This window comes from Papilio machaon, chromosome 11, assembly GCF_912999745.1.
Source record: "Papilio machaon chromosome 11, ilPapMach1.1, whole genome shotgun sequence".
Lineage (NCBI taxonomy): Eukaryota > Metazoa > Arthropoda > Insecta > Lepidoptera > Papilionidae > Papilio > Papilio machaon.
The window spans coordinates 2,736,773-2,880,951 of record NC_059996.1 but is presented as its reverse complement, the minus strand read 5'-3'; the positions used below and the strand labels follow the sequence as shown (position 1 = coordinate 2,880,951).

Genomic DNA, 144,179 nt, shown 5'->3' with positions numbered 1-144,179 from the left:
TTTAATTGGGACTAACGTGGCGCTACATAAAACCTGTAATATTCAATATTTAAATATCTATATTTTGAAGACTTCTGAATATCTTAATTATTAAACCAATCTAAATTATATTACTTATATTAAAATAAACATATTTACATGCTTATTGTTAGATGCAAAAAAATACAATGTTACGATTAGACACACAGATATTAAACAAGACAATGTTTTAAGGTCCTCGTACATTCAGTACACAAAGGTACTAGAGGTAGTTAGATACTGTCATTACATGCAGCCGAGCTGTAACACAAGTAGATCCCGGTGCAGATAAGATCTATAACACAGCTTCGCATTTAATATCTCGGGCGACTATCGACGGACGCGAGCATTGTAAAGAGCATCGTGTCGTGATACTAATTGCGGATCGGGAGATGTTCACATAAATTTAATCCGTTGTGAGTGGTCCCGCTCATTTGTAGCGCGGCAGACGGTTGTCATGTAGCCGTATTAATATCGATGAATAAGAAATTAGTTATGGATGGGTTACAAGGCTGGCTATTACACTCCGCCGCCCGCCGCCCGCCGCCCGCCGCCCGCCGCCCGCCGCCCGCCGCCCGCCGCCAACGACCGCCGCTACCATCGCCTGTCGATTCTAGTTTTCTGTCCGCATCTGTGCTGTATCGTGTACCGGCCATTACTCATGTTGTATGTTGTAATCGTTCTACCTCTTGATATCTATTAGCAGTTACTAGTCAGGAGCTATATTAGCGCAGCTCCTTGACTTGCTGGAAAGTGTACATTTTGAAATCAAACATTAGTTTTCTGAATACAAATTGCAGAATTTCAGTCTCGGTTCGTTATGTCAGTGCTGATATGACAAGAGACTGACTGAGACTGACTCTCTACAAAGTATTAAGACAATCCTTTGTATCAATTCTCACAAGAACATTAGCAAAACGTCGAAGTGGTCAGCTGTGGCCGTGCACCGAGAGATCGTGTCGGTGGCGGGCCGCGCGGGGGGTCGGCCGCCGATCGATCACGAGCCGACGAAACGCCGCCGAACTATACCATTATTATATTCAATAATCGATGAGCATTAAGTGAAATTAATTATATTGGATAATAGGTCGATTCGTGACGGCGCTCGCGCAGTCTGGCCGTATTAGTGGCGCGCACGGCGGCGGCGCGTGACCAACGCGACGCCGCCGCAACGCCGCGCCCTACTCTATATAATTCTCCAACACTGTCAACCCAGTTAAAACAAATATACACAATAATCAACAACATAAAAACTTACACCATTTAAGAAAACAATAAAAAAAACATGTCGAGATAATTATAATGAGCAAATCAATCAGCAAATTATTGTGATAGGCATGATTACTTAATTCTTCTGTTGTTTGCTTGTACGTTTTACTCCTAAACATTAAATGAAACAACATTACTGTACAAGATGTAACATAATTGTTAGGGCATCATCATTTTACAATCGTCAATCTCGTTGCAAAATAATGCAAAATAATTCAAAGTGACATAATATTTCAACGGGAGGGAAAAATTCATATCGAAATGAAATCTTTTCAAACATAAATCATCTTAAATAACGTCTGTAACTTTCAAAGTGCAATATCAAGATCTGCAAAGCGAGTTAATTAACTGCACAAGCGAGCTGACAGTTTCCTTATTCAAAACATGAATTTAAATCATTTCACAACAAAAGCCAGTGCGATGCTTGTCTCGGTTCCATCCGATGTCACGAACATGGCTGCCGGGAGCGACCGGATCATTATGAAATAACCTTAATTGGTTTCCTACCGCTAGATAAATCAAGTAATGATGGTAGCAATGCCATTTATTAAATATAAGCCTTACGTCATTTTCTTACAGCAGTACAGCGCCGTCGGGTGCCTAGATAATGGTGATTCCATTTAAGTCTCCGATTGACCTAGTTCACCTATGCCACGACCACTAAACAATATTCGACCGCACAACACACGCGATAAAATATACGATAAATGCCTTTCCAATGAAAACAATCCAATCTTTTAACAAAGTGGGGGCGTCGAATGCACAAAAAGAAACAAATGATACGTCCCAATTCATACATTTTAGTAGAAGGCGACTTGAAGTAACTCTTATCAAACAAAACAAATTCAAAAGACTGAACAATGACGTGGTAAGGTATCAGCGTTACCGGCTCCGTCGTCTCGGAATCCATTTACAACGCACGCCTGTAACACAACCCAAGTTAATATTTACAACCATCAAGGAAAAAACCTAAATTAAATTGACCAAAACGATAAATTAAAATATAGAGAAGAATTTTTTTTGTAAGTATTATGATGGCATCAAGTTCACACGAAAAAAAATTAAAACATGAAATATTTCATATGACTTGTAGTTAATTTAAAAAAAATGCCTTTTTTAAGTAATTCAATGAGGTAATAAGTAATATTTTAATGTTAACTATTCAATTAAAAATACATTCAAGAAGTAATTAACCACCTACAGTGTAAGACCACTTACCAATACAAACATTTAAACTTAGACGTATTGTTTAACAGCTCTATTAACATGAATAAAATTCTTTTCTAAATAGGAAACAATTAACATTGAATGAGAAATGCTAAGATCGTCGGATGTAAAGGCGGTTCTTGTGACGCCGGCTATAAAGTGAGTGGCGAGGCGACGCGCGTGTGGCCACCGTAACTGTCTCACAACAATGCCCATTGATATAAAGAAAACATTTTTTATTTAAATACCACATTAAGACGCAAACATTATTACATAACGGCGGATTTCGTTTCAGGCCATTCGCGGATGCGATACCAAGTAAATTGTATGTTAAAGGATTAACATAATTTATTAAACGTGTTAGTCTGAGGACTTCCTTAAAACCGTTATCCTTTAAACCTTCATAAAAATGTATGTACGATAAGAATTACTATATTTTTTTTTCTTTTACAACTGCAACACTTATGGATCTTCTACAAGAGGTGTGACAGACAAAGAAATCAATCGATAGTGATGGCCAGTACCCACATGAAGTGTCCTTCAGTTAAGTAAGTGACAAATCAAAATGTACTTAATCAGTGACTACTGTTAACATAGCAAAGCGATTCCATCAAATTAATTAATCTTTAACAGTAATTGAATTCTAACTCAGATGGAAGGAACTATTCCTTTCTTAAAATGATTCAAACAAATATTTTATTTAACTAAATGAATAACACAACATCTATAATACAGAGCGGTACTTTCGGACTACATCTTAGATGCTGGTCTGTCACAAATTAATAAAAAAAAGCATTAAAATGATATTTGAATCCTCATATCGTATCAGTTTACATCATGTTTTAATTAGATAAATGATCGCAGTAAATACTCAAATGATTCTTGAACCATGAAAACGATAATTTACTAAACATTCAATAACCTTCCATCGAGGAATAAATTAATTTAAAATACGACATCCAAAGTGATATTGAATTTCTCGAAGCTCTGATACCGCGCATTTCATAACATGAATTGATAAATTATTTTAGAAATATTGCTTAAGTATCCACTGTACTACTATTATGGCTTTCGAATATCTTGACGGATTGAAAATCGCACGAGTCACTGCGCGGAACACATTTGGTGTATTAAGAGATGTGAGGAAAGCGCATTGAACAGCGCGGAGCTGACATGCACCCGCCAAAAAGTTGATAACAGCCAAAAACACTACCACAAATTTTCAAATTTTTATTCATATTTTCCGCTTTTTAAAATTCAGATATCAAATATCGCTCGTTTTCAAATGTCGTTCTTCTATGAAATAAACAACCTACAAATCATGTTATTATTATTATTTTTGTAAAAATTGAACTCACAATAAATTATTAGTTCTTTTATTTCAGCGGAAAATAAATTACAACATATTTTTAATGCGGTGTTTGTCGTTTTATAGCGATAACCTGTCACTTTAAAAAGGCACATTAATTATATTGTAATACATAAATGTCTATAATAATATTTCATATTGAATGCAAGTAGAAGAAACATTATATTTATATCTGTGACTCGTACGTCCACTATCTAACGCCATCTATTTATCATTCGCAATCAAACCTTGTCGCAGTAGTTTGATTAAACGTTGGCATGAGCGGGAGAGACAGGCAGGTAACTGTTCAAGGTCTCACGCAGTCGACCCATCATCCTTCATCACTCGATCTCTTTTAACATTAATTTTGTTAAATAGTTTATACGGGTGCAGGTGTGATATCTCTCATATCAACAATGTCTTTAGAATACGTAATCTGAATTACCTCGAATAGACCAAATGTAAAAAATGAATATTATTTTTAAATATTTTCTTTACCGTGACCACTTTAATAAGTTAAAAACAATCTTATCCGCCGAATGTGGTTAAAAAATATTGTACGGTACGTTTGCAGTTACAGACGATGACCACTTTCAAAATATTGAAAATTGTAAAGGTTAGAAACGTTCTATTTGAATGCTTTATAAACAGTAAGTACCGAGCCGTAGAATAAAGGCAAACACTTTAAATAGTTCCTAGGAGGCAGCAGCCGCAGTGTAGTAACCAGTTACAAGCGGGTTGCATTATCGATGCACGATCAGTTTGTGACGTGTCGGGTAATTATGAACGTCTTAGTTTTCTTCTCAGACGTTATTCGCTCGATGTGGACCTGCATTATGGAACGGGTAATAAACAACTTTGTGGAGCGACCGCGGGCACCTGCAATCGAACGCCTGTCGCGGCCGCATTAATAGTGTCGCGCGACACTATCTGATAGTCCGCCGTCCGCCGCCAGCCGCCGCGCCAGCCGCCGCCCAGGCAACTTCTCAGACTGCGTGCCATATAATTATCGCCACAAAACTTTCATAACTCCAGCCCGGCCCGTTCAAATAAGAATGAGAGATATTTCAGAGCGGGCTATGTTGTCGCTTAATTACACCCTACAGCCGTCCTGTTAATAGAATTTAATTGTGCCTTCGAATCAAACTTTACGGCGCTTTCCGAACAGGTTTCCCCGCGTACTCTGGATATCTATATCGAATTGTTGCTTTTACTTAAATGAAAATTTAACACAATTTGCCTATTCTGCACAGAGATAGTAATAAAGATATTTGTTAAATGGCCAATTTTAAGACAGTACTGAATGCGTGCCGTGACAATAATGTTATCTTTTAAACCGACTTTCAATTCTATCCGTACGTCGCGAGTCGAGTAATTAACCGACTAAAATGTAATTATAAAATCCTACCTAGCTCTCGCTTTGCAACAATTAATTGGAGTGCCAACTCTTAGTTTAATTAATGCATTTTCACTTCTTAAGGGATCTATTTACAAAAACCATTTCTAAATGTTCACTTACGATTGTTGAACTGCGGTCATAATTTATCTAACAATATTTAAATTGCAATATTACTAACCAAGGAACAGAAGTCACGTATTAAGTCGCTCCACTTGTTACAGATTCGTTAAGAGTCATTTCAGACTGCTTTATACCCATGCAGTAAGTGTCGGTATAATTATCCTCGAGCAATAACTGACCAGTTGCAAATTACGTTAAAGTTCCGGGCTTTGTCTTATAACAGTGTGGTGATTTTCGCAAATCACTTAAGATGTAATTTTGTGGCTTATGGCTTATGCTGTTTGCTCATGGTTTCATTTAATCAAATTGTTTTAGTCTATATTGTAGATGTAAATTTTATAAACGATCATTTTCGTATGAAACAAATCTCCATCAATTTAATTTTACTAGAACTACAGTTATATTATTTTATTTTGCATAAGAAATAAAAAGATGAAAATCGCATACATTCTAGTATCATGTGATCATCGTATCGAAGTATCGTTGATAAATTCCATTAGAATCTCTATAGAGTAACATCGCAGCTACCGCATACATCGAAAAACGCTCAGTTAGAACATCGATCAAAGTGACTTACTCGAGTATAACTTATTCATTTAAGTCTGTAACACATCGAAAGCTATACCAGAGACAGCTATAGCTATTTATCTTAGGGACACGATTTAAAAAGCATTATGTTGTATTTTGTATTGCTCACATCGTATTGGCTTACACGTTGATGTTTATGTTACAAGTCGATGTCTCCAACATCTTTATACAAGCTTGAGTAACTGATGTTTGGCCTTATTAAAAAAAAATATCGCTTGTTTATGTTTTTTATGCATTCTACCAGTTTTCAATAATACTAATAAAATATCGGCGGCTGGTAAAAGTACTAACGTAGAACGATATGGAAAACTGAAGTTTTTTATTGGTAGTCAACGAGCAAGCGGCCAAGTAAATTCGCCGAAATAGTGGAACGACCGCTACCCATAGATATCTGCAATTACAGACGCGGTGCCTACCTTTAATCTACGGAGGAGGAGACGCATAGGAAGGGGAAATATCCTCTTCCCCTTCCATAATTTCCTTATAAGAAAAGGGTAGGAAGGGATCGTGGACTTAAATGAGGCACAAAAGCTGACCCATTACGATCCACGTATAGGCAATATTTCTAAATTCAGGGATTAAACGACTACAGTTCTATTGTTTATTTATCAGTTTGCTACTGTACTTCGTTCTCTCTTCATATTGAAGCGGAATGCGATGTAAAACGAAGTTTTAAATAAACACGGGTTTTCTAAAAGAAACTTCGGTTCATTGTCTTGTAAGTAGTTCATTCTATCTGGTTCTAAAAACATTCCGTGTATATAGTCATAGTCGAAGTTTAAAATTAGTTTATTTCTATTACATGTGTAGTACATAATGAGAACCCAACAAAAATACTTTAATTAAAATAGAAATAAAAAAAACTAAAATATTAAGTACACGATTTTCAAATCTAATGTCTTTATCAAATCATATTTTATAAATACTTAAAAGTGTTTGATAATTATTACAAAGCAACTAGAAACCCAGCAACAGTAATGACAGGTAGCCTTTAGGCTATCAGCGCTCTAAATAATACAATAAACAGCAATGTATTTCCTAAAAGAGTATAGCTTTAGGTACCGCGAGGTCTTAATGTTGGTAGCGAGTGCACAGTTCGGTTAATGCACACGAGCGGCTTGTTACGAGCATTGTGCTCTACCGATGATACATTATTTTTATAACAATAAATCGTGGCAAGTAAAGCACCGCCGCTGCGCCGGTGGTCCCCGCCCGCCGTGCCTCCCGCAACAACAAACAACGGATTTATTTCAATTAATCTTTTTGCACTGTTCCTTTTGTCTATAAAGTACATTAATACACACAACTGCACCATTATGACGTACCTTTGGCTCTCTCTGATAATGAGTAATAAATTACAGTTATAATTATTGCTAAATAAGATGTAATTTTATTAATATTTCGTTTATTAAAGAAACTTGGTTTTGATATAAGTACGAACTAATCAACTAAATTTAAACATGAACTCATGAAATTTAAAATCTTTTAACGGCGATTATCTATTCTTTCTTTCTTCTATTCTTATCTAACCTGTTCGTACGCATTTCCAGTAAAGTCAGGTGCCAAAATATTTTCTTTTTGGCACTTGACTTGCCAAGTGCTATTATATAAAAATCTTTTCTAAACAATTTGAGCGTTTTTGGCTATTAAAGTAATTAACAAAGTTTATTTTTATTTAAATGAAGAACATGAACATTTATCATTCTTAAATCAATATTTTGGTAAATTAAAAAAGAGAAAAAAAAACAGCCAAGCACGACTCGGACTCGCGCACCGAGTGTTCCGTACAAACTTGTAGCTAGTAGTAGAATTCACGGAAAGTGCCTTGTAGGTTTTGATTCCCTTGTGAGTGTCGAAAAGCGAAAATTTGCGGAATAAATGGCTGTATCTTTTGATTGCGTTGGTTTAGAAGTTTGATTTATTCACAGATTCAAGGGACAGTATACCTGAGACTAACAGACGGAAGGTCAACAAAGTAATCCTATAAGGGTTCCGTTTTTTCCTATCGAGGTACGGAACCCTAATAATCATCAGTAAATTTCTACGCATTACAATTCTATTTTCTATTCTAATATTAGCAATCTAAGAACAAATGACCTCCTTTAAAGAATTTCCCAGTTCGACAAGAGGCATTATTTACGAGTCCCGAGCTATTTGAATGCGATAAGCGAAATCTGACTTTGTAATACTTAATTTATTATTTATTCAAGACAGATAGTATCTATTGATTGCGTACATAAAGATAAATAATTACACAGCGACATGTAATATACATACATCGGTCAGATATTGATCGTTAAAAATTAATAAATTTTCACACAAGGATTTTCAATTTACTTTTTAATAAGAGGATAGTCAGAAATACAATCGACTAAGAAAGAGTTAATATAAATAAGACTAACTGTTACACGCGACTTCGTTCGTACGGAATAAAAAAATTGTAATAGGTAAGTAGCCAATGCGCTATTCCAGTAATCTATCGTTGTATAAAATAAAATCCGTTAAACCGTTTTGGATTTACCTTTAGTAAGAAGTATGATAATCTGAGATAAGAACGTAGGTGGCTTAGGGGTTAAGCACTTGACTTGCAATCTGCAGGTCCTGGGTTCGAATCCCGCCATGTACCAATGTGTTTTTCGAGTTTCGATTTACATATGTACATTTATCCGACGTTCTTACGGTGCACATATGTGAGAAGAAATTCAGAGATATGTGTAAAGTCAACCAACCCGCACTGGGCCAGCGTGGTTATGGTCTATGGACTGGACTATGGTCTCGTCACCCCTAAGTTAGGGTAAGTTGCGAGCCCCTCGAAGGGGACGTATAGTGAGCTGATGATGAAGATAATCTGTCGGCAGAATCAGTTTTACCTTACGATGAGTTCCATTGTCGTAACACCAATATAGATTGGTATTGCTATCTCTATTTTCCCAAAGAGAGTAAAAGGGATATAGGATTTTTATGCAGACAGTTACGGCAGTGGTTATACTAGATTATTAATTTCTACAAGATTTGTTGTAAAGAAAAAAGGTTAAAAGCCTTATCGGCTATATTATTCACTGTAACAGCCTTCAAAAATGTATGAATGATAACTAATTCTAGAACTAATTAATTAATTATGCAAAAAACTTCAATGAATATGTACATTTAAATTGAAAATAAGTAAAGAATTGCTCACAAATTATTCCTAGTAAGTATTGGTAATTAAATCAATTCAGATTCTAACAAGTGATTGTGATTACATATTCATTTTACATATATACGTTAAATTAATCAGCTTTGGTATAATTTTGAAATAGAAAAGTAGAAGATATGATGTTAGATAATGTGTACGTAGTCTTATAACTTTATTGTGTATCTATAAAAACTATACAATTAAGTCAACAAAATAAGTACTCCCTTAATCAAATGTCGGATTTAGACGATTTTATATAAATGATACGGTCGCCGAGCTAATCCCGCGTGATAAATCACGTAAAGTGATTCCAAATTTGAATTTAAGGAAATGTGTGATTTTTTATTTTAGGGTTGTCAAAGAAAAAGAAAATAAAGAGATTGATATTAAAAAAAATCGAATTAGCTGGTCAATTTATGACAGATTGTTTCCACGTTCACATAATTCAATTCATCTACCAAATTATGCGCGGACAATCCTAACAACTCACATAATAAGTTTCTCACAAAACAGCCTGGCAATCGTAAATACATCAAAAATATGTTACGTTGTATTTACGATAGGTTATGACAATCTTCATTTCAGGTTATGTAACTTTCCTCCTTCTGTGGCCGGCATATGTACATATATAAACTAAAAATAAAGTATTTAAACTATGTGGGCAACCCTATGTGAGTGGCACGCATTTGCGTGTGTGCCCGTTGGTTGTGGTCTTGGCCGTCGCACGCGCCGAGCGACTCTGATATCTCTTCCTATCGCGGGCTGATTTACGATGCGCCGGCGCACGACACATTTCTCTAACGCACTAAAAATTACCAACGAAACAAACACATTTCAAACAATAAATGTCACTCAGCAATTATTTACGTTTCACTTTCTCTTATTAGAATAACCTTCAACGGTACACAAATATTTTATCCAGATTATTTTGAATTCTCAGAAATTATTCTGTCTGTACCAATTAAATTAGAAAGACGCGAGGCTTATTTGGCTAAAAGTGAGGCTTATTTCTTTTAATCAAATTAAAAATCTGCAAACAAATCTTTTGCCTATCTGCGTAATAATTTTTTCCAAGCCAAATTAAGGATTATTTTACCTACTTAATAATAATTTATAAATATTTGTCAGTTGTTTTTTTTTTGCGAGTCAAGAGAGATAATACATATATAATAACACCCAGGAAAGATTCAGTGTAATTCATTAGTCAGCCATTGAGCAGACGGACGGCAGGCGTCGAGCCCTGGCGGCCCATTATTCGGGATGACGGCGCGCGTGCCCGCGGAAACCTCACCACTTTTTTACCATGATCTTCCATGCCCCCCGCGATCCCGTGAAATAGGACGTCGCAAGGGCAAGTGAAAAAGCCATCAGGGCTCTCGCTCGAGTGGTAACGCAACACCCGACGTCGCCTTTAAATAGGAAACGACACGTTTATCCAATTAGAAATTCACCATATCTTTGTGATAGTTGAAGAGGAAATTTGAGCAATCAACTTGCAGAGCGCCTCGCCGTTCCTATCACAGTTTATTCAATTGAGCTCGTAATGAAGTTATGTGAGCTATGAACAGTATGAAACAACCGCTCCATATTTAGGATGACCGAATCGTTTCATAATTTAATCCGTGCATTAATTTATTTCAAACCACTTTTTGATTTTTTTATTCGATTATATTGAATTCTTTACTAAAGTATGACCCTCTTATTACTTAGTATTATGATTTACTTTACAATACGTGTATTAATATGTTTGTATAGTTACAATAGAATAAGTCAGAAAGTACCAATCTCCCAGACATAAGTCAGATACGAACTTGATACTGGTTAATCTGCTTTCTATCTGCTTACTGTACTCATACCATATTTACCATAACAATAATAATAATAATACATTTAAATCATTATTAAGAACGTGAGCAACAGGTTATTGTATCAACGGTCGTTCTACTTTATAACTTTAATGATGAATATTAGTTTTAGAAATGTTTATTTATCACAGATTTGTAAGGAAATAAGCGGCGATTACGTTATAAATATACCGATAAATATAAGAATTAGTTAATAACGGTTATAGCTTTATTATACAATTTGATACTTGTAAAGTATAAAATTGTGTGAGATAACGTGGCATTGACGCGTTGTTTTGAAAGGTAAAGCATTAGCTTAGTGGCTCTTTTAAGATTTCACGGTTTACATCGGGTAAGTAGTACATGCAATGATAGTGTGTCGAATGTGCAGCCGGCGGTAGGCAGTCGGCAGTCGCGGAGAGGAAATGAAGCCGCGTGTTCAGCGCGACGCGTGGCCGGCGCGTGCCCCCAGACCCAACTCTTTAAGGCTACCTACACACCGTCACTTTCTATTTTTATTTAGATATCATAGATTTGTATGTTAAACTTATGTCCAAAAATTACTGCTGATTCGATATCTAGGTAAAATTTGTTGAACCTACAGTGTTCTTAGAAATTAATGAAATAATATTTCTTAACAAAAATCATGCTTACCTACTTTAATTTAGTAAAATCAACTTCTTTAATTATTTACTAACATTTCTTGTTTTTTTTTTCTGTAATAAAAAACTACTGTAGTATGCAGGAACCCTAAGGCGACCTCAGTCAACATGCTGACCTCATTCATAAATCGTCATTTAATCTTATTTTCAAAAGAACAAGGGTTCCACCAACTATAAAATATGCTTAATCTTTTAGACGTTACCTTTGAAATACTGAATAAGATATCAAAATTGTAACTATATTATGTTACAATTAACGATCACGGTTAAATGAGCTAATGGAAAGTTCTTTACTAAAGAATGGAAAGTGAGGGTTTTACTTACTGTAAATTCGGGAAAACTTGTTGAGTACGACGAATAGATAACAGGCGATAAAATTTAAGTGACATTTAATAATTGTGTCTGAATGTGTAAATAATTGAACTTCGATAACTCCTTCAAATGTTACATAAAAATGTTAAAAAGACGATTTTGTTCTATACGAAAACTATCTACCGTTTCATTCTGATACGAAGATTATATCACATTGATCATTGAATAGTTTTTATTCGTAAATGTTCTTATTTTACCAAACAGTAGTAGCATTGAATAATGCGTAAATTAAATCAATGGTATGTAATTAAAATCAATGACAAAAAAATGTTAGAAACTGTGAGATAATGTACCGAATGCATACCCTATCACGCTACATCACGCAACAGGCACTCCAAATTAATATATCCTGGCTCGCGCCGAGATTCCTAATATTATATTTAGACGTGACACGGGCTCGTTTGTATCAATTGGTCACGTCTGCCCGCTGATATACGGCCGGTGTTACTTTAGAACAATGACTGCACAAATTGCGCGATTACTCGCTCGTTCGCTCCAAGCACCGTCTTGCGATCTAGCGAGTAGCGTAGCCCCGGCCTATAGCCGGTATACGCCAAGCTAAAATGTACTTTTTTAAATAAAAAAATAGCAATTAATAAGCTACTGCATACTGCATGTGAGAAATTGTAATTAATTTGTATAAATTTTTATATCTTTACAATGAAAGTTATAAAAATATTTATTTGTTTTGAATACCTAATACAAAAACTAACTAACTTAATAAACATAAAACCACCAAGCTGTTACCAAGACAACGGTAGCAGTAGCAGTTGATATATGAGTGCACAAGCGAACGCGTCAGCCACTGCCGACCACAGACCACAGGGCACACAAATAGCTTCATGTGCGGCGCCGCCGGCAACAAATCAGCCTAATGTGTGCATCCCATAAGCCTTTTAATTTCCCATTTGGTCCGAGCGGCGATATCTGACCGTTATTAATATAGACCGGAGCCGGTCGCCGGTGGCGCTACGTACACGAAGTATCGCGGACGCTCTTCTCAACTTATCTACCGCTATTAATTACCTCTCGATATGTCCCGGACAAGTTTTAATGCAACCGCTTCATTTGTTAAGCTAAGAGTGCCATATCTGGAACGCTATACGTGTGATAACTTTGTGCATATGACAGCCGGCGGCCTCCTTGTGTGGAGCCTCTTATTGCTTGCCTGTCGCATCACTGATATTCGTAACTCCTCGCTTGCGACGCTATACTTAACATCGATACGTATCTAGCAAAAAGTTATTCTATCAACTCGAACTAAATCGAATACGACGGAGACCGCGAGCTAGGCCAGTCTAGATTTTCATGCTATTGTTCAACGAAAAGATAGTGTATGACTAAGTTTATGGCTGATTTTGTATGGCCAAGTTGTAAAGGGTTAGTTGGCTTGTTTGCAAAGTAAAAGTTCAATAGATAACGCCAAGGCTCCACGATCATTTGAATTTGTTAAATATCACGCTCACGCATAATTAACTCTGTAATATCTTAAACTCAATACAAACTATTCACGTCCGAACAGCGCAAAGAAGGAAATACTTACTTATCTTTCAGTTAAAATGATTTATTTTATTGCATTGATATCCGACGCTGGGTAATAAACAAAATAGGCATGGCCCAAGACTGTGACTTAATTATTATTCTGTCACTTCGGCGCGGCTGAATAAAATCAATTCGGATTTATTGACAGTTGACAGTTCAGTAAAATTGCAACACCGTGCAGACATTCACCCACTTTATATGTGTGTAATTTACATTTGGCTCAATGAGTTGTGCAGCTCTAGCCCGGACCCTTGCTAACCATAAAATAAACATTTACGACACTAGTTTAGAAGTTAGAACATCGTAAATTGAAATAATTTATGCTTGGAATACTGAACTTAAGTCGAACTCCACCATGTGTACTTTACATATGCAGTAAATGTAAATAATAATTTAGAACGAAGATACGAAGTTGTCCATGGAGATTATATTTGCTCATTCCATTTTAAATCTGATTTCTATAAAAAAATCTTTATTTAGACAAATGCTAGTTCTTATTAACTTATTTTATATTCTATTTCCGTATAGATTAGTAGGTTTCTATCATTATGAGGATAGATACTATACGGCATAGTTTTATCAGACGAAAATCTTCGTAATAATAGTCTTTTCAGTGGTCTACGCAAACCTAACGATGTTAGCAAAATTAGGTACATTTAGTACTTGACATTTAAATAAATTACTGCTCAGAATTTCCTGTCTTTTCTAAATAATTAAACAATTTAAGTTATCAATGTTTTTCGTAACTACACAAAATGATATGCAAAGGTCGTAGACCTTACATTGACTAGATAAGATTCCTAAGAAATTGTCAACTTTTTATTTTAAACTTTAAGCAATAATTAATGTTGATTTTAAGTGAAAACGACTTATAATTAACAATTAAACTATAACTATTCTTTCAAAGATATAGATTCCGCAACTTTCATGTATATCATAGTTCAATTACAACTAGACTGTTAATAGCCAAGTAGGTACACTTTTAATACAGAAAAAGAGAATTCTTGTAGTATCTACTGATGATAGATATCTAGGAGCTGACTCTCATCAGCCGTGACTCCACCTTATCAACCCGCTGTTGTAACCAGAGCCATAGCGTATCCCCGAAGCCACGACGTCTTCGCCATAACTCAAGCCGATAACGCGCCTAGCTCCACCGAGCTGTTAACGACAAATAACACAGATAAGGTAACGGCCGCCTAAACGACCCTATCTGACGTACGATAATATTTAATAATTATTTACATGCTACAATCAGATGGGACACGTGAAGGCCGTTTACAACGTGTCGTATTTACAGAACAGATTTTTAATTATTTATTTATACCTTTTACCCTTTAACCTATGAGTAACATATTGTAGATATTTCGAAACGTTTTTAAGTTAAAAATGTTGTCGATCGACATTAGAACATGTTGATATTTTTATTGTGTTGGATAATAATTAGTCGCGTTGTATTTAAGATGAATGGTATATAGCAAAGAATATACTTATATTTATATACGTATAAATTATAAATTAACCACGAAGTAACCTATTGACTTATTATAGGGTTCTCATGTAGATCTTTTATTTAGTATAATGAGCATTTAATATCATTTATTGACATTGCTATCATCACGCACCCCTTGGTTACTCCGTCCGCGCGGAGTAAAAAAAACCTGATTAGTAGCCTACGTGTTCTTCCAGACTGTGCTCTACATCTAAGCCAAATTTCACCGAGATCCGTTACGCCGTTACGGAGATATCTTCTAATAAACATCCATTTATCCATCTAAACATTCGCATTTATAATATTAATAATATTAACTAATAATTGACTCAAAGATAGACACAACACAAATGTCAGTGTATTTAATTTTTTCCTCAAATTGATTTTGTGAGTTCAAATATCTAGCTAATTTCATGAACCCGACACAAAGTTTGTAATTAACCTTATCAAGTAGAAGTCATTCCATCTTGTACCTCATTAACATCAATCGGTATAATGGCTATTTCTAAAGTGTAATACGTCTTATATTTTATTATAAACTGCCTCGGCTGTGTCCTGTTCCAATGCGGTGATCAGAAGCACTGCCCGACCCAAATGGACTCTGAATTAAATATAAATTTGATCACATTACACCTTTAACCTCAGTTACTTTAATCTAATACCATTAACTATTAACTGAACTAGAATATTCTGACAACCAACCTCTGCTTACTCACAGATAATGTTCCAATATGGAAGCATAACATAAAATACAAAATGAGGATAAATGTTGTGTCGTTTTTGAATTGATCCATGTATTTACACTGCACTGTAAAATTTGTACCACAACCTTGTAACTACTAAAAACGTAAAAGAGTGAAACATATATTGTGTGAAAAGGTAACGTAAAATTATCTAATTTTCGCTATTCCTCAATGTTATTAACTGTAGTTAACAATTACATATCACTAACCGTGGGTTTTGAAACCAAAATCTCTGTACAAAACAGATCATTCTTCTTGTCATTATCCAAAACAGAGATAACATATGTTTTAACGAAGATTTTGGTCTTAGAAACCGACGGTAAATCTATAACTTGAATTAATAATAGAAAACATTTCTTATCATCTAAAACCTTACCTAGTTGGCAAATAAAAGTTTTGAGTTTGAGGCAATCTAATATTTAACCGTACACTAATATAATAGATAATCTTATTCGTTGGCGCCAATTAATGCACACCAACGCGCCTACTGGTCGTGTCATAACATGTGACAGGGGTCTGGTCTATCAATGTCCATCGGACAAGTGGTTTTATTGCGCGTAGACGGCCAGGCCACTGTTTCTACAAAGAGCCGCTAGCGACCCGAGGCGCCGAACACTGCTCAGTACTGCCACAATGAATACGCAATTACTCTGCGGCGATTATTTATGTGCCTAGTGACAACCCACCACTGTCACAACCAGCCACTGTCAAAACTGCTTTACAAACCGATCTGTTAAGTGCTGACTGATTGTTGACTCTTGTTTCAAATTATTATGTTATATGTATGTTAAAAATATTGTACTTACTTGATACATGTAGTCAATAGTTAATAAAAAAAATAAATGTCGCCCGCGACTCCGTCCGCACTAAACTATGATCTACATCAGGGTTCCCCAAACTATTTTGGACAAGTGACCCCAGGTGCTCGATATCGACCCCTTTGGGAATCTACATCAATGGCAAATTTCATCGACATCACTTGAGACGTTCTGGACATACTAAGAGTATCTAACTAAATAATATCCATCCATCCAAACATTCTCATTTATAAGACTAGTTAAATGTATGGCTAGAAATCGAGAAGTAACGGGAACCATTTGAATTTCAATTTATTTTGAGTACAGCAAAGTAACTCTAGTGTATGGTATATAACTCTAGTGTATAACTCTAAGTTTCTAATGTATGGATCGCAGCGTACAACCCAAGCATTATCAAACGCATTACCACATACATCAGGTGCGCCGTGATCTAGCACTGGTTTATACTTTTAGAAAAGTAACAAGTGACTTTTATCACCAGAGAGTCCAAAAAAATTATAAAAATCTTATTACGCAACTAATATTTTGAAGTTACAAAATGAAATGTAACATTTAACACCGCTTAAATTTATCAGTAGCTCGTAGTGTAGCGGTACGCGTTACCTGTAACCGCATTTGTAGCTGTCAATTACAGCAGCCATTGTAAAACACCGAACGTAATGACGCGTAACAAAACGCGCCACCGCCACCGATGTTACGATATCCATTTATGACGGCTTCGTCCTGCTAGCTGTCTCGCAACTCCTCGCTTGCACATCCAACGTAAATATACTGATGAGAAATCTAGGTATTAGTTTTCTAGAATTTATACACTGAACTATCTGAAATACTATGGTTCTCTTAATGTTGTATCTTCATTTGTATTCTTTTAATAATTTCAAGTTCAAAATTGTTCACAAGACCCCTTACGGTCATGCGTTTTGAATATCATAAATAACTTTGTCAATCCGCTAACTTAATAGCATAATTTATCCGTCGCTGGACAACATAACGAGCGCAGCGGATAATAAAGCACAAAAGCACAAGGTGATAATAGCTGTCCGTAAATAATGATTCCTGATTGCCCGCGCACACAGCGAAGAGGTCAGTGCGGATATACCGTTGGTCAGGTCAAACATTGCTTAAATTCCACACATTAAAGGCACAGGTAAAAGCACCACTAAGGCCTAAGAAGGCGGCAGAAACAACTAATCAAAACAAAACTCAATCGCTACTACTTGTGATAAAAGTTAATTTTTTTGTCTTTGACAAGAAAACAATGGACTTTTAATGTTATACGAGGACTTATAATAATGTTCTTATTACGTCGACCATCAACTTACAGTTAAGGTAAAATAACTACATTCCTAAACAAGCACTAAATAACTTTCTTTTATAGAACTCTACAAGACGACCTAGTCTATATATGTCTATTAAGATTGTTTAATGTAAAAATCTTCAAATCTGGTTAAATTCATTTAACTAGCAACATTGACTTAACAACCCGTTTTTATTAATAAAAGTAAAATGAGGGTGGATAAAAAAAAAATCAGATTTGACGTTAGTGATTAAGCAAAATTGTTCGCTCGCTGTTTATTTCAATAAATTTTTAAGTTAAAAGTGTAGTTATTAACATGTTTGGTCCTTCGAGCCGGATTGTGAAAGTGTAATAAGTGTAAAAAACAATAGTGTAAAAGGCTAAGTGCTAATTACTGCGAGTTGGTAAGATTAGACTGTAAATATATACTTTGATTTCGTGCACCGGTGAAAACCTTTATGAACTATTTCACAAACTTGGACATTTAAACAGTGTGTAATTAATTTTGGACTAATGATCCTTGGACTATAATAATATTTAGAAAGTGATTTGGACTAATACAATTACATTACATGAACATTTGTGATTAAAACTTTGGTTATTAAAAACTGCTTATTTATATAATCGCATATTCGCCAGATATATATAACTAGTGATTTAACTTTACGTTATTTGAGTATATACGGGAAAGTGGACATTATTATTTTGTAGTGAATTCGCGTCATAAACGTAAACAATGGCTCAACTTTGTGAATCACAAAAAACGTTATCGGAACGTATTTTTAAGTTACAAAGTAATACTAAAAAGACGTCTAAATCAAGATACACACTTGGCTATCTACAAGCACGGTTAGAAACATTAGAAAGTTATTGGTCTAAGTATCAAACTCAATATGAGATGATTAAATCAACGGTTACGAAAACTGAACTGGAGCAGTTACAATTTAATGCCGAAAGTCTATACGAGACAACTGAAGACATATATCTAGAATTTAAGGGATTATTAAAGGATTATTTATTGGAATTTTCGAAAGGTCAAGGTCAACCACAATCAAATAATACTGCGCAGAGTTTTTTAGCAACAAATGATGGCGAGACCACCCCGATTAGAACTAAATTACATCCTTTATCGATTCCAAAGTTCGCCGGTAATTATAACGACTGGATAAGTTTTAAAGATTTGTTTAAGGCTCTCGTACATGACAACGTGCATCTAACAACGATTGAAAAACATCATTATTTAAAAACGAGTTTATCGGGAGAGGCTGAACAACTTCTAAAACATTTTGCACTCACGGAGGCTAATTACGATAAGGCTTGGAGCACACTTGAGAGTAGATATAATAACAAACGTATGATTGTCACTACGATAATTAGCCGCCTTTTAAATCAAAAGAAGATGAATACAGAATGTTTTAAAAGCTTAAAGGAAATTTTAGATACTACGAAGGAATGTTTGAATTCTCTTGATAATCTCGGCGTGGATACCTCCACATGGGATGCAATTGTCGTACATTTAGTTGTATCCAAATTGGACTTAGAAACACACAAACAATGGGAACAGTCACTTGGATCATCTCAAGACATACCCACATTTACCAGTTTATCATTATTTTTAGAAAATCGTTTCCGTTCCATGGAGATGGTAAATGTTACCCACAAAAAAGACCAACCGCAGAAAAAGGACTTAGTTAAAAATTATACAAACCAGAAACCCACAAATATGAAGTCATTTGTCACAGAAGTAAGCAGCGAATGCACTTATTGCTCAAAAAACCATTTTATTTGCCATTGTAAAGAATTCGCCGCATTAGATCTTCCTCAACGTCAGGATTTTATTAAGAAGAATGGCATTTGTTTTAATTGCCTTGTAAAGGGTCACTCCGTTAATGCGTGTAGACAGAGCACCACCTGTAGAAAATGTAGTCGACGACATCACACTCTGTTGCACTTCACAAACCCTAACAAGACCACATCAGTGCCAGAAAACGATGCAGCAACACACAGTACACCTGAAACAAGTCAAACCACATCAACCGTCGTTTACAAGACTGAGGTTGACAGCGACAGTGAGGAAGTAATATTGGCAACCGCACGAATTGCAGTTAAGTCGAGAAACGGCGACACGATAGTCTTGAGAGCACTGATTGATCCGTGCTCGCAATCAAACTTTGTTACTGAAGCGGCAGCTCAACTGCTTAATCTCGAGCGCACTTCGATCAGCGGAAAAATTACTGGCATCTCATCTATACCGCTGACAACCAAGTCACAAGTTACGTTGAACTTTCATGCTATCAGAAATCCATCACACATGATCACAGCTAAGGCGTACGTCCTTAGACGAATAAATTCAAGATTACCATCACAAGAGCTCCCATCAGATACCTGGCCTTCTTCTGAGATTTCAGATCTTGCGGATCCACACTTTCACAAGCCAGGATCTATCGATGTGCTTCTAGGTGCAGTTGTATATGCGCACATTATTCTTGACGGAATAATAAAACGCAATGAATCTCTGGTCGCTTTGAACTCCAGATTGGGATGGCTGGTTAGCGGCGAAGTGACGCAGTCTGGCCATCAGTCACACAAAGTAGTTGTTATGCACACACAAGTCGAAGTTGATCAGTTACTACGTCAGTTTTGGGAGATCAATGAAGATTCACCAAACGTGAAGCCTCTGTCAAGAGCTGAAATGCAGTGTGAAGAGCATTTTAAGAAAACTCACACTCGAAACACTGACGGTCGATATGAGGTTCGCCTACCCTTCAAGGACGAAGACGCTCCAAATTTAGGCAACTCCAGACAACTTGCTTTGAAGCGCTTACATCAGATGGAGAATAAGTTTAAGCGAAGACCCGAATTTCACGAAGAATACTGCAAGTTCATGAGGCAATATGAGTCACTCGGTCACATGGAGATAGTACCTGAAACAGAGAAGAAGAATAGAGCTTATTACTTACCACATCATGCTATTCTTCGTGCCTCGAGCCTCACTACAAAGTTGCGCGTAGTTTTTGACGGAAGCGCTAAACCTGTAGACGGATACTCACTTAACGATGAGTTACTCATCGGCCCCCCGCTGCAACAAGATATACGAGCTTTAGTAACACGGTGGAGACAACATAAGTACTGCCTAGTAGCTGATATACAACAAATGTACCGACAGATACTTATCTCAAAGCAAGACACTGATTACCAGAGAATCTTGTGGCGCGAGTCATCGGAAGACCCGATCAGAGAGTATCGGTTACTCACCGTCACATATGGCAGTTCATGTGCTCCATATCTTGCCATCAGGACACTTCATCAACTTGCAGAGGACGAACGTGGAGAGTTTCCTGAAGCTGAACTTCTAAAAACTGATCTCTATATGGACGATTTGATGACGGGCTCATCTACAGAAGAAGACACTCAACGGCTTCAACGTCGCTTAACTGAACTGTTTAAACGTGGTGGTTTTCTTCTTCATAAGTGGTCGTCCAATAGTGAAACGGTTTTAAATGAGATTCCCGATTCGAAAAAAGCGTTAAAAGGCTCAGTGAATATTAAAATGGATGATTCGGTGAAAGCTCTGGGCATAGCCTGGAAACCACAAAGTGATATATTAGAACTGGTAGTTAACTTACCTCGTGACAACGACGTTGTTACAAAACGAAGTGTGCTATCTGCGATAGCTAAAACGTTTGACCCTCTGGGTTGGCTAGCACCTTGCGTGGTTGTTTTAAAAATATTTATGCAGAAGTTGTGGCTAGCCGGCCTGGACTGGGACTCTGAACTTCCTGAAGACCTGAAAACTGAATGGCAGAAGTACCTGACTAATTTTGAACACATGCAGGCCATTCAGCTTCCACGTTGGTTAGGGATTGCAAATAATGTAAAAATTGAATTGCACGGCTATTGTGACGCCTCTTGCGCCGCTTACGCTGCGGTTATTTACATCAGAGTCATCACGGACAATGAGATAAAAGTAAGTCTGGTCGCAGCCAAAACAAAGGTCGCTCCCGTTAAACAGATCTCATTGCCACGTCTTGAACTTTGTGGGGCAGTCCTGTTGTCTAAATTGATAATGTATGTCAAATCCAGTCTAAATATTGATAATAATTGTGTATTTGCTTGGACAGATTCCACAATAGTTTTGGCTTGGTTGCGTAAAACTCCAAATACTTGGAAGCCATTTGTTGGTAATCGCACTACCGAAATCTTGAATGTTACGAATAGTAGTCAATGGCATCATATTAAGTCTGCGGATAACCCCGCGGACTGCGCCTCACGCGGTATCAGTCCTGACGAGCTGATGCAGTCAAAACTATGGTGGGAAGGTCCAGCCTTTCTTCGCGAGTCTGTTGAGATTTGTTACCCTAATTTCAATATACCTGAAACCACAGTCGAAGCAAAACCGAGAGCAAAAGTCAGTTACTTATGCACCTCTGATCCCAATGCATGTACCATGTACCTTAATAGATACTCAAATCTACTTAGACTTATACGTGTGACAGCCTATTGCTTTCGATTTTTTCGGCTATGTAAAGATAAGGTTCTCAAAAGGACTGATAACATAAAACTGACATATCTCACTACTGACGAAATAAAAAATGCATTAAAAACTTGCATTCGAATGTCACAGTCTGTTTACTTTGAAAGTGAAATAGTATTGTTATCACAAAGCAAACCTATCCCAAAAAATAGTAATCTTTTACCTTTGAATCCGATCCTAGACAATGAAAAAATTATTAGAGTCGGTGGACGACTTGTAAATGCTCAAATACCACCTGATATGAAGTCTCCTATAATCTTACACCACAAATGTAACTTAACAAAGTTGATTGTAATTGATGCTCATTTAAGAACTCTACATGGCGGAAATTCGCTCACATTAAATGTTATTCACCAAAAATATTGGATTCTCCGCGCAAAAAACTTGGTAAAAAAGATTTTAAGATTATGTAAACCTTGTTTTACCCAAACTGCACGACCTATGACTCCATTAATGGGTAATTTACCACAGTGCAGAGTCAATCCGTCACGCCCGTTTTTGACCAGCGGCGTAGACTTTTGTGGTCCATTTACTCTGAAACTGTACTCTGGTAGATGCACCAAAACTTGTAAAGCTTACATAGGTGTTTTTTTGTGTATGGTTACCAAGGCCATTCACCTTGAGCTGGTTAGTTCACTATCCAGTGCTGCGTTTTTAGCAGCTTTCAAACGTTTTACTTCCCGACGTGGGCATTGTAAAGACATCTGGAGTGATTGTGGGACTAATTTCATAGGCGCGTCCAAAGAATTAGACCTCGCGTTCAAAAACAGCAAATCAACTGTCGTTGACGAAATTGCCCAACTGTTAGCTAACGACAGCACAACATGGCATTTTATTCCTCCTGGTGCCCCTCACTTTGGAGGACTGTGGGAGGCAGGGGTTAAGTCCGTAAAAGGACATCTGAAACGCATCATAGGCGAATCCCGCTTAACATTCGAAGAGTTTTGCACTCTGATCACACAGGTCGAGGCTTGTGTTAACTCTCGGCCTCTTACGTTGATTAGTTCTGCCGTTGATGAACTCCCGTTGACTCCTGGTCATTTTTTGATTGGCGAAGCTCCTGTTACTATCCCTGAAGAAAGTTTCGTGGATGCTCGACCTGACTATTTAGACCGATGGCAAAAGGTGCAACGTATGGTACAAAGTCTGTGGCGACGTTGGCAATCTGAGTATCTTACTATGTTGCAACATCGATACAAATGGTCCCAGAATCACCCCGACATAAATGTTGGTACGGTTGTCCTAGTGAAAGATGATCGTTTACCTCCAGGTAAATGGCTTTTGGGACGAATTGTGGCGAAGCACCCGGGAGCAGACGGTGTAACGCGTGTAGTCTCCTTACAATTTAAGGATCGTGTGTTTAAGAGACCAGTTACCAAACTGTGCCCTCTGCCTCTAGCTGCTTCAGAGCCTTAGTTAAGTTATAGTTTATAGTCTTGTGTTGTAAATTCTCACTCTATTTAAGTTAAAGTTCAAATGTTTGTATCTCCCACGGTTAAAGGACCCATATAGTCCTTGGGCCGCGGCATGTTTAATGTAAAAATCTTCAAATCTGGTTAAATTCATTTAACTAGCAACATTGACTTAACAACCCGTTTTTATTAATAAAAGTAAAATGAGGGTGGATAAAAAAAAATTAGATTTGACGTTAGTGATTAAGCAAAATTGTTCGCTCGCTGTTTATTTCAATAAATTTTTAAGTTAAAAGTGTAGTTATTAACAAAGATCGTAAGATGACATCATCTAAGTTTCTTACTGGATCGGTCCACAAAAAGACCGATCTTTGATGCGATTTATGACATATGAGTTAGAAACTTGGGCGTCTACGTAGTAGACATTATACATAGTCCTATTAAATTCTGCCGAATCTAAGATACCTACCTAAAGCCGGACGTACAAAGCTGCGTCGATGAGTTGGTCGATAGCCCGACAACGCACCATTTATTCACGCTGCAATAAATTCAAATTACCGGATTAACAATAGTACGGATAGTATCGAGCGATACACGGCCGACCGCTGTCGATACTCGCGTGCAATCAACACTACTGAATACCTTTGTAAACTGCAAACGCCGCTCTTACTAAACTCGTGTTCAATATGATTTGCTGCAAACTAAACCCAACATCCTTAACCTCATGAAAAAAATTGATAAATACTCATATATAGGCACGTACTATATCAATAAATAGGCATAATTTTCTCAAACGTTGATCTAGTATTAAACTTTTGTATATACAATAGATATATTTTAATTTATTTTATAGGTAGTCTTGATATCCAACAGCAAAGCTTATTATACCTTATACTCTGCTGTAGAGAAGATAAACAAATAAAATGTTTAAATTATAAGCTAAATACGACATGTTACGCGTTATCGTTTCTAGAACATGCGAAGTTACAAAATGCTAGAACCCAATAACTATCAACGAACATGAAGAAACAGGTGAGTTTAATAGATTTTCTCTGGGAATCGAATGCTTTCGCATTTATAATATTACTAAGGATTTTATTTTTAAATAACTTTTTCCCCAAGCGCACAAGATATGTAATGGATGTCTTACATATAGGCTACCAAAAAACGTTTCGATTCTTTAAATTTTGTTTACTGTTTTAAATTTTATAAAAATAAAATAATGCTAAGTAGGCTTTATAAATATTCATTATCCATGTAACCTGTCTGTAATTTATTTATTGTATAGTAATTCTTAAAATGGCCATTGTAGGTAAGATAAAACATGACAATGCTCGCTGTAATTGCTGAGATATCGGCTAAGTAATTCCGTGCGATTATCCATTGGGAATGGATTTAATGTTGCTTAACGCAATTTGCGTATACAAAACTGTGGTATCAGTAAACGTCGAAGACTAGAGAGACGGGCATGCTCGACGCTCATGAGGTTGCTATCGAGTGAGGCGATACGATGCAATGAAATCCAACACCGCGACGAATCGAACGTTGTCCCGTCGCCTTTGAAATTTGTGCAATATTTCGCCCTTTTCACGCAGATATCCCGGCCCGTGTACGAACGTCGGACATGAAACGCAATATCGCCGACTGAACTCAATAAATTATATGCGCTCGAACCGGCTCCGATGCGATTTATATGTCAGCCCGGATGAAATTTTAGATTACTGTCTATCATATCTATTGTGAATCACTTTGGTCGATAAATCATGTCTGTTCAATTTTTCAACCTGTATTTATTCGTCTACCAACTGTTTTATAATCAAATTAATTTGATTAGCATTTCAACAATAACAAAAATTAAAATTTTAAATTTTATTTATATTATATTTTATTCATAATGTATTGTTTTTTAATAATCTACATATATAATAATATATCTGCAGGCAGATTAAAAAATAAAATAGCACATTCTGAATATTTCAAAATAATAAAAGTTTCTTTTTCCTCGCGCATTTTACCCAACGCTAAACAACTCGAATTACTATAACGTAAGATCCGAAAATACAGTATGTAGTTTAGTAGAGAGGAAAGAACCGGCGACTGCGCAATTACTGAGCCGTCGCATTCTTGCGGCGGCGGCGCGGCGCGTCGCGGACGTTTACTTAAATAGATTCAAACGACTGCATGCGATTAGTAAACTAGCGCACATAGGCCATTATCTCTACACAAAAATGAAAAATATTTTCCAACAAATATGTATAATACAACAATCTTAATGTCATGTGATTGTCGATTGTTACATGACGCATCAATTTGCAGGGCTAAAGATGCGTTTTCATTAAAGAAATTAAAGACATTTTAAGATTGAGTACGATGTATTAGATAGGAGGTAGTATCCAATAATTATAATGAGGTGTCAATAAATGAAAATGAAAAAAATGTCTAATCAAAATCTGTTCAAACTTTACAAGGAAACACAACATTTCTACTTGATTATCTCTTATAATATCCTGATAACTATGCTAGTAATTCCTTACCCGGGAAATACTGAACAATTAAGTCTGAACAATTCCTGTAACCAATACGAGTGCTAGCAATACAAAATTAAACTTTTCCAATGTCAGGAAACATTCATGTAAGTACAACTGATCACAAGGTCAAAATTAGTCTTATTTCGAGACTACGGACTTATTATCAAAAATAAATGAAATTGTAATAACAATAGAATTTTATAGAGCAGTCATAACCTCAAAATGCCACGACATTGACAATCTCGTCAATCAAACAGCAGGAAGCGAACGGACAACTTTTATAGACGTCTTTTGTCAGATTGAAACATGCAGTATACAATAAAATGAAAATTGTGACATCTTCTTTAGAATGTTCTTTTTAATAATATCTAGTTTCGATAAAAATAATTGGATATTGAGAATCTTGCTACTTGTTTATGACTTTAAATGTTTGAAAAATAATAAATAAAATATGTAAAGAATTTACTGAAGTAATAATAAATTTACCTTACGTATAATGAATACGCTTCTCTACAACCAAGCTGGCCCAGCGCGTGTTGGTTGGCTTTACATATGTCTTTGAATTTCTTCGCAAATAATACAGGTAGTATCACAATGTTTCCCTTCACCGTAAGAACATCGGTTAAATATACATATGAAAATGGAAAATTGAAAACATATCGGTACATGGCGGAGTTATCTGCACGTGTAGATTTCGATTCTGCGCCGAACACAGGCCACCGAGGTTACAGTTGTTATTTGGTTTCTTCGTATCTCTTTGTTTAACAATCCCAAGTTATTTAACGGCTTGGTTTAAAATCTCAATTTATATAAATAAAAATCATAACTATAGTGTAACTTGTAATTTTCCTATCGTATTTTGTCGTACCGGATACTTGTACTAGTAACTCGTTACCTGGAAGCCTGGAGCGACAGGCACTATCAAATGAACAACCAGTTCACTATAAAGACAGCTAATTATAATTTTGTTCTCATCAAATTGCAATATAAATTTTACAACTTATAAATATTACAAGTCTTTCTCAATAATGAACTACACCAACGATATGTTTATTTGGATAAAGTGAAAAACAATAACAATATCAATAACAGAAAATTCTACAACACAATACAAAAAAGAGAACCAAAAAAAATAATTCAATGAATAATTAATCGCAGCATACGAAATTCCAGAAATATACAAGATTTAACAGTTCATTCAGAATTACAGACGTGACATATTAGTTATGTTTTAAGAATACATATTATAGATTTAAAAAAAATCGACATTGATTTTTTGACAAAATATGAAATGATTTGGAAGCGGAAATGGATATATACTTCTAACTTGCAACAGCAAAAAGGTAATCAATCTATAGGATAAGGCGCATTGTGCGACCACAGAGACAACTAGCGACCATCCATCAAACTCTGTCGATTCATTTACAACCTTCACTTTCGCTACTCATAATTGTATATAAGGTTTTCTTTATTGTTTTATAATACAGAACACGTTTTATTTAGGTTCGACACAATAAAATTAACTTGATGTCAAAAATGAGTACACTTTGTAAATTACTATATTTAAAAAATTAAAACAGTTAGTTAACAAACTTGATGAAATTTGCTACAAAGTGATTTTAATTACAAAAAACCAACTTATTGTTTAATTTCCTTTATAGTTTAGAAAATATACCAAAATTTTAAGGATGCACTACTTACTTTTTATATCAAGTATCTTTCGCATTTGTTCTTTCTTTAATTTCATTGCTTTATTGCAGGCTTTTTAACGTTAGGAAAAATTAAAGTAAAAAAAAGAACTATTAAGACACTACTTCATAAAGTTAATTAAAAGATGGCGCATAACTCTAATTTAAGAAAAGATCATAAAAGAAACTCGTCTTTACATACAAAATAAAACATTTTAAATTTCCACTGTAACCTAAATTACAACGAGATTATTAGATAACTAAAAATACTGAAACATTTACAGGTCACATTGGCTCCCTTCCAACAAAAAGCTATAAAGCCACGGTAAATGATTGTTTTATTTTCCTAGTCCTAAGAAACCAATTCCCAATAGAAATTAAATAAAATTTGAAAATGCTGTAAGGGTTAGGGTCAAAAAAATATTCCAAATAATATTAGTTTTAGAGCGGACATTACGAGCGAATTCCCTTAAATGTTTTATGCATAATAGCAAATAATCATTGGTACCCAGTGCTATCTGTCACAAGTGTCAAACTAGACAACTGAAACTTTACCCGTAGTAGTTTTTGAGCGTACGGTTTAGTTCGGAATGTCAAATGTCTTTGATAAGGGTCTTAGCGCTTCAAATTAGATGTCCACCTTCTTACTTTACTTCCAAATTGCGATAAAACATTACTCATAAAAAATAAATACATCTTTAAAGTCTGATTTTTTTTCTCATGGTTTAGAAATTCCGTACAAAGACGAGTTCGGGATACGGACGGTGGTCGACGCTTGGAGCGATTTATGCATCGAGCACAGTAATGACCATATTAATGGAAATTGACACGGAGACCGCTGAGACCGTTGAGCTCGCTCGTGAGAGTACCCGTTTAAGGAAATATAATATGAACGGCAATCACGATATAATAATATCGTCCTCACACGTCGGACGCCCCAGCAAGCGTCGATCATCACACTAAACGACAACAATTAATTCGTCGACACCACGGTGTTCTATTACCAGTTTTATATCTCACAATCTTGTTTTATCGTCGTTTAAAAATATAGCACTAGTAACGTTTTTAATGTACTACGCTGAAAGATGCTGTTTACGTTCTATTCCGGAAAATATTTATGTCGCATGGACCGCATTCCTTTGAGCTTTTTATTGTTTTTTTTTTAAATAATATCGCTTTTCTTGCTTTGTAACAAACGAATTTAGTGTTAAGCATAGATATTTTCTAAACAGTTAAGAGATTAATTATTATTATAGAATAATGTTCCGTTTTAAAAAAAAAAGACACGAAAGACTTCGCCACAATAAAAATACCCAAATACAATTCGTATAACTTTAACCCAGCGTAGAGATAAATAAGAGAGTTTTTAATTCCACTTCAGTTAATAATAATAACTTTGTATTTGTTTCTGAAAACATAAGCGTTTTGTTAAAATGCTGACAAATAATTTAACACTATCTCCATTAATGTTTCGATATTCATTGTAAGTTAAACGCATTTCAAATTGAAATTATCTTTAAGTGACATAATTTATGTTTGTTCTATAAGTATCCTATAATTCTATTACAGGCAACTATTACTTTAAGCCGCGATAAAGTCAGATTACGGATGGATAGCCTAAGTGTCCCCCGTGCATTATTTATTGGCGAATAATAGCTTCTAATGGCCGCTATTGAATCTGCCACCTGGATATCCTTTATTCCTGCAATCCGCGAGGGGCGGGCCGCCGTCTGGATGCACGTGAATATTCATAACAGCAAATGTTTCGATTCAACTCGTGATTTAATCGATACCAGCCCGCTAAGGCACACGGCCGCGCCAACAAACAAAACGTAATTGCTCGTTAGGCTCCGATTCTCAATTGTTTCTCATATATAAAAAAAAAGTAATTCGCGAACCACGCAAAAGAAAAATAAAAAAATAATAACGCTCATTGCTTCAAGCAAAGATTGTACCTCTATATGGCCATCAATTCAAAACAATATATAAAGTTTAACTAAATGCGTTTGATTCGGTTTTTACTTTAGTAAAAATCAATTGTTGACTTTGATAGCTTCAAACTGATTTACTTCGTATCGGCGCTTTGGTTAAGTTCGAATTAGGTCCCTTTTGTTTTTACTTGACGTCATTGTACAATATCTTCTTTTAACATCCGTATAAATCTTATAAATTCAGGAACGTTGCATTGTAATCCCTTTTTTATATTGGTACAGTATGTTTTAAATATGGATGAAAAAAAAGTAAAATGTTTCATTGAATACTAATAAAAAAAATATAAAGAATTCTCTGAAGTACACAGTAGCCGTTTACGTTTCAAACTATTAAATACGAAAGAAGCAAAAGCAGATTTTGAATAAATGAATATATAACTATTACACACATTCATCTTAAAAGAGTTTAGTATAAAAAGATTGAACAAAATTAATCTTCTTGAATAGAGTCAATAAACTGTCAATGTCAAATGTTCGCGTATTAGGAGCATCGGCAGCCCACATACAACAACATTCTAGGTGAAAATCACTTACAAAATCGATACATGTCATCAAAACGAACAACAAACGAGTGAACATACGAATTTATTTGGTCCGTATGCCGATAACGTGCCGAGTGGCGAGAGTTCAATCTTTTGTTTTCAATGTTGGCATTGAAATTTATTGGTTGTGTACTCGATAGCCAGTAGAGGCGTCCCACGCGGCGCGCCACAATGATCGTCCAGCGTCGTCAGTATCGCGTCCTTCGGAAGGCATCGCTGGCACTATGCTAAATACGCTCTATAAATAGCAAAGGTTATGGTGTCGTAAAAACAAAGTCAAGCTGCGTGAACACCCCTCACACCTATAAACAACACACGTCATCGCACGCCGCCGTCTCCAGCCTCTGCTTGCTTGCTTGCATGCTCGTGTTGTTGTTGCACTAAAACGAACATTCGTGCGATATCTCGGTGCGGGCGCGGACATAGCCCGCCTAGATTATCTCATCAAATAAGTCACGGGATAATTCTAGATGTGTGTAAGATAATAAGACAATTCCCCTGACTTTTATTGAAACAAGAACAAAACTGTTACATGGAATAAATAATTATAGCGTACCAGAATAAAACAACTCACAAGTTCAAGATGCAATTCACTAAACTTTTTATTTTAGAATACAACTCTTCGTGTTCATATTAAGATTTTCAAGATTTACTTTCATATTTTCATCCGTTGTAGACAGATTTAAGTCTCCGAATATTAGTAATACAGCCGACAACAATCAGCAGTAAACTGTAATGTCCGTCTGAACCGGTGTAACAATAATTTACGCTTCTTCATCTCAACTGATCAGCAAGTTAAAGGAGGCCACAACCCTACTTCTTTGAATTCGCTTCAACTTTGAATTCTTATAATCTTGTACATAAACGCCTATGGTCAGTTAATAACATGTCAACAGTGAACTCGTTCGCCACCGGCATCCATACAAATATCTCCCACTTCCACATCAGCATTAACTCACCGCTCTTGCTGGTTTTGACTACTTCTAACATTTATACTTTAGTAATGTAATTGATAGATATAAATCCCCAAAGAACAATATAAACTTAATTAAGAAAGAAATACTTCTTTTATTTATTTAGTCTTTACTACATTTGAATTGTATAAAACTTACAAGCCTGCTTACTAAGGTCGTATATGACACAAAATTGTAAGTAAATAAGCTTTAAAAAGTTTCATTATCATATGAAAATAAATGATAACTTGTAATGGTTTATAACGCGACAAAACATTTAATATTGTTCTGTTTATACATTGCATTAAATTCTAAATGATTAAATATTGTAAATCAAATTTGAACTCGACTCTTGTCCATTAACATTTGAAATCGAGACGGAAAACAAATATGAGGTGACAGTTTACAACAGAAGGGTATAATATCAAAGCCTGTGTTATTGGCGTCGCCTACAGAGAGGCACATCAGGGTGCAATTCGAGGTGTCATATACATTTTAGTCACCAAAGCAATCTAAACATGCTGCGCCGACCCGAGCCTGTCGTATCCCAGAGCGTTGTCAAATGTTATTAAAAATAACTGTTACATATTATGTTTGTTCCCAAGTGGGTGCGATTTTATAGATTTAGTTAAATATAACACCTTTTTTAGAATACGTCTTTACCTATAATAAACATTATTAAGTATTTTTAATAGGCGAGTGTGGTGTAGCCTTTAATATGTTAATCCTATGTCAAATAGAAACCTGTAAAATCTTAGCATCTAGCGTACTAATAATCCGAGTAATTTTTTTTATATTTTTTATTTCAAAGATAACTCACAAACACATCAGTAGTTAAGTTTAAGAAATATCTGAAATACTACAGTTTAAGAAATATCTGTAATAAAGTTGAATTACGAAAAAAAAAACTCCCTGTTTATGTCTTTGCTTATTTATCACTATAATAAATATTGAGTTTTTAAAGTCGCGTATTGAACATAAAATATTTGAATGAATTTACCCCACACTGCTGTTTATTGACATCATCGAAAGATTACCTTAGTGGAAAGCAATGAAATGAAATCGCAGACAGATTAAATCATTATCAGGTCTTGTCAGTTCATTCATTCTTAGATACAGATACAGTCTTGGAATAATTGTTTGATCCATATCGCCTTTCACTAAGCAGATACAATTTTCACACGGCGAAGATAGGGGTATCTCAATAATACTGCAACGCCAGGACAAATTGTGGGAAAGTACCATCCCACCTATGATTAGGCTGACCAAACATCTTTATTATTTCGGACACTGCAAACAAACGAAACGAGTCCAAAATAATAGTTGTTTGTTATCTCATTGAAACTGTCTTAAAATAACAAAAAATAAATAAAAAAGGAACACTGTTTATGTCATTGTTATATATTAATAACGTGCGCCACGAGGTACTTACTACGTATCCTTTACTTTATCTGTTCAGGATTGCCATGCTCAGTTCTACCGCAAGTTTCTGATACAAATAAACAAGCATTTAACAGGAATATAGAGTTGTGAAAGTAGATTCCTGAATTTGAGAAACTCTTTCATCAGATAAAACGCAGATGTATAAACCTTAATACTTCTTATCATCAGTTGTGGTACTTAGATAGTAGTTATTCTATCGTCTTTATATTATAATTGATGCCATTACTGTTCTAAATTACACATCGAAAATACCATGAAATCTCGAACACATCTTTATTTCGATATCCGGATAAACGGTGTACAGATGGCGGTCCTTGTAGGAACACAATTACAGCGTAGCCCCGGGCCAGGTCCGCGTCTGTTGCGCCCGCGACACTCGGCGCCGACACCAGGCCTGACCTCTGCCTCTAATGTATCACCGGGCCTGCAACCACTCGTTTACGTCCGCGCTCGTATTGTATTCGGTTTCGTTAGTGCACTTTCTTGAGACCCTGAACTACACTGCCCAGTCAAAGATCATTTGTTTTTACCTTACTGACTTAGGAGGGTAATCACCAATACACATGTACGTAAGTTTACGGGTTTGTAAGTTCCATTACGAACGCCTATAGCCTAAACGATTGAAGCGATTAAGTCTTATTATGTAAGAAGTGAATAGTGGTAAATGCTCGAAATAAAAATCACATAAAACAAAAACACGTAACTTTTCGGACTTTACGATACTGGCTACTGGTGACCGAAGTAAAAAAGTGTTTGAGAAAATCGACGATCAGATTATAAGGTTACTGACCATTACTTAATTGTTTAAAAATAGTCCTGTCTCTTTATTAAAAATATTTCATAAATACATTAAAAACTTTATCTACTCTATTACAATACATCTGCTAAGCTGCGAAAATACATCATGCAAAGGTAAGGTTTCAGCGTTTCAATTGCAACGCGAAGTTGAGGTTTGATCCTAAGGTGAGATAAATCGGCCGGTTGTCGATAGATCGCGAGTTGTATTAGAGCATTCCAATTGAATACAAATAGGCGACAAGACGCGTGCAGACATGGAACTATGAAAGCGCCTTGTCCATTTCAAGAATTATTTATTTTCCAGTCGTCTTCACTGTATATAAACTACACTTTTATCTTTAAAGCTTTTGAATTCCAAATATTTGATATTTTAGAAATTTAAAGAACTTAACGTTAGTATTACGAATAAAGATCAAAATTTTCGAATAATACCACCACTTCTCAATCATTTTTCTTCTAATTTATATCAACTTGTGCTTGATAACATTATTTTGTGAACGCTTTTTCGTAGCTCAATTGTGTAGTGCGCTCGAGACAAGTTGCACGTTGCGGAGGAAAATGCATAACCCGCTTACACTTACTATTTCATATATACCTGTTTTTTTTATGTCATGTTTGAATATCAATACAGTGTTGTGTTTTCACTGCCAGAAAACATTTAGTTTTGAGTAGTTGATCAATAAAATTCATTCTAATTTTTATTTACGGACATAAAGTTGTCGTACTTTTTGGATCAGTTGTATATCGTGTAGATCAAGATTTATTTGACTATTTTGAATATTTTGACTACAGTTAGTTAAATCGATAGTTACTAGCCGTGTACCAGAAAGGCGTGTAATTAAAGTTCTACTTACTTTTAAAAATCAGGTTATTGGTTATAAATAATAATACGAACATTGGCTACTGACACGCTGCGGTCCACCGAGACATTGATTTATCGTCTCAAATTGTGTATTTTTCAACATCAATGATCTCTTGGTGTTTCGGCGTCGATAAGTGCCGTTTAACACTTGATATAGTGTCAGTAATTTGTGGCCGAGCCCCGCTTTTTCCTTTTCAATTAGGCCAAAATTGGACTTTACGGCGTAATAACGACGCGCTTGTTTAAAGAATTTAACAAGCCGGCTTGTTCTTAGTTAAAACTAAATTGAACGGAAGTCTATTAGACACGTCTAAGAAGGCGTCAACAAGCTCACACAAGAGGAGCACTTAAGGCATAGATTTTTTGATGTAAATTTGGTATATATAAAGATTCTTTTCTTTATTGCATACTTAAATGATTACAACATCAGTATCGCCTTGGCTCCTTAACTAGGTTCACCTGTATTTAAGGAGCCAATGACTTCCCTTTCTATTGCATCATACAAAATAGACAATGAGTATAACAAATGTAACAAATAACAATTAAAGTGGAAATTAAATATAAATCCGTGAAGGGAAAACATTGAACCCCTTTTTATGGATATTGCACAAAATTTACGAATAGTACATAAATTAGGACATTAATCGTTGGTTTCTGAGACAAAAATCTCTGTATGAAATCTTTGATAAAACAGAGGTAACAATATATTTTATCCAAGGATGTTGAACTTAGAAACGAACTAAATATAAGGGATTCATTATCGAATAACAACAGCAATTTCATCTTAGTCCTTTTTCCATTTTTTTTCTAAGTTGAGCGTGACTTAAAAGCTTTTCAATTAACCTTTTCTACTATTATACTATAATGAACGCAAAATTTTCTTTGTTATGACGAACAAAAAAATTAAAACAATGGTATATGTATACATTTACTTGATATAAAGCGAATATTATTTGCAAACCTGCTCCATCTCTAGACATTGTAGGTGGAGCTTTTTTTGGCAATTGAGCGGAATCTATGAATTATCTTTAAAAAAAAGAACTTTCAAGTACAAGTAAACATATTATTATTTTGATAATTTTATCTCCAGTAAATTATTTATTACCTAGTTTAAGTTAATTACATGTATGCGATGTTTTATAAATAAAATAAAAACAATGTAATCGTGTACGAGTAGTAACACGAACAGTAGTAAAAGAACGAACTTCGGTCAATCGTAAAATTTACCAGTAAAAAAAGAAAATCAACTAGATATGTTTATTTCGAACATTTACAAATTCGCTAGATAAATCTGAAGATTTAGATACGGTAAATGTATTAAATTATCTCTCTTAAAAATGCGATGTTATCCAGCCGTTTTTAATAACATTTAAAAAATCTTAAGATTTTTCAAGTGAATGCTGTAGCAAACGCTCTTAAAATATAAAATTACAGAATTTTTCGCCAACCAAATTATCATACACTAAATTACACAACTTTTAACCACAACTAATTGGTAAAACTTAAGTTCCCCGAGTTCGTACCTTTACAGTAACAAGCGCAATCGAACAAGTGTTCAGTAAATTACGAATGCGCCTGTAAATGACATTATAACAAATATCTGTTATCTACAACTACCTGCATGACTTATAATAACTGCTCGTTTAGTTAATTATCTTAGTTGTTTGATTAAAAGAGGTCCGAGAACTCCATGCCTAAATGCCGTAATGAGATGTGACCATGTTCCTTCGTGCATGAATTTATCTACTATTATTGTTATACGTTGATTAAATTCTCTAAGATGTATTTTACATTAAATTTGATTAATCATATATTGTTCCTTTTTTCACTTTAATTGAAGATAAAGAAAATTAATGGCAAATTTAAAAATACAAGTGTAGCATTAACATTGTTTAAACATCCCCTCTTTATGGTTTGGTCAGCTGTAAGAAAAGTCTTTTAGAGTTAAGCTCACCAGTACGTCACCGCATTTCTAATGTTATGTTACAAAAATTATATTGTGTGCAAAGTTTAAATAAAATAAATAAATTGTTACTTGTGGAAAAGATTATAAATTCTACAATAAGATAAATTATTAACCTAGTTGTAATAGGTTTCGAACTCCCTATCTAACATTCGAAGATCAAATTCTAAAAACAATACAGGCCACTTGTAAAAGCCATTTTACGCATTTTAAATATCTAAGTGACATGCGTCTGCGCAATATTAGGACGAATAAACAACTTAACTACGAACATAAATATAGACTTTGATCATATATACCTGACTATCTAAACAACTCACGCCTGTAACCCAGAAGGGTAGGCAAAGATCACGAACTTCCATTTGGTGTGGCTAAATAAACTTTCGAAATTTACATTTTAGTCGCGTCGTTTTTCTTTTTCTCCTGGGAATTCACACATGTGCTGGTTGCATCACGATATTTTCCTTCGCCGTACGAACGTCGGATATACATATGTGAATCGAAAATCGAAAAACACATTAGTACATGCGGGATTCAGACCCAGGACCTGCAGATTACAAGTCAAGTGCTTAATCCCTGAGCCACCGATACTCTTAACTATGTAATTGTTTCTAAATTAAATTTTTAATCAAATCAAAAGCGTTGCACACATTCAATCGCCTATATAAAGTTAATCGTGCGTCCATTTTAGTAACATTCGCTATGTAGTTAAAACGAACTTATTAATTTAAGTATGTGGGTGTTGATTCTTGACAATATAACCTTAAAAGTACTGGCAAGTTTGTTTTTTATCCAAAAGCTAAACAAGTGATAGGTTAATCGGGCGGTGACGCTATAGCCCGCGTCGAAGCCATATAAGCCAATGTTCCTACTCGCCCCCGCGCGCTCGTCCTAATCACGGAACCTTCGCAGCGAACCGATTTTTTTTCCCCACTTGCCTTATTCCAATGCAAATGTGACAAAATTATTGATACGTGAAATTAATGATTAAGTCAGCTGCTAAATATATGGCGCTAACAGTTCGCAAATCCTTTGTTTTATCGATAGGTGCCAACACTTAGTAGGACCACATCGTAATTATAATATGGGGTTGAATTGGAAAGTCCTCTAGAACTTCCTTTTCAATAGATGAGTCGTCTATGTCGAACGCTCAATTGATTACTTTTAAATTATTAATTGAATTACTGAATACTTTTACTTTATTTGAATTACTGAATACTTTTACTTGTACTAATTACTTATTAAATTAATTACTTATTAATGTTCGTAAGGCGTTGGTGGAACTAATTAACAAGTGAGCGCCATCCCATGGAAATATAGATGGAATGTTTTCGTAACATCTGTTAACTGGCATTCAATATTTATTTATCAGGCCCTTATTATCAAAATTAGATGTTATGAAACATCCGCGTCATTGTGTAAAAGACAATGATCTGATGTGACGGCAACATGGTATATCAGTGCGTCATCGCGCCCCACGCGCCCTACGGGCCGCACTAGTCTTATTCACCTCATGCTCCCCTCGTCGTACCGTCAGCGTCATTATCAACACAAACTGTCATTGCTTACTCTCAATATTATCCAACTAGCTGTCGAACGCGACTCCGTCCGCGTGCAATTAAAAAAAACACAATAAGTAACCTATGTGTTCTTCCAGACTATGATCTAAATCTATGCCAAATTTCAAAGAGGTCAGTTGAGCCATTCTGGTATTACCTTCAAATAAACATCCATCCATCCAAAAATTCAGATTTATAGTATTAGTAAGATCTCGCCGATATAATTTCTTATTCGGACCTATTACCCATTTTACAGTTCTTTCATAAATTTTTTTGCGATATCTAATATTTTAGAGGCATTTTATTCCTATTTCCTCCAAAAACAATTTAAATTTTACGATTCATATAAAACTGGTGCCCTCCTGTATGCAAACAAGATTTATTTAGAAGAAAATCTTATTTTTTGTTTGGTGTTAATGACTGCTCCATTGTGAACTCCTGCACTATAAAGGGCTTAATCTATTTATAGGATGAGATGACATCCAATTTATTTTTCACTTACGTATAGTCAATCTGATTTAAGGGTTTCTTTAATAAATAATTGCTTGTTCTATTTATCACCCATCATAGTAGTGTTGAGCGAAACAGTTACTGGGCTCGCGTCCTTTACCTTTAAATGTCATAATAACACGTGGGTGTCGGAAGTATGTGGGCTTAGCTGATTAGATTTTTTTTTAAATTTACACCTACCTAAGTTTTTGATTTTCATTTAGCCTGTTACATTTATTTTAATACTTATTTATTCATGACAAATTATCGTGTTGCAGACAATGCGCTTTTAGAAATTACCCCTCATAGTTATAAGAAGGTATTTTTATCTATTTATGTATATTCGAATATACTTACAAAAAATTTAAGGAATCACTACTTCTATTCCTATAACCATTCTTATTCTCGGAAGATAATATTTTACCGAAATCTCGCATAAATAGAAATTAAAACGAAGTCAAATAAAAATAGATAATTTCTAAATATTTAGTATTTCAGTGAGAACACTAAATTGGAAACATGTTTGATGAAAATTAAAAATTCTAAGAAAGCACATTTGCATAGTTGAAAAAATATTACGTGTTGCAGTATTTATTGAACTAAAAAGGATAAGTAATACAACCGAATATTTTCCTTGGAGCACAATTTAATCGTGAACTTTGACCTTTACATTGTAAGAACGGAGATCAACAGATGGTTGGTTGGCATGGCAACGCGGGTTACCGACTAAACTTTTACCTTTATTTTTGTTAAGCTGTGTATTTTATCCTTGTAATCATACTCTCTAAATTTGTAAGTTTATTAAATATGATTCTTTTTTGTATTATAAATATGTAAATATTGAGAGGAAGAACTCGTAACAACCAAATCGTTAAATATTTTTTTAAATCTTAATCTGCCTATATATTATTAGTTCCTCTCTAGCTCACTTATTACGTTTCCTCATGACCAGGTGGTTATTTTTAGTGTGAGCGAATGATTTATCCGATGTACGTAACTCGGTAACTATCTCGAGCGCCAACGTCACGGGAGCGCGTGGCGTGCGGCTAATTGTGGCATCGCCAAAACGGTCCCTGCCGGCCAGAGTAAAAGCGGAGCGTGATTCAGCGAGGAGAAAGCGGTCGGCAGGCTACTGAGCGGCCGAGCCTCCTCGCCCGCGCCATGCTGCGCGCCGCTACGCCCGTGCGACCTGAGCTTTTGGCACCTTCCTTCGTCGTCGCGACGCCGCGCCATTTTCCCGCGCACGTGGGCGACGCCGGCTTAGCGAGGGCGTCCGGCCCGCGCGCCATTAACGCGTCCGTCGTGAATGAACGCCGACCTCGAGCGGGTGGCTGGCATCCATTGACAGGGCGCGCGCTCCTCGCTCACCGCACGCCGCACGCCGCACGGGGGCGCGTCGCACGCCCTCGCGTCTCGCCGCCTCGCGCGCACCAGTCGAGGATGTGGCGCTCGGCGCGCGACTCTCGTTCGCGAAACCCGTGTTCATTTGTCAGTAGACGCTCGGAACCGCCGTGGTTCTAAGCTTTAGTTAACCACGCGGGCTGTGATCGTGTCGATTAGTCGATAGGTAGTCTCTATACTCGTGGATCGTGTCGTGCATATCGGCGGCTCGGCGCAAGAGTGGCTGGTCGCAAATCTGTGCTTGCAGTGCGCGGGTGTGTGTGTCGTGGTCGGCGCGGGGATGAGAGCGTGCGATGCTCTCGGTGATTGCGATGCGTCGGCCGGAGGACGAGGACCTCGGCCACGGCGACGGCGACGAGTTCGTGGACATATCGCAGATGCAGCTGGTCGTGGAGGCGGGCCCGAGCGGGCTGCAGTACGCGGGTCCGGCACCGCCGCTCGCGCAGCCCGCGCCCCCCTCCGCCGACACCGCCTCTACCGCCTCTACCTCCGTCGACGACCTCTTCGCGCTCTACTTCACACCGGCCACACAGGGTAAGGTTGCGACTCCTTTAGTCACGTGTCTAATCAAATGTAAGTCTTAGTTTTGCTGCTGTTATACACCGTGAAGTACATACGAAATAAAAATAAACAAATATTTTAAGCAGTAAATAAACATCGAAGAAAGAAAAAGACAAATTTAAAAGAAAAAATTAGCCACAATGCTGTATATTTTTGGTGAACTCTTCAACATAAATTATAAGTATTTGTAGCAACAAATAATGCATTGCATAATGATATCTTTACCCATTTGAAACTCCATACTATTATAAGCTTAATAGGTACTTATTTTTTCTTAAATAAAACATATTATATTTGTGTCTTTCCTTTTTAATTTCATTAAAAAAAATCATTTTGCGAAGATAAAGATTGCCACAAACATCGTAGAGTGGTCAAGAACAAATACTACCTCTATACATTCAATTTTCACTTCTATAAGCAGGGTTTAGAGGCGCTTATTAAACTTTCAATTCGCATGGTGTAGTAATGACAGATGACAATATTCTTGTAATCTTTGCTTATGCGAACTGGATTAATAAGACCGATAACCTATTACCTATTTAGGTGCAGATATTGAGAAACATTAAACCTTAAAAAAAATAGGAAAATTATTGTTTTACTTCTCCGCTCTCTTAACGTTAACCTGAAGTTACTACCACAAAATCTACAATGAACAATAACCTGCAGCTATGATACTAACACGAAAGTAGAGATACACGGAGTCAATAACGTCGTCCACTTGTAATATTCATTGAGGTACATTTGTTTCTCATGTCGAGTCGGCCCAGTTGCGGACCAGATGATATATGTTAAGTCTAATTCCAAGTTAAGTTTGATGACAATTTAACAGTTTTTTGCTCTATTTAACATGTTACTTAAGAGCTCTTTAGTACAGTTTTCTCATACTCAGAGTGAGCCAGTTTAAGTGCGTACATCCGAAAGCCGTATTCATTGTTATATTAGCATCATTAAACTGGCCGCTACGCTAGAGCACTTGTTGTTGATTAATTGATAATATTCTGGGAACGAGTTCCTAAGACCGTGCGCCTACAGTTGCAAGATCAGAAGCAGTGATTCCGTTCTCTGCCATTAACAATCCAGTATGGCCTGCCGCATGCAAACGCTGTGCCACTGAATTAAACCAATAACAAAATGGTTGATATCGAGAACGATTTGTATTGTCTGATATTAACATGCATCTCTCTTTTTCGAACAGACATTTAAAATATGTATAAATAGATTTACCAAACTGTAATTGCGCATTTCGCAATTGACCTTTCCAGAAAAAGTAACTATCGATTTTTTACGTCGGTGTATCAAAAGTTTATCTATAAAAATTCGAGTGTCATTAAAAAAATTCGAAACTTTTTTTTATCTAATTAATTGTAACGATTTTAAAAGTGATAACAATTATTTCGTATGACGTATGTATGCTGTATACACCGAGAATAAAAGCATTTAACATATAACTATAGACCGGACAATATATCAATAGATGAACGATTGGTAGCGACTCAGTTGTAAAGTTTGACACGTCGAGTTATGTCGCTGGATTGGTTATTATAGTTCATTTATCAATTTTTAATAAGCTCTCTCTGATATTTAGAAAATAAATAATGTAAGAAGTAGGTAAATAAACGATAGTCTGGTCGTGGGTCCTTAGCTAAAATGATAAAAAAATATTAATAAATTATACATTAAATACATATAAAATTAAATATTCAATTATTCGAGCACTTTTACGTATAGTGCACTGATACAGGCTGATGATGATGATGTGGATAATCATATAAAAAAAAACATAGCACATTGGACTACTATTGTTGTGCATAATATAACTACAATATTAGCAAAATCAACAACAAAACCTTAGCAGAACTAAATGCGTTGTAAACAGATTGATCCAGAACTATTTACTCTAAAGACGATAAGCAACTTAAGCTAGCTTATCATAAACATGCAAATACTCTTACAGTTGAAATAAAATGCCACGCATGAGTACCAAATAAATTCTTAACATAATTATGTATTAAGAAAAAAACAATAAACACATGGACAGTACGAAGTGTTGCACAACGCAGCATTCGAACATCTGTTAAAGTGACAATATTCCAATTTACGACTACTTTATATCAATATCTCCCATTAATGCTCTTTATAATCTCTTAAATGCAATTAGATATGCAAAGTGGTCATTGAACATAGCATTAAATAGAAAAATATGCCGCAGTCTCATCCTCAGCATTCCACAGATGTACTACACTAATAGTATGTCCGCAGCGTCAGTTCCCTTCGTAATAATTAGGATCAGCGTTCGTATAATGTTATCTGGGACGGATGCTGCTAATCGACTGAGTGTTACCAACAATATGTTATCTTGTCCTCCGGACAAACTACAAACATTGTGCAAAAACAATCTGATATGTCTTTTCGTTATTATTGTTTTGTAATACGGTGGCAAACGAGCAAGCGGATCACCTGATGTGTGGTCCTGTAAATAAACGCTGCCTATATACAGCTGACAGTGATCAAATCTTAATTAATAAAAAATTGTTTTTCATAATTTATATTAATAGCTGAATAAATAAATATATTGTGTAACAATCCCAATCCTATTAATATTTGTTGCAACGAATAAAATAAAATATAAAAAAATCTTATACAATGTAGAATAAGGAAAAAAGAACTTATAATACGAAACAAAGATATTGCTACATACAATAAGCAAGGAAATGTTCATTAGTTTCTTTTAGAATGTTTTGTTATGAATTCGGTTTCCCTTTCTTGTTAAAATTTTTAACGTTGTACTCGAATGATAAGAACAATATACCATAATTTCGTCAAAACTATCCAGTAGTTAACGCAAATATGGGAGATTTTTATTTAGATAAATAGATAGTTAATATTCAACAATACATATATACAAGTATATCTGGGTGTAGATAAATTCACGAGAATTTTGCCTACGTCTAATAATAATAATAATAATTTGATCTATAAGATTTAAAAAGAGGTGGGACTAGGGTGCACTCCTTCGTCTCTGATTGGACGTTATCAGACCAAAGGCGTTGGTAATATTTCAATTCTATGAAAAATAATAACATCCACTGAAAGCGAATGGTGGGAGCTACTTCGGTCTTCTCATAAAAGTACGAAAAAATCTGCTCGCTAAGCTTATCAAAGATGGCGAATGTACCAGTGCTTCTAAAACAAGCAAAACTGATAATGCATTATGAAAGATAATATTTATAGATTTATAAATAATTAGTAGTATATATAGTTACTAGCTGTCGCCCGCGACTCCGTCCGCGCGCAGTTAAAAAAAATTTAATAGAGGTATGAAAAATAGATGTTGGCCGATTCTCATAGATATCGGATAAGCACAAAAAATTTCATCAAAATCGGTCAAGCCGTTTCGGAGGAGTATGGCAACGAAAACTGTGACACGAGAATTTTATATATTAGATTATTATTTTTGAAAAATTACTAAAAACTAGTTATTATTTGTATTTAAATTTAAAATAGAGTGTGCACGAAACGTGAATTGTGTTGCAGAAAAACTGAACCCGTTGGATTAACAAATAGTTAGTAATAGATGAATAATTGAGGCAACTCTTTTTAGACATAGGTACTATGTTTGAATACAAACATATAGATAAAATTACTACAATAAAACAAGAGCTCATGAAGAGTTTCGAAAGGGACATAAAAGGTTTGAATTGAAACCAAGCACCTATAAATGGCACCTAAATTGTCTGAAAAAGATATCTAATATATCTGTGCTCCTGGTAATCCATGCAGATACTGTCAAAAAAGGTGCATCCCACGCCCGGCGCGTCAGATGAAGAGGTCGGCTTGTCAGAGGTGCCCACACTAGAGGCCGTTACACCTCGCCGTTCCCAGATATGCGATAGCCAAGTCTTTGTATGACCGCGGGCAGGGGCCACGCACGTGCTTTTGAGCCGGGCCGCGCCGACTCACGTCGCCACACATAAATCGGCAATCTAGTCCTTACCAGACAAATGCCAGCCATGTTGCCGCCGATTTGCATCTCGAAGATCACTCGCGACCGCGACTTAATCGCCGGATGCCTTTATCCATGTATTTATTTAAAGTTGCGTATGATGAAGTAACTTAAGCACTAAAATACAAGTTCTGTAGATAGAGCCTACTTATAATTGCGGATTTAAGTGCTACAAAAATAATTCGTAGTAATGACACTGAGAGCACAACTTCCCAACCGGAGACTCTAACTTAATATATATGCCGAAGTTTACATATCAGATGTGTGTTGTTTTGGCTACTTATACTTGTATATGAATTAAGTACCTTTATGTGCGACAGTTGAAATCAATTCGAGTGTCTATTGTGCCGGGAAGTAAGTTCCCGCGCTGGCGGCGCACCTGCGACCAATGATGGAGAACAATTGCTATCATTAGCGACCATCGTCGTCCGTCGGGGCGCACGCTAAACATATTCAAATAGTCCCAACTACAATGCGACTTAATTTTAAAGTCAATAAATTATCGCTAATGCTCAATTTGCGTCGACCGGTTAACAATGCCCGTTCCCGCAATTACTTAAACGCATGTAACAGAACGATACGATCTGAGTTCGGTCGTCCGGCGTCATTGTCTCACCCGATACGAACACACGGGCCGCAATTACACCGCATCGAGTGCCACTGACTCACGGCCGCGATACGACCGATTGACTGCGCCATAAAACTTCGCTCTCGGTCACCGTAATTAGTATCGTACTAAAACTATATCCTTAAACAGACTAAATCTTCACATCTACAAAGCTTTACACTAGCTTGTACCCCTCTGTACAATTAGCATACTGTTGTTTCCAACTCAATATTCTTTTTAGAAATCGAGCAAGCATGCACATCAAATGACTTTGTTTAAACGTCAACAATACACAACCCTGCTTGAAATTCTGGCAGACATAATTGTCAAAATTAAATAAGAATCGCTTAACATTACATTTATGATCATTACAGCGATGATTTACATGTGGGTACGTAATTTTTCATTTTAAAAGATCATGTCATTTATACACCATATTTCCATTCCTCATAATCATATACTCTCCCGGAGATTTTAATTTAATTGAGCATCTAACATGTTATTTCTCAGACGAAATGCAGAGGTATACAACTGCACTAGTCTTTACCATGGTATTTCATCGGTCGAGTTAGCCTAATAATGCAACAGATGTTACTGCTGCAAACTATGTTTGTCCAACTTAATCCGACAATGCAAATACTATCTAAAGAGATTACTTTATTATATATTTATTACTTATACTAAATCTGTATTATTGTACATTTTAAAAATTCTGATTGCAGCACTTTTTGCCATTACTGCGTATGAATAATGAGACATTTGAAAACATCCTTGTACGCAAGTAGAATTACGTTTATTATGGCATATAAGCTTTCGTAAAGATCACTCATGTTAAATTCAGGTAACGTAGTGTCAGACAGCTTCTGGTAACAACTGAGTATAATAACACGTTTATGTCGGCAGGCGCGGCGGGACGTTATCGCGACACGAATTTTGTTGGTGTAACCGTGGATTTCCACTGTCTAAACACCAACAAAACCTTGTTTTTATTTCAGTTTTTTCAATGACGCCAAAAAAATGTATACTCCAAATGTATTTTTAGAATTCAAGTCCTATTACAATAAATAGCCGTAATGTAAAATCTGTATGAGCTTGGCACAATTAGGTTGAAGGAACGGCGGACAATGCGAGTTGATTTGATGATAATCTCTGCTAGAATTCCACAGAGTGCGACAATGTTTGTGAATACGTGACCAACAGCGGAACAAACACTTAGCTAGGATCACAACACAGTCTATCATTTTACGTTTATAAGTTCGAAAAAAAATGACCGATTTTGGATTAATAAACCTTTTATGAAGTACACAACATGTTGTTTTAATTTTCCAAGACATTACCTAATATAAGAATAAAGAAAACGAAATAAAGTGTGAGGTGTCAGTCGTGTATTGAGAGACTTTTTATGCCATGACATTAGAAGACACAGATTAAGCTGCGAAGGGGGACTTGTTAGTTAGATTGTTAAAACGATTCTACACTGAAAGTCGATGAACATTTTACTCTTAATCTTAGACAGACAATTTTTCAAGATTTACGAGAAGACGACAAATTGAATAGTATCTGTTGTGAAGCTGGAGCGCCGCCAATGTCCCTCTCGTTTTAGTCTTTGTGCAATCGCCCTATTTTTCTAAAGTGTTGCACGCGTCACGCCCGTGCGTTTCAGTAACGCTTCCACAATTAATATAATAGCTTTTCTTTTGCATAATTTAACATTTGCGTCTTTGCTCTTGTGCATAATATTTAACCTATAAGTATTTTCACTCCTTGAGTCACTGTTTATTCATTCAACAACCACTGTCTTCGGAAAAATTAATAAACTAAGAAAAATATATAATTAACTACACAATGTTTGTTTCGTAATTTCTAGCCATTCTTTGACATCAAATGTTAGTTGTAAATTGAATCTCTTAAAAGTCTGAACGACAATTGAATGACGTACGAGTAAATAATCAAAACACGCTATGGTTCATTAAAACATGCCATAAAATAATGTTACACTTCACTGTCAACCTCTTGACTATAAACAGCGAGACAATATCACGTCCCGGAGCGTTCATTACTGCATTAACACTAATTATCCCAAGCGTCTCGGTCGCGTGCCCTCGCTTTTGACTCATCACGATCTCTACCGCTAATGTAATAAGCAGCATAATAGAAAAAAGCGGATCCTCCAATTGACTGACAAGTGCAAGACCCTGACCGCTGTGATGAATATTGAACAAAATTAGTTGCCTCATCGAAACTATAAGCTGCGACGTTCCATTTGCAATAACCTTGTCTAGTGAGGTATTGTGCCCTACAAAGTGTGCTATACCGTGTCAGACGGCGGATCATCAATCTTTTATTCAGTAAACGACCATAAAACACTTCAACGGCCATCGCAGTATGTGGCCGTTTGATGATATTACCGATTTTAAATTTATGTTAAATCCCCTATTACTCCACAATCTCTATTTTATCGTATAAAAATTTTAAATCGTTGTTTTTTTTTTATTCTATGAATATTATGCCTTGATTTAAATAATGTATCCATGGAATAACTTTTTTTTATATCAAAATTGTGAAAATACTGACGCCCTGAACTGTAAAATAAACCCTTTCATAAATATAGGTAACTATAGCCAACAGGAGTTTTGAGTAATCCTATAACTACACTTCAGTGACACACTTGTAATAAAACATATTGTCGCCCCTTTCGTTATCTTTGACAAAACAGAGACAGCAATGTTTATTACTACATTTGATAACTAACTAGTCGAAACTAACATTAAGTATATGTAATATAAAGTATCGTGATGCCACGTAACGTTTGCCATATTGCCTGCATCAATCAATTCCAATTTTAAATCTCCATTTAATTGAATAACCAGTGACGTTTTTAAATGAAACTATCTGTCGCCTGGGACGCCGTCCGCACGGAATTTAAAAAATAACTTAATTAGTAGCCTATGTGTTTTTCCAAACTATGTTCTACATCTATGTCAAATTTCAGCGAGATCGATTCAGCTGTTCCGGAGATACCTTGAAACAAACATCCATTCATCCATCCATCCAAACATTGGCATTTATAATATTAGTAAGATTAACATTATTTATATAGCTATAACAATTTAGTGTTTCAAATAGAGTTTTGGATAGTGCACATTAAAATAAATATTTCAATTCGAACATGATAACTGTCCGGCTCGTGTTATATGACTGCCAGGTGGCACCACGATAGCAAATTCTGACACATTTTTGGCTGGATTAGTGGATGACAGCGTTGTGTAATAATATCTTAAATATTTTACTAGGTCAACAAAAACAAGAAAGTCTGTTATATTTTCAATTTTAAACTTTATGGCTTTTTTTGTTTCAGAGTGACCCTTTTAAGTGTGAGAGCCACACGTCTAGATGTAAATCTTTTTTTCTCTTTCAAGTCTTACTATACTAACTTACGAAGTGAGCTATGAGCAACTAAAGCTTAAACATCAGCCGATAATGGTATAAAAATTTAAGTCATAGAACTGAATATGATTCTACAAGAAACCAAATAATTATAATTGTAAATGTGCAGCGAAAAGTAATCACATCCAAGCCCAAGGTTTGGTGACCGAGTTAGTGGTGTGAGTCACGGGTTCTCGGACGAGTGGTGTCCTATATCGCTCATTATTTATGGGTTGCAGAGCAGCAGTAATTGCGGTCGGGACCTCGCAGCACACCGCTCGTTTATCTAATTAGTGTGGACTGCGCGCCCGTCTGCAAGTCTGTCTGCGCGTGCGCGTGCCTGCGCGACCGCATGCTCGCTCGCACGACTGATTCGCAATCCTCTAGAATAGACTAACTGCTAACTCGCGTGTTTGAAACATAAATTGTATTTAAAAAATAAAAAACAATTTTGTACTAAATTCTATTTATGGTAACACAAAAAACCAAAAAAGGTAGCATATTCTGTGCTTGTTTTATTAGAAAATAGCTGATCTTAAGTCCTGATAAAGATATAGAAACAAGGAATTATTAAAAAAAATACTGTTTAGCACCAGTAAAACTATATTAGGTGTTTTCTCAGGGTGCCTAATTACGATACGGTAATATTTTTTTAATAGGTTGGTAAATGCAAAACAACAAGAATTTATATATTATATAAATCACGCAGATGCTACTAAGTGTTTTAAAATTTAGAATTATGTGATAGAAATAGTTCATTTAAACAATTACCAGGTCCATAAATTTCTATTTGCTTTCTGACGCACACTGTCTTTTTATTACTTAATTCATTTCGAAAACCCTTAATGCTATTACTCTTCGTCGCTTGATTATTACGAGTTTCGAGACAATTCTTAGAAATAACTGACAAATTTATAATGATTCAATATAATCCCTCGTCTAACTCCAAATATGAACTTCAACAATTATTTAGTTATACTTAGTCCTCGGAAAACGATGAATAAACAACTAATGTATAAATTAGAGTTATAAACATTGGATTTAATAGTTGTTCTGTTCCGAGATACAGACTTGAAGCCTTTTATGGCTTCGCCAAACTAGCGCAGTTGGATACATATAATACAAACCTGTCATTATCCCCTACATAAAATCATTTTTTTTTCATTATAAACAATGAATAAACCTGTGAACTAATGATTTCAGCATGGATCAATGTGTAATCTGATATTGGACAAAATGTTTTGCTTTTAAAAATCAAAGATGCGACATATGTATAGACTACGACATTATATTAACACATTACCGCGAAAGCGAACCAGAACTAAAGCAGAATATAAGGTCGAGTTTGCTCAACGATTTCATTTTTGTTGTAAGCCTAATTATTTTTATCGACCATCCATAAGAAATAAAAATACGATTACTAAATTATATTACGCTTCAATTTATTAGAAACATCTTGAGCTATTTACGTAACAGAAAACGAGGAAAATGTATCTATAACCATTCATGAATTAATAAAAAATAAGTACCAAAATAACATCGAGGAATATTTTTTTATTGTTAATAGGAAAAGTAAATAAATTTGTACGAATGTATTAATCGAATATAATTGTATTTTATGTATACACACATCTAACTACGAAAGATAAATTTAAAAAACACAATAAACCCGACTAAAATATTTGAAAATAGAAATCGTGTCACATCGTAATTTTTAAATAAATAACTGTCATGCACTTCAGAGGATCACAATGGACATACTCAAACGAAAAACAATATATTCTTCTGTTAATAGGAAATAGAATTATGCACACGCTTGGTCTTTGAATGGTTTGTTAACAGTTATTATTTATTGGTATATTATATCACATGTCATAAATATATTCAAAGAAAACATTGTCCCATAAAATAATTTATTATCTAATTAAAATAAGTTTAATAACAAGTATTAACAATTTTATTTTAAGTAATAACGTTTTAAAAAAAGTAGTAATTTTTAAAGGCTTTAACTGTGGCGATTAGACAATTTTAAATTGGCTCAAAAAGAACGGTTGTATTGTGTAGGTGGTTGTCAATGGTATACTGTAGGCGGAAGGTTATAAGGCAGTCACGGCAAGCCGGAATAGATCATCGATTGTTCTATAGGAACTTAGTGGTGTAATTAAGCTTCTGAGACGTTGCCCCATATTAAATCAAGCATTCGAAAATAGTGTTAGATATTCTTCTATAATATTGAAAATTTATTCATAGTATCATTGGGTACCTATATATAAAGTTGAGAGAAAAAATGTTTTTTTTTTTTTATTTATTTAAAAACAACTGCATAGCATCCTTACAGTACGCAACCAATTTGACACTATACATACTAGTTTACACGCTAATAGAATTATTGATTTTGAGAGAAAAGCTTCATTTCAGCTTCGCTTCACCAACAAAATGTTGTAATAAAGGTAACCTGAAAATATAAAGAATTTGACTTGAGATTATTTTGAAAGATAATGATGAAAACAACTTTACGTGGGTGATATTTCCTAATACGTTTTTGAAGAAACATCCAGTTTAGTTTTGCACACCGAGCTAATGCAAGTCTCACATGAGTCAAGCGTGGCACGGCTCGCAACAGCATTCGGCAGATGGCAACCACTGTGTGTTGGCGGCAATGCTTCTAATCCGTAAAACCTGCAGACCTTACCTTGACTCCTACGCTTCGCTGTGCCTTTTACTGAATCGTACATTACATCTCGTCCGTACTCCGGACACGCGCACTAGTTATGTAGTTCATTCAAAATTTAAGTTCCTTTAACTTGGAATATTTTCACTGAAAACTACGTTTGTTAAGTTTGATTGTATTTTCTAACATTTGCTTAGTTTGTTAACCCTTATTATTGAAATCGTTTGACTGAAATATAATAGTGAAAAATATTCCATAGTTGTTATGTTCTTGTTCTTGAAACATATATGTAAATAAAAATGTATGAAATAAAGATTGTAAATAAACTGTTGTTCCTTAAATTACGATTGGACAAAAGATTTAAAATGAATTCTTACTTGGTAAAAGTTGAACATGCACCCGCTGAAATGGTGACATGTAACTATAAAGCTTTTTGATTATTAACCAAAGTAAACATTAAAAAATCACTGCGTTGTATGTTAATATAAACTCATGTCCCAATCGGGTTTACTATATAATTACTGGTATAGTTTCCTTATGATATTATTCATGAGCAATGGCCTCTGAGCTAATGAATGAATGAATGGAGCACGCTTGCGCCGCCCACAGCGGGTTCATTCATACGTAGCCGAGCGCTCGACCAGCCTGTCAATGTCGACCTACAGTGTGTACCAGCCTTCATGACAACATTAAAACAATAGACGAAACAAGTTTTTACTTCCAAATTGTCATGGTCAAAGTCGAGGGTTAAAATGAAACACTCTTTATAATATTTACAAGGGGATACTTTCTATGATTATAAATTGTATATCTTTCTCATATCAAAAAATTTTAATACTGAAATTTAAGGTGTTACTTATTAATTCTTAATGCAGAACTCTACAATCTATTGTCATAATAAGTTAACAAGTTTGATGAAAGGTGGCGTTCCTTTCCGATCAAAAAAGTTTAGTTATGTAATATATAATCAGGTGTATAGTGGGAATTAATTTAATTTCAGGCGGTCCGTTGTTCGTTTGTCCTCTTCCCCTATAAAAAAATTATATGTTCCGGTGAGAAAAGATCAGCTGAAAACGTATCCAAAGTTCTCGAAATCATTAAACCTTGAACTTTTTATAAAATTTTAATGAAAGTCATCGTTCAATCAAAAAGTTTGAGGCCAAAGGTCGTGATCGATAGGTAAAGGGCAAAGTTGACGGTAAACTTTAGGCGGTTGCGGTCTACGGATGCCGAACGATGAATGGAAGTTAGAGGGGGAGGTTGAGGGAGATTGTGGGTGAGGGAGCTTGGTGTCGGGGAATGGGGAGGAAGGGTTTTCGTGGCCATGGCCAAAATATGATGTGCAGGGAGGCGCACGCGCGGCGAGCGCAGGTTCAAGGACGAAGCATCGACCGGCGGCAGTGGCGCGCCGAGCCGGCACGCGCCCGCACGTCCGATCGATGCCGTCGCTATGCCAGGGTGAAATGCTTACTTAGGGTCTCCATACACGGTTCAAGGTCGATTGACTTTGGGCGATCAACAGTTAGTTCGCCATTTACGGATCGCAGTCTCCAGTCAAGCAGCTCGCAGTCTCCGAAAAATAAAAAAATGCTGCTGGCCGTACGCAAACTATTTGAAACAGTCTCTATATGGGACTTAGACCTGACCTGAATGAGACCTTACATTTATTCCTAGAAGAAGACAATAACTCTACGATATGAGATTTGCATTCGTGTAAATAAGTCAACGTAGACTTAAACCTTACTGCGACTTTGTGTGTATGCCAATTGTGTATAATTATAGTAACACAAGATATGCTTAAGACGCTTTAGAAAAGATGGAAACCTGCTTTAACCTAGTTTATATAACTACCGTTGGCCACAGCATCTACAACAAGTGTTAGACAAATGCGTTGTTCACTTTCATATAAATATCATCGATTTCGACTCCCAAATTTTATTCTGACAGTTCTGGAATTAATTCTTCATCAAACGAAGCGCAAAAAATATTTTAGACCAGATCTTGGATCTCATCAAAGTCGAGCAAACTCATAGAGCCGTTGCCATTGCTGCTGACTGTACTTTTGAATCTATTATACTCATTAAGAAAAATAACAAAGTATTGTATAAATATAATTTTTACAAAGAAACCATACAATTTTCATTAATTGACCATAACGTTTGGTACAATAACATAAAGTACAAAATCAAGAAACATAACCAGCTCGTTAAAACAAACATAAATCGGTACCGTGACACCGTATCGAATGGCGGACTTACGAATGTGATGTTTAAGACATAATGGCGCGTTATCTTGTATGTATTACACGCGACGTGTGCTACTCTAGTGCTTATTTTTCCACGAGCGGGACTTGATTGCGAGCGTAATCCGCCGTAAATAAGAGGCGCGTGCTCGTGCGCGTGCGCGTGCGCCTCGCTGATTGCATTACTGCGCTACCCGCACTCCGCCGGCCATGGAGCCGCTGTGTCAATAATTATTAAAATGGAAATTAATCTTTCGGAATCACAGGCTAGGTTTTCAAATGAAAAAGACTCTATACAGATATTTCTACATATTTCTATAAAATATGAACGATGTAGAGTTGATTATTATTTTTTAAATTTGCGTAGATTAAAATCTTCCAATGAGTAAAAGTCATTATGAAGAAACATTATTGAATTCATTAGAATCACTTTTTTTAATGTCATATATATGTAATTTCAATGCAAAATTATATTTGTGTATTCGAAATAAGTATAGATATATGTAATAGTCGAGTCAATGGTTTCAATCGCTGATTGCAAATGCAAGTGTCGCAGGCGCGTGTCAAATCGCGGCGCGCCCACGCGGCCCGCGCCATACCCGCGCTTGCGCCTGCGCCTGCGCATCCCATTCACCAAGGTTTTATTATCTTCCGGATATTCCCATCGCAGTATTCTAAAATTACACCTGCGTGAAGTGATTTTATAAATATAATAATCGCCCTAACAACGCGTTTTACAAACTAGTAAATATAGATTCATAAAACTACACTGTAAATTGTAAAAAAACAACACTGTGTATTACCAGAAACATGATTAGTAAATATGGATAAACATTAACACTGAAGTTTTGGAAGAATTTAATTGTTGGACAATTTAAAAAAATCTCTTCCTTCTTGTTGATAATTTTATTTTGATATTGTGTACTACATATTTGGTTTACACGCGGTACTCATTTTTGATTCTTAAATACGACACTTTATCCTTTGCTTAACGAATTATTGGCCACCCTGCGGTGTTGGTTACATCAATAATCATTTTGTTTTGCTCCTTTGTGCTCGCCTATTTGTATCATCGTTTAGTTTAGTATAGAAACCACATGTTCAAGTATCATTCGACACTGACACTGGCATTCTTAAGCCTGTAGTACACTGCCAAAGAAAACCAACCAACCAACCAAAAAAATACCAACTCTACAGGCTATGATGACATAAGCACTAAAGTACTTAAAAAATGCGCAACTAGTCTCGCTAACCCCCTAGCCCATATAATAAATTTATCTTTAACGGAAGGTACTTTCCCAGAACGATTAAAAAAGTCAATTGTCAAGCCTCTGTATAAAAAAGGAAAAAGAACTGAAATGGGCAACTATCGCCCGATAACATTAATACCTATATTGTCGAAGATCTTTGAAAAGGTTATGTATTATAAGGTGGAACACTTCATGACGTCATGTAGCTTACTTAAACAGGAACAATTTGGATTTAGGAAAAATAGCTCCACTACTTTAGCATGTTTTTCACTGATTAAACAGATAACTGAGAGTCTTAATCATAGAACTAAAGTCTGTAGTATATTCCTAGACATGACGAAAGCTTTCGATTTTGTATGCCATAAAACTCTTCTACTAAAGCTTTCCTCTTACGGTATACGCGGGAAAGCTAATGAATGGATAAAAAGCTATTTAGAGAATAGACAACAATGTGTAGAAATAACAAAAACTAATCAATGCGAACAAAAAATTTTCAGATCCAATTTTAGACAAAACAATTGTGGCACACCTCAGGGAAGTATATTAGCTCCGCTTCTTTTCCTCATATACATCAATGACCTCCCTGATGCAGTTAACAAAGATTGTATACTTTTTGCTGATGACACTACATTAATAATAAAATGTGAAAACCAAGCACACTTAGAAAAAGAAATTACTAGTACTTTAGATAAGGCTATTAACTGGTTAGAACAAAATAATCTTAAAATAAATATGAATAAAACTAATATTATACAATTTCAAACACTGCAATCACACACAACCGAATTAAACATTCACTACAAAAATAATCAACTTTCAAGTGTTAGCGATTGTGTATTTTTGGGTATAACCGTGGACAAACATTGCACTTGGAAACCACATATAGCGAAAATTGTCAATAAAACAGATCGATTTGTCTATGTACTAAAGAGGATAAAGCAAATAGTTAACATAAACACTGCACTGATAGCCTACCACGCTTACATATCATCAATTCTGAGATACGGAATAATAATATGGGGTAATTCAGTAGAGGCAGATAAAGTTTTCAAAGCTCAGAAAAAATGTATCAGAGCAATATGTGGTACTCACTTCTTAGATAGTTGCAAACCACTTTTTAAAAGACATAAAATCTTACCGTTGCCCTGCCTATACATCTTAGAAATATGTATCTTTGTGAAAAAACACCCTCAATTTTTTGAAACATTTAGCGATAGTACATATAGCCGATGTAGACATAAAAATAGACTGCGTTTACCTCAGATAAAGCTACAATTATTTAAGGAAAATGTTTATTGTATGTGTATCATGATATTTAATAATTTACCTTCAAATATTGTACAATTGCCTTTTACACGGTTTAAAAATCAATTATTTAATTTGCTGTTGGATAAATGCTATTATAATGTTGAACACTTCCTAGCTGACAATTTACAAAATGTTGACCTAATAATAAATAAATAATTAATGACTAAAATAATCCTACCAATATGATTTTATATAATAAGGTTAAATTTGCATTCAATATAATATTTGCATGCCATACGTGGCAGAATATGTTTGTTCGTCTAATCATGTAACACCATTTGTACCATATTCTGGCAAATAAATTGATTATTATTATTATTATTATTACCGAAATCGCAATAAAGCATAATGCTTGTAACATACAAACGAGAAAACGGAAAGTAAAGTTTGCTCTCCAGCTCTGGCTGCTGAACAGTGAAATTTAAATTAATAAAACTCTATTTAAATATTTACTGAATTTGCTTGATCTTTTCCGCCCGCATTATCTCTTCTTTACTCGTTTCCACACAAAACGTTATTCAAGCGAGCGATGTGCCTTTGACATTTGAGTTATACATGTGTGCGGCCGCAGAGTGTAAACAGACGGCGGTGGTGTGTGCGCCATTCATGAATTTCCCACCGGTTCACGGAAACCGAAGCCGTGGTGTGAGGCGCTAAGAGGGTGAAGGTAGAGGCAGAGGCAGCGAGGGGGATGGGGCGACACCCCCGTTTATGAATGAGGCCGTACGTCATCAGCATCGATCCGCGCTGGCCCCGGCCGTGGCCGCGCGCAAGGCCAGCTTGCTAAAAGCCACAGGTGTCGGTTGACGCAAGCCGCATAGGACTTTTCCGCAAAACTAATTTTTGTCACTTGACGTCATAGCAATTGATAATCAAGCACAAATACGTTCACACTTTCGAGTTATCTTCATAAGCTCCAGCGATAAAAGTGTGCTTGTCTTTATTGACGCAACCGTTGACTATTTATGTACGTAATGCATTAAATTCTAACCTTTTCGATAAAACGTTTCGCAGCTCTAATAAGTAAATCTTTTCAGTAACAATAAACAACACTCTCTCTAATCCTGTTTTGCTAACTATAACAACTTCAATAATGTTTGTGGCCTCTGGCGAGTTTATCTACTTGGTAATTTTGACTGGCTGTTTTAATCGAAGCGGACTTTGGTGTGATATCAATTGTATTACAAACTTCTACGTACCACTTCTTTGTACGTACACTTCATTTAAGAATGTTGTTATAAAGAATCAACATAGTACCTCGTATATGCTTTTAACATATCGCTTGATGTGAAAATTATTTGTCTGTAAAATATCGGTTACGTTCCCATTTTCTTATTTAATTTAATTGCGTTGCAGTTCCTGTGCACATTAAAATAGCAGGTAACTTGACATTAGATGACACATGATGTTTAGTAGTTTTATGAAAATGGAATTATGTTGACTTGGGTGTACTGAAGTGTAATTTATATATTGTTGACAACAAGCAAATAACAGCTGAAATGTATTCGAAGGAGCGGCATACGTGCGTCATGAATACTTACCACGGGGTTGGGGTAGGGGGTTGTGGGGATGAAGATAACCGCGTCACGTCACGCCACTGACCACCCTGTTTCACTCCCGCCAGTCATTAATTACGCTCGATTACCGTTCTTAAGTAAAGTAAGCAGGACGATTGTTGTTTAAATACGTACTCGTGTTTTTTTAAATTGAATAAATTGACCACCCCCTCGGCTAATTTTACGCATCACTTAACGTCAGTGGACCTAGCACAAAAACTAGGAAGAAAGTATCCGTATCGACGAAAATTATATGAGATTTGTGCAACGATATGATTTTGACGAAAGTACACCGACAAACAAATATTGTTGCTTCGATACGAGTACTATTTCACAAATTTCTGTCAGATGTTAGGCGACGAAAAATGTAACTACACACACACTTTAGAAAAACACTACTTACTTCACATTTGGCGATATTTAATTTTGGCGGCTTTAATACATAGCTACTTCATACAAGAAAGGTACTTAAGAATTAAGTAGATATTGTAACGATAGACACTTTTTTATTTATAGATTTAATTTCTGTATTGTCGGAAAACAATCATCAAAATATTAGCCATTATTAATATAGCCAAAGTAGCAAAAATGCTTCCGTTGATATCATCACTCGTCACATCAGTAAACTTGGATTTTTCATCATATAAATATAAAAATAATAAAGTAAATAAAGTAAAATAATAAAGTGACAAAACTTTTAGTTTGGAAAATAAATAGATACTGGGTAAAAATTTCCCTTTCGTTTGCTCCATTTATCTCTCAAGCGCCGGTCATGCGCCGGTTCGTGCAATGTTCTATACATCAACTACGTAAGAGCGATTACGTCGCCGCTTCGATTACATACATTCTAAATGTGGCAAGATAAACATTTGCAAGCTTTTTCGAGCGCGACCCACGTCATGAGCTGATGTATGTGTTTCGAGATTAGTTTTCGAGTGTCCGTGTAATTATAAGCGTGACAGCGCCATGACGCGCCTCAGCCGGCGTCACGTCGCACGCTTGACCGATGAGCCGCGCTAATCACGTCACGACAGGCCTTTTTAGCAGCGAGTTATCGGTCATCAGGATTCGAAGCATCGTTTTCAGCTTCAACAATATCGGTACAATTGTAAATAAGAAAGGAAAACTCCAATCATTTTTACATTAAACTTGTAGGTACAATCTATGTGGAAAATATTTTTAATAACAAAATTCATGAATTTAATGTTTCCATGTATAAGTTGATTAAATCCCGCGATAAATTAATTGATTTATTACAGTAAGGACCTATAAGGTGGCAAACAAGCAAAGGCCAAGCAAATTCACCAAAATAGTGAAGCGACCTCTGCCCATAGCATTCGCATTTGCAGATGTGTTGCCTATCTTTAATCGTGGTAGATACCTTTTTTTAAGTGTTAGATCCCGTAACAACAATATTTGTGAAATGCACGAATGGGTCGGATCGACCGGTGAAACACCACGACCACAGGGGAGACAGGCCTAATCTTAGTCCACGTTGCCTTCCCACCATTTTCTTATAAGGCCATGATGGGAAGGGGAAGTGAGTTTGACGATTAAAGGTAGGCGACGCATCTGTAATTGCGGATGTCTATGGGCAACAGTCGTTACGCGATTTCGGCGAATTCAGGTAGTCGCACGCTCGTATTCAACCCTACATTATCAAAAAACTCGACAGAGGAGGGAAAGCGCAGATACAATTTTCTTCTTTACGAGAAAATAGAATCAAAATTAGGCCTCCGACACGCCCACCCATCGGACAAAACGCGGAACTTGCTGCCACTTCTCGCCTATCTTTAGTGAATATAGTTAAAAATATAGACTGAAGATAGAATCTAAAAGTGATCCACACGAATCAACAAAGTAGGCCTGTATAGATTAATTACATTTCTAGGTCGCAGTTCTTATTGTGTCGTAAATCATGCGGCAATGAAATGTGGGTTATGATCCTCGCGTATTTCACCGTTAATGACTCGAGAGATGATATTTATTGAAGTACATTCATCAAAGCTATATTTATCAATAGAGCATCGTCACCTCGGAGTGCATTTGCAATGTGAGTATTATTAGCGCTGCCCTAGCCTCGCCACCTCGCCAAACGACCCGCCGCTAGTTATTTAATTATCACTTTCTATGCGTTAGCGTTAGTACACGTTTACACTTTTATACCATATCAAATACTTACCATATCATACTTACTAACAGTAGGCTTTCACAGCTGAAACACCTCAAACACATATATTAAAACCAATATTATCCTCAAACTCAGAGATAATACTTCTTCGGTTCCGGCTTTAGGTGACCGCCCAGATAGTAAGGCGTGTTACAGGTCTGCGAATTACACAGTGTCACATTACCCTATAACCCCCCCCCCCCCCCAAAGGCATGGTAAAAAAAGGGGGCACCGTAGAAATCTCGCACAGAGTGCTAGTAGATTTAAAACCGTTACGCAGCTTCAGCCGGTCTAGATCTCCAAAAGCGGACACGAAAAGGTTTAGACGAGCTTTGTTGTTGGTAATTGCTAGATGTTACTGTAAATTATATTCAAACTGCCATTCAATTACCACCTATCTTGTCTTACTTCTTACTAATCTTCTTATATTATAAATGCGAATGTTTAGATGGATGGATGTTTGCTTGAAGGTATCTCTGGAACAGCTCAAGGGATCTAGATGGAATTTGGCACAGATGTAAAACATCAGAGTCTCGAACACATAGTCTAGTTATTACGATTTTTTTATTCCGCGCATACGGAGTCGCGGGCAATAGCTAGTGTATCACATATTTAACAGAGTGTATGTTTTCTTTATAAACATAGCCACTGTTAATGTCATTGAAACGACCTCTTGTAAATTATATTGACAATTTCAATTGGTGACAAGATCAAATTACGATGTGAAACCTATTAAATGTCAGTGGATAATAGTAACAGTCAATTCAGTTGTGGTGCGTGCGAAAGTCCCAGCCTGAGACGTCCACCCACCAATAAGTGTCTCTCGGCCGTGGGAAGCCGTCCGTACGGTGGCGACGCTACTCTTAGCAAATAGTAAACACTTCAGGCTTGTAGGTTGTATCTCTGCCACGCCATAACTACAAATACATGACATTTCTGACACTCTACGTGCATGCGATACCCTCGATTATTGTATTTTCGACGTTGACTTGTACGTTATTGAAATGTGACGAGATACTCGAACTTCATTTTTGACTATAATGTAATCCACACTAAGGTAAGGTACAGCAAAGCAGTAAAAATTAAACATTTTGAATAGTTAGCAAAGCACACACAATTTGGTTCTTTAACCGATATGCTACGGAAATAACTCATGTAGCCTCATCCATTTGAAAAGTTTACGCACTAAATAAATCGTCTAAATAACTTGTACAAGTCGATAAAATTAATGATTCCTCGAGAAGCTTAGCAAATGACGTTCGTGATATCGTATAAAAATGTAGACGAGATGAAACACCCGTGCGTTACAAATAGACAACGCGGATTGAGGTAACGGTCAGAAATAGAACCCCGCCTCCGAACTCCGAACCAAAAGTAGTCAAGTTAATTTTAGAGCGATCCCAGCTGGGACGTTTCGGTGGTGTGATTCACCTGCTGAAGAGTCGATTGTTCGAGTTGCGCGTCAATCGACCGCGTGGTGTTTACGCGCTCGTCAGCTGACGGCCGGGAATAGCCCTGACGCCGCGGCCGAGCTATGCGCCCGCGCACCCGCCACCGCCCGCGCCCTCGCACACGCAAATAGCGCGCTATAATTAGATGTCGGTGAAATCGTGGGTTTGTTATTTTTCTTTATCGTGTCCGTTATGCGATAATTGGGTTAGCGGCTGCATGTGGGCCCGTGGCGCGGGCGCCGGCGTCGGCGTGTCTCGCGCGGCTCGAGTCCTGGCGCCTGCGCTCGTCCTTCCTCATCGCACTTCGCCCCCACTTTTGTCATGACGCACTTCATTTTAATAGTTCGTTATCTGCCAAACTATTTTTGTATGCATCACGTACGCCGCATAAACGGATTCTACTTATAGTCTTCGGTGTTATAATTAAAACTCATAACAAATTATGAATCAAAGTTGGAGTCGATTTCTAATCGTTTAGTTTTGGGCAGTGGCTGAGCAATACTGACATTATGACATGTTTAATAGTGACTGTAAATGCCTATCCCCTGATCCAGTCAACTATCTTTGAGGCATCATTTGCGAAATCATGAAAGAAAATCGACTTTTAATTTAAATCTTACAACACATATTCAGCATTAAGTAGATAAAGTCTCTCTTGAATGGTGTATTTATCTTATGAAAATGATAACATCAAAACGATCTTTTAGCAATCTTTGGTATTAGTGTTAAAATATTTTAAAAAACAGGTTCGCATGAATGTAAAGCACTAAACACTTGTGGTATCAAAGTATCCGTAGCAACATAATTGGTCGCTTTAAAAATTTATAAAGCTGGAAACGAGTAAGCGGCCATCTGAATTCGCCGAAATAGCGACCGCTGAAGATGGACATCTACAATTGCAGAAGCGTTGCCTACCTTTAATCAACGAAGGAGGGGAAGCACAGAAAAAGGATATTTCCCCTTTCTATGCGTCCGCCAAAACCAACTTCCACTCCCCATCATTTCCTTATAAGAAAAGGGTGAGGACTAAAATCACTCACACTCATCAGACGAAACGCGGTATTAGTTCTACTTGACGCCTGTCTTCTGTATGGTCGTGATATTGCACCGGTCAACTCGGCCCATTCGTGCACCCAACAAATATCGTTGTTAAGGGATCTACCACTGTTAAAAATAACAAACATCCATCCATCGATCCATCCTACATCCAAACGTTCGCATTTATAATATTAGCTGGAAAGATAGATTAAATAGCCCTTAAAAAATAATTGTACCTGCCTGTACCGACATACTAAGGCACTTATTTGCTTCCAAATGTCAATATAGATCTACGTCTTTGTATTTGTTTGTTAAATATTGCCAACACATCTTATGACGTCATAAATGACCGATTAAAAAAAAAATTATTTTAGTACATATTAGTTATCGATTAGCGTGTTAGGTGGTTTCCTAAAAAAATCCTTTATTTTTATTAAGTTACTGATGGAACTAAGATTCAATAGATACAAAACAAAGATCATTTGTTATTTTTTATTTATTTGTATAAAATAATTAATCCTCTGGGTTAAGGGTTACAGTTGTATGTTTAAATATAAGAACAACGTAATAATAGGATGTTGTGTTTCATAATTTTATAACAATTAAGGTCTACATAAAATTTTGAGTTAAGTAAACAACAGAAAAGAAATAAAAAATAAAAAGCGGCACTGTGATAACACCGTAGCAGCTAGCTACACCAAACAATAACTTCAGTAGAGTATTGGAGCTGTAAAGGCGTTCAAAACAAACAAACTGAAACACCTGGCCGTCACAGAGCAGTGCAAAGCGAACCGCGTCCGAGCGCTTGGCGCGGAGGCTCGCGGCGAGACGGGCGTGCGGCGGCGAACGGGCCCGCGGGAGGCGAGGGTGGCGGGTGGCGCAGGGCGGCGGGGGCGGTGGGCGGGTCGGGCGGTGACGTCACGAGGGGGGCAGCCGCCGTGCGATTGGCCGGTCTGCGCGCGCCGATACCGAATATGGGACCGCGGCTTCATTGATAAAACGAGCGCGCGGCACGCGCGGCGCCAGTCCCCGTCGCGCCGGCCGCACGTTCGGCCGTCTTCACACTGGCGCTGTTCGTGATCCCGCTAGGCCCGTGGGCCGAGGAGCAGGTGGTGCCGGACGGCATGGGCACGGATGCAGAGCCGCCGTCCGGGCCGCACCTGTTGTCGCTGGCGGACATGGGTGCGCTCGGCTTCGACTGCGCGCTCAAGCCGGCGCCCGCGCTGCCCGCCGGCGCCGGCGGTTCTCCTGCAGACCTCAACACGCCCGTCTCCACTTCCGACCTGCCGGCCTTCTTCCCCAGCCTATTGGAGCCGCCCCCCATATCAGGTGCGCTGCTCGCCTATTGTTGATGAGCCGTGCTACAGTGGCCCCGTGCAGTGTACCGTCGCGCAGTATGTCGCGGATAGCGCCGTCGCCCCGGCCCGTGCCCGTGCCCTTACGCTTCTTCAGTGAGCTTTCAGTGATTGCCTTTGCAATTCATGTTCAGTTTATTAGTGAACTAACGAAATCCAAGATTCGGTAAATATATCTCTGCATTTCATTTAAATGTTAATAAAACCAAAACATTTGTTTTCATTGAAAATAAAATCAAAACATAAACATAACAAAGAGAGTTGACGCTGCTGGTAAACAAGCTGGCTGTCGGAATGGACGCAATAAATAATATTGCGTAGTAACATTTAATTCAAAGCATTCGTTCTTTCAATAAATACAAACATATGTGTTTGAAGAAATTGATTATCTTTTGACTATTTAAATATAAAATGATGAGATCAATCAAATTAAGTAGTAACAGAAGAATGTCGAATTTCTTACGCTATTTAATCTACACAATTATGTTGTAAAAGTGAGATAAAGAGTAAGGATAGCTAATCTTACTAATATTATAAAAGCTAATGTTTAGATGGATGTATGGATGTTTGTTTGAAGGTATGTAGTGTACAGCAGGTAGGTGACAGCTAGTGTTATATATTAAGAAAAAGTGTTTTGCCGGAAATATTTTAGAATACAAAAGATTAAGTGTATATAGTAGGTACAGGTTTTCTAGACTTGAAAATATTTAGGCTTTAAATTAAATCAAGGCAATGATATAATAAATATCATCGTCATATTCAATATCATGGGTCTAACATTAAACTTTTACAATGTAAATAAAAAACATTATTATTTTTACCTTTTTTATAAATTGGATTATTCTTTGCCGTTACCAACCATCAAATCATATACACCAAAAACTTGACATTGACATATCAAAAGCTCAAGCGAAATTAAATTAAAACTGAAAAAGAAAACAAGATAAAAATGGATAAATGTTATAATTTTGTGTCGTCATAATCATTTGATTTCAAATCCAAAAAAATATAAATAAACAAAACAGTTAACAATTATATTTATGATTTAATTGCGGTTAACATGAACTAGTTAGAAATTAATTATTAGTCTTTCTGTTTTTCAAGAGGGTGTTCCCAATACACTCTACATTTAAACTAAAATTATAAGTATTGGTATTTTAATAGTTTCAGAATACAAGGATATGAATATGTACAATCTGACAATCAATCACCTTAGTGTATAATAAGTAGTCACTACAATACTTGTTTACATTAAAGCCTTTTTTTATATAAGAGAAGGGGGCAAACGAGCAGCGGGAACACCAAGGCTTATTATAAATAGCCTATAAACTAAACTAACAATGTACTAAACTTCGTGAACCATCCTGAACACTGAGATCACAATAAACCTTCATCATAACCTAGTAATAAAGCTGGACAGCTTAATTATGCTAGTTATAGGTATTAGGATTGTTACTAAATAAAAAGCTGTGTTAGGACGACATAAATTGGTTTAAGTATGCTACATACGTCAAATGTACTTAAGTTAGATAAATTTGCCGTAAGTATGTTTAGCTGGAGTTAACCAATTGAAGTGAAAGCCCATCTTATAGACCGACAAAGTTATCTGACCTGCTGGGAATAAGTCAAACAAAATTATGTTAACTTTCTGGCGAACCCCTGTCAATTTAAAAAAGTGTAATAATGTCCTTGTCGTACCGTACCTGCCTTATCACTTTTTTCTTTTATGTTATTTTCTTTTTCTATTTGGTTTTACATATTTTTTGACAGTTTAAACCACGATAGCATCGCCTTTTTAACGGCTCAGATAAGTTTGTTGCACTATACCCTGACACTCCAGTGCGGTGACACTTGTATATACTTTTACACTTGGTGACATATTGTTGTCCTTATTTATTCAAAGAGGTATTAACAGCAATGTGACGGCAATAGGAACCCACTGTTGAGTCCATCCTATTTTATTTATAACGAGCAATGTATCGGTGATATTCGGAGCGCATTGCTATCCGCGGCACCTCGCAGTGATATCAGCTATCGGCTTCCGGACGCACTTATCACCGCTTCCCTCGACACGCGAACATATGTACGCTAAAACTTCTGCTATAACTACAAACAAGTATTAAACACAACTTAAATAATAAAGATATGTATACTTCAAACTTAAAAATATGTAGGTTAAGAAATTATAAACCATTCGACATCCATAAGAAAATGAATGTGCAAATGTCCATGGGCGTCGATGATCACTTATAAGTGTTCCCGCCGCTTATTTGGCCACTTCTTTTATGATGTGATTAAAAAATACTAACTAAAATTGAGAAAACTAAATTTTTCAAATATAGCGAATCTGACATACATCTTCGACGATATTTCTAATTTTATAAAAAGTAGTTGTAAAGAATTTAAAAAATAATAGATAACCAATTTAAATGTTGAGGAATGACCGAAAGTTATTTAAGGCAATCTAAATAAAGCTTCGATTGTAATTAAGACGTCACTGTTACACTATTCTTAAAGGACAATGCCACGGGCCACGAGAGCGTTATAAATTGTAATAATCTTTTTTCTTTTATCTCAACTTGTTACTACATTTTCCGCATAGAGTCAGCCGATAATTAAACTCTCAGTGAGATTATGACATGCTACGAGTACGTATAAATTAAAATGTAACAACAGGTTTGACAACAGGTTAGGCGACAGCCAGCGTTTTATATTCAGGGCATAAGAGCGATCATGTACACCACGTACAATGCCGAATTAGTTTTGGTGGAGATGGTATCAGGTACCGAGACGCGAGCATCGAGCCTAATTAGCTCACGCCGGCCGTAAGACGAACAATGACTAATGAGAAACAATGTATGGCGAGGGCATGTCGCTACAACGAACGAATCTTACACCTCCATTTGGCCCTTTCTAATTAAGATTGATGAACGCGACAAAAATCTGCATCACTATTGGATACACAACTTGCTGTGGACCGAGCTCTGCGTTGACATATCTAAATTCACAAATCCAGACGCCCCCTTGTGTGCGTCAAAGTTCAGCGCAAAAATTTTATTCAAATCTTTAGAGACGTTTTCGACACAAGTACAGTTTATAATTTATTGTGTCGAATAGTGTAATAAGGATCAAGGATTTTGCAGGCCATAACTTTGAAATAGAACGTATATAAGCAATGAATTCGGAAAAGTATTGCACACGATTACAACGATCCCGATATATAATATGCGTTATAATGTTACGGTCATTATCGTGCGCTTGCTGGCACAAAGTAATGTGGGATGTTCGCTTGTTGCAGGATCGCTAGCGGGCGATGAGCTGTCGCTAGGGTGTTCCCCGCGACGCCACAAGCACGAGGCGTCGTTGTCGCCGGGCGCACGTGCCGAGGACGCCAGCAACGCATCTAGCGCTAGCGCCAGCGCCTCGCTGTATGGCCCGCCGGCCGCCAAGCGCGCGCCCTCCCCACCGCTGCAGTGGTTGCTGCCGCCCGGCCCCGGCCCCGGCCTCGACAAGTATTTCCAACATGAATACGAGGAGCGCGTCGACCTATTGCCGCCTGAGTGCCAGCCCGCGTACTGTGCACCGCCGCAGGCCTGCGTGCCCCAGCACTGTGAGTATCGCCCTCCGCCGCCGCACCACGCCCAGCATCCGCCGCACCAGTCGCACCCGTCGCACCAGACGCACCCGGCACAGCAGCATTGGGAAACGCAGGAGTACTCCGCGCCGCCGCAACCCGCGCCCGGCCCCTCCGGCGTGCCCAAGCGCGAGCCCTACCCCAGCCCGGCCGGCGACCGACCCGTGCAGCTCGCAGAGTACAACCCCTCCACGAGCAAGGGCCACGAGATCCTCTCGCAGGTGTACCAGCAGAGCGCGCAGCCTCTGCGACTCGTCGCCGTCAAGCCGCGCAAGTACCCCAACCGGCCGAGCAAGACACCCGTGCACGAGCGGCCGTACGCCTGCCCAGTGGACGGCTGCGACCGCCGCTTCTCGCGCTCCGATGAGCTCACGCGGCACATTCGCATCCACACGGGCCAGAAGCCGTTCCAATGTCGTATCTGCATGCGCTCCTTCAGCCGCTCTGACCACCTCACGACGCACGTGCGCACACACACCGGTGAGAAGCCGTTCGCGTGCGACGTTTGTGGTCGCAAGTTTGCGCGCTCCGACGAGAAGAAGCGACACGCCAAGGTGCATCTCAAGCAGCGGCTGAAGCGGGAGCGCGGCTCAGCGCCTCCGCACGAACCGCTCTAGCGCACGCGCTGTCCCGCGCCCGCGCCCCGCCGACACATTCCACTCGCGCCGCGCCATCTCCCAGCGGCCACGGCACACGTTGAAGTTATCAAATAATTTCATCGCTTAAGTGTAAGCACTGTCTTAAATGAAGCTTTATTAAGTCTACATTTGTAAATTCACTGAAATTTATATGTAGGTTATATAACTTTTTATACACATTTGTAATTAATATGTTGGATATGATCGATCCAAAGTATTCTTTTAACTAACATCAGATTTTATCGATCTGGACCGGGAACAAGTGTAGACCGGAAGCGATGCGGCCTAAAACTATGTATGTGATGAAACGCATCCGAGGTATTGTAGAATGGCTGCCGCGGATCCTCTGCGCGACGTCCGCACATATATCTAGATAACGCGGCGCCGCGCCTGACGTAGAACAAAACCTCTTCGATAAACTGAATTGTTTAAATTCTATGTGAGTGCATTATTATTAATTACTCTTAGAGAGGTGACATGAACTGTGCCTACACATGAGTAGGAGAAATGTGAGACGAGGCACACCGGCCGGGCGTGAACTTCGCCGCGTCAACCCCCGGTCGGTAAACTTTGTTTGACTTTGTTAATTATTTAAGTATTGTATTATATATTTATTAATCTTATATACTTGATTAAACTAACGTGAAATTGTGCCATTCGTTTAACTTTATACTGCGTGCCACAGCAGTTTGAATGATACTAAATGTAACACGACTGCTATGTAAGTGATAGGTGTAATACCTTATGTTAATGTAACGCTACGTATTTTGTTTTATACTATTTCTAGTCGAAGATGTGAACGTGTGAATGTCGACTATTGTTTTTCTTCATATACTTTATTTTATTGTTTTTATTTAACATTTTATATTAATATTCGACAGTCACTGTCAATCTTTACTCTTGCTCAATTGATTTGTTTTAACAAAATTTGCTCAAATCTCTCTTACACAAACATTACTGCACTAACGCCTTTTTTAGTATAAAGCCTTGTTCTCTCTTTTCTTTGTTTTAACAGAGTACTTGTCTTGTTTCCTACCTACCAGTGGTATATTTTGCTTGTATCCTTGTGCGTGTAGACTAATCTAGCAAAATAAAATAACGTGTAGGTATAAAATTATGATCTCTTAATCTTTATTAATAATTTGCAATTATCGCCCTCGGAGATATGGGCTTTTTATTTATAATACTCATAAGTACATCTAGTTACTTATAAGATTAATTTTGTATTTAGTTTACTGTGATTAAATTACGACTCGTTGTCATGCACCGTCGCTGTCCCCTCGATGTGTTCACGTACATCGAATTGTAGCTATAGCATGTTCACGATCAAATCTGTCTACGATTGTTTATTAGTACAAAATTAAGCACAAACAGCCTAACATGTATTCGTCAAAACGTGACTTGTATTTTTAATATTTATGAAATCACCTACTGCCTTAGGTAGGTTAGGTGCAATGTCTGTTGGAATTTTATATTTAATTATTCGTTGCATTGTTCTGTAACTCGTTCAAACTATTTATCATGTGTAATTTAAGAACAAATAAGCGTTCCGCCAGAAAAAAGTGTTGTCTTTGTTTCGACATTGATATAAAAACGACAGGGTGATTACTTGAATGGCGGTGGTCTTTACAAATTTAGGACATCTGACAATAATATTTCTTACCCTTGTTCCGATAGTTTCTGCTATGAAAGTGCAATTATTAATTTGCTGAAATTAGCTATCAAATCTAAAATTATTAAACGTCAAAGCGCTCTGAAACCGAAGCCGGTATGATATGAAACTGACATGAATTTGGTTAGTATAGGCAAATTTTTCGGCAGAAAAGCTCACTTCGCGAAATCGATACTAATCTTAGCTGTCACTAAATTCTGCTTTTATAAGCTGTTTATATATGTATATGTCTGTTTGCTTTATGATTAACTTTGGTTTCGGTTCGCTTTCACGACTGTACTATAGACGTAAACGTTCAAACCACATATTGTTATACTGCAACAGAAATTTACAAAACATCTTTCATATGTCTACAAAAATTGCTTTGTTATTGTTTACAGATATTGTATAATAGCTGCCTAAATTATTATTTTACAAACTATTTCATATTAATTAGAGATGCTATAAAACTATTATACATTCTATAGATATATTTCACGCCATCCATGATGCCAGAGCTCGTCAATTAGAAATAAGAGCCAAACGATAAACACTTGCATACAACAAATATTTGATAAAAACGTTATACAACACGTAATGTACGCGTTTACAATGTTTTTACTATTTTAAAAGAGACAAAGTCTCTATTAGACAATGCTAGCGTAGATAGATATATATTTAATGCATGATAGACAAACGAGTGACGATGGAAACTGAGAAGACTAAATTCTTGAACTGTTTACGTAATGTTGCATCTCGTTGAAGTTGTTGGTATACGGTATGGCGACTGTGCGACGTTCGGGTCGCTTCGGTGCCGAGCCCCGTTTGTGGTCGCTCTGTGGCGGTGCTACGCATTGTTACTCTACTTTTTACTTTCACGTTGATGTTCTAGCTCTTAGTCGATTTTCAAAGTGAAACAAAACTATTTCAAGGTGTTCACCTGATAGTGAGTAAGTACGAATTTCTGTATGAGAGTTGTTTAAGCAAGTCCAGAGTGCGCATGCGCAGTCGTCCGTGCTGCACTCTAATGAACGATGTTGTTGATGTTTTGAAAATATTGTAATTAGATATAATAGGCTTTAAGTATATTGTTAAATCTCACTAATTTTTACTAAATTCTATTTAATATATTTGTAAATACACTCGGACTAAATTTGAATTTAATGTGTATATAAGAGAAAAAGAAATTTTTATTTAATATGAAATCACCTAAGGTGCGAAAATACAAATTGTTGAAAACTGAAATCTAATTGTTTACCTCTTTTCTGGTAAAACCTTACCTGTGGTTCCTGTCCTGTCCCTGTATTCTCCTCAAAATTTATTATATGTACTATAAGACATTCAAAAATAATAAAAACAGCATGCGTACTTAATAGTGACAGGTTTGTTACAAGATGATAGCAATACTAAATGCAAAAATCATCTTTAACTTGGCAAGAGTCCGTTCATATCGCTTAAAATTATATATTATTAAAAAATAAGCATAGCCGTGGACTGAAATATTATTATCTCAGGTTTTTTTCAAACAGAAAGTGCACTAAGTTCTTGTACGAATGTACAGCTTTGGCAAGCACAGTTCATATCACAAAGCGTGATAATTAAAAAAAAAGTTTAATACAAGACAAAACATATGACGGATTTGTTTTTCTAATCTTGCATTATCAATAAGAAAATCGAAGTGCTAAGCTATATATGTAAACATAATGCAAACAAGTTTTAATGCGAGCAAAAAATATCATACGGAATAAAGGTATAGTAGCGACATCTATATTTGAATTTTGTACACTACTTTCTAGCAAGTATTGATGTGATAAAAATAAGGCTTTATTAGGACGCAGTTCCTACATAGATGGCACTGCTATGCCTATTATTAGCCGACTTCATTTTTAGGTTATTTTTCATTATAAATATTATTAACCCTATTTGCTGCGGAACTTTGGGGATAATGATATAAACCTTCTGCAATTAACATGACAATTATTAACATACATGTAGCTTGATTTATGCTGTGCTTTGTTGACTTCTTTACACTTTGTGAACCATAGTATTTGTGATGATCAAACCTTTATTAAAATATATTAAAAAAAATAAAAAACAAAGTTATTTTTCTGTCACTTTTTATTACATAAATATTTTCTTTTTAACACTTCAAACATAAAAAAAAATTTAGGAACATAAAAACTCAAATACGAATTACTGTAACTCTAAACAAGATATCAATTTAGTTTAACCATCTGATGTCTTTTATATTTTAAATAACCAGTTACGGCCGATAAATACTGTTTTTGTATTTATGTACTTAAATTATATACTTTATATGTATACATTAATACAAAATCAAATATATCAATGTACGTAACTAACGACTTTAGTACCACTGTCATTATGAACCAAAGCCCAAAAATCTCAAAGTAATAAATAATACATAACATGTGCGTCAAATATAATTTAGTATGTTGTTTACTATTAGTTTTAACTTACATATTTATCCTTTTTTCAGTTAACAATGAATATAATGCCCGGTTAAATTATTCCAGTCCAGCGCTGATTACGATCGCCGGACTGGAATAATGTAAACCGGGCATAAATCAGTCTAATGATATTTAATTTCAAATCCGACAATTACCAGTCTTTACAAATAAGCTAACAGCATGCTATAGCAATAGAACATATTATGAAAAACTATATATCATTTATTTATATTTACTTCGATTAAATAAAAGAGGATTTAACCATGAACTATATATTTATTAAATAACATTATATATGTCCATGTTTATGCCACCAAACTGCTATACTAAAAGCAGATAAAATCATAGTTTATGTAACTTTTTCAACAATAAAAAAACACACACACAAATAATAGTATAAAAATATAACACAAATCTATATAAAATTTTATATACCATTTACTATAACATCTTTAAACAGATCTTCTTTGTGGATTTCGACTGTCGTGACACTTGAACATAATAAACATCCCTCAAATTGTCTTTGGAAATACAGAGACAATATGAGTCATCGCGGCAGTCGAAAATCACAAGTAAAATGCATTTAGAACTAGCTTTTGCCGCGACTCCGTCCGCGATTAATTAAAAAAAACTTAATTATTAGTCAATGCGTTTTTCCAGACTATGTCGAACATCTCAGTAAGATCTGTTAAGATGTTTTGGAAATATCTTTTCTTCTAACAAACATAGTATCTTATAACAAACATAAGTAGGATTGTCAGTAAGACTAGATGAAATGAAAACCCTATCAGAGAGACAGCAATATGACACCACACCAGACACTCAAATCAATATTAACTAAAATGACACCAATATCAACAAATACCCGGTATTTTATTTGGCACGTCGCTAACTAGAGTACTCTTTCGCCAGACGTGCCAACTCGAGAGTCAGTTACTACAAATCACTACAGTGGAATTATATTGTAGTAAAAAAAATATGTTTTATTTATTTAAGTCGGATAGGTCGAACATAGTGTTGTCCTTTTCATACCATATCTCACTCTATTTGAAAAAGTGAGATAACCATGTTTTTGTACACAATTTCGGCAGCTGAAAGTTCTATATTTAAAACTGTAACTTGGAATGTATTTCCATTATTCTAAAAACAATATTCGTCAACTCTTTTATTAAATTCAAACAACTTGTACGAAAATTTCGTCGTCCGATTGATTCGTTTGGCAAATATTAAAAACCGAGATGTCGTAAAATTTGACTTATTACCTGGTCAAAGCGCAAAAGTATGTATCAATGAAAACGGAACCATTTAAATGACCCACCTGCATCCACTCCTCGCTTGTTTGCCACCTCACAAAAAAAATCAGAATCATAAGTCACTCGGGTATTTTGATGATAAAAATAAACTATTCGTTCCAAATAAAAGTCTAAAAATAAAACTCTAAATAAGTAAATAAATACTTTACATTTTTCTAAACTTGTAAATGACAATATATTATTTTTTTGTCATTTTATAATTAAATATTTATTATACAATTCTAGTTCACTGTATCTCATAAACTTTTACAACATTTAGGCGTTTATTTGGGACATAATATAATATCCAATATTATAGTACGACAAACTTATCTGGCCCGGTATAAAATGCGCTGTTACTTCTGTCAGAAATGTATAACCTATTTAAGCATAGTAAATGACATAGCTATGACATGACAAATAACTTGTGCAACTTTTTTTAGTATTAACAAGAGGGCGCTAATGAACTATTGTAATTTAGTTTGAATTGTGTCTACCAGGGTCACATAAGTTTGTCTATACCAGTGTTTCCCAAGTTAGGGCGTACGCCCCATCTGTGGGACATTTGGATTTAGAGGGGGGCAATTCGGAGATTTAAAAACTTAAGGCTACATCCTTACAATGATAGCCAGTGCAAAAAATTACATAAAAACATTTTAGAGACAAAAATCCGTTGCATTTAAACTATTTATATGTGTTTTAATGTTTAAAAATGTTATATGAAATTGATCTAGTCAGCCAAAAGTAGTATTTAATTATTTCTCTAACATTGTAAATTTAGGCCTCGAGAGAAATTTATTTCTAAACAAAATTTCTAAGGGGGCAATAGTCGTGTTCATCCTGAAAAATGGGACATGGATCCAAAAAGGTTGGGAAACACTGGTCTATACAGTGTGACGTGTTGCTGTGTCAGTGCGGGGCGTGTGGGGCGTGCGGGGAGTGTGGGGAGTGTGGGGCGTGTGGGGCGTGTGGGGCGTGCGGGGCGTGCGGGGCGTGCGGGGCGTGCGGGGCGTGTGGGGCGTGTGGTGAGTGTGGTGAGTGTGGTGAGTGTGGTGAGTGTGGGGCGTCGTCGGGCGTGGCGAGGTTGGGCTCTGACTCGGCGCGACGCTTGAGGCCGTCGACGTCGGGCGAGCGCGGCCGCTCCGGGGCACTGGGCTCGCCAGACGCAACCTTTATGTCCGGCGCGCTGCGGCTGACGTCCGCCTGCACATTATCAAAATAATATTTATTAATGTACTAGCTGTTGTCAGCGACTCCGTCCGCGCGAAATTAAAAAAAAAACGTACTAAGTAGCCTATGTGTTCTTCCAGATTATATTCTACATCTGTGCCAAATTTCATCATGATGCGTTGCACCGTTTCGAAGATATATTCAAACAAACCAAGCATACATATTTATAATATTAGTAAAATTACTTATTAACTATCACCCGCGAATTCATCGGCGTGCATTTAAACTAAAAAACTGAATTTGTAGCCTAATTATTTCAATTATCAAATAATCAATTAATCCATTCCAATATATAGGGTATGGATAAACAAGACAAGAGTTTTGTGCTAACATATAATCTAAAAAAGATTTAACTAAAATTTTTATTGAATTCAATGAAACTTTCTGCTTAAAATTATATACAGATATTACGTGCAATTATAAACGAAAATTAAACATAAGTTCTATTAAATCTAAAATGAAATATGTAAAATATTACCAGTTCTGTATCGAGGAAATCTCCCGATTCCTGTTTCACTTGAGGGTTCATTTTGTCATTATAACACACGCCGTTTAAATCAATGGCACTGTTTGAGAATATGGCGGCCGCGCCCGCCGACGCATCAACTAGGGGCTCGCTCTGAAACATTTATAAATAATATAAATAAATGTATCTCAATCTCACAAACTGCTAGAAAGTTATGTAATGTACTAACAATAACAACGTCCTCTGGAATCTGAAACTTCAGTTGCACCGGCTTCCTTGCGAGAGGAGCTTCAGATTCTGCGGGCTTACTAAACGATATTTCTTTTGTGACTTCTTTCGGTTCTCTAGAAAAAAAACATAGTAAAACACACATGTAAAGACACTTACACATTCGTAAAATTGACAACTAGTTCACAATCTTTCATTATTTTGGAGGCCTTTTCTTCCTTACTTTCAAGGCATCTTTCCTATCCACCATTTTCGAATAAAAATATGGGAAAGGTAAGTGAATTCGATGCAAGAGAGAATTAATAGTAAAGAATAATTTAATTTTCTGTACATCCCGTCGTCTGCTTATTAGAGGTGACATCTTTTATCAAAATCTTATAATAATACGTAATATTGTAAACGAATGTTTGTATGGATGGATGGACGGATGTTTGTTTGAAGGTATCTCTAGAACGGGTGCATGGATCTCGATAAAATTTGGCATAGATGTAGAACATAGTCTGAAAGAACACATAAACTTCTAAATAAGTTTTTTTTAATTCCCCCGGATGGAGTCATGGGTGACATCTAGTTGATAATAAATACCTTTTAGGTGTTGTGTGATAGCTGTCATTTTTGTCCATTTGATGTTGTGAGATAAGTGTACAAGCCTTGCCCAATATTACAATTGAAACCAAAACCCTCACTGTTATCAAGCATAAGTAAGCCAGAATTATAAGAAACATTGCTGCAAATCTGAAAAAAACGGTATTCACTTCTCAAACATCTAAACAAAAACATATCGACGCTGGAAAGCAAAAACGCTGTAACCCTTGAAATCGCGAATATGTTTTTCACACGTTAATAATTTGAACCATTATCAAACGATAATGATTTTATTATAGGTTAGCACAAACTACACAACATTGCTAAATACCGCATGCTTGTAGGCGTATCAGCTCACGAGTTATCATTTTTTGGCTCTCCTGTAAAGTTCATACGTTCGGGGTTACAGCGTTTACGTTTTCCAGCGTCGATATAGTTATCTCTGTTTTTTTAAGAGAATGAAATGGATAAAAATAAATACATTTGACAAGAAAGAGTTTTCTACTCTTTTCCTAATTGAACACTTTCTATTTAACACATTCAGTGGCAAAAATCAGTAGCATGCAGTGGTGACATATAAATTTATGTCTTTTCTGACTGCAAAACTTGTATTGACAACCCTAATTTAAAAAAACATACATATAAATATGTGTTGATGTCAATGAAATTACATGGTTAAAACACGAACCCATCAATTTTGACAGCATGGACCAGAACTCTTGTAATGACAACTCCCAGTGGTAGAGGAATGAAACCCATTCTCCGAGCTACCAAGTCTGAATGGTCGCTAAATGCATATTTCTGCCTTGTCTGTGCAACGTCATAGGCCAAGCTTACTGTATATTCTCTGTATACACCATACGGGATTTCATTAAACCTGGAAAAATTTAAAGAAATATTCATATACCCTAGTTATTATCTCTCAATTATTTAAAAACATTCATATATGATGACTATCATAACAAAATCAATAAAAATATAAGCATCGAGCTAAAATTTGATAAAATAAAATCACAATCATGCTCACACACTACAGAAACATGATTAAACACAAGTAGAAATAAAAAAATACATACCTAGTGATAAATGCATGTTTAACCCAGTCAATTATAACTTCAAATGTCAACACAAGAACACAATCAGGGGCGAGTATCCAAAATCGATCTTCTCTCCACAGATACTCTTTCATAGTTTGCAACACAACTATAAAGAGCAGAACAGAGAGATGCAGCCTCTCTCTCACATCACTACACGACACTTGAAATAAGTTGTTCTTGTCAAATTTCTTGAAAACACTCCCTTTTAACTCAACAAACTGTAATACATTAAATATAACATAAATCAAACATAAACAAAATATAACATTTAAAAATTCATCTCATTCGGAACTATTTAAATTCTTGAAAATGGGAGGGAAGGGAAAACAGGTGAAAATCCTATGTTTTATCTAGTGTGGATTTGACATTATTTGCCTCACTAGGAATTACAGATGGGCTCAAAACCGTTTCCACATTATTTTAAATGTTTTTAAAAAGTTACAACTTTTCATTTTTACAGGGTTGGACATAGTGATGGGACTTGAGTGAATTTTTTTTTTTTCATTCAGGTCACTAAGTATTGGTAACTTTCTCACTCGAATTTCACTCAAGTGAAGATAAAACTAGAGTGATTTTTATTGACTCTAGTTATGAAAATTCCTTGTTAGAATAAATTAAATTGGATTAGAACTTGTTAGTAGTAAATTATAATATTTCAATTTGACTGGTAATAATTTGAATGATAATAAAAATCACTTGAGTTTATCTTCATTAAGTGGCATTCGAGTGAGAAAGTTACCAGTACCGAGTGACTGAAGTGAAAAAAATCACTTGACTCCCATTACTAGTTGAATATGAGCCAGAGTTGTATTTCATGTGTGAGATGTTAATATTCATTTACTTACATTATTTGACATCATAATCATTAGCAAGCTTTTGTTATTAGAATTGAAAGCAACATTTAAAGTGGTGGCCTGGAACAACACTAGTAGACTATGAAGGACTGTTGAATGTTGTTAAGAAAATATGAAAAACAACAAATATATAAATAAAGTTTTTTGCAAGAAACATGTGTTTCAACAAATTTTATACATCCAAACATATTTTTATAAAACAAAAAGGATACACACATAAGTCATTGCAAATATAAAATGCGGAATAACACCAAGATGTTCTCTTCTTCGGTCCCGAGGTTCAGTGGCCGTCCAGAACAAAGCATCAATAATATCCTGACCAAATGCTGAGAATAAGCGATCCCCAACTTCCAACATGTTGTAAAATATGTACAACTTCATAACACTCTGACTTTTAACCAAGTGATACATCATGTTTGTGTCAATATAACACATTAATATGCTACATATTAATAATATAAACCCTTTAAGTACATCACAAGTCTCAGCCGGCTTTAATATACTTTCATGTTGATGTAAATTAAACCTAAAAATAGATAATAAAAATTTCAATTGTACAGTTCCTTCATTCAGGAAAGCATTGCTATACTTGAGGAAAATTTTGTATTGTTTACCTACAAATCTCTTGATCTAAATCAAAGTCTAAATATTGTCAACTATGGTAACATTCACAAACATGTAAAATATTTGAATATAATTTTGTTACAATCCCCTTTGAGTTAAGAGCATGAGTGCTTGTTTATTTATATTAATGTTACTGTACTCACCGAAAACATCTTCTAAATAATCTATGAAAAAAAGACCAAAATGCTATTATAAATCTTAGCGGCAAAAATGTATAAACAAACAGAAGCGAATCGGCGCATTGGAAAAATCCATACACCATGAACTTCTCCAACTCCTGTGGAATTTTGATAAACGAGTAAACTTTCTCTCTTCTTGCTGAAAACCTTTCCTCATCGTGCTCCAAAAGATATCCTCGAGTCAATTCAACGTGCAAAAATGCGAATAACGACGATGACTTGTCAGACACTTCTGGAAACATTACAGTATTGTATGTATTAAGAAGATTATCATACTTCAATTAGGCAATCGTGTAATAAATAAAACACACACCTTTTTGTTTTGTTTCTTTTGCAAACTTTGAATCTATATCCGCGGAACTATGAACATTTGTTTTAAAACGTAACCTTTTCGTTTGTTCTTGTAGCTCCTCATTTTTTACTACCATGTTTAAGAATAAAAAGAACTAAAAAATCATGACATATATTAAACAATTGTAAAAGTTTAAGTCAGAATTTTATCAGTAAATATTCTGTAAGCTGAAAAGAGAATACGAATAATCTTGAGCTTGAGTCAGGTATATAAATATGTGTGACAGTTGTTTGTCAATGTCAAAAACAAAATTTCAATTTTTTATTACATGCAAATGCTTGATTTGACAAATAGTTTAAATAAGTTTTTAAAAAACTGAACCACTACAGCTGCAGCTACTACGATAAATGTATCTATTTTTAGTTACTATTTATTAGTAAAATATTTTAAATAACATACGCGGAATATTTATATTTTTTTCACACTGGTATATTGTCATTGTCAAATCGAAAAATCAAATGTCAATTCAATTGTCATTCGTATACGTTTCTTGAAACGTCTCAGTCGCGTCATGGTTGTTTATTTACCGAAATTCAAACACTGTACGAAAATCTAATTAAAATTACTTCAGCTTTATAAAATATGTTGTGAAAGTAAAACAAGACACTGTGAAAACACCTATAGAAGATTTTATCTTGGGAGTTATCAAAATTACGGAATCTAGGTAACTATGTCGCGACAGGTCGATTCCAACATTGCACTTTTGTTAGATGGTTTAGGCCTCGAAGGTGAAGAAAATGACTTTTGTGATTTTACAATAGCAGATCAAAACTCAGTTGCAGAAGCTCAAGGTATTACTCCAACTACTCCATCAAATTTTAAGCCCGTGTTAGGTAAAAACGTAACCTACGTTGTCGCATGTGTAATTCTTAACGAACACAATGACTTACTTATGATGCAAGAAGCGAAAGAAAGTTGTGCTGGAAAATGGTATCTTCCCGCCGGTCGTATGGAGAAGGGTGAAACAATTGTCCAGGCAGCTTGTAGAGAAGTTTTGGAGGAAACAGGCTTAGAATGTGAACCCAAGACTTTATTGACTGTAGAGACTGCCGGCGGCTCTTGGTTCAGATTTGTATTAACCGCTGATATTGTTGGTGGTGAACTTAAAACACCTGCAAAAGCAGATAAAGAGTCTTTGCAAGCCAAGTGGATATCCAATCTACAAGAGATATCTTTAAGGTCCAATGATATACTACACCTTATTGATAAAGCCAAGTTGCAAAAACAAAGTAAACCTGGACAAACTTGGCATCAAAACATACTGCCTGCTTTGACACCACACTCCAAAAATCTTATGAGACTGATTGTTGTAATAAAGAAAAGAAGTACAAATAGAATGCATGTATTGTTAAGTGAAAAAACTTCAATACATTTTCCAACTTGTGAAATTAACCCTGCCAAAAGTGTACATTCAACATTGAGGAGGTTTATGGTTGAAATGTTTGGTGCTGATGTTGGTCAACATCGACCTTTGGGCCTGCTCAACCTGGAGGCAGATCCGTCAGCAGATGGCTGCTGTATTTCTTTACTTGTGGTATTCAGGGCTCCTTTGGAAGAGGTACCTATAATTGGTAAATGTGCATGGCATGAAATACCCAGGGAATTAGAAAACAGATTTCTACCAATGATAACAACTAAAAATTCCACAATTGAACTACATGTTGTTCGTTAAATTTGATGTAATACTGTATCCTTGACAATATTTATGTATTACTCTTATGTAATCCTATTTAGCTCTCTTAATTTTTAAAAGAATGTTAACATTATGAGAAATCATTTAACCATCCACTAACTTATAAATATGTATATTGGTGACTATATAGTTAGCCTAGTAAGCTTTGGGTAACACAGAATCAGTTATTTTTACCAAATTTCACATAAGAAAGACAGAAAATTGGTAAAGTAAATAATGTTCAATATAAGGCCCCTCGGTGGGGATGTATAGTGCAGCTTGCTATGAAATAATGTTTTGTAAATAATCCCGAAAAAACATTTAATAGGCAAGCATAGATTTTGATTCATACTACATACACATATGTGTTTGAAAAGTGCTTTTAACATTGTTGCTTAACTAACAATACAGTAATGAATCTCTTATAAGCTTTAGTTATTCAATTTGTAGATATAAATATAAAAGAACAAATATGCCATTGCAACATTTTTTTACTTTTGGATAACATAATGTTAACGAGTTATTGGTCAACAGTTTGATTTATTTACACAAACTTTTTGTTTTTGTTTTAGTCAATTTATTCAAACAAAGTATTATAGTTTAATTGAATGTAAACGTGTTTTGACTCATTTTTTTTTAATTTGAACTTTAGATTATTGTTTATTACTGTCCATTTTGACTTATTTTTCCAAAAGCTAACCAATGTGCCTTAAAAACTATAAAGGTACAATTGATTTAGACAACTAATTTACGACATAAAATGTCTGAAAACCATGTACCTTTAAATTAATCATATTATATCTTTTCTATATAAAATGCTTTAATTTTATTATTTTTACACTTTTGTAAGTTATTTTTATTTTGTTGTTATTTTTAATCCTTGTCATTAAATCATATTATACCAGTTTCTTATATTGAAATTTGTTTTATTATTGTATTAACATGGATGTAACTAGCTGTCGCCCGCAACTCCTATCGTGCGGAATTAAAACAAAACCTAATTAGTAGCCTATATGTTCTTCCAGACAGTGATCTACATCTATTACAAATTTCATCGAGATCCATGCAACTGTTCTCGAAATATCTTGTAAGAAACATCCATCTAAATATTCGAATTTACTAGTAATTCTAATTGTCGCCCGCGACTCCGTCTGCGCGGAATTAAGAAATAACGTAGCCTATGTGTACTTCTAGACTATGTTCTACATATGTGCCAAAATTCATAAAGATCCGTTGAGCCTTTCTGTTCAAACAGTTCAAACAAACATCCATCTAAACATTCGCATTTATAATATTAGTAAGTTGTGTAACTGCGAATTTCCACTGCCAAAACACGTATATTAAAACATATTTTTATGTCATTTTCTTCAAGGGACATGAGTAGGATAAACAGCTGTAAACACAAACAGCTACGGAAAACGAAAAGTTTAGAGAAAAACAATCAATCTTAAATCCGTTACCCGTAAATATATGCGTAATCTTATATCATTAAATGGGCCTTATCTATCCAACAATTTCCCTGTATACCATCGGTATGAATCAATTTAAAGTCAAGAGTATAAGGTAAATTCCGAAAACTTAAAAAAAAAGCAAACCGAGCTCTACGCGTTAATACAATGAGGTCATTCGGCGAAGAACTGACAAAAATAATTATGACTATCCGCAAATACACTACACACAAATGATACACTACAGTCCGCTCTGTTATTTCTTAATCGTTTCGCCCCACAAAACGATATCAGTCGTTTGTCTGAGGGATCAAGACATTATTACATTAAATTAGACTGCTATATTTATGCTTTTGTTTCTACTTATATTTATACAAGATATTCCTCCCAAGTAGGGGTCGCGACAGGCAGGCGGCCGGCCGTAAAAACTTAAGCCAAAACTTTAAGGTTTATAAAACCTTGTGTGCCGACCCCACGTAAGTGGGAAAAGGCCAGGGAGATGATATTGTAACATATTATGTGCTCAAATCAATACATAAATATAAGTAACCAAATGTTAGGATACCGAGAAATTTGGTGGTATAAATTGGAGTTCGTAAGATGGAGCAGATACGGTTCCTAAATGCCTGCCTATCACTGTGAACAGAAAATGTGGAATTGTATGAGATTTTCAATTTCTTTTTGAACGTTCGAACAAACGGGAAACGAGTTCAAACTCGTTTTGGAGAATATTTAAACCGCGTTACTGTAACTGTAATTATGTGTAAATTTTTACATGAAAAAAAATATTCGGTAAAAAGAATTGGTTAAAAGCCAAACCTTCTCTACCATTGTTTTATTGCAATTTAAGCTATTTTTATTTTTACTTTCCATAAACACCTTAAAATTACATTTATAATGAATTATGGCCATTAACAAAGTACGAAACAATCACGAAAGTAAGTAACTTAAGAAAGTTTGCCGTAAAGCCGGGGTCTAGTAGTAGTAGGTAAAGGTATTTGTATTTGATATCTCAAACAGGTATAGGTGATTCATACCGTACTGCGCCTTCGCATTCCAATCGTTTTAAATGGGTACAGTTTTGCAGATATCAATAATAATCTAGTTTGGGTACTGGGCAAAACATACTTTGATTTTCCAAGTTTGTGTTAGTGTCACTTCACTATTTTGAAAAATTCAAGTGACCGCTTCCTCGTCTGCCAGTCTGCCACACGCGTCGATGTCATATAATAAAGGCCTTTTCTAATGCGCTTTGCCAGCGAAATCTATCTTGTAAGTAGGATGGACTATAGTGACTATAGTATAGACCAGTCATATCTATCTACATATATGTCAACTAAGAAAAAAGAAGTTTGTTTGGTAGAAATATGCAAAACTAAGATATATCAAAGCATGTAGATATAAAAAAGATAGTAAAAAACCTAAGAAAAACAGTACTTGTGCAAAAATAGTAATAAACGGTTAAGATACAAGATTTTATACAACTACCGCTTAAAATATGGCATTTAATTTATTGTGAACATTATATCCTATCAAATGTAATCTTACATCGCGTGTTCAACTTAAATTCTGTTGTTATTTAATTAGTATGTGTAATACGCTTTCCGAGCTGTGGCCTTCGCAGCGTCGACGCCGCGCCGGTGAGACTAAGTTAAAATATTTAAAAACAAGTTTACTTTAACCTTTGTATCGACTAAATTACTTGTTAACATTATATTTTATCACTTTATTACCTTCAATGAAACAGACCATTACAACAAAGCTTTGACAAAAATTTTCTAATATAAATGTGAAAGTTACGATGGATGGATGTTTGTTAAATAGTCTCCAAAACGGCTCAATGGATCCCGATGAAATTTGGTAGACATAGGAATAGGACATATATATGATAGAACATTTAAGCTACTTATTAAGTTTTTTTAATTCTGCGCAGGCGAAGTCGCAATAGCTAATTTAAAAATAAAAATGCTATTTAAATTTTGTATGATTTATTTAAGCGACATAAAAAAACTTCGCTCTGACTAGAAAAATCCAATAGGCAAAAACAAGCTACTAACTGTACGAGTCTTTGATTGTACACCATTTCATTTATAGAAAAGTACTACATGGTTAATGAAATAGCTTTAACATTATTTATGTATCCATAAAAATGAAAAACTAAATCTATGATTTATCTCAAATCACAAACTTGTATGAAATGCAATAACCTATATAAATACATACAAATATTGTATTCATCACTATAATTTTTAAGATAAATTAAATTTCTATACACTAATGGTTACAACAAATAATTTTAACTAATTCCTGTCATGTTTTACAATTTTTTTTTAAACGTCAAATTCATCTTTCTATTTACTATATTGTTGTCTTGTACATATAAAAATGTTTGTGAGCCAAATACATAGATAAATAATTAATAAATATATGGCTATTTGATTTAATATTTCATTTACTAAAAAATCATTGGAATGGTTTCCAAATGAATAAATCGGTTACGGTGAATATCGAATTTTTAGAACAACTTAACCTATTTTAATACTGCTAATTCTAAAAAATGCTCTTGTGTGAAAGACAAAAAAAAAATTCTCTGTAAAATTCAACAAAATTTGACATCTATATACATTTTATACAAACAATACATTATAAAGAGTGTCTTTAATTTTTATGTAATTTGATTATTTAAAAATTCGAGTGTTATATTGAGCGTTTTAATTTTACAGTAGGAATGTGTATGAAATATTTGTCAAAATTTAAATTATTATAAATTTCCAGAATTATGACTTATTAAAATAATTGTTTGCATTTGAATTATAAGTACAATTAATTCAATTTGTTTTGAAGATTGATTATAAAACTATAGAACACTCATTGTGACACAATTTAGTTGCCAATTTCTGAAAATTTTTGGAACATAATACAAAATTGTTAAATGCATGTCAATTCATGAATGTTGCTGCAATAAACAAATATAGGAACAAAATCACAAAATCTTTGGCTCTATGGTATTTAAACAGTAGGCCATTAAACAACAATTATAATAAATAATAAAAATTGTAAGTGCATTTAGTATAGCAGTTAAAAACTGCCTAGAATATCACTTTATCTTGTAAAGAAACAAAAAAAACAGATCCTATGGATCAATTTCATTCACAACTTTCAACATACAAACAAATCAAACAATAATATTTATCCTAATTGTACGCCTTGTATCCACGTGTTCAAGTCAGCTGTTCCAGGACAATCCAATGTGCTCTCCGGGGTATCGTCTGGAGCTAATAAACGACGAGCTGCCGTCTGACCTGATAAATATGCGCCATGGACTGTAGAATAGAAACTACTGTGTGTATGCTCACCCGCAAAAAGCAATGTCGGCTGAAAATAACCACAATCAATAATAAATAAGATGATTTTTTTCACACATATTACTTGTCAATTTCAAAATATACATTAGCACTAAAGGACCAAGCAGTCAATTGTTCTAGCATTAAAACTAGGTCTACAGAACACCTTGTTTAATTGTGCATAATTTGCGTTAGTCGGATTATACATCTAGAACGTCACAACTGTCTTATATCGGACACAAGTGATTAATACTGAATGACATTTTATTTGACAATTTCCTTGTACATACCTTTTTATCATGAACATTTTTAAATAATGGTTGTGCCAAACTTTCAATATCACTTTGACTAGCACCAACAGCAATTGCTGTGTATGACCCCCTTGTGTAAGGCTGCTTCTTCCAACTTGTGCTGAAAAATTCTAATAATTAATAAAAATGAATGAATTCTTTGTAATGTAAATTCCAGATATCATCCAAATAATGTAATAAATATGTAATATTTAACATGAGAAAGATATTAAATTGTTTATATCTCATGCCAAAGTCAATTAATGATAATGCAGAATTTCATTAGATAATGGCCAAGTTATCATTAGCAATATTCCTACTCTTTTAATCTACATCACTTGGTTTTATTGCACAATTATTTAATAACTGACAAATCTTACTACTGAACTTTATCATTTATTGAAGTGAAAAGTTTCTTTTTTATGCTTGATACAAATGTACTAACCAAACGCATGTTTGTGGCTCTGGTATAAAAGGATCATTCAAAAACTTGCGTAAAATTTTTGTGCATGTAACGGCTACTTCATCCATAGAGAGTGTTTCCATATACTCAGCTTCTTTACCGGATACCCAGCCAAGTAGCAATGTTTCTGTTACTTTACTAAAAGAATAAATTTTCTTATACCATGATTGTGCTAGGTCTTCTGGACATGAAGGTGTTTCCCAAAGAAGCATAATTTCCGTTATATCAGGATTTAAAAATGGTCTTTCATATTCTAAAAATATTTTATCAACTGCACTAAAAAGCAGTCTATCTAAAGATTCCATTTTATACCGTGGTAATGCAGGCTCAAACATTGTATTTGCATTATCTTTTAAAACACCCAAAGGAATTGTACATATGACATGATTTGCATAAAAACTTTGACCATTTTCACAAATAACCTCTACACTATGGAATAACTTTTTCTTTGGTTTCTGAGGTGTTTCTGTAAGTGGTGCAGTCACTTCGGGATTATTTGTGTTAACCGAATTTGCTCTTGAAATGTCTTCAATCACTGTTTGATCTGAATCCTCTGATTCCTCACCCATATCATCTAGTTGTCTAGTTGAGGTGTGCTGTTCAGAATCCCAGATGACCTTTTTTACTGGATGATTGCTCAATATTTTTTCTGGAGCTATCAGTTTTTTCAAAGGCTCCAAAATAGCACTATAACCTGATGGAATCATTATGTTCCCTCCTTGTAATTCTGTATAACTGCCTAGTTCTAAAAGGTCAATGTCATCCATATTATTACACCCAGATATGCAGGTTTCCCGCTTCAATAGACAGTCGAATATTAAGCGCCTCAATTTCTTTTCTTCCGACGATGGCAGACGCTCGAGGTATATGGTGGCTTCGAGATTTATATGCTCTCCTACACTATTGATGTCAGGTGGTGGTAGGTATTGGCACAAAAAATATTCTTCGCACCGTCTAAGAAAACAAACGTATGCTTCGTGTATTTCTTGTAGAACACCAAAAGGCACTTGTTTTCCATCCTCAGTAGCTGCTATAACTTTATGTGGCTTAGGTATGTTAATAATGTTTACAAGTCCATTGGCAGTAGCGATTTCAAATATTGGATTACCCAAAACCCCATGGATCCAATTTGCACCCAGTTCAACTTTGTGGTTTTTCATTGGTATTGAAATTATTCTTCCGCCGATACGATTCCTAGCTTCAAGTATAATAAAGTCCTCCATACCATTTTTAACAAAGTAATTTGCAGCGGCAAGACCAGCCATTCCACCGCCAATTATTATAACATTATACCTACGTGTTTCACATTTTATACTAGAATTTAAATTTTCGTCGCCCATAATATAAAAATATAAATTACAATATTAATTTGTCAGTGAGTTTTTGACGCTCAGCTGTTGGTTATAATTTGTTGTCTATCTTTTTGGTCTGCAGTGGTCTATAATGCAAAATATATTGTCTATGCGCACATTACACAGGTAACTAAATGGCTTAAAGATCCGGTAACCAGGCCATAAAGTTTGTAAAAAAACTATAGGAATTAAATATTTCGTTTTTTGACATTTTTAAATTAATCTATACTTTTTGATTAAATTAGAATATCTGTATGTGACATCTAAAAATATGTATATTACTCACCATAGGCGGTACAGATGTAGGACATTTTCTGGAACAACACATATGCTACTTAATACGTTTTTTTAAATACCGCGCCGAGGGAGTCGCAGGTGATAGCTAGTAGCGAGTTTGTTTTATTAAAGTAATAATTTAAATAAAAAAATGGTTAAAAATTGGCATTGACTTAGTTGGCTGTTTTGTTCTAATTGCGTTGTTATTTATGTCGAAAAAAATTATAGGCAATTAACGTAGTACATATTTAAAAACCGTATTTTAAATTAAATTTTAAACGGAATGAGTTCGTTTGTATTGACGTAGAAGTCTAGTGTTGCAATATCAAGAGTGGTTTTAGCGGCCTCATAGCAAGGTTTTTTTAATGTAGTGTCGTAAGCTATGAGTTATTCATTTTCATTAAAACTATTCCAACAAAACACATTTATTTATCACTATATTTTTTTTTATAATTTACGATAATTTAAAAATTGTAGACTAATTTATTTAATTAGGTGGTTAATTATAGTAAATTTTACTCAAATCGTATACCATTTAGTGATTTAACTATGTTTTTAATAAAATATTTTAATATCACTGTGATTTTAATATACAACTATTAATTTCGCAAGGTTGTGCCACTTACAATCTTACGGAATGTTTATTTGTATCAAAGATTTGTATACTTGTTTGTCTAGTTAGGCGTTAGGCGAGCCCCTATGACGTCCCCTTCCCCCCTTCGTATGACTTTCGATATTACTTGTCCTTATCTTTCCTTCACAAAATAAATATATCTGTCTCGTTCACATGACCTTTGAATTTGCTGAATAATAATACCCACCATAAAATCTTTGTTTACTTCTCGACTTGTCTCGTGGTAGTGTTTTTGTTATTGTGCGAAAATATAATCGTTGTAAGCTTGTTATTCTTCAAGGAAAAAAGTGTAATAGATTATCAATGTGAAATTAAAGATGTTGCATGTAATTATGTAACTTTTCGGGTACTTTGAGCAATTTAAATAATATCTTGCCTCTATTCGATAACAAGTCATTGTGAATAAACAAGTGCTCATATTTTTCAATACGTTGATTTACGTAATGTAATTAAATGATGAATATTATTTGTGAGATCGTTGTAAAATGTTTATTTGTAAGTTAAATGCTGAGGCTTCTGCGAAATAGGGAACTGCGACACGTGGGTCTTAGCGTGAATTAAAATCGATAAGGACGTAGCGTGCGCCAGTCTATCAACGAGACGATTCTACGTCAAGGTCATTCTACACAACACGTGCAATGTCGGATTCTATTTACACGCATGATTTTCTTCTGGAACCTGGCATGGAAATAAAACAGGAATCACCTTACGAACTCGGCACAATGTCAGCTTCCGTACCAATTCCGCAGCGGCGCAATGAGTTGAGCGACTTCACCGCAGACTTGGATATGTGCCTCCAGGATAATTTTGGGTCTTCCTTCCATAGTGTACCAACAATGCAGTATAATAAGTTGGCTTTTGAAGCAGATAATACCAAAATGGAAACATTTAAAATGGAAGATGATGATATTTTTCAAGTAGACAAAGCTGATTTGATTTTAGGGCCGACTCTTGCCGAGTTAAACGCTAACCCAGATACGTTATTGGATGACCTTAATTTTGATGACTTACTCTTGCCAGAAGAGAATGGATATTGTATTCAGATTGGAGGAGCAATGAGTGGCTCCCGTCGTGCCACTAACACTTTGCAAGCTTCTAATTTACGTCCTTCAGAGAGCCCCTCTAGTCCATACAGTAGGACACAACTTGCGTTTTCACCATCAAGCCAGCATTCATCCGCTTCGTCTAGCTTTGCTCAGCCAAATAATCAACTATCTGAGTTACTGCTTCGGATGGATGGTTACAACGGGGAGATTGTATTGGGACAATCTGTTCCTGCCTCAACAGTTTTGCCTCCATTTACATCTACAATCAAACCACAGCAGTCACAACTTTCATCATCAGCACCTACTCACCTTACAATGGAACAGGTATGTTTATTGATTCATAATAAAATCACCATCTATTTTTTTCTTCTATGTTCACCATTATAGTTTCAAGTATTTGTTTACATCAATAAAATAAGGAAGTAATATTTTTTTGTTGATTTTTAATTTTTATCTTCTGTGGATCAAATTTCAATTATAATGTTTAGAACTTTTACATCTTTAATACTTCCTTAAATTATAACTTCTTAATAATTTTATTGTAATATCACTTTATAAAGACACAGATAAAGTACTATTTTAACAGTTGAAGAGTTGACAAATTTTGAAATATAGTATAGTGGCAGCCATATATAAAATGTTTGTTTTTGCAACATTTAGGCTGTAAATAATGGTGCTGATAGTAAGAAATATACTATTATGTCAGTTGGATAAAACCAAAAACACAAATAAAATATTTACCCAATGAATTTAAAACATTTCATTTTACCAAATAATAATTATTTTTTATCTTATTTATATTACAAAGAGAGTTTTTATGCTAACTGTAATGTAACAACCTAAAACAACGATGAAAAAGTGTCATCAGAATAATTTTAGCATAAATTTTAATGAATCTTTCTTTTATGATAATTGCGAAAGCTTACGTGGATGGATTAGTTGAAAGTTATAATGTAATGGCTCAACGGACCTTAAATAAATTTGGCACAGATTTAGACGTGCGGACAGATTCGTGGGCAACAGCTAAGTATTCATAAAATGACATGGTGGCAATAATTAATATGACAATAAGGAAATACTTCTTGCATATTAAAGTGTAGCAAGTTGTGTGTTAATGTTAAATCATATATGTGTGTTATATGTGAAATCAATAATAATAGTAAAATATAGTAGAAAATTTTTTTTGCAAAAATCAAAAAGAATAAGTTTTTATTGCAAAATCGAAGATCCAAGAAAATATATTTTGTTGATATACATGAAAATCTTAAAATAAGTTTCATAATTGTTTTTAAATGCAAATAATAGTACTATCTAAATACAAAAATTCACTCTAATAGTAAGGTCCTTTTCAGATCTCATCAATATATAAATGTTATAAAATATAGACAAAAATTAGTTTCTTAAATATAAAGTTAATTAAAACAATTATTTAAATAAGTAAAATAATTGCAGATCTGGCAGCGCAGGGAGCCTCGCAAGCATTTACTTTCAACTAGCTCACTAGCAGAGGCAGGATCTGTGTCATCTCTGTCGGGAAGTCTGCTCAGCCCCGGCACTGGTGATTTCTCTCAAGATGAAGAAGAAAAGGAAGCAGAGTCTGATGAAGATAGTGACAGATATGAGGATTTTTCTTCCGATGGTAATATTCAAGTATACATTAGGTATTTACGTACAGTCAGACCTCGATAAGCGAGCACTACCTCCGAGCGAGATAGCAAGAAACTCGGGTTAAGCGTGAAAAGCGACTATTGTTTATTTTAATACAAATGTCACAATAGTGAAATTTCACTCAAAAATTTTTTTTTGTGACCTGTTTCTCTTCAGAATTAGCAAAAAATACTTATTTCTAACAGCTCTTTTGTATTGTCTTTTGTCAATTTTGATAAATTATTTTTATTGTAAATTGTAAAATGTATTTATCCTATTATGTGAGAGGATCAAAACAAATGTTTCCTTTTTATATGAACTAAACATATAGATATTATTATTCATATATACTACTAGAATATTTAATTTTATTAACATGATGCAATAAAAACAAATGATTAAGTGTACCATCATGTTTGTTTCAGTTTTAAATTTAACTTAAAAATTGTTATTTTTAGAATCCAATGATGAATGTTCAGAGAATAAACATGCGCGCAGCAGTTCAAAAAAAGAGAAATACTTCTGGCAGTACAATGTCCAGGCTAAAGGTCCCAAAGGTCAACGTTTAATCTTGAAGAAGAAATCAGAAGACCCCCACATACTTAATTCAGTTACTGACCCTGTTTTTAGTCCCAGCTGCAGTGTCCGAGGCATCAAACATAGGTAAAAAATTAAAAACAATATATTTAAAAGTTAATTAAAAATACGTTGTTTTTCTAATTGACATATAACATAATTATTTTAGTGGAAAAGCAAGAAAAGGCGATGGAAACGACTTAACCCCAAATCCAAGGAAGTTATATTTGATCGGCCTCGAACTTGATAATTTGAGCAAAGTAATTAACGATATGATCCCAGTTAGTGAGCTGCCGTTTAACGTGAGGCCTAAGACACGCAAGGAAAAGAACAAACTTGCTTCAAGGGCCTGCCGATTAAAGAAAAAAGCACAGCACGAAGCCAATAAATTAAAACTGTACGGATTACAACAAGAGCACAGTAAGTTTAATATGTATTCCAATATGCTAAGTGAGGCATCAAACTAATAATTCATTTAAAAGGAAACCTTCTGTCTTTACCCACATGATAATCAGGGGAAGACTATGACACCTCACAGTCCGTCAAGAAATTGATACTAAAAGTTGTTATTGTCATATTAATAGATTTAATAAATTTGACTGTCCATCCCTGTTATCCAGGGGTGCATTTAAATACATTTCAATTGTAAATTATATAATTTCAGAACGTCTTATGAATGGCATATCACAAATGAAGCAAATATTAAACAGTCGGATAAATAATCCAGAAAACAATATCGATTGGTCATCACATATTGCAAACATTGTGTCCACAGCTACAGGTATGTATTTACAATTTTATTATTATTTAGATTAAAAAAAAATTATATAACTTCTACAGATTTCAAATCAAGACTTAAAATCATTATCAAATTAACGACATTTTTCAGAAAATTTATTTTCCATAAGTATTTTTTTTTTAATTCAATAATTATAGCACAAAGTTTTATTTAAAGATTTGGAATAATTAAGTTGTCAGAACGGATTCGTTTATCGTGATAATGGTGCTATAATTGAAATACAACTAAATCCTTAATTCTATTGCAGAGGTTAAAATAGCTGGACAAACTTCAGAATTTGTCAACAAAATACTCGATAATGTAAAGGCTGGACAAAATAATGGTGGCATCAATGATATTTAAAACTAAAACTGAGATAATATAAGATAATAACAAAAGGCTGTTCTATGTACCTCCAAAGCTATTTAGAGAAAAAGTTTTATATATATCATATGAAAACTGAGTAGTCGGAGTCATTTTTATATGAATAGATTTAGTTATTAGGAGCTGCGCAGGGCAACTAAGAGGTATGTTTAAGTAATTCTCATGTAACATTAATTATAATTAAATGTTAGTTTGGTGTTAGCACTATTAAATAATAAGTTCTTATAGAATTTATCATCTTTCATATTATAGGTATTGTACCATTACGATTTTTAAGCTTAAAGCATTTCATATTATAAAATATTAAAATTATTGGGTATAAACCATATTTATTCATACAATTTTTAATATCTATATATAATTTACACTTGTTAATGTTTTTGTTTATATGTGGAATCATATATTTTTTTAATGTACAAAAAGTACTAAAATTAATTTGAATCCAAAAACAAAAATCGGAAAAAACACTATTTCTGTTATTTTTGACATAAATTGATATATGTATAATTATAATATATATTTATTATATAATTGATAATATACTCGCGATATACAACTCGTATGTTATATTGATAACCTTTTAAATGGATTAATCATACGTTATGTAGCGCTCGCAATATCGCTTAATTATAATTTATAATGAAGAGCATCCAATAATAATTTAAAACGTAGATTTTATTAATTATATTTAATAATCAATTAAGAAGTTTTTAATAATAAAATTAATAACGTGCAAGCATTTTTCGTATTACAATATATTTTTATAAAATAATAGACATAGAGAGAAATATTTTTTTTAGTATTTACGAAGTGGATCTTTACAGCTCAAATACTATAAAAATATTTATATAGTTATATTTTATAAAAATTTTATACCAATAGATGTTTAAAAATAAAACATTTAAAGTAAAATATGTAATATTTTATTATTACAAAAACAAATATCCATTCAACTGTAGTATTTATTTTGAAATAAAATTTAACAAAAAATACTGGCCTGTAAAAGTGGACCAAATAATACAACATGAAAAAAAAAATAAAAAAGATGTGACTAAAAATTTAAATGACAAACAAATTTGAGATCAATAAAAACTTAATTACTTTTATAAAAACAACATTAACCTATTATTTTGCAAAACATAGCGGTTGGATAATATTTCTTGCAATGCAAATTTTCCAACTAAATGGCCTGGATTTGTAAATTTTTCTGCATGGAACCTTGTCTTTAAAAAAATGGAGATACAGACCAATAACCAAAAACAAATTTGATTGTTATATATTTTAACTGTCTAATCTAAAAAAAAAACATAAAATTTATTAATACACAAATCAAGAACGTGAAAAAGTGCAGAAAATTTATGTCGTTTTATGTAGAAATATATTTTATCATGTAATATACAAAAATAATCATTATATATTTTTCATATAATATGTAAAGTAGAAACTTTATAAACCAGACTAATTATTGTTTATCATTAATGAAGAAAATCGATTAGTATCGAGTTGGATAATCGAGTCTACTGTATGTTGATATATTTTATACTAAGAGTACATTTTATATTTTATAAAAGTTAAGCTTTATATAAGTGATTTCTAGTAGTGATCTGTATGTTTAGTTTGTAGAATTCAATAATACTAATAACCTATTTTTATGCAAAATAATGATATATCTAAACAAGTAATATAATAAGTATTCATAATAGTATTCTAGTAAGACAAACTAATTCTGATTGGTGAACAAAATTGGAACTAAATCATTACAAATGAATAATGTCCAATAATGGCTTTTAAGCTATGTAATTCTTTCTTTTGTATGTGAGATATAAAAAAAAACTTGCGAGGTGTGTTGGGACATGGGATGGAACGAAGTTCCTTTCTATTAATTAGTGAAGGAACCAATGTTTATTCTATGAATAAAAAACTTAAGTCTTCACAAGAAGAACATTTTATTTCTATGAATTTTCGTTATATATTGTCACGTCGTTGCCATGGTGAAGTAGCGCTCATTCGTCGTTAACATACTTGCTATAGCAAAAAGTGTCGTGACAACTTTTCGTAAGATTTTTTCCGTCTAGCCCCCTTTCACAACGCGCGATAAGGAACTTCTTTCCAAAATTACGCAAGGAAAAGTCCTTGGGATATTTCGGAACAAAGGTGTTCGTTATTTCAGTTAACATACTTTGATAGATATGACGTCATAACAAGATGGTTGTTGGACATTAGTTTCAATTTTGTCCATCGGACTAGATGAAATTTCATTTTAATAAGTTTTATATAAACTACGCATGTCATTGGTAATGACATTTTATATCATTTAGAAATAAGCTTTCAATGTCAGCATTAAGTAAAAAAAAAAATCGTAGGAATATGCTAAGATTTGTGGGAAGAATTAATTCAAACTTAAAATATATTATTATATAAAACATATTTATGAATTATAATCAAATTATTTTGTTCAAATTGTTTCTAATGTTATTTTTATATCATACAATTTTATTAAAAAAACATATGGGGATTTAAAAATATGGACTACATTCGTTTTTTAGTGTTATTATATTATGTATTGTTATCTAAATGGTTTAAAATTTAGTATCGTGTTATTTTGATATTCGCTTTTTATAAATGTTTGCCAAAAAAAAAAATATCTTTTATTGTGTAAAACTGGCAATAATTGCAATATTTCCAACATAATATAAATTATAGGGGATTGCTTCATAGAGTAAAAACTGATTATAATGATTATAAACTTATTGCAGGATCGCAGTTTGAATGTTACATGAAAGTATGGTCTAATATTTATGTTAGAAAAGACAAATTTTATTATGTTAAATACACTGACCTTTATATCTCACTGGACAGGCTATAAGCCGTGGTATTTTGTGCCTATATGATTTTCGCCATTTTGACTCTGACAGTAACGGTGTACGAACAATTCTAGTTCGAGTAACTAGAATTAATAATAGAGATATAAACATCCAACTGATAATAGTAAACAGTAACCTCAACTGGCACTGTTCATTCGGAACGAAAGCAAAATCTGTCTTTTCCAAGTAGTAGTAGAGATCAGTGGTTAATTATATTAATTTGTACTTTTGAAGTATAGTTTTCGTTGTCGCCAGATTTATGTTATAAATTGTTACTGTTAAAATTTATATAACCGTGAATTTCCACTGACGAAACATCTTTATAGATATTGATGAACTCTGAAACAACAGGGGTTATGTTCTGTTCTTATTACAGTGGAGACTCGCGTTAATGTTAACAAAAATCGTTTTCAAATTTTACGTATTTGACTATGTTTTGATTTATAATTTATTTGACATTAAGAATTAATAAAGTAGCAAGTTTTAATTAAATATAACAATTTTGGTAATGTGACGTTGAAAGCAGCATGGATAAAATATATTTTTTTATATTTTATAGAATATTTTTAAGAGGTAATTTAAAACGATTATTTATATTAAAACTGAAATAATTTCTAAGCAGGTCATGGAATTATTATATGTTCACAGCAGTAAGGTATTGAATAGCCATAGAAATGTTAATATATTAAATAATATTTCGAATCTTACATTTCTCACTAGCTCCTATGTTAATGATATAAAAAAAAAAACATTGTTATTTAAACATACTATAAATTTAAAGAGAAATACAAACCAAACTGAGCACATACAGTTTAAAAAATTACTCCAAAATTACCTTTATCTCTAAAATATCTTTCTTTAATATATAAAACTGCTGTAAAAATTTAAAAATATATTTTATGAGTGATTTTTTATGATCAGAAAAGTATTGTTTTTATATAATACTTAGTTTTTTCTAAATAAACCAAACAACTGTTCTGCGATTCAATAGGCTGTGCTAATTTTGTATAAATTATAAGTTTCTTATGTTACATTTTGTTAGTAAATTTATGTGATTTTTTTAATATAATATTGTGTTACACTGGTATTGATGTTAATTAAATAATTTTTTTAAATTTATTGTTGTTATTTTTTTATTGATAATTAAGAATAAAGATTTTATTGCTGAAGATTTTCTTTACAAAGTTTTTCTTTTTTGCTATTTTTATTGATAACCAGTAATACAAAACTTCAACACTGGCAGGTATGTCAGCTTTTTAACTTCACATGAAATAAGAACACTTTTAAATGAATCAATCAGTTATTAAATACTGAAATGTACAATTTTTATTATGTAGTTTGCTATTTGTGTATTGCAGGGCAATGAAAAAAATAGTTTATATAATATGTTATTTAATGTAAATCAAATATATAAATTAGAGTTAATTACATTATTAATAGTTGGTTTATAAACTGATCCAAGATCAAGTTTATCAAACAACTTTTGTAGCTCTTCCACTTGATAGTCATCTGTGTTCTCCATGTAACATATTAATGCAATTCCATTTTTATCTAATCTTTCCCTTAAAGATATAACTGAAAAGTAAAAAATAAATTATAAGATCCATTTCTTGTAAAATAAAGTACAGTATTTTTTTCTAGATTATGTTCAGTTACAAAACTGTGTTAAGTCATTAAGGTTTATAAAATCTAGTGGTCTGGTCGCATGTGTAACAGGGAGATGGGGATAATACTAATGCTATAATGGTGAAGATTATAACTTTGTGTCATTAAGAATTTTATTTCTCAACAGTCTATTAACATGTTTTGTAAATAGACCTAGCATTTTACTTTGAATTCATTTCCTGAACAAGTCCCTAACAAAAGAAAAGAATTTACACAATATCATAGTAAACATCTCTCCATATATAATACTTTGAATCCATGAGATACTTATTCTTACCTCCTGCTGCAACACCAGATATCATATTAGGTTGCTCTAGTTTTGGAAACTCAAATTCAGATTTATTTGCAATTGCCGATGTATATAATCCTCTTATGACGCAAGGCTGTACATGAAACTGGGTACTTCGATACTCCGAAATTGGAATAGTTTGGATTGTCATAACATTTTTACATGATTCTAGATATGGTTCCAACAACTGAACTATTTCACTGCTTAAAACAATATCATAATCTCTTATTGTACACAGATATTTATTAAGTAATTTAATTTTATATAGTCTTAAATTTGCTTCTTTTATTTCATTAATCAATTGCAATTGTTGTGATTGTAGATCTATGAAGTAATTTAAATATTTTCCATCAATAAAGTAGAATGTATCGATGTCTTGACTGATTTCGATTTTATTCTGCCATTGCAACCTAAAAAGAACAATTTAACGTTTTATATAACAACACAATATTAAAAAAATTGTAAGTAAACCCATGGCAAATAAATTTTACTTGGAATCATCGCTTTCTGGTAAAACATCATCCCAATCTTCCCAAATAGTTCGGCTTGCAGGTTCAACAATTTCACCAAACAAACTCATTTTTAATTCAGTATTTTCAAAAGACTGTCATGCAATTTTACATAAAAAAAAACTGTTTACAAATCTACAAGGTACAAGTTAATAAAATGTTAAAACTTTCGTCTTCGCACTTTTCAAACTGTCACTGTCAAATGAGTTCGCATTTTTTGACAAGATTTATAAAAAAATAAGAATGGCAATAGCAAAAGTCATCATCTTGCATCTTACATCGGTTACTACTTATTAAAATCTTAGGATTTACAAAATACAGTACGTTATAAATTGCATCAGATTTATAAAAAGCCTATCTAAAAATAAAAAAGCGAATCAAAAAATACAGTAATAGTGTATAAAAACATGAAAAATGTATTTTCCATCTTCCGTAAAAAGTTCATTAGCTGTAGCTGTACCGTATGGCTGTTGCCTTGTTCACTTTTCCAACATCAACTTTTGAGTACGGTAGAAAAAACTATATTCTCTTTGGTCAAAAATAAAGAAAAATAGAAATAATACACAGGGATTGTATGTTATGCGTTTTGTGATTTTAATTGTAAAATACAAAATCGTTTCAATAAACCATGTTAAAGGTATCGTATCATATTATAAAATAAACACTTTCATTTACATCGAATTACAAAACCTGTTATTTTCAGGATAAAGGGCAGGTTACTTTTGAAGATAAATGGCCTTCTATGCGTCCAATAGTTTTGAAGCTTTTAAAACAGGAGGCAGTTACCCAAACAGAATGGCAAGATCTATTTGGAGCTGTACATACGGTATGCTTATGGGACGAAAGGGGTCCTTACAAGTTACGAGATGCTTTGCAGCAAGATATAACGATGTACATAAAGCAAGCTCAGGCTCGTGTGCTCGCGCAAAGAGAAGACCAAGCCCTTCTTAAAGCATACATAGCAGAATGGGGCAAGTTTTTTACGCAATGCAACTATTTACCGACACCTTTTCGTCAATTAGAAAATTCAATTAACAATATAAGCAAAGTTACAAGTTCCAACACATCAAATGCCCAAAAAAAGAATAACAACAACAATATAGAGGATAGTTTGGTCCGTAAACTAATGTTAGATTCATGGAATCAAAGTATATTTGTGGATATCAAGCAAAGGTTGCAAGATTCTGCCATGAAATTAGTCCAAGCTGAGAGGAATGGAGAGTCGTTTGATTCACAGCTGGTCATTGGAGTTAGAGAGTCATATGGTAAGATTATGTTTAATGCAATTTCATGTCTTACACATACTATGAGTAGATAGATAGTAGATATATATATATAATAAGAGGAACCAAGATTGCACTAAACAAAATTGTAGTTCTAATCTTTGTAAACCTCTCAGGTTTGTTGTCATCAGTGTTGATTTTATTCATTGGATATAATTGTAACAAATTTTACACATTTGTACATTTCCTTAAAATTTATAATTTTTTACTCAATTATAAATATAGATTTCTCATTATACTTTGATACCTCAGCCTTATTAAACAAAACTAAAGAAATGAAGGTCTTGCCCTGTTATTTGCTCTAGATTTTAGTGTAAACTTTAAACAATCAACTACTGAGTTACATGTTAAAACTCACTTTTTCTTAGTATCAATTTCATTAAATAAAGTCTTGTTTCAGTTAATTTATGTTCAAAAACAAGTGATAAGTTGCAAATATACAGAGAAAATTTTGAAGCAGCTTACATGCAAGCAACTGAAGAATTCTATAAATATAAAGCTAATGAACATTTGTTGGCTAATGGTGTACAGTCCTATATGAAGTATGCTGATCAACGTTTAAAGGAAGAAGAGGCTCGGGCTCATAGGTATTTGGAGCCAGGTAGTGGAAGCGTTGCCGCACTAACACAATGCTGTGAGAGAGTTATAATTACTGAACATTTGCCCACATTATTGGCTGAAAGTGCACCATTAATTAAAGCTGGAGAGACAGAGAAATTGCAGCTTATGTTTCGTTTACTAGACAGAGTGCCGGGTGGAGTTACTCCCATACTAAGAGACTTAGAAGCCCACATTGTATCAGCTGGTTTAGCTGACATGGTGGCTTCTGCTGACATAATAACAACAGACTCAGAAAAGTATGTGGAACGCTTACTAGATTTATTCAGAAGATTCAGTACCCTAGTTAAGGAAGCATTCATGGATGATCCTAGGTTTTTGACTGCAAGGGACAAAGCTTACAAATGTGTAGTTAATGACACAACAGTTTTTAAATTAGAGCTGCCATCGTCGGCACTTATTCGTGGTAGTAAAGGTACTGCACCTGAAAGTAAGTGCCCCGAACTGCTTGCTAATTACTGTGATATGTTGTTACGGAAAACTCCTCTTAGTAAACGTTTAACTAGTGAACAAATAGAATCTCGTTTAAGAGATGTACTTTTAGTTTTGAAGTATATTGAGAACAAAGATGTTTTTATGAGATATCATAAAGCACATTTAACAAGAAGGTTAATATTGGACTCTAGTGCTGACTCTGAAAAAGAGGAAGATATGGTGGAGTGGTTAAGAGAAGTAGGTATGCCGGCAGATTATGTAAATAAGCTAGCTCGAATGTTCCAAGATATTAAAGTAAGTGAAGATCTCAATATTCAATTCAGAGGTGAAACAACACGTCATGATGCGATCAATATAAAGATTCTGAATGCGGGAGCTTGGGCTCGAGGCTCTGAAAGAGTAACGGTTAGTTTGCCCTTAGAGTTGGAGGACTATATACCTGAGGTGGAGGAGTTTTATAAGAAGAAGCATTCCGGTAGGAAGTTGCAGTGGTACCATCATATGAGTAATGGTACAATTACGTTTGCAAACTCAGTTGGTAGATTTGATTTGGACGTAACAACTTTCCAAATGGCCGTTTTGTTTGCATGGAACCAAAGACCATTGGAGCGGGTGACATATGAAAATTTAAGACTTGCAACCGAACTTCCTGATCCTGAATTAAGAAGGACTTTATGGTCCCTAGTTGCTTTTCCTAAACTCAAACGTCAACTACTTTGTTATGAACCGTTAGTTCAGAACCCCAAAGATTTTGCAGAAAACACAGCCTTTTGGGTGAATCAAGATTTTGCTCTTATAAAGAATGGGAAACCTCAAAGGCGCGGAAAATTAAATTTGATTGGTAGATTGCAACTGAGCACTGAACGTTCCCAGATTGAGGATAACCATTCTATTGTACAATTAAGAATTTTAAGAACTCAGGAGGCCATCATTAAAATATTGAAGATGAGAAAACGCATTACAAACACAGCTCTACAGGTAAAAAGTATTTTTAGTATTTACACCTTTCATTTATGTAATTATGTATCTCTAAGTTAAACATGATAGCCATCTTATGAAGTAATTTTATTTATGATGTTTTTTTCAGAGCGAACTCGTTGAAATTTTGAAAAACATGTTCTTGCCCTCCAAGAAGATGATCAAGGAACAACTGGAATGGCTCATCGAACATAAATATATGCGCCGAGACGACGAGGACATTAACACATTCATATACATGGCCTAGAGCAGAGCATTTATAAATAATAATTAATAAAATCATGTAAATTATTTACCCAAAATCATTGTTATTTATTTAACCAAAACACTTATATGACCCCTAAATGAAAGACCATGATTTTTTTATATGAGATTTAGGCCCACTAATAAACACTAAATAGGATGAATTCCTTATATTTTCTAGATTATGGTGACATTATTATTTAAGGTCTAAAGAGAATATGTTGAGAATTGTACAAGATTATTAATTTTAGTTTATCAGCTATAATGTATTATTAAACCATATTGCAAATCAAGAAGTCATTTATTATTTTAAATCTCACTATTTACATAAAAGAAAGGGAATGCAATTATTATACGGAACGTTTTTATGTGGACCAAAAAAAATCTTAAATAAACAGTCCATGTTATAATAAGGTTGTTACGCCGAATGACTGATACTATCCTCGTTTTTATAAAACACCTATATTAAAAAATGTCATCTCATTATTTTTGCAGCGGGAACACGTAAGTATGTTAATAAAAACATTTTAAGTTTAAATTAATAGAGTAAACAGTTTCGTAAATAAATAAAACAAATGTGTTATATTTTAGTTGTTTTTATTATATAATATGACAATAGATAAATATATAAAAGGATCTATAAACAGCTTCAGTTCTTCACGGGGTCGATCGTATCTCCTCCTTGAATTTGTCCCCAGCCAATTAACCTGATAAAGTAAAATAAAAAAAATTACCACCATTTTTTTTTTACTTTGGTCGCAAATTCTTCCGACAACAATTGTATTTGTATGCTACCGGTAAGTCGTGCACGCCGACTGTTTACAACTTGCCTAGATAAATTATAAAAAAGGGGGGATAAAGCTGACTTATGATAACATTAAATATACCAGAGATATACAAAAAAATCTTTATTTTACATACAAAGTACTCTGCGGACTGTAGTCATAGCAACGACTTCCGCCAAATTTCATTGAAAGAAATTCAAAAATAGTAGTAATTTTTTAAAGATTTACAAAATTATTTTAAACAAAAAAGAAATACGTTTTTTTAAATCGCTCGCCCACTTTGACACTAGCGCCAACTATTTAGATCTTTCAGCTTTTCTCCCATCGAATTTATTCACAAAGTGACGTAATTCGACACATTATAAAGTCAACTTACCGCCAATGGTTCTCAACACGTCTACTGAGAGCGACCTTTTCTCCGATTTCAGTGCAGACAGGGTTGTTGAGAGCGATCTTGGCTAAATCGGCTTTAGTCGCAATAACTCGTCCGCCGGTACTCAGAGAGCCGATGTTTACGAGCAACATCTAAAATTAATCTAATGTTAACGAGGAAAATAATACTAGAAGACATCAAATGTAAAATAAATAGTACCCTTAAAGTCTAATTACTAGGAAGACAAAACTGACATCATACAGCAATAAAAAATTTGAATCTAAAAATATATTCACAGCTTAAATAAGAATAATTGCGACTTCCAACAAAAATATAGAGGAAATATGAAAACTATATACAATTAAAACAAATTTAAAATAATACTAAAATTCTCAAATTTAAATTACTATTATAAATAAAAAGTTAAAACAATAAATGACCTATAATATTGTAGGAAAGTGTTATTGCTAAAATCTTTTCAAATATCGTAGCGGTCCAAGATGATCTGCTCTACGCAGTCTCCACCCCCAGCATCCCTATACATCTCAATATACCTAAAATTGTATTTTGCCCGGTGACTTGTGTGAAATTAAGAGATGGAGATGTTACCTCGTGGCGGGTGAGTTTCTGCACCTTGGCTGCCTTCTTGTCACCTTCAGTGCGCACTCCCAGCAGTCGCTTCAGCAGATGATACGACACCTCCAGCTTCACAAAGATGCCCGGCAAAGTGCCAACAGCACCGAGCACCTTACCGCACAAAATACAACATTACATTGACACGAATAAATTATATTATTGACTATATTCGAATAGAAATAAGCCATGATTTTTGATGTGAAACATCTATAGGATCACTTGTAAACCAAATTGTTGGTGTGGCGACGCTTGCCGTGGCGACGGGTCGCCACGCTATACTAAGGTATACATATATATATTATTTTAATAATATTTAATATTATTATTCATTCATTCATTCCTTCCTTCCTTCATTCATTTGTAATTTATTTATTTACTAGCTGTGCCCGCGACTTCGTCCGCGTGAAATACTATTTTGGGTAGCGTTTTTTTTGGGCTAATTATTTTATTTAACCAACGTGCTATGCTTTGATGTATGTAGAAGAACATAGAAAGAGGTGTGCCCGGACCGCGCCAAATGTAGGTCCTGGGTCTCTGCCTACCCCTCTGGGTTACGGGTCGTGAATTATGTTGTTGTTGTGGTTTTTACTTAAACTTATAAAAAATGCCAAAAAATATAAAACTTACAAAATATTCACATAAACATCTTCCCATACAAACATTCATCCCCTATTCCATGTTGTTACATTGCAACCTTGAGGGTTAAAGATTTACAAATTTAAAATGTCATATTTATTTATATCAGATCAGCAACCTAAAAAACTAAGCTTCTAACTGTAAAAATGACGATACTTCCATACAAATTTCCACCCTCACTTTCAGCCTCTTATAACCCTTTTTTCGCGTTAAAAAGTAGGTTTTGTCCTTCATCAGGCTCTAGACTAAATATTGGTAAGGGTAACATCAAAACATGTTAAACAAAACATTCACCAAAACCTTACATATTGCCTAACAAAATTTCATCCCCTATTGTTATTTAGCACTATTGGGGGCAAAATTTTTACAAAAATTTAATTTCCTATTTATTTATATAGAATTAGTAACCTCAAAAATAAGTTTCAAGCTTCTAACTGTAAAAAAAGACGATGCTTCCATACAATTTTCCACCCCCTCTTTCAACCCCTTGCAACCCCCCTTTCGCGTTAAAATCTAGCCTACGTCTTTCCTCAGGCTCTAGACTAAATATTGGCAAAGATAACAGCAAAACATATTAAACAAAACATTCACCAAAACCGAGCATATTGCCAATCAAAATTTCATCCCCTATTGTTATTAACGCCCTTGGGGGTAAAATTTTACAAAAATTTAATTTCATATTTATCTTTATCAAATTAGTAGCCTTGAAAATAAGTTTCAACCTTCTACCTGGAAAATGACGATAATTCTATACAAACTTTCACCCCCACTTTCAACCCCTTCAAACCCCTTTTTCGCGTTAAAATGTAGCCTACGTCTTTCCTCAGGCTCTAGACTAAATATTGGTAAGGGTTACAGCAAAGCATATTAAACAAAACATTCACCAAAACCGAATATATTGCAAAACAAAATTTCATCCCCTATTGTTATTTAGCACCCTTGGGGGTAAAATTTTTCCAAAAATTTAATTTCATATTTATCTTTATCAAATTAGCCTTGAAAATAAGTTTCAATCTTCTACCTGTAAAAATGACGATAATTCCATACAAACTTTCACCCCCACTTTCAACCCCTTACAACCCCTTTTTCGCGTTAAAATGTAGCCTATGTCCATCCTCAGGCTCTAGACTATCTGTGTACAAAATTTCATTTAAATCGGTTCAGTAGTTTTTGCGTGAAAGCAAGACAGACAGACAGACAGACAGACAGACAGAGTTACTTTCGCATTTATAATATTAGTAAGGATTAGTAAGGATTAATATTTTATGCATATTACTTGTACACACACGATGTTTCACATCTGCCAGGCGTCCCATGACGGCTCACGTTTTTTTTTTATTGTAAATTAACATTGACATTTCGTCATTTCAAGACGTTAAAACCACGGCTGTATACTTTGAATTTCAATAGGAATCAAAGACGGATGTCATTATCAGTCACAACAATGACTATGGGGCATAAATTTAATATGTTCAGTGTACTATGGCCAGACCGACTGGTGAGAGATGAGGGATGAGAGGGATACATACCTGTCCGACGAGCCTGTCAGCGCGACAGAGCGTGGGCTCTATCTTGGTGCCGACACCGATGAGTCCACCTGGCACCGCGTACTGCAGCTCGTTCTGTTCCGCGAACAGTGACACGATGCGCGAGAAGATCGGCTGACACGTCAGACGACCCTCAGCATCCTTGCTCACTAACCCTGGTCGCACCTGCGCACGCGCACATCATTTTAGTCCAATTCAATGGAAATAACAATAAAAAAAATTGAGAGGTGTGTTGGGACACCCGGATGGAACGAAGTTCCTTTCAATTAATTAGTGAAGGAACCAATGTTTATTCTATGAATAAAAAACTTAAGTCTTCACAAGAAGTACATTTTATTTCTATGAATTTTCGTTATATATTGTCACGTCGTTGCCATGGTGAAGTAGCGCTCATTCGTCGTTAACATACTTACTATAGCAAAAAGTGTCGTGACAACTTTTCGTAAGAATTTTTTCCGTCTAGCCCCCTTTCACAACGCGCGATAAGGAACTTCGTTCCAAAATCCTTTATCAAACTATGCTTTAATTAGAAAGGAACAACTTTATACGTTCATTATTACTTACTAATTATTAGTTAGATTACCTCAATCTCCATTCCCACAGTGAGTACGCCCTGCAGTATGGAGCCGCCGGCGACTCCGCCCCGCAAGTCGTCAACCTCGCAGCCAGGCTTGTTCACGTCGAAAGACCTGATCACGATCATCCGCGGGGGAGACGTGAAGTCCCGCAGCGGTACTGGGATTTTCTTTGTTATATATTCACACAGAACCTGCATAAAAAAAATCATATATTCACTATTCATAAATTAGTTTCAACGTAAGGCGATCCAATTAATGGGGATAGTGCTGCAAACATGTCAAATATTGCAGAAACGTGTTACGTGTGGATGAGGTTTTATAAAGTAGAGCGAGAAACTTCCCGGTGAACGACCTTCATTAGCGAGAAATTTGGATTTGTGAAAAAATTATATAAACGAGAAAGATATCGCGGTCCCTTGAACTCTCGCTTATCCCGGTTCGGCTGTATTGTATAAAAAGTAAGTTATTCTATAAGATGACATAAAAAATAACAAATCGTGTCTTTACAAAGTGATATTTAACAAAGATACCTCAATGTTATATTTGAGTTGGGCAGATATTGGTATGATGGGCGAGCCCTCGGCCACGGTGCCCTGCACGAACTTGACGATCTGCTCGTGCTGCTCCTTGGCCTGCCCCTCCTTTACCAGGTCTATCTTGTTCTGCAGGATCAGGATGTGTTTCAATTTCATTATTTCTATCGCGGCCAAGTGCTCGCTAGTTTGAGGCTGGGGGCACGACTCGTTTCCTGTATAAAAAAAGTACAATAATTTTAATTCCTTTCTAACAGAGAAATGTAGTTAACCTTTATATTTTTTTCTATAAATCTAAATATGATTTAAAACTGTCACAAAAGAGCAAATTATAAACATTATGGCATTACCATAAAAAAAAACATGCGTCAACCCTTTTATACCGTAATACTAGCATTAGCGCCCGACGTGGATTTTTGACAAATACTGGTTACTGAAAAACTTTTATTCCTAGACTTGTGAAATGCGAAATGAATGAAAATTTACCAATAAATAATGAAGTACTTCTACCGAAAGCATTGTGGTGATACATAATAAAGTTAAAATATATAACCACGTTTACGTCAATAATATCAATCAGCGGTGGTCAATGGGTTCAAAACACATGTTTAACTAAATAGTATCTAACAGTATTTTTTGGAGTAATACAGTATCAGTCGGTTGGAGAGAAATTGATCTATTTTTCTTCTCTCTTGCATACAGAGTAAATAAAATATTTTTTTGATAGATTATTGGGTTCGGGCGTAAATCTACTACTGTAGAGGTAGCTTTTATTACCAGCGATAAGTAGTAACGCTGCGTCCATAACAGCAGCTCCGTTAAGCATGGTTGCCATGAGGATGTCGTGTCCGGGGCAATCTACGAAGCTGACGTGACGCACGAGTTGGAACCGACCGGTGCACGCGGGTCGCAGGCAAGGGAAGTTGTCGTCCTTAGACGACCCGCCGGAGATATAACTCGTCGGGCGGGGACACTTCGGATTATCGCATTTGTAGATCTTTGCATTGGCATAACCTAAAAACATATTTCTTTATACACTTTGATACTTACGAATTTCTATGTATGAAGATAATCAGGCTTGATTTTCGCAGTTGAATAAAAATACAACTGCCATACAGTTAAGGTGGTTTCTAACTCACTCTTAGAATTATTGAAGAACAAATGGTAAATAATTTCAACATGAAGCCCTTTTACTATGAAATACCCATAACAAATTTTGTATTTACTATATATAACATTATGTAGAAGTTTATTTAAAATAAAACTCAGGGAATCGCTATTAAGAATTGCTTATTTCTTTTCGTTTACCATTTCAAAAGATTTTACCCTGGGTATTTCCTTTAACCCACACACTTTTTCAAAATAAAATAGTCTTTTCACATTTATTGCATTTAATTAACTAAAGTATATAGAAATAGTAAATAATAACTAAATACTAGCTAAAACATTAAATATGTACTTAGATCCGATGACGGAAAAAGAAAAAAATATCAAAAGAAAAATAGTTTAACTTACTTTAACTTTTCTAAACATAAATCATAAGTTCTTCAAAATGTTAACACAAAGTTATTAAACCTTAATATATTTATATTCAAAAATACACTAACATTAACAAGTTACTTATCAAAAATTATTTATTATATAAATAAACGATTTTGTAGTTAATACACAAACATTATTTAACTGTTATTGTAGGTTTCTGAAACAAAAATCCCCGTTTAAAAAATATTGTTATCTATATTTTGTCAAAGACATAACTATATGTATTATATAGAGATTTTGGTCTCAGAAACCAATGGTTGTTTATTCATCTTGTTCTTTTCTCTCTTTGAGCATTAGATTTATTTTTATGTATTTATAATTTATAACATATTTTATTAACAAGTCCTTTCAAACTTTATATTAATCCTATTTATAGTGGTCTCAATTTTTGTGATTCCATACTAAAGTGATAATTATTTGGACATATTGAACATTGTAACAATCATATGTATATAATGTATATAATATTGTATGTAGTATTAATCTGGAGTAGTAATATAGTTGATTTTTATTTGATACATTGTTCCAGCTCTAATGCAAGGGACAAGGCAATATTCTATAATTTAAATACAGCCAGCAATAGTCACTGTACCGAACTGAGCGGTTGCAATTTATTAATAACACAATTTGTTACTTAAGAAACCAAAAAACTCGACTAACTATAGCCCTATGACACTCAAGGTCATATTATGAATCAAATGAAATATAATTCGTCAAGATTGGTTCAATCGTTTATGCTGTAGGTGGTTACATTAAAATAACTTACATATAAACCCATAACACAAAAATTATGATTGAACATGCAGGACTAAAACAAAATAATGCTGAAGTAGAATGGCAGTGTTGATAGAGAAGTCTTAAAACTAACGTAATAGTTGACATTTAACATAAACTCCTTAACGCAAAAACGTATTGTTTGAAAAAAAAAACGAAAACAGACCCATAACCAATTACTAATACTTTGCAAGAATTAAACAGTCTCTTAGTACACAATAGGTAGCATCTAGATTTTATATTGATTATTCTAGATTTTTCTTATTAACATATCTTACATTGCAAGTCTCTTTCCCATGTCATTTTTATTGTGATAATTTTATATAAAATACGTAAATTTCGTATATAATTATGTATCTTTAAACATATACATATCCTACACATATAATATATCCTAGAAGTATTTGTTTCCTTGGTTAATTATTTTTGATGCAAAAGAACCTTTTCTATTATAATTCATAGACAACATATTGAAAAATTAGAACATTGGTTTGTAAGTCAAAAAACATAATGATATATTACATTACGAAATTGTATGATTCAGTTATAATTTGCTAATACAAAACTTGCTTTATTGAGATTCAAACTAGAAGTTGTTTATTGTTTCATTTTTAGCCGACTTCAAAAAGAAGGAGGTCATAAATTATTCACCTCAGACAGTAATATAATTATCAGAACAAATATTTCCTACATTTTAGAGACCCACATTTACATTCTGTATTTTTAAGGGATGTATTACTTTGCTGTTGAATTTCAAACCTCGATTTAGATGGAGAACTAGGTTCTATTGCCATACTTGCTTCTGCAGTATTCGGACTGACCCTATCAACATCTTCTCCATTTACAGATCCATTGACACTGTCAGGTATACCTGATGGATTATTTACATCTGTCACTTCACAATCTGATGATTTCTGCAAATAATCGAAACATATCTCCTCCCCTGGCTCAATGTCACGTGTCGCGAACAATGCTAACATAGGAAGGTTGGGATCGAGACAATCTGCCCATACCGCCCAAACACCTAAGTTTGGATCACAAGAATGATTAATAAAATGTGACACATTACCTAAATGTGCTGCATCAACAACATACGGATTTTCAACAGAATTAAAATCAAGGTCAAACAAATAAGTCAATCCATTAGCATCATATTCTCTACCTCTTTTCTCCGCTTCTTCAAATGTTATAACTTCACCAACATACTGACACAAAAATTGTCCATTTTTTATTTTTTGTTCAGCCCGTACACCCCAACCACAACCATTTGATGTTCGGAATATTGTTAATTTAACATTTCTTCCCCTTTGAACTACTCGATTGGTGCATTCTATTGAGCATTTACATGCTTTATTGCATTCATAAATTGGTATGCCCGAGGCAATCCGTAATCTTTTATTGTATGCATACGCAAAGATACCACCTTGCATGCCACAACAAGACTTTGATCTACAGTTACATGATGTACATTCACAACCAATTGGTGGATTCTCAGGAATAACAACTCCAACACCAGGTATGGAATGATTAATATAAGTGAAATTTTCCGGTGGCCCTGCGAAGTCTACATTATTTTCAACACTTAACCGCTTGCAGTCGTCTACTTGATTTAAATGCTCCTCCCATTCCTGAAGTGCCATAATTTGTCGACATCGTTTTCTTGCTGCTACATACAGCTGTAACAAGTTTCGACCATTTTGTACCAGCTCTGCAGCATGACATTCATCTTGTTCCCTTAACAAAATCATAGCTAGCAATTTAATTGTTAAACTCTGCCTCAAATTTGATATTGAATCTTCATCAACCTCATCTATTCTTTTCAGGAGATTTTCTTCACTTAATAAATTATCAAAGGATAATTCTTTCTTCAGTGTTTCAATATTTTCACAATATCTAAGCTCCTTCTGCAGTAAAAAACTCTTCAATATATCTGGGCAGTTATCCAAGTGATCAATAGGTTCCCATGTATTTTCACTATCAGGCCAACCTTTCCATTTGATATGAAAATACTCATTTCCAGATTCAAATTTGAAACCAATTATTTTCTCAATAATAAATTCATCTTCTTTCTTTTGTTTAATCTTCTTTTGTTTTTTTGATGGAGGTAATACTTCAGGTTCTGGTGACAAGGCTCTTTTCCTTGACCTTCTTATTTTCTCGTAAAATATGTTTTCTATCTTTTCTTCAGCCATATCATGGTACACTCTTATATAAGATTCCGACAGGCGCTCTGCAACATACCATGTGATTTAATTATTATTTGTTCTAATTTTCTTTTAGATCATAAAGTATCAATATTAAGAGATATCCTAAATAATTCAGATTCTATTCACATGGTACATTGCAAAGGTCTGTTTATATATAAAGCTAAGACTGGAAATGTTTTCAAAAGTTATACAAAATTAACTCTAACCATAGTTTTCCACTTCTGAAACAACTGTATACAAATTATTCTAATTTTTCATTCAAAGTATAAGAGAGATGTCAAAATTGTTTTCTATGGAAATCACAAGGAATGTATCACAATGGAAAGCTACATTAATTTTTTCACAGATAAATATAAGTCACTAGATGAGAGCAGGAGGTTTTATACATAGGTGCTATAAATTTGTATAAATTGCGTTATGGATAAAGTAAGACTTAAGCTATGCTGAACACATGTGCACAAAAACTCCCGGATAATATTAACAAAATTATAAACCATTGTGTCCAATCACATATTAAATAAATGTAGATTGTTTATTATTTTAGAAGTTCCTAATATTATCATTTCATTAGTTAACTGGAAATATTCCTGAAAATTGGAATAAAAAGCCTTGGAATATCCTCAAATCAACATGTACGTCGATCATTGTCACACTATTTTTGAGCAATTTTACTGAGAATGCATAATAACAAAACATCAACGCAAAATGTTTCTATATTAAAGGAAGAAGAACTTACCTAATTTAATAGTAATATTTCTCTCAAGCTCGTTTTTGAATCTGACAGTTTGGACACCTGATATGGCCTTTACCACTGTTGACTTTCCATGAGCTACATGACCGATAGTACCAATGTTGATGGTGGCTTGTCTTGATATAACTTCAGGTGATAAAGCTGATAACTTTGTAACATCCTGAAAAGAAGATACTCTTGTAACCGAAGAAATTTGCTAACAAAACCGTAATATATATATTACGTTTCCTCTAGTTAGTTCAATAAAAGTAATAATCTTAACATAATCAAATGTTTTATATACAAATAGCATTATTTTCTCAAAATAAAAATTTCCAGCTTACAAGTTTGGTTAGGTCTTGCTGATGCAAGTTTGACTGTACACTTCGGCCCTCATTTGAAGCCATTTTCAAATTGTAAACTCAATTATATAGTAGAAATTAGAAGTTTAACTATATTCAAGTAAATTAATTCAAGCTAAAGTAATTGTAAACTACATAAGTACTTCTACAAGATTGCACTCTGTGGCGTGGCTCACAAAGACATCAGACATTTACACCATTACCGTCACCCATCACGATCAAGTTGACATTTGACTTAAAAAAATCAAAACGTTGGAGAGAAAAGAATATATTATCTGTATTCCGTTTACCGATAGAAGCAAACGCAAACTGCAAACTGTTTCACTGCACTTGTAATTTGATTATCACGGTTGATCCTCAAAAAAACTTTTTTACATAGAAGCAGGAAGATGCAATTTATAATAGTTCACTAAATTTTTCATAATAAAAACATTTCATAATTTTATTTTCTCATGTCCTCACGCTTAGGTTTTGTGTATATTTATATTCTATATACCTGACAACAGTTTGACAGTTTGACTGTCTGTATGTCTTTTAACTGGCTATTTGTTTGTCTGTGGTTGTCTGATTGTCTGTCAGAGTCAGACATCGATCCAATATCGTGTAAATTTTAAGGAATAGTAGAATATACTACGATACTTAATATGTCTCTGATCAAGACAAATATGATTGTAATTATTTAACTTAATTTCAAATATACTAAATTATTTTACACATAATATAAAAAAGTCATTACGTAATATTGTCCTCAGGTGCGGTCGCTGAGCACATCTTCTGCAGCATCTCAACTTATCAAACCCACCGTTCAAGTGTTCGGCTTGGAAGGCAGATATGCTACTGCTTTATATTCTGCTGCTTCCAAATCCAAGAGCTTAGATGTTGTGGAGAAAGAGTTGCGCCAGTTCCAGCAGTCTATCAAGGCTGATGCTAAACTGAAAGAATTTATCATCAATCCTACTTTGAAGAGAAGTTTGAAAGTGGACGCCTTAAAACATGTTTCATCAAAGGTTGATAACTTACAAAATTGAAAGTTTTATTTATTACATTATTGTAGATATTAATTTTTTACCCTAAAACTCTTGTTTTTAGGTCAACCTCTCAGCTACTACTAGCAATTTGCTGGGCCTCATGGCTGAAAACGGTCGACTTGGCAAATTAGATGCTGTTATCAATGCCTTCAAGATCATGATGGCAGGACACAGAGGTGAAGTAACTTGTGAAGTTATCACTGCAAAACCTTTAGATCAAGCTCAAAGACAAAGCTTGGAAGCTGCTTTAAAGGTACTTCAAAGTAATTTATAATCTCATAGAAAAATTTATACACCTTACAACAGTAACAGCAGTAGTAGTTCCTAGAATATAAATTCTCCATATTTGGCTATAATATAGTGGGATAAATATGAGATATTTTCATTTATTTAAGGAATAAAATTATTTAAATATACAAAATCTTATTGGATAAACAATCACTACACTAAGTCTTTTTTAACAGAGTTTTTTGAAGAATATCAATAAATTTTTCTTCTCCATCAATGTGGATAAAAAAATTACTAACAACCAGATTTTAATGTTATTACGCACATTACATTTAATAAAAGTATGTTCTAATGTTTATGAAGTATGTTTTACCAAGGCTGCCATGTAGAATTTCACATTCCTCTGTTTACTTAATTTAGGCATTAGATAGAAATAAGGGATATAGGAATAGTACGAACACTAAAACTTTACACTTTTATTTTTTTAGCTTTTTATTATGACAATATATTTTGATGCATAATTAGATAACTTTCAATTATGTATTTTTTTTTAATTACAGAAATTCCTGAAAGGTAATGAGTCAATCCAACTCACATCAAAAGTTGATCCTTCCCTGATTGGTGGAATGATTGTATCTATTGGAGACAAATATGTAGACATGAGTGTTGCCAGCAAAGTTAAGAAGTACACAGAGATCATCAGTGCTGCTGCTTAAAGAAAAAAACAATAAAATCACCTAGATGATATGGCAATCAATCATGTCATGGATTAGTAAATGATTAAATTAAACAGTTATGTGTAACACAGTTCATTTTTGTTTTTATTACTTTATGTACCAATTCTTTTCTTTTTTTTTGTCTGGTGATACAATTAAGATCACATCACTTACATGCAGGCTGTCCTAAAAAGTTCATCTTTATTACAGTACTAGCAGTTTGTTAAGCAAGTCTAGATAATAATAAGCAGCAGACAACAAGACAATTGTGGATAACATTGTAAATATTATAGTGCCATGGAATGTATGAAATTTAGCCATATATTGCAGAATTAAAGGAATTTCTCAAATGTAGAATAAAGATTTGATAAGAAACATAATACAATTAGTAGTGTGCCAAATGAGTATATCTGCACCACAATCAACATTGTCACATCAACGTTATAACAAACATTTAAATCTTAGCAAAACTAAAAGGAAGTTAGTTGTAATTTTGTAGCCTAAATACCTTGCCTTTAAAAATGAGGTTGTTTTATTTATTTTCCTCTAGCATTGTAGTAGTATCTAGGTTGATTTTTTAAATAATTACGATTTACATAGGTAGAAAAATCCACTCAATTTATATAAATTAGAATTGCCGTTACTGTTTCTAAGTAACTGTTCATAAAAAGATGCTACTAAGTGCCAACACCTTTTCAGGCATGACCAAAAGTTGTGTAATTTGCATGGTACTTGTTCAGGTTATGGGTTTTGACAACAATAACTAGTTAAAGAAAAAATGAAACAGCATGTAAAAGAACAAAAATTTAATGTGCTCTTCTGCACTCAAACTTAAAACATAACTAAATTATAACGAAATAGTCTTTGTGTGCACACAATATTTACTTTATATCTTTAAAGGTTCAACAATTATGTTTTTGAGATCATCTATTGTGCCTGAGATCATTTGTACAATTGGCAATGGCAATATTCCTTTAGCCTTCCGCTGGGGCTGTTTCGCCTTTCAAAAGTGCATTTTCCGCTTCCAGTTCAGCGATGCGAGCCCTAGCTGCTTCTAATTCATCTTCTCCACCGTCAGTACCGAGATGTTTACGAACGTATTCCAAGGCGTCTTCAGGTTTATCTGGTTCTTCGTACAAGCTAACCAGCACTTTCGTCAATGCGTCCATAACCCCGGCTCTTTCTAAATATCGTCTAAACTCCTCTCTTTTAGAGTCAATGGGCTATAAACAATATACACATTAGGCTTACATTGGATTGTTTTATAAAACATACTTAATAACATGTTCCAATCATCACAAATTTAGCAAGAGGTTACATTATGATGTTTAAAAAAAAGGCAACTTACTTTGTAAGACGACATTATTTATAAGTTTTTGCTATATGTAAATTAATAAATAATATAAGAATAATTCTTCAGTTTAAATCTGCAACGATAAAATTCCCTTTGCTATTTGACAACAGGTTGACAGCTTGTATTTTCTTCAGTTAATGAGATAATTTGTCGTTTTGTTTAAGCCTGTTATATTAGTTTGACTTATGTTTAAAAAAATATTTAATTTCCACAAAGTGTGTATGATAATATATTAAATTTTCTCTAATAACTAATTTTGAGAGTTTTTTATTATGTAATTTTTTTTTATTAATGTTGTATGAAAACTTTGAAAGTAGGAGGTTCCCAAACGGTTTATATACTTATTTAAAACTCTGTAACCTAAAAAAAGATTTATTGAAGCCATTTATTATTTATTTATTTATTGATACAAGGATATCTGAGGCGATGAGACAAGCGCTGCCATAGAAAATGACGTAAAAAAAAATATGACAGCTACAATATAAAGTGAACTGAACCTAGATCAGACCCAGGAATCTTCCATACTTGTGGTTCAACCTAGGATCGAGTATATTCTTTATCTGAGGGTTCAACGCGAATATAATACCGCCATCTCTCGATATACCCTATGAAACATTTAGCCACTTACATACACATTTAATATTAGTATATGGGGTATATCGACAGATGACGTTAGTTCTATTAGGGTGACAAAAAATCGTTGAGGGCTCTCTTTCTCTGTATATATGTTATTGTACTCTTTAATCTAGATATTTTAACAGATCGCTGTTAACCCGTTTTAAGTTTCAATTTAGTTTGCCCTCACTTGTTAATAGAATATATTTACTATACTTTTTGTTTGCCATTTCGGTCTATAGATGCCACTAGCACTGCTTCAAGTTTAAGTTTTTGTAGCTTTAGAAAGAAATACACTTTACACTTTTTTGTTAACTATTTATTAAAGGTCTTATGACATGAACCAAAGTTAAGCTAAAGAACATAATATTAAATTCAATTAAAGCAAAGCTGTTTAAATTAACATATATTAAGGTTAAAAGTTACATTAAACAATGTGTTTCAAGAAAAGAAAATACATTAAGCTCTTACTGCACACACTTAGAGCCATCCAATAGTTTTACTGTAGATTTGTTTTAACAAAATCTACAGCAAGAGTCTCTTAGTGACAATTAATATGTGTGTCAGTAAATAAATGCTGTGATACTAAATTTAAGATTCATCATCACTGCCAGCTGGTTGTTTAGGTTTGGGTCCACCAGCTCTCTTTGCCATTATAATTTGATTCACTTTCAAAATAGTGGTAGCCACGCCAACTGCATATTTGATACCCCAATGCTTAAGGAGGAATGCATCTAACACTCCTTTGAGTTTTGCATCACAAACTTCACCACTGTCTGAATCAATGTCATATCCATAGGTTTGTTTACCATCCTGAAACATAATATTTAGAATCAATGTTACAAATATAAAAAAGAAAATAAAGTTAATATTAAGATTGTAATGAAATATCTATATATATAAAAGAAAGTCGTGTTAGTTACACCATTTATAACTCAAGAACGGCTGAATCGATTTAACTGAAAATTGGTGGGCAGGTAGCTTAGAACCAGGAAACGGACATAGGATAATTTTTACCCCGTTTTCTTTTTTTTTTTTATTCCGCGCGGACGGAGTCGCGGGAAAAAGCTAGTAAAAAAAAAAAAATTGTGTTTAACACATTCAATGCCAATGTTAAACTTTAACACAAAATTTCATAGTAGTGTGAAATGTGTTAGGACAAACATTAAGTGCATTTTTATACAAGGTGGCAAAGTTTATTCAAGTTATAATATAGAGAAGAGAAAAACTAATACCTTATGTGCCTTGTACAAGTTGTTAATAACTTCAGTTGCATTAGCTCCAGAATTGTCAGCCAATGCCCTCGGAATACTTTCAAGTGCAACTGCAACCTTCCTGACTGCATATTGTTCAAGGCCTGGTAGTGTATCGGCATATTGCAGAAGTTTCTGTGCCAATTCTATCTCCGTTGCTCCAGCTCCGGGTAAGAATCTGAATACAAAGATAATTATATAGTAAAAATATACAAGTTGCTTAAAATATGGATTATGTTTCAGTCAATAACTTACAAATAGGTTAGTAAAAGTTAATGTTGTATATTTTATTTATAATCTCACCTTCCGTCTCTTGTAATAGCTTTGAATGTGTTGACACCATCATCAATTGCTCTCTCTATGTCATCCATATAGTTGTCAGTGGAACCACGAATAACAACTGTTGAAATTCTGGATTCCGAAGCATTCATTACAAATGCTACAACTCTGGTGTCTCCCACTTCATCTACTCGCACTGAATCACAATAACCTTGTTCTTCTGCTGTTGGAGTAGTCAATCTTGGAAGAACCTAAAAAAAATTGCCTCATATATTTCTTGAGATTTAGATATATTTTTTTTGTAGTTAATTAACAAAAAGTATAAAGTGCATAATTCTATTTACTTGTAAATATTATAAAGGATATTTATTTCAACTGTATAAAGAAAAAAGTAGCTATCAAGCACTGAAGTATGAAACCTATGGAAATGAAACGTCAACAAAAAATGCGTGCCACTGTGACGTCATCTGGCCGCTAAACATGGCGGTTTTAGTGCTGCTCAGAAGATTTGAAGGTTATTAGGTTTTATCGATAAACGTTCTTGGCTCATTTTATTTTAATTATTATTGAGTATTAATTATTTGTAGAATTTATAATTTAATCGGAAGTAAATATATTGTTAACTTACTAATATTATAAATGCGAATGTTTGGACGGATGGATGGATGAATGGATGTTTGTTTAAAGGTATCTCCGGAATGGCTCAACGGATTTTGATGAAATTTGGCATAAGATGTAGAGCATAGTCTGGAAGAACACATAGTCTAATAATAGTCGCGAACGACAGCTAGTATATCATAAGTGAGAATGATTCAAAATTTAAACATATCAAGGGACCGCGTGATAAAAAGCACCTTCAGAACATTTATTTTAATTACAAACGTCATTCCTTATGCATATTTGCGACGTAATTATTTACATTTGGCTTCAATTATTTTAAATCACAAGCAAAATATTGATAATTGGTTATTTTGATTTATATCATGACTTTTCGACAACACAAGTACGGCTCTAAAAATGACATTTTGTGCGCTAAACATGGCGGATTTTTCGGCCTCATTAGGTATTTACGTATTTTCATGTTTCATTTTATGTCCGCACTGAAATACTGTTAACTTGTTTTCCTGCGAGTTATAGTGCTGAGTAAGAACGAGATAGATATATGTTTATGTGTGTTCCTTCGAAATGGATGCTATTTGTATAAGTAATTGTACGTATAGAACAATATGTCGCGTCCCTATTATAAAGGTCTATGCTATCAAGATATTTGGTAACTTACTGTGGCATTGACCGTCTTTGCTAAACGGCGCAAGTCAAATTTAGAATTTAGTCGAACTGCCATCACCCCATACTTGTTCAAGAAATGTAGAGCCATATCACCGAATTTAGCACCAGCTACGACAACCTTGACTCCTGCATCTGCAATGTCCTTTATCTGTTTCTCTAGAAGTGATTCCTCTCCGCGACTAAAGTTGAGAAGTTCGTCTGCTGTCTTAATAAGCACTGTGCCCTTGGTCTCTGTTTGTGTAATATCTATGGGACATGAGTAAACAGCTATTTTGGCTTTGGAGGCTGATGTGACATCTCCTTCTACCTCACGCTTGAATACCATGCCAGAAAGAACTTCAGATTGTTGAAGGCCAGCTCCCAGTATCTAAATTGAAAAGTCAGTTCAAAATATATATTTATGTTACATTTTACTTATTTTACAAATTAATAATTTACATACCTTACAAATGCGAACATTGTCAACATTGAATGTAGTTTTTTCTGGTAGAATGGCAATACACGCCTTTGCTACAAGTTGGGCGATAAAGTCTTCATTACCATATTGTTTTGACATAATGGCTGGTTTGATTCCAGTCACAACAGCATCAACATTCTTGTAGTCTTTTATTTCATGGCAAACCAGTTCTGGCAGCAATTCAACACATTTATCAAGAGCTCTTTCATATCCATCTGCGATTTCACTGGGTTTCAGCCCCAATGTTAACAGCTCTTCTGCAGCTTCTAGTAATGCTCCACAGAAAACAATGACAAAGTTGGTACCATCACCAACTTCAGAGTCTTGCATTTGACTTGCCAATACCATTAACTTTGCAGCGGGATGCTCAACGTCGAGCTCTCTGATAATAGTTCCGGCATCACTTGTAACAAATTGTTTCTCAATATGATTGATAATCATTTTATTCATGCCGTTAGGTCCGTAAGCTGAACGAACACTTTGTGCAAATTGTTTACATGCGTTTATATTACTAAATACAGCTTCATCTAAGCCTGTTAACATCTGAAAAGTAGCAAATGAGAAATTTGTAAATAATAAGATTTACGAATTCATTGTGAATAATTTTCATCAACGAATATGCATTTGATTATGGTCATAAATAAACATTTATTGTATTGTCAACTATTTGAACTTTGATTTAAACTATATATTTTTGATTTAAATGCATTTTTCAGCAAAAATAAATTCATACTGGATTGTCGGCATTAGCACACACATGACTCGCCTTTAGTTTTTGGTTATGAATTTAACTTACCCGAGCTCCATCTTTCAGCATCTGAGGTACTCCGGGTGCTTTGGGAACGTGAAGAGCCATTTTTATTGTAAATTATTTTGTGATTATAATTATATTTTCACACAATAAATTAATATTTACGGCACAAAAGCAGAAACGGAATCTATGAAAATGGAAAGACGACACACGAATTAATGTTGCCAGCTTTCTAGCTTTGTCCTGGGTGGGGTTTGCACCAAATCCACCACAACCTAAAAAACTCCCAAAAGTGCTTTATTGAAAAATCTAAATTTTTATGTTAAAAGTTACAAGACACTTAAAAACACGACTGTGTTTTTTTACACACCTAGTAAAATTACTACCAGCATAGGGGGATATACATACTGGAAATATATACAAGGTTATTTTTAAAATACTAATAACCTTGTAGTTTGTAGTACAAGATACCTAACGTCATAAACGATATTATTTGTTCAACGACTTCTAAGCTTTTATCATAACTTAATATTACTAGTACAATATTTATATTATAAATTCGAATGTTTAGATGGATGGATGTTTGTAAGAAGGTGGAATTTGTTACTTCCGGCTACTAATTAAGTTTCTTTTAATTCCGCGCGGACAGAGTCATGGGCGACAGCTAGTACATTAAATAAAAAAGATTTTTTTAAATTACATTTTACTGTAGTCATTTGTAAGTTTATGTTTCATATAGAGAACTCGGAAGACTCGGCGATGTACTCATAAGAAAGGGAAGTATCCTGTTTCAGTTTTTCGTTGAACAATTCAATTTGTTGAAGATGTTTATAGTTTATAGGCAACAGTCACTGCTTTTTTAGCCAAATGTGTCACTCGCTCGTTTGCTACCTTCTATTCGCCGTTTTGAAGAAATACCCCGAAAACGAAGAAAATATGTGAGAGGGAAATAAAAAGTAACAAAAATTTAATTTTCATCTCTTTATTTGATACACCGATATAATGCTTTAAGAATTTTTAATATTTTAAAAATTACAACTATCAAAGTGTTTAGAGTTATTCCAATAATGACGAAGTTTTTCAAATTCTTCTCATATTTCCCAAAATTGAAAATTTCCGAATATTTTCTAACATATCTTCTTATATCTATACAAATACAGGCGCAATGTATTTAAATTATTTGATCTGATTAATTTAGTTAGATTATTATCAATTTATTGATTAAATTTTTTACCTCAGACAACACATGCAATATTTTATTTTAGCGTGATTTTTTCGGAATTCCCTTTTAAGCCTCACGTGATTAATGGACGAACACTTATAACATTGTGATGTTGACTTAAAAAAAAAACAGTAATTTAATTTTATACTTATAGATAAATCCCGCTATTTTCTTTACATTGTCACTACATGGTCCTCAAGCATAAATTGTAAAATTTAAAGTTAACGTAAATAATACTGAAAATATTAACTTGAATCATATCGGCCTGGTATGTTGATTACATTTATTTTATGGCCTATATTGCTTTTATACATAAAAGATGCAACACAATTAAATATAATTAATGTGACACTTTTCAAATACATTCGAGTTTGAGAAAATAAATTGAACATAAATGAGAGTGCTTTCATATTCACTGCACGTTGTTATACTTAACTACATATACGAGTATGTTTATGTTTAAAAAAGATTAATGAAACATAAAGTACATACATTGATTATATGTTACATAAACACTATATTATGAATAATAATTAAAGGCTAATAATAATACTTGTGATTGGAATTATTTTCAGATTCAAAACGAATGACGTAAGTAGAAGTAATTTCGTTTATTTTTTGATACCTAGATTTGAGATCATTCTTTTTTAATTCGTCAATAGACAATAATATCACTATAATCGACATGAATTGTATAAAAAATAAATGCATTATGAAATTTAAATGCGAATAACGTAATATTAATATAGCAATAGAGTTAGCAAAAATGTTATGGTCACTTATTTTTTACGTAAAATTCCACCAAAGTAATACTCTCTATTTCTTTTTAGCAAGATGAAAGGGATAACATGTTTTTATAGATGTATTTGGACAGTGAAAATCTGCAGATAAATATATTATATGAGATCACAAACAATCACTGAACTGCGGTTGAAAAATACACAAAGTTAAGTTCGGATTTGACAATCTTCTCTGACCACACTCTCGGAGACATAAGGTTCTCAATTGATGTTTGTTAGCTGGTAAATCCAAAAGAACGAAACGTATCTGGATAAAATTTGGCACAAAGATAAATTCCTATCTGATATATGGCATAGACTATTAACACAGATTTTTTATAATTCCGCGCGAACGTTGTCGCGGACAAAAGCTTATAAAGTTATACATATTACATTGGTTTGACATAGTTACATATAATTTGATTGTATAGTTCAACAAGGATATCTGTTCCGGTATTCAGTTCACTTTCATGATTATGAATCTCTCTCATTTTTTGTGACTGAGTAGTCACTGTTTGCCTTGAGGAGGCATTTACAGTTTCACCGGGCTTGAGGTGGCCGGACGCAGATGGCGCTAAGCCTAAACCTCATTTAAGAGTAACTAGGCTCGAGGGCTCCCTCAGGAGCCTCGGCTCGGGCTGTTACTTCGTTATTATTACCGGATTGGGAGGTCACCGAGCTCTTAGGTCGCTTCGGTGGACGCTCCATGGAGTAACTGGGCTCAAGGGCCCCCGAGAGGGGACCTCGGTTTGGGCTGTAACTCATAATCTCCTTCAGCGGATGTTCCGATATTTATAAGTTAAACTAAATTATGACAGCCCACTAGCGCCCCGTTACCTACGTCAAAAAGTGTCACAAAACTTTTTTCGTACTTCGTCGTTTATGCTTTTCTCTATGCCCAGGTACGTTTTGCATAGTTTCCGTCAAAACTAACCGCGATAGTAGCGCCCCTCTTACAAGCTCAGATATCCTTGTTTGAATTTGTGAAATGTGGATTTCGACTGTAGTGACACTTGACATGTTTCACAGTAATGTAAATCCACAGTAAGGCAGCATTTATAAATTTAATATTAATCCTTTTTTAATGATTTTGATTTTTATTTAACAAAATATGTCACATTTAAGGTTTATACGATCACAGTTATATTTTAACCCTTTTCTTGTTAGTGTATCTGTAGAGATACACCAGAATTAAAAAAAATCTAGTGTTATTATTTTTAAGCGAAACAATGATATTTTTTTAAGAATATTTAGGCCATTTCTTAGTTTCGGAACGCAACTTAAGTTTTTTGTGTTGGTAAGACTGATGAGCTGTCAAACTTCACTTTAGTTCAAGTTCCGACATGTTGCCTCGCAAAAAGGTAAGAAAAGTTATGATTTTTTTCTTGTTTTTATGTATTGAATGAGTGGATGTGTTAAGTTATTAATTATAGATATATTTAGCACTAAAATAATTACTTTGGACATTCTTTAATTGTCTGGTTGATGCTTCATGTGACTTTTTTAATGAATGTATCTCCTCGTGCACATTGCCAAGAAACTAACAATTCTATATATATTTGTTATGTATCTCATGGTACACACTGCTAGCTTTACTAACAACTTTTACAAAATCGTCATGTATCTGTATGTGCACACTGCCAAGCTGAATAACTGTTCATATGGCGATGCATGGCTTATTTTATATTAATTGCAGGTCAATATGCTTTCAAGAGCTAGCAAAATACTCACATTGGTGCCAAAACACAGTCAGTCATCAAATGATGAAGAAAGTTCGGATTCTAGTAGTGAAGTCGAGAATTTTAATCTTCAAAAACGCGATAGTACTGAATCTTCATCTTGTCCTTCGCTTCCTTCTTCTCTTGAAAATCTTCACATACTTTCTGACGATGAAAACAACCTCACTTCCTGCCCTACAGTATCAATGAAACCAGCGTCTGAAAGTATTTCTTTGAATTCTTCAACTCAAGATTCTCTTCACTCGGTCATACCTCCTTCACCAACTGCCATTGTAAATGTTATTCGAAATAAAAAGCCTAGATTTAACCGAATCGTGCCTGAAACACCAGAGTCATCGCCAGCAATAGTAGCAGCCTCACCATCGCCGTCAAATATAAATACACGCTCAAAACAGCCACGGCTAGCTGTAAGGCGCCTTGCACCTATACAAAGAAAGCAACTGAAATTCCATTGGAATAACAAGAAATTTGAACATAACGCCGAAATACACGATAAACAGTTACCTTCAGATACCATAAAAACACCACTAGAATATTTTCAATACTTCTTTGATGATGGCATCCTTAACATGATTACAGAGCAAAGCAATTTATACTCAACTCAAACAATTGGTCGTTCTCTTAATTTTTCAAAACAAGACATCAAAGATTTTATTGCAATAAATTTGATAATGGGAATCGTGAATATGCCGGCCTACACTGACTACTGGTGTCAGGAATTCAGATTTTCACAAATAGCTGATGTAATGACACTCAAAAAATTTCAACAGATACGACGGTACATCCACTTCAACGACAATCTGCTTGATGACGGTGATCGGTATTTTAAAGTTAGGCCACTCATTGAAAAAGTACGTGCCAACTTTTTGAGAGTTCCTCATGAAACCAGGTTCAGCATTGATGAAATGATGGTGCCATATAAGGGCAAAAAAGCCGGTAATCGAAAACAATACATAAAGAGCAAGCCTCGCAAATGGGGGTACAAAATATTTGTTAGAGCTGGCGTTTCGGGCTTCATTTATGATTTTCTCGTATATGGCGGTGAAGACACTTTCAGATACCACCTATTTTCACCAGAAGAAATGAGTTTGGGCTTTGGGGCAAAAGTCGTCTTCTCACTATGTAAAACTATTCCTGATCCAGCATGTTCAGTTGTGTACTTTGACAATTTTTTCACTAGTCTAGAGCTTATACATATGCTCCGATATAATATGGGTATATTCTCCTTAGGCACCATAAGGTCAAATAGACTACGTGGTGCAGAACAAAAGCTTATACCTGATAAAGCCCTCAAAAAAAAAGGCCGCGGATCTTATTCACGAGTAGTATGCAATACAAACAAAGTCTGTATTGTCAAATGGCATGACAACAAAGTGGTTACTGTGGCAAGCAGTTATGTTTCTGAAACTCCTGTTGGAGTTATACAACGTTACAATAAGGATTTAAAACAGAGAGCTGCTGTCCCCTGTCCCAATATAATAAAGCACTACAACGCACATATGGGAGGAGTCGACCTTGCAGATATGTTAGTGGCTTTGTACAGAACGGAGATGAAAAGCCACCGATGGTACTTACCGATATTTTCTCAAATGTTAGATATGTGCGTGAACAATAGCTGGATTTTGTATCGCAGACATATTGGCGTGAATAACATAAAACGACTGAGTTTAAAGAAGTTTCGACATCATATTATACAAGGGCTCTTACATTCTGGGAGACAGCAGCCATTCAAAAACTATGATTCTGTACCACCAGCACCAAAAAAGATTATAAAAACACCCTGTACCGTAAGGCCAACTGCGGACGTTAAATATGATGGATACAATCATTTCCCTACTTTTGGGTCCAAAGGACGATGCAAACTATGTATCAAAGGTCAGACTACTGTTATGTGCATCAAATGTGGTATGAGGCTGTGTCTTTTACCGGATAGGAACTGTTTTTTCAATTTCCATAATGTGAATGTCTAAAATTAATCTGATTTTGTATTTTTGCATTGAAGTTCCATTTTTGTTATTAAATAAATAGTACAAACTACTGATTATTAACGTGTTTTTATATTTATTTTCATATAAATTATTATATAATCAAGTCATAGATAATTTGGCAATGTATCTGTAGAGATACATTGATAGCGTAATATATTTATCAATGCCCTTGGCAATGTATCCCACAAGATACGGGTGGTTTTTTTAAAGGGGTAGTTTGAATATTTTTTTTAATATTTTTTCTAGACCCCTTGGGTCATTAAAGTTAAGTGCTATGAATATTGTTTTTATATTCGAAAAAATAAAATTCTGCCAAGTTAAGGGTTAAACGAGTAATATAAAGCACCATACTTATATGTAGGTGGATCTAATAGATAAATGTTAAAACTAAATTATCTAAGCTTAATTTTAGGCTAAACAAATTCATTAAATGAGGAACTTAAAAATTTGTTGTTATACAATGTTAGTTTCGCGTCTTTTATACTTTTTGGACTTTATAAAGCTAGTTGTTTTTTTCTAGCGATCACAAGTACGAGTCTTTTTTTAAGTTTTATAAATTGTTGATACGAAAATAAAAATGCTGCAACGCGGAAATGAAACGACTTTTTTTGATGAAAATGGAATAAAAAGGACTTACAATTTACTTTATAAACGACATTTCAATCGATAAATGCGTTAATAATAGGTAAATTTTTGCTTTTCATTTGAATAACTACAATGGTCTATTCAGATATAATGTTTAAGTTTCATTTAGAGTTTATATTTAGTGAGTGGTTGAATGTTGATATAATTCGGCAACGCAGTCTCCGACTTTCAAAATATAAAAGATGGAGTCGTTTCACCTGATATCAGAGGTATGTGTTGGTAGGTGGTATGGCGACCACGGCGGCGCCCGCGCGACCTATTGATAATGGAGCAAGATTACGCCAAGTGTTGCTCTCCGTGTCGTAAATCTCCACCAAATTTAAATACTGCGCACCGTCATAGCCACCTGATGGATAACAAAAAAAAAACTTTTTTAATACATTTTTTTTTTATTAAAATGTGGCAAATGAGCAAGCGGCCACCAGTTCGTCGAAATGGCGAAGTGACAGCTGCCCATAGACATCACCAATAGTAGATGCGTTGTCTACCTTTAAACGAAGAAGGAGACGTACAGAAGGGAAATATTTCCCCTTTTTATGCGTCTAATTACTTCGACTTCATGCCTGTGTTCTGTGTGATCTTTTTTTAATTAAAAATACAATTTATTACACTGAAAAATAACATACTTTTTCTTCTGAAGATCATCGAATGGATCATTTTGATAGATCAATCAATACACATGCTAAGACGCGTCTCGTTTTCTCGGGTAAAATGAGCCGTCACTCGGGGGGTCTAGTTCTTGTAGTTCCCAAGAAACGTTGCGGGGGTGGGAGGAGGGGGGGGGGGGGGAATAAATTTTTGGTTGAAAATGGGGGAAGGGTGCAGATGGCCCACAGTTAAAGGTTATGGTCTGATACGTACCTACGGCGACGATCTTGTCGCCGAGTAGACAGGAGCCGATGGCGTCGCGGGCGTATGAGAGACGCGCCAGCAGTGTCCAGGTGTCGGTGTTGGGGTCGTAGCGCTCTACACAGGCCAGCCTCCCGCCCACAGTGTTGGCCGGCGCCTCGTGCCCGCCCAGCGCGTACAAGTACCCGCCCGCAGCGCAGATCTATCACAGTACGTACTAATTGAACAGACATACTCGTTCTAATATCGCGAAGAGCGATTACATGGAGATAGTTAAAAATTGCCACCCAGTTATTGATGACTTTAATTTCATATAATTTATATTGTTGTAGTTATAATTATTAAATTACTCTCCTAAATAGGATTGTCGAGAGGCAGGCGCCCGGCAGTATAAATTAAGCCAAAGCATTAAGGTTGATAAAAACTTGTGAGGTTGGTAAGGCCAGGGCACTGATGTCTATCGATGGATACGTTATCGCTTGGTAATGACTTAAATAAGCGTGTTGATTTTCCTGACACTTAATTCTATCTCCAGTATTAGTTCGAATCCTAACCACCGCTATCAACCGTAACCGTCAGGCACTCAAAATCATGATTTAAAGCTTATCCATGTATAGTATAGAGGTCATTGGGCTCGACAGATAGGGAGATAATGTAGTGAGTGTGTAAGTAGATATGAGGTAGGTACGCTGAGTCCGCAGCGGCGACGAGTCATGGGGGCGCAGTTGTGCCAGTGGTTGGTGGCGGGGTTGTAGCACTCGAGCGAGCGCAGACAGGCGCCGCCATCACGACCACCAGCCGCGTACAGGCGACCGCCCAGCACCGCCACCCCGCACGTACTGCGCGCGCCCGCCATCGGCGCTACCACCGTCCACGACCGAGAGATCGAGTCCCACCTACACACATCACTCATGGGAAAAGGTGGACCACCGCTTCTATACCAATTCAATCTTACTCATATTATAAATTATTTAGATGGATGAATGGATTTGTTTGAAGGTTACTCCAGAACAGCTGCATGGATCTTGATGAAATTTGGCATAAATGTGGGGCATAGTCTGGAAGAACACATAAATAAAAAATTATACTATGAGGTTTGGCTTGGTCTCTGCCTGAAAATGACAGATTTTGCTTCGTTTTTTCAAAGTACCAGCTGAAGTTAATGTCGGCTAATTCTGTCTTTATTACTAGTTTGAATTTCATCGCTACCGCCAGCGCTAAAATGTCGAAAATCAAATAGGCATAAAATACCACAGCCTATAGCCTGTCTAGTGGAATAATAGAAATGAGTTTCAAGACTTACCTCTCGACGGAGTTAAGATATATCCAGCCGTCATGTCCGCCGACCGCGTAGACGGGGGCATTGGGTCCGTCACCCAGCACGGCCACGCCCAGCCCGTGCCGGTGAGTGTTCATCGGCGCCAGCGTACTCCAGCTCATTGTTGCAATGTCGAGACAGTCCACCTGTGTACACAATCTACATACAACTAAACAGCTTTACCTTATCTATACGTATCATAAAATTGGTTTGTCTTTATGTAATAACAAAATGTGAAAATCATATTTCGTGTACGTGATGGTTTTGCTATATCTAAAACGTAAAGTCAATTTTTTTTATTTTTTTGTCTGTCTGTCTGTCCGCAAGCCGCGTTTGTTGGGGGTAATCTTCGGAACGTCTTGACCGATTATGACGGGACTTTTACAGGAAATTAGCGTGCCTGAATATTGTAGCCTACCTTTTTTTATTAATTTGTTGATTATATTTCCTTTGTAATTGATTTAGGCTTTATTATAATTGCAAGTAAGTATAGGTAAAAAAAAAATTTAAAATTGTTCAACAAATATTAAATTTAAAAAAAAATTTTAGCTTGAGCAAAACGCACTGATGACTTAAATCACAAAGATATAATGGGCAACTGAAATAATATAATATTCCTGTCATAATACACAGTAATACAAAAGAAATGGAGAAATAAAAAAATCTAAACTTATTTTTTGGTTTACGACTCTGTAACAATTTTTTTAATTCTGTAACAATTTTTTTTACTATAAACTTACGGTATTTAATGTCTTCAAGCCGTCCCTGCCACCAACAATGATCAGCTTGCGTTGGAGAACTGCAACTCCAAATTGCAATCGTCTAGTACCCATTCTCATGTATGGACTCCAAGTATTAGTCCGCGGGTCATACACTTCCATATTACTTGCTCCCTATTCAAAAATAACTATTAATTTACATACAATATTAGAAAATTTCGCATGTGCTTTGATTCTTATCAGACCTAATCTTTGAAAAAAAACCTCCCTCCAACCACCACTCAAAACCACCTCAACAAAAAGCGCTAAAATTCGTAATATTCAAAACATTTGAGGAAAATAATTTTTTTTTTAGTTTTGTAAAATTATTTTTAATTATATCTCAAAAACATTGTTTAGTTATTAAAATATATGAAATTATGCTTATATTTTATTTGAATAAATAATTTTCCTTTCACTCGCTTGAAATTACTATTTCACTAAAATAGTATTTAAAAAATAACTATTGCAACTTACTCTTAATATTATACATATAGCAATAAATTACCTTGTTACCATCCATTCCACCGATAGCCAATAGTCGACCAATTGTAGAAGTCCTTGGTCTTGTTCTATAAGATGCAAGTAAACCCCGTCTCTCTGGCAGCAGATGCCACTTCACTGCCTCCATTATTAATGGTTGACACTCTTGAATTTTACCACAAGTCTGTTCCACTTTGTCAATTAAATACTGAAAATTTATCAACAAATGAAAAATGATAAAAATTGACATGTAACTGAAATCAATCATTTTTGGTTTCCAACTCTCAGTTTTGAGGGAAAATGGCGACACAACGATAGTATTAAAAAGCTCGTATACATATATTTATATATTTAAAGTTGTTAAATAAAATAACTTATCTAAAAAATTGTGATGCTTAAGAATTGACCTGTACTAATTGTAAAAAAAAACTATATTTTACCTCTGATGATAGTAGGGGTAATTTTACAAGTTTTAATAAAGTTGGTAAATATTTTTCCCTGTTATCTTTATCATGATGTACCCATGTCAATACACAATCACATACATCCTCTTCTGCGGTCACATTAAGATCATCTGATTTGAGCAAGTTTGCTAACTGATCTACATGTAAAGATAGAAATTCTGGCTGTTTCATTACCTGAAATTTTTTATTGTATAGGTAAATATAGCACAACTTATCTACATTTTAAGGTAAGGCAAAAAGATAAAAGGTAAAGGTTTCCTGTATTATTTAATATGACGAATTGACCATAGACATCCGGAATTTATATTAAATTTCACTTGCAATCAGCTGAACTGTGCTACTTACAAATTATTAACTTAAAGTCTTAATTACTTATACAATATGACAGCTTATTCTAAGTTAAAGTTAATTATTTTATTATTAACCTCCATGAAATGTTGATAAGTGTACTCCAAAGCACTTTTGTGTAATGCAAGGCAAGATTGTTGTTCAGCAAACAAAGCAATCCCTAAAGAATTACAAGGATCAAGCTGGTTCATCAAAAAAGTACAGCAAGCTTTTGTAACAGCATGCAGCTGAAGTAAGCTTGCTGTTGCCAGTAGCATCTCAACTGATTCCTCCTTTAGCTCTGCAAATAAAAATTTATTGTGAAGGCAAGCTCCTGCAAAATGAAACCAAATATGCTTGATAAAGAAACAAAGTATTAACCTATTACACCTGTGTAGCAATAATGCACCAATGATTGGAGAGCTGTTGAGTCAACTCTTTCCATTGAGATTTCATTTAACTTTGCTTCTTTCATAGAACCTGTAAACATCGCTGCAAAATACTCGCTGCATGATGATAACACTACTTTATGTGCCGGAATCCTGTCATCAAATAAGTAAAACATTTAATTATTGAATTACTAGCTGTCGTCCGCGACTCCATCCTTAAAAACTTAATAATTAGCCTATGTGTTCTTCCAGACTATGTTCGATATCTGTGCCAAATTTCATCAAGTTACATTAAGCCATTCTGGAGATACCTTCTAACAAATATCCATCCATCCATTTAAACTTTCTCATTTATAATATTAGTCGATCAAATCACATACAGTCAAACCTGGATGAGAAAGAAGCCTCTTTATGCAAAAGTCATTGTCTGGTCCCGATGAACGACCTCTATAAGTGAGAAACTCAGGTAAGAGAGACGCTCCTATAAGTGAGAAAAATATCCAGGTTCCAAAGTATGTCGCTTTTGAAAGTTACGCTAGTTTAAAAATTAATAGCTTTGTTTTCTTTTTCAATTCCTACTATTAGCTTGCACATCAATCATTATTTTAACATTATTTAGTTACTAGTGGTCGATCGTGACTTAGTGAGCGCAAAATATTTATTTATTTATTTGAACATTTTGCCTTTTCCAGGCGTCGTTACATATAATTTTTTAACATACATTAAAATAACAAATTACTTATTACTAGGAATTACTTAACTATTACATTAGAAAGAAAGTAAGAAAGAAAGAAATACATTTAATATACGTTACCTATTTATTGCCTTATGTGTGCATGCTTATTAGAGTTTAGTTAGAGGTTAAATTGTTTTGAATTTTTAAAGTATTCTTCTATAGTGTAAAAATAAAACAAAGTATCCTATGTTACACCTGCATACATCAGCTACCTTCCAGTAAAAGTAATTAAGTCAGTGTCAAAAATGTTCCAGTCAATTCTGTTCAAGTCAGAGATTATCTGGATCAAATCCTGACTTCGACAAAACTTAAAAATGGATTTTCCTTATAAGCGATTGCGAAATATGGTTCTTTTCCGATATTACATACAGATGCTACAATTTTATCAATTGTACAGATATATCTTGTAACTCAAATCAGACTCACTTCCCATTTAACCCTTAACTTGGCAGAATTTTATTTTTTCGAATATAAAAACAATATTCATAGCACTTAACTTTAATGACCCAAGGGGTCTAGAAAAAATATTAAAAAAAATATTCAAACTACCCCTTTAAAAAAACCACCCGTATCTTGTGGGATACATTGCCAAGGGCATTGATAAATATATTACGCTATCAATGTATCTCTACAGATACATTGCCAAATTATCTATGACTTGATTATATAATAATTTATATGAAAATAAATATAAAAACACGTTAATAATCAGTAGTTTGTACTATTTATTTAATAACAAAAATGGAACTTCAATGCAAAAATACAAAATCAGATTAATTTTAGACATTCACATTATGGAAATTGAAAAAACAGTTCCTATCCGGTAAAAGACACAGCCTCATACCACATTTGATGCACATAACAGTAGTCTGACCTTTGATACATAGTTTGCATCGTCCTTTGGACCCAAAAGTAGGGAAATGATTGTATCCATCATATTTAACGTCCGCAGTTGGCCTTACGGTACAGGGTGTTTTTATAATCTTTTTTGGTGCTGGTGGTACAGAATCATAGTTTTTGAATGGCTGCTGTCTCCCAGAATGTAAGAGCCCTTGTATAATATGATGTCGAAACTTCTTTAAACTCAGTCGTTTTATGTTATTCACGCCAATATGTCTGCGATACAAAATCCAGCTATTGTTCACGCACATATCTAACATTTGAGAAAATATCGGTAAGTACCATCGGTGGCTTTTCATCTCCGTTCTGTACAAAGCCACTAACATATCTGCAAGGTCGACTCCTCCCATATGTGCGTTGTAGTGCTTTATTATATTGGGACAGGGGACAGCAGCTCTCTGTTTTAAATCCTTATTGTAACGTTGTATAACTCCAACAGGAGTTTCAGAAACATAACTGCTTGCCACAGTAACCACTTTGTTGTCATGCCATTTGACAATACAGACTTTGTTTGTATTGCATACTACTCGTGAATAAGATCCGCGGCCTTTTTTTTTGAGGGCTTTATCAGGTATAAGCTTTTGTTCTGCACCACGTAGTCTATTTGACCTTATGGTGCCTAAGGAGAATATACCCATATTATATCGGAGCATATGTATAAGCTCTAGACTAGTGAAAAAATTGTCAAAGTACACAACTGAACATGCTGGATCAGGAATAGTTTTACATAGTGAGAAGACGACTTTTGCCCCAAAGCCCAAACTCATTTCTTCTGGTGAAAATAGGTGGTATCTGAAAGTGTCTTCACCGCCATATACGAGAAAATCATAAATGAAGCCCGAAACGCCAGCTCTAACAAATATTTTGTACCCCCATTTGCGAGGCTTGCTCTTTATGTATTGTTTTCGATTACCGGCTTTTTTGCCCTTATATGGCACCATCATTTCATCAATGCTGAACCTGGTTTCATGAGGAACTCTCAAAAAGTTGGCACGTACTTTTTCAATGAGTGGCCTAACTTTAAAATACCGATCACCGTCATCAAGCAGATTGTCGTTGAAGTGGATGTACCGTCGTATCTGTTGAAATTTTTTGAGTGTCATTACATCAGCTATTTGTGAAAATCTGAATTCCTGACACCAGTAGTCAGTGTAGGCCGGCATATTCACGATTCCCATTATCAAATTTATTGCAATAAAATCTTTGATGTCTTGTTTTGAAAAATTAAGAGAACGACCAATTGTTTGAGTTGAGTATAAATTGCTTTGCTCTGTAATCATGTTAAGGATGCCATCATCAAAGAAGTATTGAAAATATTCTAGTGGTGTTTTTATGGTATCTGAAGGTAACTGTTTATCGTGTATTTCGGCGTTATGTTCAAATTTCTTGTTATTCCAATGGAATTTCAGTTGCTTTCTTTGTATAGGTGCAAGGCGCCTTACAGCTAGCCGTGGCTGTTTTGAGCGTGTATTTATATTTGACGGCGATGGTGAGGCTGCTACTATTGCTGGCGATGACTCTGGTGTTTCAGGCACGATTCGGTTAAATCTAGGCTTTTTATTTCGAATAACATTTACAATGGCAGTTGGTGAAGGAGGTATGACCGAGTGAAGAGAATCTTGAGTTGAAGAATTCAAAGAAATACTTTCAGACGCTGGTTTCATTGATACTGTAGGGCAGGAAGTGAGGTTGTTTTCATCGTCAGAAAGTATGTGAAGATTTTCAAGAGAAGAAGGAAGCGAAGGACAAGATGAAGATTCAGTACTATCGCGTTTTTGAAGATTAAAATTCTCGACTTCACTACTAGAATCCGAACTTTCTTCATCATTTGATGACTGACTGTGTTTTGGCACCAATGTGAGTATTTTGCTAGCTCTTGAAAGCATATTGACCTGCAATTAATATAAAATAAGCCATGCATCGCCATATGAACAGTTATTCAGCTTGGCAGTGTGCACATACAGATACATGACGATTTTGTAAAAGTTGTTAGTAAAGCTAGCAGTGTGTACCATGAGATACATAACAAATATATATAGAATTGTTAGTTTCTTGGCAATGTGCACGAGGAGATACATTCATTAAAAAAGTCACATGAAGCATCAACCAGACAATTAAAGAATGTCCAAAGTAATTATTTTAGTGCTAAATATATCTATAATTAATAACTTAACACATCCACTCATTCAATACATAAAAACAAGAAAAAAATCATAACTTTTCTTACCTTTTTGCGAGGCAACATGTCGGAACTTGAACTAAAGTGAAGTTTGACAGCTCATCAGTCTTACCAACACAAAAAACTTAAGTTGCGTTCCGAAACTAAGAAATGGCCTAAATATTCTTAAAAAAATATCATTGTTTCGCTTAAAAATAATAACACTAGATTTTTTTTAATTCTGGTGTATCTCTACAGATACACTAACAAGAAAAGGGTTAAAGATTTTTTTAATTTTGCTACACAGCTTTCATCCTGATAACAATGCAATTTTTTACATTCAATGCTAACATATACCCAAGGTATTCACCACAGCAGACAATATTTTTTTGCACAATCACCCAAAATGAATATCAAATAAAAGGGCTTGGCTTGGATAGTCATGTAAATAAACACTAAATCACCTAAAACTTAATCTAACCAATGCAGTTATTTTATTTTATTTCTTCAAAAAACTTCAAAAAATGTAAATGAGATCATTTTCTATCGCTTAATATCAATTTAATGAATATTCATGATTTCCTATTGTAAAGTATTAACAAAATGTATTGCTAAAAGTAGGAATTGAATTTTTTTTTATTTTACTTGTTCTTTGTGCACAAACAAAGGAATTATACACTGAACGAAACAAAGGATGTGAATGGTACTTACCTGCAACCTTCGGCAATAAGCACTACATCACAAAGTGTCTGTGATCGATAATATCCGTATAAATTTTTTAGAGCAAGTTCGGAATGACCATTGCTATAAAATTCATCTTGTTTCGATGTGCTTGTAAGACTAATTTGACTGAAGTCTCGAGGCAATCCCTCGTCGGTTGAATTTGTGGAAACATTATCAATAGCTGTTTCTGAGTTTAGGGGATCACGAGCTGACATTGTGAAAAGTTGTGAACACCAAAACAAACTAACTGAGTTAACTAAGACTAAGCGGCATTAAATCAATAAATAAAAACAAAGGCATGTCAGACGCAGACGCAGACGTAAACGTTGAGTTGCGACCTCAGATGAAGAATTATATAGATATGGCATGCGCGTTCACCCGTAAGGGACAGATAGAGAGTACTATAGACTATACCTATATATAAGTAAAAGGATTGGGGTTACCAGTTATTTGTTTTGTCCCGAAAATGAATAATTACGATATAATTTAATATAGACCAATTTATATATTCCCAATTAAATTGTAATTAATAAACGTAATAAATATAAAAAAACAATGCGTAATTTTTGTTTATGTGACTAAGATTACGTAAACAGATTTTTTTAGTAATACTTAGTCAGGTCATAAATTCTGTTACATGTTTAATATAAAATAATTGAAACAAGTTTATTCATTATGTGACCATTTATATACCAAAATGAACTTAACAAAACATAGATTCTTATGACACTAAAGTTTATTCAAAATGACATCCGTGATTTTGAATACAGGCCTTCAATCTGCTCGGCCAGTCGTCTATCACAGCACGAACGAGGTCCATGTCAATATCGGCGGCTGCCTTAATCAAGGATGTCTTGAGTGACTCCAAAAAAAGAATTTCCCGATATTTTTTTCCCGCGTACTGCTTCAACAAAGCGCGGCATCTCTTCAGTCTTAGGTCCATTAGACGAGCATTCAAACGATGTCCTATTTTTCTTCGATATGCACGAAGCCCTAAGTCTTCATAAAAAGCTACAAAAAACATACCAATATTATAGTCATATAATTTTAAATTACTCTGTATATCATTACAGTGAACACTACATGTAAAACTACTTAATATTAAACTATTTTGATTGTAATTTCTAAGAAACAAAATTTACATGGGACAAATTAAAAAGCATACTCTTTAAAATCAACGGGATAAGAAAGTATCAAATATTTAAAAACACAGCATATACCAGAATTAAAAACTCCTTTTGAAATCTGTTGAAAATAGTATAAAAAATGTGGATTGTTTCATTTATATACATTATACATACTATAATTTATTTCCCCTAAATTCAGGGTAATTTTTACAACAAGATGGTGGTATTATTTTTACGGGTAATAACCAACCAATTTGAAAAGAAGTTTAATATGGCCGCTTGTTTCCCAGATCTACAGTATATTATTTGACACAAATGACATCTGCGTTTGGGCGCATAATGTTCGAAAAATACTATTTTAGTTTAGCTGATTTTTACCCGTATTTTAACATATTAGTTATTACAAAGACTGTAAAGAACAACTAGTTTGTATTTTCTTCCTTATTTTGTATGAATACATGTGAATAAGTGCGTAGTTTCAGTACTTACGAGTGAAAGGTTATGTTTTTCTCTTTTCGCTCACTACGGCTTTTACAACCGACGATACAGCAGTATACCATGTTTTATAAACTTTACCTTACTAAAACTGTAATATCAAAATATTTTTGCACAATTACAGCCACTAAGTACTCACAATTTTCCAAAAATAGCACGAATGTCAAACTTTGTTAGGGACAACCTAGGTTGTTTGTAGGGGACAACCTTTGTTCCAAACAAAGCCCAAACCCTGGTACGCAGAAAGGGACGGAAGATAGTTATCCCTGTCTTTGTCACGTCACAGGAATTGTGTATAACTGTATCTCTCTCACTCACGGTATTATTATTACCGTGTCATAGACTTGGTTGCGACTTACGACCTTGCAAGACTGACACTGACAAGTTGACAAGAATTTTGAATTGGTTGACAGACTTCATGGACAGGCTATAAGCTGTAATATTTGTGCCTATTCGGTTTATGTGAATTTGCATTTACTGATAGTAACACTAACAGGAGCTTATTGCCTCGTTCTCACCAGGCCAGCTCAGTAGGTCAGTCGCGCTGGTCTGTAATGGATGGTGTTGTCCACATTACGCCAGTCCAGTCTGAGGCGTGGCTTAGTAAAGTCTACAGGGACAATGTTGTCGAGAAAAAATGGAATACGCTACATAAGTAATAATTAGCGACAAAAATACATTTTATAACCTTAAAAAACCATTTTAGTAACCATTCTATCAGTAGGTACAGCTTTTTCCATCCGTAGTTACATACTACGAAATAATTACATACTCTTTGCGTAGTTGCATTACGGCTTTGGAGCTCCATTTTTAATATTTAATTCCGTCACTGTCTCAACATAATACATTTTTATTTTTGTTGTTTATTCAAAAAAAGTAAAAATGACAAGAATAACATTGACAGATTAAACATTCTAGGTAATATATATATAAAATTGTTTTTAGTCAGAACTGAACTGGCCTGTCCCAGACAGTCCACACTATGCCAGTTGCGGCGGAATGGCCGAACTGGCCTGAAAAGTAGCACGCCATCCCAGTTATCGGTCAGACTGACTTATTGGCTTACATTAGTGTCCACATCAGGCCAGTTGTATGTCAGCGCTGATTTCGAGTGCGACTGGTCTACTGAGCTGGCCTAGTGTGAACGAGGCAATAAGGCAATTGGCTTAAATATTTTTTAATTTATGATTATAATTTATTTTTCTTTTAACCGATTATTCCCTCCATTTTCTTTTCACAATTTATATAAATTAAAGAACAACAACTAATCTTTTTTTGAATCATGAGATTAACCTGAATATTGTAAATCTACATTATACGCTGTGATAAATGGTAACATTATATCCTTTATATTAAAACAAAACTTGAAAAATCGTTGTATGTTGTATGCAGTGGCCGCAAGCCGTTACAATCCCGTCGTAGACTAGTTGAGATAGAAAATCCAACTGCCACATTAACCCATTGTCGTTCTGAAGCCAAGACCAGATTAGTACTATAACGATTTAATTTTATTAGTACTATAACCTTCAGGCTGCTAAGTAATAAAATCAAGGATGTTACAATATAGTATTCTTTTCTATGAATGGACTACTTAGTGATATTCTATTAAACTATGTACTATAACCATATGTAAGCCATGCTGACAAACTCCTTGTACACATTTTAACTCTCCATTTATCGAGTCTTTAGGATATTAAACAAGTCCCTTACTTGTTAAAAATTTATGTTGAAAAGACTTTGTTACGGATACAATTTCTTAATAAATAGATTTTTTAATCAATTCTTCTCAGTCGTTGCAGTCTTGTCCGGCTGGTTTTGGACTAGTTGATTAACATTTCATAAACGTAGGTCAGATTAGTAGAATTTTGCAATCAGAATGTGTACTGCTTATAATTTTTTATTAGTTTGTGTGCATCCCTCGAATGTCCCTTGACTGCAAACTTCAAGTTGTTGGTCTGTTAGTAGCTATTATTTAAGCGATTGGTATAATAAAATAATAGTTGTCATCTGGCTGAGGCATTTATTAACATTTATTTTAATTATTTATCTTAATACAACATATATAGTAATTAACAATACATAATAAATAGTCCAAAAGTATATTACGCCTACAAAATAGCGTAGTCGTTATAAGATTATCGCCAAGTGAGTTGCTTACAAATGTTCTAAGAAATGTAAAGGCAACTCATCTATGACACTGTTGAAGGAATAGGAATTATCTCAGGTAGAATGAAAATTGTCAAGTGTCATAGGACTAACAAGACGCCATTCGGTCTAAATGATGTGCATTGGTGTGTCCCGTCCCATTGTTGATGATTATTCCTCTTCAGAAAGCGACGACTATCCGATCGAGCATTAGGGCAAACTTAGAACCCTATGACCCGAACCTAATAGTAATGTGCTTTTTAACTGCGTTGTAAAGATTATTAAGAAAAATGTTTTCAATCCTCATAGGGATATAACGATAACGATTTTTTGTGCGGTAGTAGTTGATACTTTATTGTTTGTCCGTTTTGGCAAACATAACATACTGTGAAAATATAATGTAAAATTTCCATCTAGTGGTATTGAAACAGATATAAGTATCTACAAAAATAGTTGCATTTTCAAATAATATTATTATGAAATTAACTGAAGCTGTGTAACATCGCGTCAGTGGAAAACGGCTTATAAATTTATAGACATCGCTTCTATGAAAACATTTCTTTTTATAAATTCTATTTAACTGGTTCATAGGTATAAAGAGTAACAACTACAAGTGTGACATCTAAAAATATTTTTAATTAGCCCTCAACAATAAATTAGTCGAAGTCATTCATTCATTTCAATTGAGCGCAAAGATAAACCATTTTAAGTAGACGGATGATAAAGTTACAGTTTATGATTAGCATCGGTCTACCTAAATATAATTTAAAATCACTTCGGAAGAATATATGAGCATGTTAATTGACCTCGGTGAAGAGCCGGGTATACCAAGTAATGTAGGAGACGGTTTAGCTTTGCGCGATATTTTAGCCTGATCTTGCTGTAAGATTGCCTGATGGATGAATGTGAATTAGTCGAGGTGGGTGCAACTAACAAACTAGCGAGTAGCGGGTGACAATGCAGCTCCGGCGGGCAGCAGAGTGCAGAATCGATGTCGATATCGATGTCAACTCTCTTGATCCTACAACGAGTACAATGAAAACTGCGTCAACATTTATTAACATTTCAAAATAGACGTTAAACATCATTGGCATTTTATTTCTCTATGTACAGAAAATTGACAGAGAATTGATAACTGTTTACAAATTATGAGTACATATATGTAAAAAAATAAATGCTAGAGTATAAATAAGAAGTACATAACCAAATAAAAAGGATAGACTGAATTTACAAACAATTGCTCCATTTCGGCAAGGTTTAAGTAGAAAAACATTTAGCCCGCATCTTATACAGACCCGTATAGTTTTACAAGTATGTAAATAAGATAATAATCACATCGATAGGTACATAGACTATATACGAGATCATGATTTGCATCTTATCCTATAATATTTAAAATATCACAATAAATTGCTGTGCACATACGAAACAGGCAAATTTTGAGTGCAATTACGTAAATATATTTTTAGCAATATCATTAAGTACTAAGAAATAAAATACATTTAAGAAATTATAGATTTAATTATAATGTATTTTAAACCACGAATATTTATGAATGTAAGTTTGCCGTAAGATCGAGTATAATTTTTTGATTTTTTTTAGGGTTAAAAAAAGTTTAGAAATAGTGAGTTAAATAAATGCTGAGGTACCTAGGTATTATAGTATCCATTTTATTGTTAAATAAAAATGATTATTTAACAAGTTGTTCAAGTTGTTCAGTTTAAATGTTTTTAATTTTTAGGAAATATTTGAGGGTTGCAAAACTTTTTTGTCATGATGAAAAATATTAAAAAAACACAAATTTAGGATTGCTTTACAGATGTGTCACTATAATAAATATACATATTTTTTTGTTGTTTAATTCAAATGTTGCGATCGCGATGTATCGTAGAATAATGACAAGTCATATGGGCCTGACATAGATAAAATAGCAAGGTTCTACCAAAACATCTGCAGCAAAGGACAGAAAAAACGACATTTCCTTTCTAAATAGTAAAGTTTGGGAACCTTTAATAATTAGAAAAGACTGGGAAAGGGAATAGGTTTAGAATTAGCCCTCCAGTAGCCATTAATGAGGTGCACACAACACGCCAGTCTTCTGTGAGATCTTGGCTTTTCAATGGTCTGGCGGGCCCATTAAGCAAGAGACATGTTTGTGGCAGGTTCTACCGCTGTATAGTTAAGGGTCCCAAATTGTAAGATTCTATATGATGTTTCAATACAACTTTTTTTTTACTTAGTAACTAAAGTGTTATTAAATTAGCGTCGAATGTTTTAATTTTTATGCGAATTAAAGAAGCTTTTATCCATTAAATAATTAATTTATATCAATTCATCCATTTGTGTTTAAAAACTCTTTCATATTTCGAATTTTATTCGATAATAGGATTTAGCTTAGATAGTTTTCTGATAGAAAAAAATATTAACAATTATTGGCACAATCCAACCAACCATCCTCGAGGAGTGTCAAACTGTCTGTTGTTAAGATTAACTTTTATCCGACAGAGGGCGTTTTTTGTAATAATAATAGGATTAAGCAAACAAGAAGGTAAGGACAATGCGCCTGACTACGACACTTCTACGAATCTATACATCTGATGAATGTTTTAGTCAAACAATGTATGAATTAGTTTGTTTTATGAGCAGTGCAAACTGTATTCAATAATACAGCAATAACAATAGCAGAAAAATATCTACTCAAGTAAAATTAAATAAATTTTTCTAAGAACCAGATCTCAATCTCAGTTATTACGCAATCGTTTGCATTATTAATACAAAGAGGTCGCGGACATTCGAATTAAAATTCTTCAGTATTTACAACTTTCAATAGTTTAATATGATATCTATTGGTAGATTATTATGTAGAGATAAATCGACGATAAGATTCACATCAAAGCAGATCTAGAAACAAAGGTTGAAATGAACTTGGTTGAAGACCAAAATATAAATACAAGTACCACTAAGTCCGATGGCTCAAGAACAGTATAATGCGACAAACTTATCTGGCCTGGTCAGCAAATGTGGTATAACAGTTTATAGGGCGTCCTGTCAATGTCAAAAAAGTGTCACAAGATCCTTGGCAAATTACAGCATTAATCTCGGTGAGTTCCAACATCGTAATACCTGTATACGAATTTATCACAATATTATCTTTGAGAAAAATATAGTTTACAATAGGATAAAGTAGGGTTGGCGACAGGCAGGTGGCCGGCCGTAAAAACTAAAGCCAAAACTTTAAGGTTTTATAACCTTGTGTGCCGACCCCACGTGAGTGGGAAAAGGCCAGGGAGATGATGATGATGATAGTTTACAATATTTATTTTGTATTGAATAATTCGGCGCTTGATAACGATGCCATGATAGTTCATAATATAATGGTCAATTTTACGCATTTTATTACAAAACTAACCGCAACAGAAGCGCCCCTTTCACCCGGCCAGATAATTTTGTTGGACTATGATGTCCTCTCAGACATTAAGGGTATTTTATTTAATTTTAAGTCGGCGATTAACAACATTCTTTTTATTTTAATTTTATTAATCTTCAAATTTATCTTCATCAAAATTTAGTACTAAAATCTGGACTGCGTTATGTTTAGCAGAATTGCCTTTTGATTTACATTTCTTTTGGGATCGTAAAACAGTGCATAATAACTTAATGAATCCAATACATGGTATCGATGGTGTTAAATATTTAGCATATTGCGCTCGACACCCCAAGATTAAAGAATATGTGGATAATATAATATTTGTACGTTCTTTCTTGGAGAGGAAATAAATGATTTAAGACCATAGAGTAATATTAATTGGTACTAAAATCAAAGTATGGTTTGATGTGCCTCCTTAATCTTATTCGGATTTATCGTCTTTATTTACACTATGTTCACATCCTATATCTTAGTAAATTACAATTTTTCTTTAGGGTGCCTTTGCTGGAAGATGGCCGTCGCCGCCGCATACAAGTAAAACAGAATTCTCTTCTACAGTAATCACTGCGGATAGTTTAAGGATTTTCTTTACTAAGATTATAGCCTCTAATACACTTATATAATTATATTTATTAATTTATTATTATGCAAATTTTCGATAAGTATGCACTACAGACACCAACATTTCATTACATAGATACTACACATTTAAATGTGCATAATTTAATTTTTTTTACATACACCATTTTTTTTTTGGTTTTTTTTTTGTGCAATAAAACAATTATACAATAGGAATAAATTGAATTAATATTAACATACATCACACGCGACTAACTTCTAAAATAAGCTTAATAAAAAACCTTTAGGTCATTTTTAATTAATTTACTATGCCATAAAATTTACATTTATTAACATTATAATAAATCTAAAATCCAATAGAATTAGTAATTTATATTAATAATTGATTTACACCTAAATGCTAGAATGTTTAGGATGTGAACAATAGTGATTTGTTAATGATTTTAAAACTATTGTGTACTTTTTTAA

General features: G+C 34.5%; 13 protein-coding genes across 13 annotated transcripts; 6 read left to right on the top strand and 7 right to left on the bottom strand.

Moving 5' to 3' along the window:
* The first annotated feature begins 18,791 nt into the window (after positions 1-18,791).
* LOC106717302 lies at positions 18,792-23,843 on the top strand. Its single transcript, XM_014511133.2, has 3 exons — positions 18,792-21,744; positions 22,015-22,335; positions 23,161-23,843. The coding sequence occupies exons 1-3, from the start codon at positions 18,792-18,794 to the stop codon at positions 23,841-23,843; spliced, it is 3,957 nt and encodes a 1,318-aa protein (XP_014366619.2).
* Positions 23,844-40,105: 16,262 nt separating this feature from the next.
* Positions 40,106-70,146, top strand: LOC106714247 (E3 SUMO-protein ligase EGR2). The gene is made up of 2 exons (XM_045679920.1): positions 40,106-40,590; positions 66,993-70,146. The coding sequence occupies exons 1-2, from the start codon at positions 40,350-40,352 to the stop codon at positions 67,943-67,945; spliced, it is 1,194 nt and encodes a 397-aa protein (XP_045535876.1). The 5' UTR covers positions 40,106-40,349; the 3' UTR covers positions 67,946-70,146.
* Positions 70,147-74,289: 4,143 nt separating this feature from the next.
* LOC106713514 (protein TAPT1 homolog) lies at positions 74,290-79,192 on the bottom strand. The gene is made up of 10 exons (XM_045680088.1): positions 78,957-79,192; positions 78,608-78,872; positions 78,053-78,366; positions 77,832-77,929; positions 76,966-77,204; positions 76,578-76,766; positions 75,890-76,039; positions 75,306-75,420; positions 75,089-75,229; positions 74,290-74,583 (listed from the first exon to the last, which is right to left on the bottom strand). Exons 1-10 carry the CDS (start codon positions 79,069-79,071, stop codon positions 74,290-74,292), a joined length of 1,920 nt encoding a protein of 639 aa, XP_045536044.1. The 5' UTR covers positions 79,072-79,192.
* A 293-nt stretch (positions 79,193-79,485) lies between these two features.
* LOC106713793 (8-oxo-dGDP phosphatase NUDT18) lies at positions 79,486-80,941 on the top strand. Its single transcript, XM_014506657.2, has one exon. The coding sequence runs from the start codon at positions 79,666-79,668 to the stop codon at positions 80,665-80,667; it is 1,002 nt and encodes a 333-aa protein (XP_014362143.2). The 5' UTR covers positions 79,486-79,665; the 3' UTR covers positions 80,668-80,941.
* Positions 80,942-85,046: 4,105 nt separating this feature from the next.
* On the bottom strand, positions 85,047-87,642 carry LOC106713736 (peroxisomal N(1)-acetyl-spermine/spermidine oxidase). The gene is made up of 3 exons (XM_014506587.2): positions 86,195-87,642; positions 85,750-85,870; positions 85,047-85,490 (listed from the first exon to the last, which is right to left on the bottom strand). Exons 1-3 carry the CDS (start codon positions 87,550-87,552, stop codon positions 85,305-85,307), a joined length of 1,665 nt encoding a protein of 554 aa, XP_014362073.2. The 5' UTR covers positions 87,553-87,642; the 3' UTR covers positions 85,047-85,304.
* Positions 87,643-88,692: 1,050 nt separating this feature from the next.
* Positions 88,693-93,186, top strand: LOC106713673 (protein CREBRF homolog). The gene is made up of 6 exons (XM_014506520.2): positions 88,693-89,844; positions 90,973-91,159; positions 91,626-91,830; positions 91,913-92,163; positions 92,408-92,524; positions 92,790-93,186. The coding sequence occupies exons 1-6, from the start codon at positions 89,113-89,115 to the stop codon at positions 92,882-92,884; spliced, it is 1,587 nt and encodes a 528-aa protein (XP_014362006.2). The 5' UTR covers positions 88,693-89,112; the 3' UTR covers positions 92,885-93,186.
* Positions 93,187-97,171: 3,985 nt separating this feature from the next.
* On the bottom strand, positions 97,172-98,417 carry LOC106713503. The gene is made up of 3 exons (XM_014506316.2): positions 98,215-98,417; positions 97,712-98,133; positions 97,172-97,344 (listed from the first exon to the last, which is right to left on the bottom strand). Exons 1-3 carry the CDS (start codon positions 98,301-98,303, stop codon positions 97,172-97,174), a joined length of 684 nt encoding a protein of 227 aa, XP_014361802.2. The 5' UTR covers positions 98,304-98,417.
* A 318-nt stretch (positions 98,418-98,735) lies between these two features.
* LOC106713618 (cullin-5) lies at positions 98,736-101,899 on the top strand. Its single transcript, XM_014506457.2, has 4 exons — positions 98,736-98,869; positions 98,936-99,497; positions 99,916-101,546; positions 101,656-101,899. The coding sequence occupies exons 1-4, from the start codon at positions 98,861-98,863 to the stop codon at positions 101,791-101,793; spliced, it is 2,340 nt and encodes a 779-aa protein (XP_014361943.2). The 5' UTR covers positions 98,736-98,860; the 3' UTR covers positions 101,794-101,899.
* Positions 101,900-102,371: 472 nt separating this feature from the next.
* Positions 102,372-112,710, bottom strand: LOC106714291 (eukaryotic translation initiation factor 2 subunit 3). The gene is made up of 9 exons (XM_014507303.2): positions 112,475-112,710; positions 112,137-112,311; positions 107,655-107,891; positions 106,875-107,092; positions 106,350-106,535; positions 105,749-105,931; positions 103,557-103,694; positions 102,951-103,099; positions 102,372-102,496 (listed from the first exon to the last, which is right to left on the bottom strand). Exons 1-9 carry the CDS (start codon positions 112,535-112,537, stop codon positions 102,439-102,441), a joined length of 1,407 nt encoding a protein of 468 aa, XP_014362789.1. The 5' UTR covers positions 112,538-112,710; the 3' UTR covers positions 102,372-102,438.
* A 308-nt stretch (positions 112,711-113,018) lies between these two features.
* Positions 113,019-114,558, top strand: LOC106713841 (ATP synthase subunit O, mitochondrial). Its single transcript, XM_014506728.2, has 4 exons — positions 113,019-113,163; positions 113,245-113,499; positions 113,582-113,773; positions 114,309-114,558. The coding sequence occupies exons 1-4, from the start codon at positions 113,137-113,139 to the stop codon at positions 114,462-114,464; spliced, it is 630 nt and encodes a 209-aa protein (XP_014362214.2). The 5' UTR covers positions 113,019-113,136; the 3' UTR covers positions 114,465-114,558.
* Positions 114,559-115,281: 723 nt separating this feature from the next.
* LOC106713968 (c-Myc-binding protein) lies at positions 115,282-115,940 on the bottom strand. Its single transcript, XM_014506881.2, has 2 exons — positions 115,813-115,940; positions 115,282-115,687 (listed from the first exon to the last, which is right to left on the bottom strand). Exons 1-2 carry the CDS (start codon positions 115,825-115,827, stop codon positions 115,439-115,441), a joined length of 264 nt encoding a protein of 87 aa, XP_014362367.1. The 5' UTR covers positions 115,828-115,940; the 3' UTR covers positions 115,282-115,438.
* An 813-nt stretch (positions 115,941-116,753) lies between these two features.
* LOC106713629 (T-complex protein 1 subunit theta) lies at positions 116,754-120,686 on the bottom strand. The gene is made up of 6 exons (XM_014506469.2): positions 120,506-120,686; positions 119,695-120,252; positions 119,245-119,619; positions 117,990-118,216; positions 117,669-117,864; positions 116,754-117,246 (listed from the first exon to the last, which is right to left on the bottom strand). Exons 1-6 carry the CDS (start codon positions 120,563-120,565, stop codon positions 117,025-117,027), a joined length of 1,638 nt encoding a protein of 545 aa, XP_014361955.1. The 5' UTR covers positions 120,566-120,686; the 3' UTR covers positions 116,754-117,024.
* Positions 120,687-126,890: 6,204 nt separating this feature from the next.
* Positions 126,891-136,270, bottom strand: LOC106707262 (kelch-like protein 5). The gene is made up of 10 exons (XM_045679898.1): positions 135,927-136,270; positions 131,414-131,574; positions 131,131-131,333; positions 130,682-130,879; positions 130,267-130,449; positions 129,741-129,893; positions 128,986-129,146; positions 128,371-128,578; positions 127,695-127,884; positions 126,891-127,179 (listed from the first exon to the last, which is right to left on the bottom strand). Exons 1-10 carry the CDS (start codon positions 136,151-136,153, stop codon positions 127,037-127,039), a joined length of 1,827 nt encoding a protein of 608 aa, XP_045535854.1. The 5' UTR covers positions 136,154-136,270; the 3' UTR covers positions 126,891-127,036.
* Positions 136,271-144,179: the final 7,909 nt, after the last annotated feature.

Coding starts and splice junctions, on each gene's coding strand:
- LOC106717302 (XM_014511133.2), top strand. CDS start 18,792: ATGATTAAATCAACGGTTACGAAAACTGAACTGGAGCAGTTACAATTT. Junction 21,745..22,014: donor GCAGGCCATTCAGCTTCCAC/GTTGGTTAGGGA, acceptor TTGCTTGGACAG/ATTCCACAATAGTTTTGGCT. Junction 22,336..23,160: donor CACCTCTGATCCCAATGCAT/GTACCATGTACC, acceptor CTAATTTCATAG/GCGCGTCCAAAGAATTAGAC.
- LOC106714247 (XM_045679920.1), top strand. CDS start 40,350: ATGCTCTCGGTGATTGCGATGCGTCGGCCGGAGGACGAGGACCTCGGC. Junction 40,591..66,992: donor CTTCACACCGGCCACACAGG/GTAAGGTTGCGA, acceptor CGCTTGTTGCAG/GATCGCTAGCGGGCGATGAG.
- LOC106713514 (XM_045680088.1), bottom strand. CDS start 79,071: ATGGTAGTAAAAAATGAGGAGCTACAAGAACAAACGAAAAGGTTACGT. Junction 78,873..78,956: donor AAAAGAAACAAAACAAAAAG/GTGTGTGTTTTA, acceptor TGTTTCCAGAAG/TGTCTGACAAGTCATCGTCG. Junction 75,421..75,889: donor TATCACACAACACCTAAAAG/GTATTTATTATC, acceptor TTTTTTTTCTAG/AGAACCGAAAGAAGTCACAA.
- LOC106713793 (XM_014506657.2), top strand. CDS start 79,666: ATGTCGCGACAGGTCGATTCCAACATTGCACTTTTGTTAGATGGTTTA.
- LOC106713736 (XM_014506587.2), bottom strand. CDS start 87,552: ATGGGCGACGAAAATTTAAATTCTAGTATAAAATGTGAAACACGTAGG. Junction 85,871..86,194: donor GAGCCACAAACATGCGTTTG/GTTAGTACATTT, acceptor AGAATTTTTCAG/CACAAGTTGGAAGAAGCAGC. Junction 85,491..85,749: donor AAAATGTTCATGATAAAAAG/GTATGTACAAGG, acceptor GGTTATTTTCAG/CCGACATTGCTTTTTGCGGG.
- LOC106713673 (XM_014506520.2), top strand. CDS start 89,113: ATGTCGGATTCTATTTACACGCATGATTTTCTTCTGGAACCTGGCATG. Junction 91,160..91,625: donor TGAGGATTTTTCTTCCGATG/GTAATATTCAAG, acceptor TGTTATTTTTAG/AATCCAATGATGAATGTTCA. Junction 92,525..92,789: donor CATTGTGTCCACAGCTACAG/GTATGTATTTAC, acceptor ATTCTATTGCAG/AGGTTAAAATAGCTGGACAA.
- LOC106713503 (XM_014506316.2), bottom strand. CDS start 98,303: ATGAGTTTGTTTGGTGAAATTGTTGAACCTGCAAGCCGAACTATTTGG. Junction 98,134..98,214: donor CCAGAAAGCGATGATTCCAA/GTAAAATTTATT, acceptor TGTTCTTTTTAG/GTTGCAATGGCAGAATAAAA. Junction 97,345..97,711: donor ATCTGGTGTTGCAGCAGGAG/GTAAGAATAAGT, acceptor TTTACTTTTCAG/TTATATCTTTAAGGGAAAGA.
- LOC106713618 (XM_014506457.2), top strand. Junction 99,498..99,915: donor TGGAGTTAGAGAGTCATATG/GTAAGATTATGT, acceptor GTCTTGTTTCAG/TTAATTTATGTTCAAAAACA. Junction 101,547..101,655: donor TTACAAACACAGCTCTACAG/GTAAAAAGTATT, acceptor TGTTTTTTTCAG/AGCGAACTCGTTGAAATTTT.
- LOC106714291 (XM_014507303.2), bottom strand. CDS start 112,537: ATGGCTTCAAATGAGGGCCGAAGTGTACAGTCAAACTTGCATCAGCAA. Junction 106,536..106,874: donor AACTCAAATATAACATTGAG/GTATCTTTGTTA, acceptor TTTTTTATGCAG/GTTCTGTGTGAATATATAAC. Junction 105,932..106,349: donor CTGTGGGAATGGAGATTGAG/GTAATCTAACTA, acceptor GCGCGTGCGCAG/GTGCGACCAGGGTTAGTGAG.
- LOC106713841 (XM_014506728.2), top strand. CDS start 113,137: ATGTCTCTGATCAAGACAAATATGATT. Junction 113,164..113,244: donor TGATCAAGACAAATATGATT/GTAATTATTTAA, acceptor TATTGTCCTCAG/GTGCGGTCGCTGAGCACATC. Junction 113,500..113,581: donor TAAAACATGTTTCATCAAAG/GTTGATAACTTA, acceptor TCTTGTTTTTAG/GTCAACCTCTCAGCTACTAC.
- LOC106713629 (XM_014506469.2), bottom strand. CDS start 120,565: ATGGCTCTTCACGTTCCCAAAGCACCCGGAGTACCTCAGATGCTGAAA. Junction 120,253..120,505: donor TGCTGAAAGATGGAGCTCGG/GTAAGTTAAATT, acceptor GCTACTTTTCAG/ATGTTAACAGGCTTAGATGA. Junction 118,217..119,244: donor CAAAGACGGTCAATGCCACA/GTAAGTTACCAA, acceptor AATTTTTTTTAG/GTTCTTCCAAGATTGACTAC.
- LOC106707262 (XM_045679898.1), bottom strand. CDS start 136,153: ATGTCAGCTCGTGATCCCCTAAACTCAGAAACAGCTATTGATAATGTT. Junction 128,579..128,985: donor TATCTTAACTCCGTCGAGAG/GTAAGTCTTGAA, acceptor TGATGTGTGTAG/GTGGGACTCGATCTCTCGGT. Junction 127,180..127,694: donor CGACAAGATCGTCGCCGTAG/GTACGTATCAGA, acceptor GTTATCCATCAG/GTGGCTATGACGGTGCGCAG.